At 35.4% G+C, this 144,179-nt stretch overlaps 1 pseudogene; it reads right to left on the bottom strand.

The window, feature by feature from the left end:
• Nucleotides 1-47,160: 47,160 nt before the first annotated feature.
• LOC149151585 (putative methyltransferase PMT21) lies at nucleotides 47,161-108,991 on the bottom strand (annotated as a pseudogene).
• Between the last annotated feature and the right edge of the window lie 35,188 nt (nucleotides 108,992-144,179).

The raw sequence follows: 144,179 nt of genomic DNA, 5'->3' as shown, positions 1-144,179 counted from the left end.
ATACAGTACTTGTTACTGTGATTGTATTGCTTAATGTTGGAGACTTAAGATTTGAGCTTCTATATTATTTCATGGATACATATATGACAATAACATAAAATAGAAATGTGGTTGAGTTTTTTAATTTTCAAGTAGTTATGTTTTCTATGAAAATTGAATATTGTTGATTGTATTAATATTTTGAATTTGTGAAGACTGCGACACTCTGGGAAGCATTTTATTAGTCTTTCCCCATATCTCCTTATTGTGCATAATGGAATATTTTTACCATATTTCAAATTGAAATCAATATTTTTATTTTACACGATTTTAATTTTTGGGAATAAAATTACTTGATATAAAACATTTCAATCTTAACTAGAATAAGAAATTTGCGGTAAAAAAGCCCATTTTGTTCAAAAAAGAAAAAAGGGAAAAATGTGGAATGTTTTGTGGGAGAAGATTTCAGTGTACAAAGACAGAAGACACAACCTTTAATCCATTAATTAGCAGTTAAGTTTGTGCAAAGAGCTTTCATTGTGTGACGATATTTCATTGTATAGATATATTTCATAAACAACGAGTTAAGATTCTGCTGCACATATTGCTTTCAATACATTCTTCCATAATGTGGTAATACATTGTGCACATTGAAAGCTTTGCAAAATGAATTTCATTATCCCTCCACACTTTGTATAATGAAAAAATTGATTGTCTCATCGCATAATTAAGCTTTGACACCTCCACATTTTCCTATAATTCTAAGACATACTATTGAGAAGATACATGTGTGAAATGAGAAGGTGTCTACAAAAGCTATATGGATAAATAAGAGAGAGCACAGGAACACTTCATACAATAAAGCTTTCAACTCCACTTCTGAATTCACACTAGACTCGTATTAACATTATACCATTAGTAAAGATATATTAACATTAGATTATTAATAAAAATCAACATTAGATTTGTTGCAGTCTCGAATTTGAATGGAGCTTCCCGTTGTGCAGAGGAAACTTGCCTCCTTCCAACACCGGAAAGTTGTCACCACATCAGGAAACACTGCTAGGTGATAGGTATTTTTTTGTATTTATTGAATTTCATTCCAAATGAAACTTTGTTTACAGTGTGAATGAAATTTACCACTTCAGAATTTAAAAAAAAAAACTTAATACCTTTCTTGGGATTATCAAGTATTCTCAAGAGGGATAAATAGTGTATGGTGTATTACTTTTGTAGAGCTTTTATCACAGTGAAAGTTCTACGCAAGCAAATCTCAGCAAAAGTCTAGAAAATATTTTCATGAATAAATGAATCCTATTGAAACTCCTAGATTTTACAATGCAAAGGTGGATGGCCTATAAGTTTACAGAACAATTTCTTCACACGATATTAGAATCGATATCATAATTAAAACTAGTGAGAACTATATTAGAATCGATATCATATTTAATAACATTTTCTAAAAAATGGATGAACCTTTCAACTACTGTTTATCTTATTCTACTCTTGGAAGAAAAGAAAAATACCCTAATCTCCAAGACACATTGTTGAAGGGATTTATGTGTGGACGTTGTAACAAGGGCTATGTGCAAAGATAAGTAAATTTGATTCCAGTTCCGTACCGTATAAGGAACATGTTGTTTCTAGGTGCTTTGCAAAGGCGATGCAAGGGGAGGGGGATAGTGAATAAATTTGCTTGTGCAGATATTTTATTGTGCGAGGATGGAGTATGTGCAGGAGAACGAGGGTGAACAGAGAAATCTATTACGTCATCACGAAGTTAATTTCAAACTCATTTTTAGTTAAAACTTTAATATATTTAGTTGTGCCAGTGAGAAGTTACATAGAGCTGTGATTTTATTGATTGTTGTAACAGTATGTTGTTTCTATGTCCAATGATTCATGAATTGACGTGTTTACAATTCCATTGCAAAGGCAGGTTGGGGGACGAGGGTGATGCTGAACAAATATGAAATTAATATTATTATTTTTTCTTCTAAAGAGATTTTACTATGCGGACGGAGTATGTGCAAGATAAGAGGGTGCATAGTGTTAGGGTCCTATAATAATAGGATTCATAATATTGAATTGGCTATGATAAGTCTTGTAATATTATACAAACCTTTTCTTTTCTACAAATGTTTTCCATATTAAATATTAAAAAATTTAAAGAGGGTATCTCCTAAAAGAATAATTAAAGGAAAAAAATAAAAACAAATGACTCAAAAAGTGAAAAATATGAACCCGAAACAAAACAGATCATGAAAGTGTGCGCATTTAAATGCCACTCCTCTCAGTTTACTTATTGCAAATAAGGTTGTGTGCAGCTTTTCATAAATGCCACAACCCATGATAGTCAAATAGCTTAATCTTGACGAGCTCATGCTTTAAATTTCATGTTTATAGATAAAGAATAAATATATACCCAAACTATTTAATCATGGCAGATCAATAGTTAGATAGAGAAATAAAATGTGCTCATAAGCTTAATCCGAGCCATTGGAAGATATAAGGTTATAATTAGATATCTTCCTTGTCAAAAGAAAAAGGAAGGAAAGGGTGTACTAGTTTAAATGCACCCAACAAAGCGAAGAAAAAATGTTATGATAAGTAGAGGGTAGGTAGAAGAAAGGTTACAAAAGTACAAGGTTCTTAAAGCATAAGCACATTCATGATGCTTTCTCCTATGTTTCAGTGTGCAGGAGCAATTATGAAAGTGAAAGGATGTTCACAAGTTGATTTGGTTAACATCCCCTCATTTCATTTCACCCCCCACTACATACTTACTAATTTCCCCATTATACCATCATTTTTTATGAATATACCATTTTCCCTCCATTTTGACCCTTACCCCTTGGTCTCACACATTTCCCTAGCAAATTACCCTTCAAAGGTCATTTCCCAACCCAAAAGCCCTCTTCCCTAGTGTGAAACCCATTTCCCTTCGAAAAAATCATTTTCCCCTTATTAATTTCCTTATTTTATCTAAAAATCCCATAAAATCACCCTTGTCCTAAGTTTAAATTCCCCCTCTGCATTTGCTTAAATAACTCTACCATTCATATATTTCCCAACAAAACCCTTTTAACCCATAAAACCCCTTTATCCTTAGTTTTGTTTCACCCTTTCTTTATTTAATTAACTCCACAAAATTTACATTTTCCCGATATGAACCTGTTTAACCCACTACCCTTGGTGCAGTTAACAAACCTCGCCAGATTTTAAACCCGAGTCCTGCATTTTATTGACCCATCATAATATGTTAAATCCTGCGATTACTATTTAACTAATTACAAATCATTTGTAACTAACCATCGGGCCCCACAAATCTCTGCCTGATTTCCCTTTATGCAGCTTCATCGCATGAAAGCCGTTACATCTTGCACCCCCAGATCTGACGGTGTGCATCCATATTGTGCAGACTCCCTTTCCGACCTTTACCCGCCTGAGAGCACACGAGATTCGCGGTTTTTCTCGGGCCCCTTTTGGTTAACTCACGTGCTCTCATGGAAAAACCGCCTGACTGCCAAAAGCGGTGTGATGAACCTTAATACCACCTCCCCGCATAGGCCAAAACCATCCAGTATTCATTATGAAATTTCACGCCAATTATTTCTATTACCTGTTAAAACAATGAAGACCCTCATTTTCACTCTTTTCACTCGTTTTTCACTGAAAGTTGCCTAATCCTTCCTACACCACCTTTAGCCTCTGCAACTGAATTTGACCACTGATTACATTCCTAACATACTCTGGACTTCGTCGATAGAAATCTCAGTTCAAGAAAGCCATTCATTGCCTTCCCCACAGACCTATGCTTTATTAATAATTACTGTATTTTGCAGGTAATTAGAAGGCCATGAGATTGGATAAACAATTTTGGTACTAGTTCCAAAAGCTATTTACTCCAAGATTCTCAAGGAAATGTATTAAAAATGCTTTATTCAGAAGGAAAAGACAATTATCATAGAGCAGAAGGAAACAATTTACACAGTAAATGTTAAAACAAAGATGAAATCATTTTGACCAGCACAACAAAATATTCTTACAAACTACTATCTAAGAAACATTTTGTATTATACAAGTGTCTTTTAGTAAAAGTCATTTTTACTAAAAATGCAGAAGCATGAAAGAGTGAGTAAAATTTACAGTAAAAGGTAAAAATGAAAGCAGGTAATAGAGCATTCAGGTGAAAGATTTACTACAGTTAAAAGACAAAGGAAGAAGAAAGCGTGAAAGACAAACCAACATAAAAGAAACAAACAGATAACAATTATCAAGTAAAATAGGGACAATTTTTAGTCAGTTGAAAGGTGTCATTACCTTTTAACATCCAAAAATTTTACTCCTAGAATAAATCCTATTGAGTTGACAAGATATTTTTTAATAATTTTCATATAAATACTTCATAGTTCGAAGTATTTAGGGTGTTGTGTGGATCTATGAATATTGATATAGCTAACCGATCTACTACCTAAGGGTTATTGTACCAATTTCCAGTTGATAGATAGGAGAAGTTATAAAGAAAATTCTTTACAGGATTCATATGTTGAGCTATCTCAGTGAAGTACAAATTTCATCACATTTATTTTCTTTTTCGAAGTGTTTCATAAACATAAATTTTATCCAAATTTGAATGAATCAAACTGGAAATATAACTTAGAACATGTTTAAGTACACTCTGTTTTGCACAGTTGATCATTGATATGTTTTCTTCTGATATCTGGATTTGAGAACCCTTAATTGCACTCCCATCCTAGTTGACCTCTTGCATTTCTGTTCATAATCTACTTTAAGGAATCCTTAACTATTCATTAATCCTGATTGGAAATCATTTCACCATCCAGCCTTTGAGATCTGATATTGCTCACCTATCTTGCCCTATAAAATTTTCTTTATGGTTTTTTGTTGTTCTGTTTTCAAAGCCTGATTGACTCCATAGCCCAATGGAAATAGGCATTCATATATTCATCTAAGTAAGTGATCCCACCACCCAAATTAAAATCAAAACCGAAGTACAATCATAACTAGCCTAAAATAAACTAACTAAAACAAAGTTAAATCATAAAGAGAGAGCCCTCTCTGAGAATTAGGAAGGCTAAATCCTAATCTCCAAAGTAGGTTTGTGGTTACCTTCGTGATTTATTTCTTTAACATTGAGAAAGTAAAAAGTGATAACATAATGGTGACCATACTGGGGAAGATAAAATTTTCTTCAGAAAGATTATACAAAGACTAGATCTGATCTATGATGGTGGACATAGATGAGACACACAAAGGTTAAAATCAACCACCTGGCGACTCTAGCTCCAAATCAATTTCACAATCAAGACTCCACTGGATGAATGAATCTGAAAGAACAATATAGGAAGATCAAGCTTCTAACTTGGCTTCTTATCCAAGAAATTATGTTATTTCTCATTAAGAAGGTTTTTCAATGTATATTGTATTTTAGAGAAGATGTTAAATTAATTTTTGATTATATTCCTTTGAAGATTGTAAATATATATTCTCCTTATCCATTTGAGCAGTTTCCTTCTGAATATTATGATGATCATTTTCCAATTGAGAAGCCTCAAACAATCAACACTAATCTTACAATCCCTGTATATATTCCTGTACCTTGTAAAGTTCCTGATCGATATAAGCCCCTCATGTTACCTCCTATAGTCCATCATTTCCCTGATAACTATTACAAATATCTCCCCAATTTTGATGGAGAGAATGGTATCACTACCCAAAAACATATTCAAGGCTTTGAGAATTATCTGGACTTATTTGAGATTGATGAAGATGATGTTATAATTATGCTTTTTTCCCTTTCTTTGCAAAGTAGAGTAAGGACTTGGCTAAAGAATCTACCTAGTGCAAGCATCTCAAATTTCCAACAATTTGTCAAATTTTTCCTTGATAGATGGATAACAAAAGTCAATCTTTTTTTGATCATAGAAGAATATAATCAGTTGAAAAGATAGAAAAATGAAACAATACAACAATTTTCTGATAGATTTAATCAAATCTATTATCCAGTGCCATCAAATATAAGACCTCCTCCTAATTCATCTCTCTTGTATTATCCAAAAGCATTTGATCCAGAAATAGACTTTAAACTAAGAGAAAGAAACCCAACAACTCTTGAATAGATGCGAAACATTGTAGTAGATGTAGAAGTTAATATGCAAATTAGAAGAGAAAAGTTGAAAGCAGAAGTAGAGAAGAACAACATTACAAGGTAAAACTTGACATTTTGGTAAGAAAAATAGAGGAAATGATACAAAATATCACCATGCAAGATAATTTTTTTGTGCAAGATCACCATGACACCTCTATTTCACACAAAAAAGAGTTTGATAGACATGAACAAATTCTTGCTAATTCCAACTATCATAGATTTGAAAATGGATTTATAGATCAATATGTGGAAGAGGAATCTACTGACTTGCTATGTATGTTTGATGACATTACTTATTTTAATGATTTACCTAAGTATGATCAATATGATGATAATTATGTTCTTCGAACTCAAGCTAGCTTTATAGAGATATCAAAAACTAGTTTGGAGGATAAGGAAAATTAGTTTCAGCAAATTAAATATAGTGAGCAGCCTATACATATCAGATATGAGAATGAGAAAGGAAGTGCAAAAAAATTGGAAATAAGTGAGGGTTCTTTGCCTCTTTGTTTAGCTTCATTTCAATTCATGAGAGAAAAATTTACAACAATAAAAAATTAGTAGTCTTTAGGTATTGATATTGACAACAAAGAAGACAATGAAAATCTTAGTCAAGATTCTTCAGTTTCACAAGCACAGTTATCAAATTTCATTGTAACACCTCATCAAATGACACAGGAAAGTTCTATACCACTACGTTTTGAATCATTTCATTTCTTAATGGAAATGTAGCATAAAATATCTAAAGAAAAGGATGAGCAACTTCTTGAAATCGGTGAAGTTCCATTCAAACCTATGAGAAATAAGTTGCAACAAGCCTTCCAAGTTTTTTATGGTCCAATAGCTGATATGTTGGATAATGAATGCAATCAGAATTTTTCTTCATTAACTAATTATGAGATTCAGGATCAAGATGATAAAGGTTTCATCAGTAAAACATTTCACTCAATAGAAATATCATCATAAAGGTCGTCTAAAAATATCCAAGGGGATAAATATAAAAATGACATTTCAGTTTTATGGCATGGAGGCCATCCAGAACAATTTTATAGTTTCTTAAATCAGTTGAACAATAGTGTATATATTTTGGAAGATCCTTTTGCACAATTTTAAGAGTCAACAAAGGAAATCAATTATTTCCTTATCTTCTCATTTGTTGACAAGGTTATATTGCGTTGCAGAACTTCAGTTTTAATAAAAAACAAGCACAAGCAACAAAATCCACCAATGTATATGATGCTTGAATGGTTGCATTTTTTGTTTCATTTTACCTAACAAACAGTTGGACAATTGATTAGAGTAAGTAGGTAGGATTTTGGTTTGAATAAATTCAGTTTTCAATAGCAAGTTTATATTAGATCAGATTTCAGTACATGTGTTAGATTTCAGTTTGTAGAAAAGGTTAAGATTTCAGTTCAAGATTTTTAGTCACAGAGATTATATAACAAAGCATGTGCAAGCTTGGGATTGGCCCACTGGATCAAACCACTAGCCGATGGTGTTCTTGACATATCACAAGGAGATGCCATCCCCAAGTGGAGCCACTGTTAGGGTCCTATAATAATAGGGTTCATAACTTTTAATTGGCTATGATAAGTTTTGTAATATTGTACATACCTTTGCTTTTATGCAAATTTTTTCCATATTAATTATTAAAAAATGTAAAGAGGGTATGTCCTAAAAGAATAATTAAACGAAATAAAAAGAAAAAAAAATGATCAAAAAAGTGAAAGGTATGAACCCCCCAAAAAAATAGATCATGAAAGTGTGCACATTCAACTGCCACTCCTCTCAGTTTACTCTTTGCAAATAAGATTGTGTGCAACTTTTCATAAATGCCACAACCCATGATAGTAAAATAGCTTAATATTGACTAGTTCATGGTTTAGATTTCATGTTTATAGATAGAGAATAAAGATCTAGCCAAACTATTTAATCTTGGCAGATCAGTAGTTAGATAGAGAAATAAAATGTGCTCATAAGCTTAATCTGAGCCATTGGAAGATATAAGGTTATAATTAGATAGTTTTCTTGTCAAAAGAAAAAGGAAAGAAAGGGTCTACTAGTTTAAATGCACCCAATAAAGTGAGGAAAAATTTTAGGATAAGTAAAGGGTAGGTAGAAGAAAGGTTACAGAAGTACATGGTTGTTAAAGCATAAGCACATTCATCATGCTTAATCCTATGTTTCAGTGTGCAAGAGTAGTTATAAAAGTGAAAGGATGTTCACAAGTTGATTCGGTTAACTTCCCCTCATTTCATTTCACCCCCCACTACATACTTACTAATTTCCCCATTATCCCATAATTTCTTATGAATATACCCTTTTCCCTCCATTTTGACCCTTACCCCTTGGTTTCACACATTTCCCTCGAAAATTACGCCTCAAAGGTCATTTTCCAACCCAAAACCCCTCTTCCCTAGTTTGAAACCCATTCCCCTTTGAAAAAATCATTTTCCCCTAACTAATTTCCTTATTTTATCTAAAAAACCCATAAAACCCCCCTTTTCCTAAGTTTGAATTCCCCCTACGCATTCACTTAATTAACTCAACCATTCATATATTTCTTGACCAAAATCATTTAACTTGTAAAACCCCTTTATCCTAAGTTTTGTTTCCCCCTCGCTCCATTTAATTAACTCCGCAAAATTCACATTTTCTTGATATAAACTCATTTAACCCACCACCCTTGGTGTGGTTAACAAACCCCACCACATTTTAAACTTGGTTCCCGCATTTTATTAACCCATCACAATAAGTTAGATTAGTTGTAATTAACCCCCGGGCCCCACAAATCTACACCTGATTTCCCTTCGTGCAGCTTCACCACGCGAAAGTTGTTATATCTTGCACCCCCAGATCTAATGGCGCACATCCATATTGCGCAGACTCCCTTTCTGACCTTTACCTATCTGGGAGCACGCGAGATTCACAGTTTTTCTTGGGCCCCTTTCGGTTATGTGGCAGCTTTGGGTTAACTCGTGTGCTCTCATGGAAAAACCACACAACTACCAAAATTGGTGCGATGAACCTTCATACGGCCTACCCGCATAGGCCGAAACCATCCAATATTCATTATTAAATTTTGCGCCAATTCTAACAGTTACTCGTTAAAACACCGAAGACCAACATTTTCACTCCTTTTGCTCATTTTTCATTGAAAGCTGCTTAAGCCCTCCTGTGCCATCTTGAGCCTCTGCAAACGAATTTGACCATCGATTACCTTCCAAACATGCTACGGACTCTGTCCATAAACATCTCAATTCAAGAAAGCCATTCATTTCCTTCCCCATAGACCTTTATTAATAATTGTTATATTTTGCAGGTAATTAGAAGGCCAGGAGATTAGATAGACAGTTTTGATACTAGTTCCAAGACCTGTTTACTCCAAGATTTGCAAGGAAATGTACTCAAAGGGCTTTATTTAGAGGGAAAACACAATTATCATAGAGCAGAAGGAAACAATTTACACAGTAAATGCTAAAACAAAGATGAATTAATTTTCACCTACACAACAAAATATTCTTACGAACTACTCTCCAAGAAACATTTTGTATTATACAAGTGTCTTTTAGTAAAAATCATTTTTACTAAAAACACAGAAGCGTGAAACAGTGAGTAAGATTTACAGTAAAAGGTAAAAGTGAAAGCAGGTAACAGAGTAGTCAGGTGAAAGTTTTACTACAGTTAAAAGACAGAGGAAGAAGAAAGCATGAGAGACAATCTAGCATAAAAGAAATAGATAGATAACAAATATGAAGCAAAATAAGGACAATTTTCAATTATTTGAAAGGTGTCACTACCTTTTAGCATCCAGATATTTTACTCCTAGAAGAAATCCTAGTCAGTTGACAGGATATTTTGTAATAATTTTTGTATAAATACTTCATAATTTGATGTATTGAGGGTGGTTTGTGGATTTTTGAATATTGATATAGCTGACTGATCTACTACCTAACGATTATTATACCAATTTCTAGTTGACAGATAGGACAAGTTATAAAGAAACTTTTTTACAAGATTCATGTGTTGAGCTATCTCAGTGAAGTAAAAATTTCATCTTATTTATGTTGTTTTTCTAAGTGTTTTGTAAACTTAAATGTTATCCAAATTTGAATGAATCAAACTAGAAATATAACTTAGAACTTGTTTAAGTACACTCTGTTTTGCAAAGTTGATCATTTATACGTTTTCTTCTAATATCCGGATTTGAGAACCCTTAATTTCTCTCCCATCCCCGTTGACCTCTTTCATTTCTCTTCATAATCTAGTTTAAGGAATCCTTAACTGCTCCTTGATCCTGATTGGAAATCATTTCATCATCCAACCTTTGAGATCTGATATTGCTCAACTATCTTTCTCTGTAACATTCTCTTTATGGCTTGTTGTTGTTCTATTTTCAAAGCCTAATTTGCTCCATAGCCCAATGGAAAATAGGCATTCATCTATTCATCTAAGTAAGTGATCCCACCGCCCAAGTTCAAATTAAAACCCAAGTACAATCATAACTAGCCTAAAATCAATTAATTAAAACAAAGTTAAATCATAAAGAGAGAGCCCTCTCTGAGAATTAGGAAGGTTGGATCCTAATCTCCAAAGTAGTATTGTGGTTACCTCGGTGATTTCTTTCTTTAACCTTGAGAAAATACTGAGTGATAACACATAGGTAACTTTAGTTTGCAATGATGAAATTAATTTCAAACCTCTTTTATACATATTTATATTTTTCAGAGAGTTTCTACATAAAGTTATGAATATTTACTAAATGAAGGATGTGTGGATGATAGGGTATGTGCAGGAGAATAGGGATGTAGAGGGAACTTTAATTAATTTAACTATGAACAAATTTTGAATTAATTTTATTATGTTTCATTGTGCGAAGCTTTCTTTTGTGAATATTTCAGTGTGCGGAGGTTTTACTTTGTAGTGGATGGGGTATGTGAAGTTGTTTGGAGTGTGCCTAATTAAACAAAGATAACCATAACAACTCTATTCACAATAACATCGAGGAAAGCGGTGGACCCACACAATATTATTGGTAATATTTTAATAATAAATAATGCATATCTCTGTATTTTGAATATCTCTAGTCAATTGAGTAAAGGTTGTGTGGACTAAAGACAAAACCTTGTATAATGAAATCTCTCCACACAATGAAATCTCTTTGTAGAAAACGTTTCGTATAAGAACTGTAAGATTTGCTTATGGTTATCATTGTAATAGAAAATTTGATAAAAATGGGACAAGTTGTACAGTGACAAGACTTTCAAAGCAGGAAGTAGACATGAAGAACTATTCAGGAACTGTTGACACAAGGCTATTGGAAAATTTACATTTTCTAATGCTTGTCAGAAATGCAATGGTTGTGCTTCTAGTCATAATTTTATGCAATATTAAATGAACTACCTCTTTTGTGTGGAAAACGGTTCTGCAGAGCAAGTAACAAAAAAATTATTGCATAATGTTTCATATCTTTGTATACATTTCCCTATGCCTTTTTGTATACAACATTGCATGCTACATAGAGCATAAAATATGTAGAAAAAAACAGAGTTGTATAATGAGATAATAATAATCAAATGAGACAAAATTAATTTAAAACCCTTTTGCATTTAAAACTTTTACAGATTTAGCTGTGCAGAAGAGAAGTTGCATAGAGATATGAATCAGTGTGGACTGAAGAATGTATTAGTATGAGGTATGTGCAGGAGAACCAAAATGCATAGGGAATTTTACTCTGTAGAAGCAAATTTAATTTGACTAAAAATAGAAATTTGAATTTGGAATGTAATAAGGAAAACTAGAAATAGAAGGGGAGGTGTTTCTTCGATTAGTGCTTTGTTACTAACAAGAAGGTAAATATTTCTATTTTGTCTATATTTTATTATTTTACAAATTTAACTGTGTCAAACGGAAAATGTGCAGAGGATGGGGTATGTGTAAGAGAAAGCGTACCTCTTAGGAAATTTATCATTGTGTACCAGTTTCTCTAACTCTATATATTATACAGTTTTTCATTTTTTCATATTTCATATTAGATTAAAATTTCAAAGCTACTTTTTCCTATTTCTTCCCAATTTTGGTTATACAGTGTTTGTGACATAGTTCTCCCTCAATGTTTCTCTTTCTTCTGCATATCATAAAACTAGTCTTATTAAATAAAATAGATTTGACTTTGTCATGTAACTCTAATACTTCTTGATTTTTAGTGATGGTAAACCAGTATTAAGGTTCAATGTAATATTTAAGCATTCCACACAATTTAATTTCTTTGGCAATTACCATAATCTTTTCAGTCACTTTCAACATCTACATTGAATTGGCGATCTTCGGTTTGTTTTATCGCGTTCCATTGTCCAAAGCTTTTCTTGTGGGGAAATGTTGTCATGTGTTAGAGAGGGAGGGAGAGCGCAGGGGAATTTCTTTGACTAGTGCTATGTCACTAACAACAAGACACCAATTGCTACTGTATTTATATTTTATTATGTTATATATTTAGCTATGCACAATAAAGTATTTGTGGAGGAACTTTATCTGTTATACTTGTATTTCTTTTCCCATATTTAACATTAAATTAATATTTCAAAGCTATTTTCACATATTTCTTAACTTATGACACTTTCACATATGATAATAATAATAATAGTAATAAGTTCTAAGAACAATCTTTCTTGCTCTCTAAAATGATTCATTGAATCAAATTTATTTAATGACAATTTTTTAGTATTAGTAGCAGTTTGGTCATCAAAGAGATGTGTTGAAAACTCTTTTCTTCACTGAAGACTATAACAGTCACTTCATGGTCAAAGTTCACTGACCGTCGATTATTTTTTACTATGATTTTTCCTATCTACATGTCTAACTTTGTTGACTATCTAATGCCTATGTTCAATATTTATAAGGTAATGTGACAATTATAACCACTAATTTTGGTTGTGTTTTCTATAGAATAATTTTTCATATGTTCATCATGTAATATTTTATCATATGAATTACAAATTCATGTTACATTACTTTCTAGATTAGATGGTTACAAATAGAATCCTTGTTTGGGTTGTACGATATTTCTCTAGTAGTTGTATGTCGAGGGAGATTGTCTCTGCAATCTCATTTCGAGTGAAAGTGTAAAACATGTAGCATTTGTAATAGGTAAACAGTGCATTTTTTATTCTATATGCAAATACTTAGAATAGTTATACATGATACGGTATTGTCCTGTAGCAATGATGTAAAAATATCAAATACTAGATAATATGGTAATACTAAACATGTTTATAGAATATGCGTTACTATTGTATAACTCTTACCTTTGAATTACTTTCGTGCTATAAAATTAGAATCTCTTATTTTTCTTATTTCTATATATTTTATCTAACTCATATCGTAAGGGCATTGGAAATGAACACAAGCAGAATATGTATCGTTAGGGACAATGATAACTTTGCTAAGAGGTACATTTCTCTTCTATTTATGTTCCTTTGATTATCTTTGCATTACACAACCTGTTGTTTTTTTTCTTCCATATTTTTAATGTACTATAGCTAAAAGAAAGGATTTTTTTATTTTTATTTTATATATAACACTCAGAGATTCAGATCTAGGACAATAATTACAAGGAAAAAACACTCCAAACATTTCTATAAAACATTATTTAGAATTTATGTACATTATCAGTGACTTTGTGTTATCTTTTTTGGTTTTCATTAGACAATCTTACTTAGTTTCAATTATAATGTCCTTTTAAGTAGTGATTTCAATGTATTATTTGTGAACAAGAAAAAGTTATTGAATTGGAATGATGTCATAAAAGAGATGGACAAGGGTGTAGAGATAACAATGAGCAGTACTACAGAAGAAAATATCACAACAAAAAAATGAAAGGAACAAAAACTAGTGAAGAAACAAAAGCAAATATGTAGTTTTTTGCAAATTTAATTAATTATGTATCATATTTATATTTTTTTGTTTTTGTTTTTTTTTTTTTTTTGAATTCATTTCATTTCAATGATCATGACTAGGAGAAAAGAAATCTAGCCTATGCCATTGTTGATCAAATATATCAGTAATAATATAACTATGATGATTTCTCTTGTCGTTGTCTTGGTTACAAATCCATCATTTTTCTGGACAAAGAGAATAAGACAAAACAAATACTTTGTCTAGAATTAACATATAGGAAAGAGGAAATGACTACAAGATTGCTTGTGCCAACACAATTTATTGAACTACATGAGACAAAAATTATTGCAAATGTTGGTGTTTCCATTAGAGATTTCAAAATATTTTCAAAGCATAAATATGATAGTGGTGATTGTGAAAAAACTAGTTGTCTAAATAGTTTTGGTAGTGTAGAAAACATTTTTCTTGGTTGTGCAAAGTATTGATTCTTTCCAAATATAAAAATTGCAAATGTGTAACAACATTAATATGCATTTCCAATTGGCACAATTAGAGCTATTGAAATTTTGGTAAGACACACAAGAATGCAATATGTACTAGAAATCAAAGGCGACAATGTAGAACATAGTAGGGCAACAGTAATCTTTCATTTATTTGAGTGTTTCATTGTTATGTAGTTACAAATTTATTGTCCATATGTTATACAATTTTGATATATTATTTTACAAATTCTGCATATGTAACTAGTTCAAGTACACGATAAACTTGTTTTCCATGTATTTCAATTCAAAACAATTGCAAGGAAACATTTTCCTGTTGATCTTGCTAAAAAGTATAGTTAGAAAGCAAGAAAGAGTTTTCCAAACTTCAGAATCAATAGTCATATCTCTATTGAAAATAGGAACAAAAGTAAAAAATATAAGAAACCTTCTTTCTTCACTGAGTGGAATATACATGGTAAAGTAGATTATGTTATTTATATAGACATAGATAAAGAATAAGAAATAAAAAGACATTTGATTTCATGTTACTACACATTTGTTTTCTATAGCAATTTTGCAATACTTCCAAGGATACCAGATAAGGATTAGTGCATATACGAATCCATTTGAGATTGTATGTATGAAATGAAATCTTCAGTTACAAGTGCTATATATATGAATAAAATTATTTTTTATTGCATCACTTGCAAAAAATGCTCTCACTTCCTTTATTTCCATCGGTTAAACTACATCACACATGCAAATGATAGGACTGAAATACAATGTGTTCTGAGAGGCATGGAACTGGAAAAAGTATTACATGTACTTCGAAAATTTCATATGAGAAATATTGTACAGACAAATTAGATGTTATCGATATTTTTTTCAATTTCAAGAAACATGACATATTTACAACAAACCATAAAAATCATGTAGTTATGCATATACAATGAAAATTTTCTTTGTTTACATTGTCTAGCAATATAGTGACAACATAGTTTTCATTCCTTACATTTTCAAGCATATTAATGTTACCTTACAGTTTGTGTTCTAGGAATTGGAATATTGTTGAAACACTCATTAATTTTACTCGATGATTGGGATATGATTTCACATTGTCAAGAAATATACTATACTTATAATAACAATATTAGCAATGGAATCATTAGAGAAAAGAAGTTGATTTCTTTGATTAATGCAAATGCTAGTATGATATTGTATAAGAATGTATTTCAATGAACTATCTTGTTCAAACTCTATATTTTTTACTATGATATGTCGTGTTTTATTTCTTGTATTCTCATTTCTTACATTGCTTTATTGATTTATAGAATTTGTAAGTTCTATAACTAGTTAGATAATATTGTAAGTTGACTACACGGGAGTTTGCATCTTAGATGATCATTTTCCGGTGACACTGTTATTAATCAATGGACTTTACAATCATGATTTTCTTTATTTATATTGTCAACCAATCGAGTATTCTTTCTATTAAAAGAGCTATTCCATGCTAGATTTAAACAAATATATGAATAAATCATTATCATACAGACCTGAAACGAATTTATAAACTAAATAATCAAGTTTACGATATAACTTAAAAAATATGTTGCATCTATACTTATAGTTGTAATCAAGAATAGTCTGATACAATACATAGCCTTTAGCATATACATTATTTTAAAATTGGTTGAGAAAATATAAAATTCTGTTAACGATTTCTTTACTCATTAACAGTTATTTTTGGACATTAATGCTTCTACTGATCATGTTATCATAATGGATATCTAATTGATTTGTTCATGTCTTGTAAGATCTCTTCTGACAACATTCTGATAATTTCTAGTCCATTTTTGAGTCACGTCAACTTTTGGTGAATTTCAAGTATATTATCCATTAGCATTAAAATCTCTTGAGTGAGCATTAAGATACCTTGGTTGAGAATTAAGATATCTTGGCTCTCTATATGTATCTCTTCCTATGTGATTTTACCATTGTTTCATTGAGGTGGTTGTTCTCTCTTTCTAACACATTCAAAAACTAATAGACAAATTTAAGAACAACACCAAAAAGGATGTAACAGTTTCAAAACAAACAAGGTAAGTCGATTTTTCTATAACTTACTAACGAGTCTAGAACAAAATGAACATAGAAAATTGATTTGACCTGCAACAAGCCTACATATAATGCATCAAAGATGATAATTCATCTAGATCACAAATTTATATCTAAGTTATGAAGTAAAATTTAACTACTATCCATTTTAATGATATTCATTAACCAATGATCGTCATCAATATGGCTAGTGTTGATTCAAGTGATATTTAATAAGAAAATATTGTGTTAAATCAGTTACTTTAAATCATATACATTTTAATTAAGCTCCAACTAACATAATCAAATTGATACGATTACATTTCTTGATTGATTTGTTTCACATGTTTTATAAATCGATATTGAGATACTATTTTATTATTATCCTAAAGCACATTCTATATTGATTAGCGAAATCTCTTATTCCAATAAATGGAAGTATTTTCCATTTTATTCATTGAACCAATGCATATTCAACACATTTACTATGTAAACTTGACTTTCTAACCACCATCTTTTCACATTTACTATGTAAACTTGCCTTTCTATGAACCAACTTTTTCTCTATAGATGACGAAGTGATTTCAGATCTTAGATGTTAATTCATGACTTAGATGCCTTATTTCATTTGTCACATTATCCAAATAATAAATTAACTTTGTTCACTCAAATAAGTTAATTAGGTAAAAATTTATAACTTCGTATGGTTTCTTTCATTTTTCTTTAAGCTAAAAACTAGTATTCCAAAACTATTAGAACCTTTTATACACAATAAAAGATTTGATTGTAAACTCGGCACTTTAAAAACCTAAAAAAACTTTCAAGATGCATGAAACTTTCAGGATCATTACATTTTGAAAAACCATTATGCTTTGAATATCATCAAAATGTTAAGATTGGGTAGCACCATCCATCTCCATGTTGCACTTTCATAGTGGCATAAGATAATAGAAATTAGTCTCAAACTATTTAGTCAAGAAATAGCATTTGAAATAGCTTCAATATTCCATCGAAGAATCAGAAGAAGGTCCATTCATATAACTATCACTTGGCCTCCAACATAATGTCTAATTTGTAAATTGTACTTCCTCCACATATCCTCCATTTACAACTAACATTTTTTACTGGTTAGATGCAAATACAAGCTATCGATCACCAACACCAACACCAACAACATATATAACCAAATCCAGCCTTTTAAAAGAACCATGTATACTTCAATTCACCGAATAAATATCAAAAGGATTATTTTATAATATTGATAAATACGATTTTATTGATATGTATGAAACCAATAATCATTAAATAGTGCATCATAATAGACAATATTAAGAGCGTCAGGGACAAAGTAGTTTCATATTGATCTTCTAAACACATATTAATATCATTTCTAAGCATTAATTAATTCTTCAATGCTTAGTGCAATTTCCATGTTTTTGCATATTCGTAAAAATTACTGTCTCGACAAAGTTTTTTCATATAACACACTTACCCTTTATCACATGATCTAGTGCTAAATTCTTCCAATAATTTGTAAATTACCTATTATCATTCTAATAATTATGTAGTAAAATATGTTATAAGAACTAATAATAAAATGCACAAATAAAAACTACATTATGAGGTATTAAATTTGATAAATGAAAATTGATATGGTATATTGGCTATGAAGTGCGAAGAAGTTGATTGTGTAGCATTATATGTTGGCTTTGAACTTTCTTCACTCCCGCTGAACACTCAAACAATGTTCCATAGTACTACACATGTTCCAAGAAGAATATCCAATGTGGTGTGTGGCAGCACAAGAAAATGACTATTCTTTGCATTTCTGCAAAAGAAATTCATTATGCATAGATTTTTGAGCAAAAATATTTCATTGTGTGAAGAGATTTCATTGTAAAAAGTTTTGCTATTGCTAAATAAAATTCAACCCATGCGACACTTGCTAATAAAATTCACAAATTATGGCTATATCCCTGACTATATGCTTGCAAACTCACTCCATTGTGTTGTGTACTATCCTTAAGATGATTCTCTCATTCTATTCCAAATTCCCATGTATTACTACATCATCACTGCCAGTAAAATTTCTAGCAATTATTTGCATATACCTTTGCATTTATTATGTGATGGTAGAAACTCCGCACAATGTCGACATGTAATTAATTTAACTATGAACAAATTTTGAATTAGTACTATTATGTTTCCTTGTAAAAATATTTTAGTGTGCAAAGAATAGGGATTGTGTGAGACAATGTGCATGTAGAGGAAAAAGTAATATTAAACTATTTTCCATTTGAAACATTTATAAATTTACCTATATGTGATCTGTGCAAGAAAACAAAGTCGTAGAAGGAATTTTATAAATTTAATTCATAATCTAATGATATTTCACATTGTCCTATTCCATAAAATTACAGTGTTTGCTATGAAAGCACAACATTTAATCAAATATTAATTAGCAAAGCCTTTAGTGCAAAGTTCTAACATCCACACATTGAAAGCTTAAAATCTTCATCTCCATAATGGACTTGCTCCACACATCAACCCATGTTCCTAATTTCATAAATATAACCCTAAACAAATGTTACAATGCTTATGCAAAGAGTTTTCTACAAAGAGATTTTATTGTGCTAAGATCTTTTATTGTATATATTTTTGTCTACACTTCGCAGAACATTTACTTAGTTGACTAGTAATATTTAGAATATGGAGATATGGATTATTTATAATTAAAATATTACCAATAATATCATATGGGTCCACCACTTACCTTGGTGTTATTGCGACTAAAACTAGCAAAATAAATTCATTAGACATAAACTAAGTTTTAATATATATTTTTTTTCACTCAACACTATCTCTAAATCTTGTGCAAAGAAATTTGTGTGGACAACTTTCACAATGCCAATATATTTCATTGTCTTGAGTGATTTCATTGTGCAAAGTTTTATGTGCATTTCACACAACCTTTAAACACTTAATTAGGAGAAGAAAAAACTATGTTACATGAAGCGAATAACACATCTCATAGAACTAATCAAAGAAATGTCCTCCTTCCCCTCAAACGACTTACTCAGAGCATTATTTCAATGGTATAAATTTCCCTCTACACTTCCATTTTTCCGCACATACTTTGTTCTCCATAGAATCTTTAGACAATGAATGTTTTCATTATTCAAAGTAGAAAATCTAAATTGAAACATTGATTATACAAAATCCAAATCAAATTATCTCTATCTTAATCAATTTGTGTGTTAAGAAAATTTGTATATATGTAAAAGGAAAATGCCATTGTTGAATAAAGAAAAATATATTAAACCTTAGTTTATGTATAAGGACATGAATTCTAATGTATTTAAATTATTATAAATCATTATTGTGCATAATTATCTATGTGCTAAATGATGAACACAATGATGAATTAATTGATTAAAGAAATGCAGCATGTATCTCTAATTAGGTAGGCTTAATTTTTTATTATTAATAGAATGTGTGGAGTGTGGAGGTCCGAAGAACACAAACTGGAAAATTTCCTCCATAGAATAAAATATGGAAAGTTTCCTCCACACAAGGACTTCCTCAGCAATCTCAGACATATGAAATTGTGTTAAATTAAGAAATATATGCTAATATTGCTTTTTTAATGCTTTAAAAAACATGCTTTTAGATTTGATATTTTAACTCTTTGAAATAATGCCATATGTAACATTTTTTTTTTATAATTTTAATGCAATGTGAATTTTTATTAGAGAACTAAAATCAAGGTCACATTAATGGCGAAGGCAAAGGCGTAAAATCAAGGAAACTTAGATCAATGGTATACATATATTGTTGGAGTGAGTTTAAAAGCATAGATTCAGGGTTTAGAGCCATAATTCGCCAAGTTTATCAACAACCTTGGCACAAGATGAAATTTATGGAGCATGATTCTAGAATTGCAGAGGAAGAGCTCATCATTTCTTTAGTCAACTAATTGGTGTGGTGTAATTTCTCATCACTTTGGTCTCAAGCCATGCTAACATGATTCTATGGCAATCATATACCCATTTTTAGATTTTAAATTAGAAAATGGAAACCTTTGAGCTGAAGTTGCAATGAATGTAATTGGTAAGTGAACCATTGAGTTTTCGTGTGGATAATTTGACTCAAGCAGTGGACGTCAATGCTGGGAGTTAAACAAAAAAATGGAATTATTGGAGTTGAAGCTAGATTCGTTGTTATTAAAAATTAAATTTTGACTTTTCGTGTGGATAATTTGGCACAAGATGTGGACATCAATTGTAGGAAGTTAAATAAAAAAAAATGGCATTATTGGAGCTGAAGCTAGAGTAGTTGTAATTGGAAAGTGAAATGTTGAGTTTTCATGTAGATAATTTAGCTCAAGAGGTGGAATTCAATGCCGAGGAAGACCATAATGAACCACATGAGGATATCAGGGTGCAGCATTGGGTTTTAGTGCAACATTAGTAGAGTAGCATCAACTCTTCCACTGAACAAGACTCCCCACCTCCTTAGCTTGAGCCAAAAGTTAATGAAGCCCATGTTTCTCTTGTTATGGAGTATCAATAGTGATTTAGACAACTGTTTGTATTTTTTTGGATATGTTATACAAATATATTGCCTTTGTAGGTGTTTCATGAAGACTGTATGCAACAAATAAGTTTAGAATATTTATCTATATTCTGTGACATTTTTCTATATCACTTTATTTAATTCATTGGTTATTCCATGTCAAAGTAAATCATCGTTGATTTAGATGTTGGTTATTTTTGATATAGAATTTTGTTTTGCTAATATTTTTGTAAATAAAAAAAAAATCTCTTATTTCAAAATATTTTTGTAACTCAATTTGCATATTTTTTATTTCCCTTTCCAGTTAACATAAAAAATTAGTCAAAAAATTGATATTGTGTAATGATTATCTCTTTTTAGAAAATTGATTGGTATTTTAAAATACTCTTCTCATCGTTTATTCAACAAATGCATGCATAAACATTGTTTCACAACCAGTTTTTGTTATGGAATGATAAAGTGATTTGCAGAAAGTAACATGTGTGATAGAATATTCGTTAATTATTTTTTACACTTTCGTATGCGCTATCCATTTGTACATAGAAATTTTATGGATTATAGATTACTGAATAATAAAAAATTATTTAAAGCTAATAATGAAATCGTTATGATATAATAAAAAATTTGACTCTATCCCTACATTACACAATAATGATAAAGTATTATGTGCAAGAACCAATGTGTGTGCAGTTAAGGGAATACGAAAAAGAATTCCGTACAATATTCATATACCCCATCCCTCACACATCCTTCATTTTGCACATATTCATAGCTCTATGCAACTGCTGTTTCACATAGTGGAAGGTCTCCACACAAATATTTCTAGTTAATAGAAACACTTTCTAAAAAAATTGATATTTTATAATGATTATTGTTTTTTAGTAAATCGATCGATATTATAAAAGATTGTTTTCACCATTTATTCAACAAACGCATGCATAAACTTTGTACTGCAACCACTTTCTTTTATGGCAGAGTAAAGCAATGTGCAAAAATAAATATGTGTGATAGAATCTTTGTTCATTTATTTTTACACGTTTGTATAAGTTATCCATCCATAGATAGAAAATTTCCACTCCCTGAAGTAATGAATAAGAAAAGGTTAATTAAGGATAATAATGAAATCATTACACTCCATTAAAATTTTAGACTTAATCTATGCACTCCACAACAACAATATCAAATGCGTATTGTAAGCTGAAGTAGTCCAAATCCTATACATGTTTGAGCTTAGTAAATATCAAAATCGCATAAAATCAATATAAAAATTTTATTTTGAAATACACGAAAAAAAACATCCATTATGCACAATAGGAAGGTATAGGAAAAGTGCAGTAAAATACTTTCTCGTACTACTGCAATCTACACAAAATTAGAATCATAAAATGATCAACATTATTCAAGCTTCATAGCCAACAAAAGTACTAAAATAAAAAAGTTCTCAACTACATTTCTATCACGTATTATTGAAAAATGTGTACATGACATTTAATACAACAACCCAAAGCATAAGGCTCTAATAGTAAGCAATAAAATCGTAGTAAGAACAATTTTATCGAGTTACAAAACTTCTATCTTCCCAGCCATGATTAAAATAAATACAATACACTGAATATACATCTGAAATCTAAAGTTTTTTTTGACTAGTGAGTATAACTCTAATTATTAATATAACATTATATATGATATAAAAGTTAAAAAAATATGCTTGAAAAATTGTGTTCTATTGACGTTTATTAGAAGTGTCACACAATTCAGATGAATACAAGATCTTATACAAAACATTTTGAGCTTTTATTCTGCCTGGAAATCTCTTATATCGATAATGAAAATGCTCAACAACTTAGCTCATTAGCTCATTCATTATGATATTCTCACATCTTCTCTTTGAATATATACTCTTGTGTTCCATGAAAGTACACATGTTTGTCCTAATGGAGACTAGAATTGGGCTCCCATGAATCCTAATATGATAAAAAGGAAACTACACAACAAAATAATTGCACTCATGATCTAGATTTAAACAAGAATACAAGAAATTACAGATATAACCATAAATATAGAGATGCAACAAAAATAACGCTTCATTTCATTAATATCAAATAATGAAATATGCTTACAAACATAATGGAAACAAGACTAGCTCGAGAGATGGTAGCTTATTTCTCAGAAGAGATATGGTGCCTACTTGCCTCTGAACTGAGTTACAATGAGGCTTAATGGCCTTTTTATTATTGGAAAATAAGAGAAAACCCCAAAAAATTGAAGCATTAACCCAAGGAGATGTAACACTAAGAGTTTATGGGCCTCGTTGGGGTTAGTTGGGAAGCCAACTTCCTGAGGTCGTAACTTGCTCATATTATCCCCATTTGTTGCGTATGATAACTCGTTGATAAGATCTCCCCAATGACTGCAAATGATGATGCAATGTCCTTGGAAAACACTACAAGATTGTTTCCAAAAAAAGGTCACTTAGGGCCTCAAAACGGCTCCGAATGTTCGGGACCCGAAAAACTGCCAAAAATAGTAAATTGTGCTACACTTAAGGAAACTAAAAAAAAAGTTAAAGAAAAATGGTGAGTGTCCAAGTGGAGTAGGTAGGTGGCCACCAATATCCACCTGGACTAGTCCTCTCCCCTTAGGAATCAATGGTCTCCATTGCGTTGAGTTCCTCCATGAAATGAGGAAAGCTCTGCTAAGCTTGGTCCCTGGTGAGCTACTTGCCTTGGTTGACAAATTGATACATCTAGATCTTCTGCTGGTGAGTGTTCCTGATTTTCGTGTCCATGATTCGATTAGTTTCATCTTGTTTCATGTAGTTTAGATTTAACTCTGTTTGTGTGAGTTGTTCTGAAATGTCTGATGTCTCTAGTAATTGTGGGAAGCATGGTTGAAGGCGGTCCACATTGAAGATTAGGTGCAAGCCAAGGAGTGATGGAATGCTACGCTCTTAAGAATTGTCTCCCACATATTTTTTAATGGTGTAAGGACCATATCTGAGTGGTATGAGCTTCTAATGGGTTGTAAGGTGTTGCTTCTGCAAATGCAACCAGACTTTGTTGCCCACTTGAAACTTGTGTGGCACTCGATGTTAATCATGTCACTACTTTTACTTGGAATTTTCCATAATAGAGAAGTGATATATTGCTCCATTGGGTAGAGGTGCTCTGGGAGTCAGATCGAATAAATGGTTGACCTGATAGTGCAATGGTACCCCTGTGGGTGAGGAGAATATGTCCCTATATTCTATCATGACCATATCCACCTACTTTTGCTACGTGGAGGAACCCTTCTAGAGGGCCATGGATGTGGCTACGATATTCCCCTTACTTTGAGATTGAACCAAAAAGAAAATAAATATCCTAGTCTGGGAGATGATCTTGCTGCATTTCTTAACAGATATCAAAGAGGTGGTGAAAGGTGGGGTTAACTCCAGTATACTATATAACGTATTACCAAAATAAATAATCATAGAGAGAGGTCTAGACTCATGTAAATCATGTCACTTGCACAAGTATGGCTTTCCTAATAATACATCACAAATGTTTAGACGAGAAACATCACACAATACCTCATTTGTGAAGGGCTTGATGTTGTAGGGAAGGCGACACTGCTCACTGACTCTGATATATTTTCCATGGAAAAGCCACCATATGTTGTACAGTTGTGGGTCTAGTATGGTCAGCAGGACCATCCACTTCACGACCTATGGTGAAATGAGGTTCTTTTGGCCGCCACTGTCAACAATGAATTGTAGTTGTGAACCCTTCACTGACATTTGCGAGTGGAAAAGACGCTTCCCCTCCTTAGGATCTTCATGCACATCCTTTTGGATCTTGGCGGTGACAACAATGGTGTTGGGCTCCGCATCAATAATTTTTCTTCCCTTTGTCATTATTGTTGTCAAGTTCTGACTCGGGGTCAAAACATGCATCTGATTCTAAAGCCTTCAACTAGGCCACCATTGACTACTTGGCCCGACACTCACTTGTGTTGTGAGTGGAGCTCTTATAGAACTCACACCACTTTCCTGTATCCCTCATTGACTTCGTGGTGGTGTTCTTTTCTTGCAGCTTTGACGAGTTGTCTTGGGTCACCCTGCCTTGGCTTTGTCCTTTGTTCTTCGAATTCACAGATCCAAAGTCTCCCTTCATTTGTTTAAACTTCTACTCGACCTTGATAGCATATTGGTACACCATACCAACAGAGGAGAAGTCCATGAAGTCAATCTTGTTCTGGATGAACTTGTGTAGTAAGATGAAGTATTTGAGTACCAAATGCCACTCAGAATCCTTGATACCCAACTTTGTACCAAGGGTATGGAAAATATTGGTAAACTCTCACATGTCTTGGTCCCTTCCCTACCGCAGTGTGGTCCACTTTATGTATTTATCCTCATACCTTTCAACAGGGTAGTGCTGCTCCTTGATGGCATCCTAGAATGAATTGCAAGCATATGCAGTTGAAAACAGTGAGGTTGTAATTTCTTCCTTCTACTCACATCAGCTTTTCCACTAGTCCTTGATGTGAGGGGTGGCTTAGATAAGTGAAAAAGTGATATTTTCCTGGCTGGAAAAATCATGAACAAAAAAATATCCTTCTAGTAGATTTAACCATTTATCTATGACATATTCATCTATATGACCCTCAAATATGTGAATGTCAAAGTTAGCGTGTACCTTAAAGGGTATGGTTCTTCCATAGTAGCTGCAGGAAGTAGATGTGTCGTGCCTGGGTAGCCGCTAATGAATTTGGGAAAAGTTGTACATCATCATGTTCCTTTGTCACTCAAGGGCTTCTTTGAGGAATATTTTGATAGGTTATCTTGCCACCTCATCCTTATTTTCATCCTGTTAGTGTCAGTCTTTCCAGCCTTCCTCCAGTGATCAAATATGCTCTTACAAAGTGGTCTCAGAGTTTCCAAGTCAAATTTTGTCATTTCAAAGAGTTTTCAAGCAAAATTTGGTCACTAGGCATTAGGTCTAGGGTTTGCCTTAACTCCTTCTAAAGTTGTCAAAATGTTGGTCCATGTCACCATTCATCTGAGTCTATCATCATTCATAGGGTTTTCATTGTCATGTCAGTGTCTAATGAGTCATTTTACATCTTGTTCATGCTTCAGTTGTGCCTTGGCAAGGTCATTTCCCTCTCCTAGGGTTTTGAAAGCCAATTTCTCTTGGACGGTCAAATCATCGGCAAAACTTGTTTCCTGATGTTCATACACCTTCCCCTATCCTTAAAGTACCTTATCAAACACTTCCCATCCCTTAGATCCGCCAAATTCCTCATTTTTGCACAAACCCTAGTTTCTAGCTACAACTTGGCAATTTTCTAGGTTGGGCCTGTGTTTTTCCCTTTTGGACCCATTCCCCTCACTCAATCTCTGAGATTCCACTTTCTCCTACTTCCTAACATCCCTCCCTACTTCCAAAAATTTCCCCAAGAATTTAGAAGCCCCCTATCCCCTTCATTTCGCTCCATTTCGACAAAATTCCTTGTTTCACACATCAGGACAAGTCGCACTCAAATGATGTTCCAGAGCAATAAAAGATGCATTTTGGAAACCTGAGAGAGTTTTTTGTCCAAAACATGCCAAAGAAGAAAAAACTCCTTCCCTTTTTGCACAGGTGTCATGGTTTTAGAGAAATGTCAAAATTACAATCGCCGGATCCAAGGCGGTTGGCCAAGGCACAAAAAAGGAGAAAGAGGCCCGATCCCCTCCATATCTTGGCTGAGGCTTCACTCAAGGATTATGGCACTCAATAGCCTAGCCACAGCTCAAATCCCAAATTTTTTTTAGAATTTTGGGTAATTTTGGCATTTTTTGGTAATTTACAGGTTTTGGCTCCTTAACGGGTCTCACCCCCGGTGAGACCCTTTGTCATGGCAACTCCTTTTCACAAAAACTCAGCATTTCCTGATTTCTTATGCAAAGTTACATATTCCCATGGATGGACTTGAGTTTTTATGGAGTTTTGGGCCTTCAGAAGGTCAAAATACATGAAAACTTTGACTTTCTGCCACTTTTTTGAACTGCAGAAATCTGTCTTGGGAGAATTGATTTTTGACAAGGCAAATGAACTTCAATAAGAAAAATTCCAGTTGGGTTAGAAAGTAGACTCAAATAACTTTCCAACGAGATATCCTGCACCTGATTCTGACACCGGGAAGTGCCTCAAACATCCCTCCAAAGGGGCGCGACCCGTTGAGCAGGGGGGCGCGACCCGTTGAGCAGATTTTGCCAGAATTGACTTGTTCAGCCCAGAAAACGCAGATTTGACTCTTTTTGACTTTTTGAGGTTAATGATGGTCCTCTTGGATGTAATTTTGACACTTTTTAGATACTTTTACTCTTGTTTAACACTTCTAGAAGATTCATTCATGTCAAGGGTAAATATTTAATGAATGGATTGGTTTCCTAGCTTATAGAGGCAAGTTGTTTTGACTGCCTAGATTTTAGTGCTAAGTTTAGAATTAGTTGAAACAGCTCCTAGAAGGATGAGCTCGACCCCTAGAGGCAAGGGAAGAGGTTTTCTTTCCTATATTATGTATTTTCTTAATCATTTTCATGGGTTGGAAGGTTGGACTCTTGAGGGAGAAGCTATCATTGTATTATTCACTGTATCTCTGCAATTTTTGGCTAAGGAAGACCAGGGTTTTGCAGTCATCTTTGGGATTCTTGTGGACTCATGTGTTGATGGTGTGTTTCTCAATGTTCTTGTAAGCTTTTTTATGTGATTCATTTCCTTTCTTTACTGCTGCACATTAAACAAATGAAGTGTTAAAGTATGAATTCATGCTATCCGTGCTCTGCTTTTAAATTTGTTTAATTTCAATGTTTTCTACTGTTTAAGGAGAATTCAAAGTATTATTTGCTCTCCTTAGCTCCTCACCGGTCTTTTCCATCCACTCACCTCAATCATAGACATCAACACTGTCTCCTACCTTGCCCCAAGGAACCCCCTGCAGAAACTATGTCCAATCCCCGCACCCAAAATTGCAATTCCTCAATTTGCCACCAAAAACCCAAAAACCCCAAATCAACCTTTTTAATCAGTTTACTAGCCTAATATCAGTGTTACCTTGTTGGTCATCTCATCCCATTGAAGATCTGTCGAGATTGACCGGAGAGAGCCTTCTCCTGCCCCGTACGGCTAGCTACGAGGCTAAATGGTTTGATGTAGCCTTGAGGTTTACCTTTCTCAGCCTGAGGTGAAATTTCAAGCGCTAACATACTGGCGACCATACTGGGGAGAACAATTGATCATTTGTTGATTGATGTGTTTGTTTCATAAGTCTTAGACGGAGCCTGAAGTTATGCCAGGTAGCCTTCAAAAACGCTCTTGTTTTACATCAGCGTTAGTAGATAAACGCTGCTTCAGTCAATCTCCGTGAGCTTCTGAATACAGCACTTCATTTGCATTTCACCCCAGTACATGTATCAAATTCAGATCTGATTGTTGATAGTGGACAACGATCAGACACTGACAAGGCCGACATCATTCACTAGCGACTCCTTCACTGAAAACTCCAAAGATCAATGCTTCATGGTGACTTCACTGCAGAGAGATCAGTAGCTTTGAGATTTCTCAAGATGGATCAGATTGCAAGAAGATATTCTCCCTGGAGCCGAGATCACATTCCAGGTTTTCCGAATAAGATGCCCAAGGTAGATTGGTCAAGGAATCTGCCCACATTTAACACTGATGGTAAGAAGGATGCTGCTTTACATCTAGTTAGATTTCATATGCATATTCGCAAGTTAAAGATCAATTTTCCTGAGGACTGTTTGATGAAAATGTTTATGGCTACTCTGGAAGATGAAGCCTGATCCTGGTATGAAAGTTTTCCATCTGCTTCAATTTATTGTTTAAGGGATTTTCATACCGTGTTCTTTGAAAAGTATAAAGAATCATATCCATCTTTGATTTTAGTTCAGAACTGTTGTAGCCATGTACATAATTTTATTGAAAGCCTTGAGAAATTTTATGAAGATGATAATTTCATGGATGAAGAGATCATGGAAGCCCTGTATGAAAAGCCGTTTCAGCAGCACATAGAAATCTTAGAGGATACTTGTCAAGATCAGCAGGTTGAAGATGGCCATATGGCTGTAATTGATGAAAGAGAAGAGCTTGTTTCAGATTTGCCTACAGAAGAAGACAGCGTGCAAGATAGCCAAGATTCAATTTTAGAATGTAATGCAGTCAAATCAGCTATTTCAGATCAAAATTCAGATCATGGTGACCAAGAATACCTTGTGCCGAATCCTGAAAAGGAGAGTTTTGTTGTTGAGATCATGGACAAAGTTCTTAATCCAAATGTCCTTATGCCATCAGAACAGAGCCTGCATGAGGAGGTCATTCAGTCAGCTCATGAACAACAAGGTGAGATCTTTGCTCAAGCAAGTGAAAAAGTTTTTCTGCATGAATCTGTGGTAGACGATATAAATGATCATCTTGTGCTTCAAGGACCATCTGAAGTTTCTTCTCTTATGATTGATGAATGTAATGAGAATCTGGCTATCATATCATATGAGGATGACTTACCATGTATTCAAACTACAAAAGATCAGATCATTCAGGATTCCATTTCAGATTCTTCCTCATATGTCTCATGTTTTGAAATGTTATTTCAAGAGGAGATCTGCTCATCTACTTGTTCAGAATTTTTTGAGGACCAGGAACATACTCTTTCCGAAGCACATGATGAAGGCAGATCAGAAATTGAAGCAAAGGATACCTTGTTCTTTCAGCAGGAGGTGGCAATGTCAAGTCTTCATGTTTTCCAGGATCCAATGGCAGATTTGTTGCAGCCAGCAGTGATAGTGTTTATTGCAGTATTTAGTGATGAAGGAGAATATGGTCAACTATGTTTTTGGATGCCCAGTGATAGGTTTGTATTGTTGACCAGAAGATCTAATCAGGAGAATCTATCAAGAAGGCATCTGCTTGATTGGTTGCATTGGCATTTTGATATAGTTTGATGTATATAGTCTTGTAAAAAACACCGGTGGTTGTCATCATGATTTCACATCTTGATGGACTGCTGCCCTTCTCTTGTTTTAGTTAAGTCAGACATGAGTCATTTGTGTTTGGTCTATTGAGTGAGTTTTTTCGAGTTATTTCAGTTTGCCATCGAGTTGGTTTGAGTCAAGCTTCAGTTAAGTTTCAGTCAGTTTTCAGTCAAGTTTTCATTCAATAAATGTGTCAAAGTTTTGTGTCAAAGGTGTAAATAATGACTCCATTGCCCAATGGTTGAAAGGCACTGGTCTGCTCTCTCAGAGGTCTAAGGTTCTTGGCACCTCCAAGGAGCTACCATCCCCATTGGAGCCAATGTTAGTGTCAGTCTTTCCAGCCTTCCTCCAGTGATCAAATATGCTCTTACAAAGTGGTCTCAGAGTTTCCAAGTCAAATTTTGTCATTTCAAAGAGTTTTCAAGCAAAATTTGGTCACTAGGCATTAGGTCTAGGGTTTGCCTTAACTCCTTCTAAAGTTGTCAAAATGTTGGTCCATGTCACCATTCAGCTGAGTCTATCATCATTCGTAGGGTTTTCATTGTCATGTCAGTGTCTAATGATTCATTTTACATCTTGTTCATGCTTCAGTTGTGCCTTGGCAAGGTCATTTCCCTCTCCTAGGGTTTTGAAAGCCAATTTCTCTTGGACGGTCAAATCATTAGAAAAACTTGTTTCCTGATGTTCATACACCTTCCCCTATCCTTAAAGTACCTTATCAAACACTTCCCATCCCTTAGATCCGCCAAATTCCTCATTTTTTGCACAAACCCTAGTTTCTAGCTACAACTTGGCAATTTTCTAGGTTGGGCCTGTGTTTTGCCCTTTTGGACCCCTTCCCCTCACTCAATCTCTGAGATTCCACTTTCCCCTGCTTCCTAACATCCCTTCCTACTTCCAAAAATTTCCCCAAGAATTTAGAAGCCCCCTATCTCCTTCATTTCGCTCCATTTCGACAAAATTCCTTGTTTCACACATCGGGACAAGTCACACTCAAATGATGTTCCAGAGCAATAAAAGATGAATTTTGGAAAACTGAGAGAGGTTTTTGTCCAAAACATGTCAAGGAAGAAAAACCTCCTTCACTTTTTGCACAGGTGTCATGGTTTTAGAGAAATGTAAAAATTACAATCGTTGGATCCAAGGCGGTTGGCCAAGGCACAAAAAAGGAGAAAGAGGCCCAATCCCCTCCATATCTTCGCTGAGGCTTCACTCAAGGATCATGGAACTCAATAGCCTAGACACAGCTCAAATCCCAAAAAAATTTGATAATTTTGGGTAATTTTGGCATTTTTTGGTAATTTACAGGTTTTGGCTCCTCAACGGGTCTCACCCCCGGTGAGACTCTTTGTCATGGCAACTCCTTTTCACAAAAAATCAGCATTTACTGATTTTTTATGCAAATTTACATATGCCCATGGATGGACTTGAGTTTTTATGGAGTTTTGGGCCTTCAGAAGGTCAAAATACATGAAAATTTTGACTTTCTGCCACTTTTTTGAACTACAAAAAGCTGTCTTGGGAGAATTGACTTTTGACAGGGAAAATGAACTCCAAATTGCAAAATTCTAGTTGGTTTGGAAAGTAGACTCAAATACCTTTCCAACGAGCTATCCTACACCTGATTCTGACACCGGGAAGTGCCTCAACCATCGCTCCAAAGGGGCGCGACCCGTTGAGCAGATTTTGCCAGAATTGACTTGTTCAGCCCAGAAAACGCAGATTTGACTCTTTTTTACTTTTTGAGGTTAATGATGGTCCTCTTGGATGTAATTGTGAAACTTTTTAGATACTTTTACTCTTGTTTAACACTTCTAGAAGATTCATTCATGTCAAGGGCAAATATTTAATGAATGGATTGGTTTCCTAGCTTATAGAGGCAAGTTGTTTTGACTGCCTAGATTTTAGTGCTCAGTTTAGAATTAGTTGAAATAGCTCCTAGAAGGATGAGCTCGACCCCTAGAGGCAAGGGAAGAGGTTGGCTTGAATATATTATGTATTTTCTTAATCATTTTCAGGGGTTGGAAGGTTGGACTCTTGAGGGAGAAGCTATCATTGTATTATTCACTGTATCTCTGCAATTTTTGGCTAAGGAAGACCAGGGTTTTGCAGTGATCTTTGGGATTCTTGTGGACTCATTTGTTGATGGCGTGTTTCTCAATGTTCTTGTAAGCTTTGTTATGTGATTCATTTCCTTTCTTTACTGCTGCACATTAAACAAATGAAGTGTTAAAGTATGAATTCATGCTAGCCATGCTCTGCTTTTAAATTTGTTTAATTTCAATGTTTTCTACTGTTTAAGGAGAATTAAAAGTATTATTTGCTCTCCTTAGCTCCTCACCGGTCTTTTCCATCCACTCACCTCAATCATAGGCATCAACACTGTCTCCTACCTTACCCCAAGGAACCCCCTGCAGAAACTATGTCCAATCCCTGCACCCAAAATTGCAATTCCCCAATTTGCCACCAAAAACCCAAAAAACCCCAAATCAACCTTTTTAATCAGTTTACTAGCCTAATATCAGTGTTACCTTGTTGGTCATCTCATCCCATTGATGATCTGCCGAGATTGACCGGAGAGAGCCTTCTCCTGCCCCGTAGGGCTAGCTACGAGGCTAAATGGTTTGATGTAGCCTTGAGGTTTACCTTTCTCAGCCTGAGGTGAAATTTCAAGCGCTAACACATCCATCATTGGAGGTCGATGGGATTTGTGAGGCTGGTCTTGCAAAGGTTCGACTAGTTCAAGCCCTAGTTCCTTATATCCTGACCTCGTTGGGCACATGCAAAGAAAAACTAAGAAAGAGTAGACTGCTCTAATACCGCTAATGTGGATTTAAAAAAGAACACAAAAAGTTATATATATAACCATAAATACAGAGATGTAATAGAAATAACACTTCATTTCATTAATATCAAATACTAAAATATGCTTACAAACAGAATGGAAATAAGACTAGCTCGGGTGATGGTAGCTTATCTCTGAGAAGAGATGTGGTGGCTACATGCCTCTGAAATGAGTTACAATGAGGCTCAATGGCCTTTTTATTATTGAACAATAAGAGAAAATCCTAACTCGAGGAGATGTAACACCAAGAGTTTATGGGCCCCATTGGGGTTAGTTAGGTCATAATTTGGTCATATTATCTCTGCTAGACGTGTATCATACCTCATTTGAAAGATCTCTCTTAATATTACAACTATGAATGCAATTTTGAAATGAATCCCCAATTTTCTATTTTTCCAAAAAAATGTTGTTCAGGGCCTCAAAATGGCTCCGAAAGTTCAGGACCCAAAAAACTGCAAAAAGATAGTACACTATGATACAATTAAGGAAACTAAAATAAGCTTAAAGAGTAATGGTGAGGGTCCAAGTGGAACAGTCGGCTAGCCACTAATGTCCATCTAGATCAACTCAACAGCTAGACAAGGTGACATTAATATAGTTAACGACTCCTAGAGATGGGGCGCATGGAGATAACATTTGGTAGCTTTGATGATGTGTTCAAGTTTGAAGAAATGAAGGCATATATTGTAGATACCTTTCTAAGTGAAATTAAAAACATTTCTAATCACTTTGAAACTTGTCCAAGGCTTCCACAACACACTCCTTGTTTTTAATTGGATCCCTCAGCTCTATCGAGAAGTGTGTACAATGCAAGTTGTGTGGAGGCAGCATGTGCAAAGGGGTCTATGTGAAGGAAGCTTGTGTAGAGGAAGCGTGTGCCAAGGTGGTTGTGTGGTGGTGGTTGTGTAGAGGAGGCTATGTGGAGGAAGCATGTGTGGAGGTTGTTTTGTGGAGGGAGCGTGTGGGGAAGAAGTTGTGCAAAGATGGAAATGCATGCGAAATGCATAATTTCCCTTTCATTAATTAACAATAGTGGTAAAGGCGGGGACTATGATGCATTGAAGTGATTAATCTTGTTCATTCAATTATGTGTGCATATTAATGTTAGAAAATATAATGCAAAACTAATGATAAACTAAAATGAAAAATTATTTAACTAAAATTAAAGAACCAACCAATATATACCAATTCCTATTGAATTTTTATATATATTGTCATTAGAAATGATCCAAACACTATTATGAATATTATCTCAACTAATTAATTATAATAGGAAACTTAGGTAAATATAAATACATTTAAAATACTCTTTTAGTGAATTATATTTCCAATACTTAATCTACTATATTTGAGTGATAAACTTATCTTTACAAACATAAAGAATAATTAGGAAGATGTTTCTTAATAGAAGATTCTGAGGAATGAACTTCGACATCATTGAAAACAATACAAATATAATATATAATTAGTTTAACAACACATTAAATGTTGTTCCTTAATTGTTTGTTATTAATTATTTATTTCTTCTATAATTTATATTAAATAATATCATATTTTTAAAATTTATTTTCATATTTTTCATCATTGAAAATATTTTTATATTTTAAATGAAGAATATATTGTTTTGGCGAGGGATGAGGGAGATGTTGTATTGGAATGTTATACATAAAAAACAATAAAATAATATTTATGTTGATAAATTTAAAAAAAATAATAAAAAAAATCAATATTTTTTATAAATAAATTATTAAATTTTTGTTTATATCAATTTTATATTAAGAAATAAAATAATTGAGTGTAAAACAAATAATAAAACAAGTTGAAATAAAATAACATTGTATAGTTAAAATAATTTATTAATGTGCTTCCTAAAATCAATATAGATATATCTTAACTTGAGATTTACCAAGAGTTAATAGGAATCAAATTTTTTGAGGTGAAAATCATTCCCACAAAGGTTTGCATCTTCAGAGATTTGATTCTAATTAGTAGATACATATTTAAGATGGATCTATCCTAGTTTATAGTCAATAATAACCCTTAAAGTCATTGCATCAAATTTTATAATTATACTTGCAAGAATTAAACTTAGGTGTGGGGGATCCAAGCATTCCTTCCAACCAACTTAGATAAATTGACAACTAAATTCTTAATATTGATATATTATTCAATATGAACTTCTTAAATGAATATACTCAATATCAATTAAAGGGAAATAAAGTATGCTTTAAATAGTGAGTAATAACGTTTTAAATTATATAGAAATATATACAACATGGAAAAATTACAAGGAAACATTACATCCACAACTTGGAAAAATGATAGAGGCATCACTCCTACTGGATCTATTGGCAAGTAGAAAGTTTCCAAAAATTCTACCTCCGAGCCATCACTAATCATCTATCCAAAAACTAAGACAGACATAGTACGAGAGAACAAGTAATATTAGAGCACAATAAATTACCATTATTGAACTAGGAGGCGATGGTGGCTAGAAATCACAATGGAAATGTTTTTCCATGTGGCTCAGATGACCATCCATGCCTTGTAAGCTTTTTTGTAGGCTCCATTAACATTGTTATAGGCAGGCTAGGCTACCGTACACCATTGATTCCAGTAAAGACCATCCACAAAGGCCATGAGATCATTCCTGTGATCATGTCTAACCTTTAAGATTTGTTCCATAGACACTTAGTGCTTCCTATGCATCGTAAGAAATTATTGTAGAAATTTTTTATTTGCTCCATGATATATTGCAAAACCTGCAACACACTGAGAGAGATGGTATACTTCAAGTCGATTGGGAGAAACAGGTTCCTAGGTAGGATAAGGCTTAGGTGGAAATGGAGACTCCAGATGAGGGAGGTTGGATTGGCCCCTATCCTCACCACCGGGGTAGATTTGTACATGTTGGTGTGGCATTGCCACTAGAGCCCCAAGAAAACTAACATTGAGAGGAAAACATGATATAATTCACTAAGTTATAAGACAAATACCTATGGTAGGCCAAGACTTGAATCCAAGGGAAGAATATAGGTTCTTCTTATGTCAAGGAATACCAATGATCTCTGGTGAGCTTAGCGATTGAGAATGGACAAAGCCATAAATTTCAAGCCCGGTAACTTCATAATCAACATCATGAACAAACCATAACCCACCAGCAGCCCTAATTACCAACCACTGACCAACATTAGACACAAATTGAGAATAACTTAATGGGATATGAAACCACACTCCCACAAGGACATTCAAGACACAAAGAAGCATACTAAAATGAACGTTACCTGAACTCCCTAACATTTTCTACCAGATAGGTGTCCCTTCCTTTCTTAGTTTAACCAGTACAATCAAGGGAAAGGTCTTAGGAAGGTTAACTTTACTTACCAAATATGTTCCAAAAAATGAACCTTCACCATAGAAAACTATTTCTCCAAACCAAAACCACCAAACCTCAAAAGTAACTGCCATAGGTATATTTGCTGTGCCAGGAAAAGTATTGGTAACTCCATGAAATTGATGGTTTCTATTACAAAAATTATTAATATGTTCAAGGAGAGGGAGACCATTGGAATTCATATTCCAATGTCTCTTCATATTCTTATGTTTATATTTACAATATTTATAACATTTTCCCAATCCCTAATGACTAGGTGTTCACATCCTCACCCCCCTCACTCCTTTAATTTGAAGGGATGTTGTTGAGTCCATGCATCATTATGAATATTTCAAAAGTTTATCTTCGAAGTTCTTTGGTGAAGATATATGTAATCTTCTCATTTTTGAAAAAATAGCGTAATTGAATAGTATTGGTGTTAACATGATGTTGAATCAAATGGTACTTTGTATTGATATGATTGGTTCGATCATGCAACTTTTGAACCTTGGCCAAATTTATTGAAGAATTATTATCAATTAAAGGAGGAGGAGAATGCATTTGTTTCTCATGCAAATCTTCAATAATTTTTCTAAGATAGACAATTTCCTTAGTTGCTTCTACAACTGCCACATATTCTGCCTATGTTGTGGAATCTACTGAAACTAACTATTTGCATGACGTCTAGGAGACAACTCCTGATCCAAGACTCATAACATAACCCAAAGTAGATACTCCATTTGCCTTATCTCCATCAAAATATGAATTAGAGTGTTCAATCAAGCTAAAATCATCCACATGTACATACTTGAGTCCAATTTCTTGAGTTCCCTTCAAGTACCCTAGAATTATTTTTGTCGTAGACCAATGACCCTCACTATTGTTGCATAAATCTTGAAAGGATTCCAACAACAAAAGAAATTTCCAGCATGGTAGTAGTCAGGTAGTTAAGACTTCTTATGAGATGTATGTATTTAGTTGCATGCTCAAATTCATTTCCTTCTTTGGATGTAAGATTTAAATTTTGTTCCATTGCAGTGGTCAAAGCAAAGTAATCATCCATACCAAATTTGTTCAAAAAATATCCAGTGTACTTCTTTTGTGATAGGAATATAAACTTATAATGTTGGGTTACCTAATACCCATATAGTAGTGAACATATGTCATCTCAAAAACTTTCTTCAATTTTTTCTTTATGGATGCAATTCTAATTTTCGTTATTCCTTGTCATGAGTGGATCCTCTACATACACCACAATATACAAAATAGTTCTTCCAACTTTCTTAAAAAATAAAGTTGAATCATAAAGATCATAATGTTTGAAATTTAGTTTCAGAAGATTCTTAGTCAATTTCTCATACCAGGATCGTGATGCTTGTTTGAGGCGATACAAGGATTTGATAAGCTTGCATACTTTGTGCTCTTTTCCGTTCATAACAAATCCTTTCATTTGATGGATTTTCCATCCATTCTGAGCTGCCAAGGAAAATAGAGTCTGGAAAGTAGCTCATTTTGTTGTGGAGAAAAAAGTCTCCTCATAATTGACCCCTTATTTACGTACAAAATTTTTTGTCACAAGGATTGTTTTATGCTTGTAAAGTAAGCCATCTGCTTTATACTTGTTCTTCAAAACCCACTTCCAACTAATTGGTTTGGTTCCCAATGGAGGCTTAACTAGCTTCTAGGTTCCATTCTTTTTCAGAGCATCATACTATTTTTTCACTACTTCCCTCCATTCATCATGATAAGAATATTCTTTAAGGGAATTTGGTTTGAAATATGTAGACAAATTTAGTTCACAATCATAAGAAACATCCATATCAAGGTTTGAATTATAATTGTATACATCACCTCCATTATGTCTAGTAGAAATTCTCGTTCCTAACTTTCCAACCTCATCGGGATGAACATTTTCAAGTGTCTTAGTGAATCATTTTGGAGGACCTTTGAGAGATGGCCTAGGTTGTCCAGTTGATTGACATGGGGTTGAATCAAGATTTATCCTTCCAATTGTCTCAATCACATCACTCAAAATGTCTTCTTGATTAGTGGTTGGAGATTCATGAGGGGGAGAAAGTGCTTCAGAAGGAGATTCCACATATTGATCCAGGATAGGGATCCCCTCGTCAAGATGTGGAATCTCATAATCAAATTCCTAAAATCATTTTCCATTCTTGAATCTATCCAAGCGAGAGCTCAAAAACATTTTCAGTTTTGGAAGATTTAAGAAAAATCACATTTCTTGATAATATAAACACTAGTACAAAATGGCTAATTAATTACTAAAAAAACGACTAAAATTTGCATATAAATGATTATTTTTCAGTCGGTGACCAGTAGTAGCTAATTTATAGTGTCTTATAACGTGACCAACTTTTAGTTGTTTTTAGCTTAGTCATTAATTGGTTGTCTCAATTTTATCATCTAGTAGTATATATAGTCATAAATTTAGTCATTAATTGCCACAATTAATGACCAAATATACAAAAAAATATATTACTATATGATCACTCAAGAAAACCAATTAATGACTAAAGAAATATGACCAAAATGTTAGTCGTGTTATAAGATACCGTAAATTAGCTACTAATAGTCATATATGTGCAAACTTTAGTCATCGTTTGAAACCAATTAATGACTAGAGAAATATGACTAAATTTGGGTCGTGTTATAAGATACTGTAAATTAGCTACTAATAGTCGTATATGTACAAAATTTAGTCTTCATTTGTAATTACAAATTTATCATTTGCGGTAGTCATTTATCTTTTTTTGGTAGTTTCATATTCACTATATAAACTACTAATTTAGTAGTTTATATTCATTTCATTTACTTTCGTTAATAATCATTATAAATGACTAATTTAGTCATATATTCATTTTATTTTTGTTCATCATTAATCAATGTAACCTACTAATTTAGTGAATTTCGATTGATTTTATGTCTTCATTATTAATCAACATAAATTAATTAGTATAATGTTTTGTCTAAATTTAAAAAATATCATACAATGTGCATGTTCATCTAATATGAAAAAACAAAGTTGCATATGTTAATTACAATACTAAACAATATCAAGTGCAACTATGAATAATTTCAACCACAAATTTTATTATATGAAATTTCAAAGTATTGCAATATCAGTTTCCAACTTAATATTGGTTGGACTACAATTTACACATGAAATGATGTTTCATCACTTCAAAGCATTATCATTGTGTTGCCAAGGCATTGCAGGTGAATTCACCAACTCTGAAGACTTGACCATCAATCTCTATGTGTTTGTCTTACGTGGGATATTGACTCTAAGGGTATCACTAGACTGGCTCTCTTGTCTCTCTCTTTTTGCGTTTATCAGTCTAATGTTATTTCTCTCAGCCTCTTTCTTCAATTCTTGCTTCTTACCATCAATACTGAGTTCCTTTTCTAAAACAAAATAATATACAATGTAGAGTGTATGACATTAAATGCAATGAGCACTAGAATATAAACTAAGGTATACTATAAGGAGTTTACATGACATATACCTCAACATTAGCAATGTCAAAGCCATTTTTCCCCATACAAGCAAGAAACTCGAACAAGTTTTCTTCAGTTGGGTGATAGTGGCCACTATAATGTAGCTAGATGACCTGTATAAACAAAGAAAATAAAATGTCACCATATAAAATAAAACCTTAGTAACTTAGTATTCAACCTTCAAGGAAACCTTAGGCACAATCATGCCAACTAAGTTACATGCTAAAAAATTCAAGCTATAGATAACTTGAAAATACAAATATTCTAAGGTGTGATGTTTAATTCTTGTCATTTTATTCACAACAACATTTCATTTTCTAATGTATGAACTTGGTCAAGTATATAAACAACATGTGCTCAAATAACAACATGAAAGCAAACTTTTTTATAGTCATGATTTTTTTAAAACACAAATAGCTATAAGGATTCCAATCAATATTGTGTAATACTAATTTCATATTCAAGCTTTGGTGGTTGTTTAAATGGACGTGATTCAAAGTATTTTCTATTTCATAGTTAAAGGACAAAACAAGATCAAAATAAACGTTCAAAATACAATCAAACAATAAAGAGAGGATATCATGGAATGGAGATTACAATTATAAAAAGTCTATTTACCTATCCATTGACGTCTTGTTTGGCATTCCTAAAGAATTTGCTTGCCCAAAATAACCATGAGGTGAAAGAATAACAACATTTAAAACCATAGGAATCCTTATTAGAAACATTTCCAAAGTCGATAGCTCAAGTGCTTGAAGGATCTCTAATAGCAAATGAGTCATATCCAAGACATGCTCTGCATTGTCTCCCCATCCTTTTTCAAATCACATTTCCTGTAACTTGCCCATATAAAATTCAAGTAACAAAGAAACGAAGCATTAACATTTTCTTTTATCTTTTATATCTATAAACATTAAATTTGATTTGTTTCAGGAACACATTAATTTATATTTAAAATCTTCCTGACATATGAGAAGGTATCAATCAAGCATGACATCAGAAAAATCGACCTCAATGAGGTCCTCAAACAATTTCTACAATATCAATATTTTTCTTGCTATGATATCTTGGGTAGAAAAAAGAACATATCTACAAAATAAAAATCCATATATTGCTTATGTTCAAACTATGTATATGGTGTATTCTTAGACAACTTTTTAAGATGTTCCTCCACCTTTACCAAAGTGAATTGTAGCTTGGTTAAACTCTGTATCCTTTCATTCGTTATCAATTTCTACAAGATAGATGTCACACATTATTCATTCCCATTTCTCAACATGATACATATGATAAATTGAAAGTCACATAAAACCAAGAGAAAACCCTTTCCTAACCAAAACAAACAAACAAACAATGCCTCTAATGAAACTTCATTCTAATATCAGTAGATGAAAAGGGAGTGCTCCATTTTTGCTGCTTGACTTTTCCTATTTTGTTATGAAGGTTTTTGAGCTTCAAAAACAAAAAAATGTGAGGGAACTTGTAAATGGAGAAAATTTATGTTGACCTTTGTATACTTCTTCAAAATGGTGTGAATGATGCCTTTTTAGAATGTGGTAAATCTCATAATAAGAAATGGCCACATTGGATGCAAAGCTTAAATGTAAAAACTTGTGGAGATGACATGTATTCTAATAAATTGCATTGCAATGACTGCCATGGGCCTCCACAGGTTACAGGTCTTCAGTATGTTAGTCTTGATGATTGAAGAGAGATGGCAGTGATAAGTATGGGTGGCCCTAGTTTGTATAGTGGATATCTTCAAACCAAGATAATTATCTTAATGAACCTAGGTTCTAACATGGTAAACATGGATCTGGTCCTCACCTATTTTCATTCCATCGTAATTTTTCAAGACTCAAGAGGACATAATGGTACTTCAGCTTATAATAGGGTTTCTTTTGAGGTTATAGATAAATATTATCCAAAAAAATAGATTTTTGGGCTCCAAGAGATATGGATCAGTTAAATGATAACAATCATATGATTTTCTCCCAAGATTCATGGATACATTTTGCATATTTTACCAGTCCACCAGTGTTTTGTATAGCATTCCTAAAACATTTGCTTGCCCAAAATAACCATGAGGTGAAATAATCACAACACTAAAAAGCATAGGAATCCCTACTAGAAACATTTCCAAAGTATATGGCTCAATTTCCTTAGCTCCTCTTATAGTGGAAAACCATATAATGTAAAATGTGAACTTCCATAAGCTATTTTGTCTCGCAAATCCTCCATAGTTGAATTTGGAGGTAGTTCTTGCATAGTCATCTATTTAAAAACAATAAGAAATCCTTTATTCATTAAATTCATATGATGGTAGAAAATTAAAAAATCATACATATATTTTTTTGTAAAAAACTAGCAAGTAAATTTCAAAACAAGTAGACTGCAAGGTAACTACATCATTATATGATGTTTTTAAGAATAGAATACTCACTTTATCATATTCCAACATAATTACAAGGAGACTATCATTTGTGCCACATGGTGGGCTCTAGAATTTATCCATATGTAGGAAACAATCTTTATGGGAAGTGACAATAACACCCATAAATCCATTTGGATTCATTGGATTCTAGGTGAGGAAATCATAGCATGGTAGTAGTTTCATATTTACAAAAAAACCAACATGTTGAGAATTGACAAGCATATTAATAACAAGAAAAAGTGTCTTATGACCAATGGCTATATAAACATTGCTAAATCCCATGATTCTAAAGCTTTAAGAAGTCAAGCCATCATCTTATGAAAAAAATATTATTACATCTTTCACAAATGGTTGTCACAAGATAAATGAGCAAATATTGTTATAAGTATAGTGTACACCACCTTTTCCATGACATCAAAGGAAATTAAATAAGCTTTAGCTACATGTCCACCTGTAATAAGAGGAAAAACTTAAGGAATGCCCTAGCTTACACAAACGGAAATTGTGGACTCCCACGCAATAGAGTAAGTGGGAAGCATGGGGTTATGGTTGAGGCATCAGTGCCACCAGCCAAAAAAAAACACTAACAACAATAATAATACCCTTCATTATGTCAAATTTGAATGGATGAGGATGAATCCCAAAAATGACAGATCTCATAAAAAAATACTCTTTCTCAATAGACTCAAAGGGAAATCCACTGGCCGGTGTGGGGGGGGGGGTGTGTGTGTGCTTGATCCTGGGGGGGAAATAGAAATAGTTATGGGTGGGGTCTAGGGAGGCATCAAATAATTGAGCAACTAGTCATCATAGGAGATTCTTCTCTTATTATGAGATACATTCCAAATTTATCTAGTCCAGTGGTTCTTAATCATTCAAGAATAATCTCAAGAATCAAACGATAGGAAATAGATGTTTGATTTCATTGATTTATATCATGTGCTATGAGGACTAAACTAGAAGGTAGATCACTGAACAAATGCAACATGTTTCCTACAAGCTAGAAAACTAGTTACAAATGGAAGGAACACCACTCATTGTCACTATACCATGAGCTCTAATTACGATTTATTCAAAATTTAATGTGCAAGACAGAAAATCAATATCACAGTTCATATGTCAAGACAAGAACAAGCCTGCAAGCTTGTGGAAAGGATGAGCATCAATATTCCTGTATACAAAATGGTATGAGCATCAAATACTGGAGAATATTGTTTTTAACATGCCAGTTAGCTCGACAACAGCAAATATAGATCGAAGTGACCTATTGAATGGGTTTTTGTATCTTCATTTCTAAATGTTCTGCAACTCTTCTTGTTGGATAGTATATGGAAGGAAGTATGTCAGATACTTATCCTTCCTTCTCTAGGGATTGGTGTTAGACATCAATAAAGTATATTCACAGGGCAATGACCACTCTGTATTTTAATCGATGGAAGATAAATCATAAGAAATAAGGAAACTCATCAGGATCGACTCCTCCAACTTCAGAATGATAAGAAAATTTATCTTACAAGAGGAGACTCAGTGCTCAATTTACCTAGATGTTAGAAATAGTAAACTTACAAAAAAATCAAAACTCTTAGCTACAGACAGATTGTGCAAGGACTCAGTGTTCTATTCAACCGTGAAGAAATATATGCTATGGGATTTTTATGACAAAATCTTTCACCTTAGTGCAAAGCATTTCACTATTGAATTTCCATGACCTTGGGTCTAGGTTAGAGTCTTAAAATCACTGACGCTACCAAACCAAGAATCTCAACCATAAACTACTTTTCATAGCAAAAATATAAAGCAATAAATCACATATGCACAGAACATAAACAACTTTTTAATTTTTCAACCCAACTTTGTTATACTAACAACATATAATACAAAATTCTAGGGCTCCCGTAACAGGGATAATGGCCCTCATACATCCACTTGTACAAGACAAGATACTTTGACCATATGGTTGTCGCATTCTCCCTCATCCCCTCTCGGTCGTACCCTCTACTTGCCCAATTCTTCAGCTCCCGATCTGCAGCTCCTTTTTCTCTCAATGCTCCAAGTCCATCTAGCCACTGAACCTATGAGGGCCATATTAACAAAAATAAATAGAATAAAAAAAAGAAAAAAATTGTTTTCCATTATTTCAAGCTTCAGTGTTGGTATATCCTATGCAGAAACAAAAAGGAAGGTCAAGGGCAACAACTCCAAATTAAAATGACAAGATGAGTAGCAAAGGTGCATTCATGTGGACGAACAAGCTATGAAAAAACATTTGCCATTTGCTTCATAAAGTATTCCATCAATCAATTTCTGAATGGATGTTGATAGATTCATTGAGTGGAGAATATTTTTAGAATGACAAATGGCATTCAGAATAAATATTTGGAAATACAATAATAACATCTTCACTTTATGACTATAGATAAGACAACTCACAAATTGTTATAAATGTAGGAATTCATGGAAAATTAATGCCAACAAAGTACATTATTTTCTAAGACAATTGAGACCCTTCATACGTAACATGACTAACCTCCTCAAGACACCTCGTCTTCCTTTCTCTTCTTGGAAAGTAGTTACACTAAAGAAGATTGGAACTTAGAATGCAAGAGGGGATAAAGGACAAAATTGAAGACTTTGCAAAGGGTTGGAATTTTGAAACTTGTAAGTTGAATTTCTCTAGTGCCCAAGGGGCCACTATATTCACCAAATATCCAAGAGTGTACCAGAAGATTTACGTCCCTTTTTATAGAATTTGTATCCTAGTTTTTGTATGTTTTCTTATTTAATCAAGAAATTTTTCCCAATTGGAAAACAATTCAACTTCATAGACACAATATAGAGTTCAAGGGGACAGAATGGAAAACAAACACACTGAAGATTGTGTTCATCTTCACTAAGCTTTTCTTTTGGAATTTTCCTTGTCCTCGATGCATTGATCTAAGGTAGAGAGCCCTCTAGTGCTGTACCAATTGGGATAATGGCTACATTGGTATTTTTATGGTTTTCGATACCGGTGCCTTTGGTCTTTGTTGGTAGTTACTTTGGCTATAAGAAACTTATAATTGAAGATATTGTTAAGACAAATAAAATTCCTAGGTAGATTCCAGAGCAGGCATGGTACATGCAGCCAATTTTCTTAGTACTCATTGGAGGCATATTACCCTTTGGTGTAGTTTTCATTGAATTATTCTTCATCTTAACATCTATTTGGCTATATCAATTTTATAACATTTTTGGGCTTCTGTTCATTGTCTTTGTTATCATTATTGTTACTTCTACAAAGATCACTATTGTCCTTTGTACTTTCAGTGTTGTAGTGAGGACTACCATTGGTGGTGGAGAGCTTATATAACTTTAGGCTCATCTTCACTTTACCTATTCCTGTAGGCTACATTCTACTTCTTCACCAAAATGGAGATTACGAACCTTGTCTTTGGTATTCTGTACTTCGGCTACATGACAATTATCTCATATGATTTCTTTGTATTGACAAGTACAATTGGTTTCTACACATGCTTTTGTCTTTTACAGACCATTTATGCTTCAGCGAAGATTGAATGAAGTTACATGTTGTAGACAAATTTTCCTCAAGGCTCAAATTTGTGTTTGAGCAGAATCACGTGGTAGAATGATAGATGTGTGTTCCTTGCTCTAGTGTTTAGGAAAATAGAATAGGACTTTTGTTGTGCTAGAAAGAGGAGATCTTTGAGTGGGTATCATAAATATCACCTATTAGTTGGGTATCATGCGTTCATCATGTCAGATATGCCTATCGAGGTATTTTCAAACCTATAAATATGCACAACCAATGAAATTTGAAAAACTTTGAGATTGATAAATGTAATGCATGGAGCTATTTTGATGGAGTTTGTCAAGGTATTCCTAGTAAATATGGAGTAGGATACAATATAATTACTAGAGACAACCATGTTCTTTCTTTAAAGGCAACAGACAAGGTTGAGACTAATAACGGAGTAGATATATTTTCACTTCGTTGATGCTAAAAATTGTTGTTGAAAGAGGTATAAAATTTTCTTAGATAAAGGATAATTCCAAGTTCATTGTACAATGGGAAAATGGTAATTATAGGGTTACTTCTAGGGCTATGAGTAGATGTATTCAAGAGCTCAAAATGAAGGGCATAATATTTAATCTTTCTAGAGAGCCTTAGACTACCAAGAATATGAAAAGCTCCAATGTGGAATACCAAATTCATCCCTCTTAGATGGTGCTCTAAGTTCTTCCCTCCCTTTACCTTGAAAATCACCTGAGGCTTCATACTCTACTCATGCAAGACTATTTCCTATAGCTAGCTAGGCATTAAAATGCTCCAAAAGATACTTTCATGGCTTGATCATTTTACAACGCATCACTAGGCATCTCTTTGTATCATAAGACACAAGAAATGAAAGTAATAAAAGAGTTCTAAAACATCGCAGCGCAAAGGGTTTTGGTATTACAAAATCCCTTCGTCATGAAAACTGCAAATATAAATAACACCTAACTACCCACCTTAGAGCTTCAAGATAAAAAGAATGGATTTGATTCAATATAGTAGTTCTAATCTTCAATATTAGGCCTCCCAAATACCAGGGGAATAAATAACTTGGCATCCTGGGAAAATGAAACGGATCACTGAATTTCACTGACATGATATATAATGGCTAGCAAATGCATCCTATCAACAAATACCTTCACAGCCACGCACTCACTTTAATGCCAGATTGATTGGATAGAATAGGAATAGAGGCCTTGAAATTTTAAGGTTTGATTTATCATTCAAAAGCAGCTTTTGAAGACCTCCAATCCCTTTTCTGACAAATGAGAATTTTTTCATCCCCATTCTTGGCATCCTCAGTGTCCCTCTGGTGGCAATTCCATCGCATTCTTATGGCTAGATTCTTGACAGTATTGACAAAATGGGGTCATTCATGCATTATGACATATCCAATAGGTCTTAATATACGGTCCATTTCCAACAACACATATTTCATCTCATATATGTTTCACAAAATACATATAATCAATAATCAAATGTATTGTTTCCTCATTCGAGGTCATCAGGGTTAAAAAGTCAACATTTAGCACCACTTGATAGAAAATTTTGTACCTACCTGTGACTTTCTACACTGAAAATACCATCAACATGTAGGAGATCATATGTTCTTGGATAGGTTGAAAATGCCTCACACCTGAACAACACAAGCCTCAAGTATTAGCGAAGATAATGGTGTTGAGCACACCAGATTGCCTAATCAAACCATCGAGAGAAAGAAACTTACCAGTCATTATATGTACCAATTAGTCCTCGGTCATAAACAACATTCAAGGAATTTATACCATAAGAGGAAACCACATTCATGACCCACAGAAGATAATCTATCACTGTTGCAGCTAAAGCCCCATAAAGAGTGCTCATATCCATAACATTTCTTATTTTATCTCTTCAAAGATCAGGTGCCACTGTCTTGTAATGGTTAACACACACCACCCATTGAGTTGTATCATTTCTGAAAGCACCGTCACTGCCCCCAAAAAATGTATGCACCCATTTTGGGGCTACCTTCAAATGTTGTGGCCACTTTGGATTTTATCCTACTCCTAACTACTTGAAGTTGGGATTTGGTTTTACTACACAAGACCACATGGGAACATACTAGGCAGCATCTGGTTCAATGTTGTCATCACATTCTAGGGATAAACAATTTTTTCATGGGTAGTGTAATAACCATTGTCCAAAGATTTCTTCCATACAACAATGTCATCCTTTTCATTGTATAGTTTATAGCACATCTTGTTCAAAAGACCTTGAAGGGCATCATAGTCAGCCTTCTTCTCCTCTATAGTTGTGTTCCATCAATGCCATCTATTTTCATAGTTTACTGGTGCTCCAGATAGGACCCAGAAGCCTCTTGGTTGCAGTACTCGATCTATTTCCATAAGGTAGGCTCTACTTGCATCAGCAGAACTTCACTCAACAAATAGCTACAAAGCTCCCATAAAAGTTAAAGAATTGAAGAGAAATCAAGGATAATTTTGATAAAATGAAACTAATTCAAACACCTTAGTTGGATCATGTTCCCTACGTCTTCCAGGGAAATTATTCTTTTCATAAAATCACTCTCCTACTAAATCAGTGAACAAAACCCACTAAACTGAATAGGAATATCAATCTAAAATGCTTCATAGCCATAACATTTGATTGAATTGAAATAAATACTAAAAGTAAAATAAATAAATGAAATCAAAAATAATTGTGAGTACTTTAATTAAATAATTAATATGGGGTTAATGGTTAAGAACATGTGTTTTCTCATAAAAAATCACTACTTCAAATCCAAAGAAACAGAGTATGTACACCTTCCTAAACTATAGCAATCAAATCAAAAGTGAATAAGAAAATTTCTATTTAATAAATAAGGAAAAGGGAATGAAATATTTTTCATTTGGGAAAGTATTGAAGAATAAGAATAAGAAACTGATTGGGAGGTGGGTGGAAGTCCCCTACAGTTAGGTGCAGTGGCACTTATACTCTTGCCGCTGGTTATTCTTCTTGATTGTGCAATAACAATAAAACTATATTTAGTTTTACCAAGTAATGATTTGCAAATTGTTGTGCTAACTTTATCCATGTTAATTTGAGTAATTCTAAGCCATTGCACAATCTAGAATGCAATGAAAATTGAGAAGGTATCATCAAACATACCAATTTTTTTCCATGGAATGAGACATTAAGAGTAGTGAGCCATGTCAAATGCATTCGATGGATAAGGAAGCCATTGTGTAGTGATGATACACAACATTACAAGAATACCATGTTCAAGTGCAAACTGCACTTGCACTTCATGATTGTCTATGGGCGCAAGTGACATTGTAATAATTCCATGATCTAGCAAATGACCACCCCAACTGGCAACCTGAACAGAAAGTATTCTCTTATATAAAGAAGGACATGTATACTTATATAGTAGATCTCATAAGTCATATTCAAATAACATAACTATGAACATTTACATTAAGTAAATTATTTTCATCTTTATCATGTAAGATATAGAAATATACATATCATGGAAAGCAATAGCAATTATAGATAGATTAATGAATACTGGATGTAAGCCTATCCGAGAATCAACCTCTAGAAAAGACCTATAATTTTGTAGCTATTCTTTGTTAGGTACCATGTCAACATGTTCACTAAGGCTATAATTATATAGCTATTCTTTGTTAAGTACCATGTCAACATGTTCACTAAGGCTTAATTGTATAAACCCACCTTGTCACAGCTAGTTGGAGGGAAGAGAAATGTCTCTCTAATAGAATGTTTACTGTTAAGCTTAGCTCAAGAGTAGGTTCAAATGTTATGTAAAGTAAAATGATGCATAGAAAAATAGCTTTAGAACAATTCCTATTAATCCTTTTGCTTCTGACATGAAAATTTCAGTTAGCTTTCTTTTCATAATCTGGATGTTTCAGACTCTTAGGTATAGTGGACATTATAAGGTGGATCAACCATGTCTATTGATGGTGCATCCATCATTTAACTTGACTCTAGATTCCTTGTTTTTGTTTATGTAGTATACTTCCTTCATAACCTTATTACATCATGTGATCGACAAAATAACCTCATAAATGTATCAAAGACTGGATTCGTTTTGGTAAAACTATTGACACTAGTCAGAATGTTACCCACCCCACATCCAGTACCAAGTGCAGTTCGGATTGTTCCATCTTTCATTCCTGGGTCCAACTCTTCCATATGATCCACATATTCACCAACTCCATTGGGAAACATTGTAGCTCCACCCGGGAAGAGGAATTTTTCTGATTCCTTCCTCAACCAATGCTGATTTGATTTTTCATTATTGATCCATTCATAGGGGAAATTCTTGTGCCAATAACAACATTTAAGAAGCAGTAAGTCTAGAAACAATGCCAAATTATTATCATAGACCCTCTACAACATTTGGGTGAAAGAATATCAAAAGGTTTACATTTGGAGTTCGAGTGGGGAAACCTATAACAAATGTCTTACATGCTTGGATCTAAGGAGTGGGGGCTCAAAGAGATATGAGTGACAACCATTGCAAAAAACTAGACTTCTCAATAATCATCAACGTCGTCTTGCATGCCAACATAACACCATATTCTACCAAGTCTAGGATGCAATATGGTACTCTTGACTTTGTCGAGACAAAAGGTGAGATATGAAATAAAGACACTAAGCTTTTGCTTCTCCAGTATCCTTGAATGAATAAGGCACATTCGTTTCACTCATAGAAATAGGGTTTCTTTAAGATCATTTTTCCATGAATACTCTAGTTAAAAATATCTTAAATAAAGGTACTAGATAAGATGAGCAACAATCAACTACATAAAGAGTTAGGAAATTGGACATGCTTGAACCAAGGAATGTTGCAATGGCCACAAAAAAAGGTACACAATTGACAATAACAAATAGGAAATTTCTATCATTTGAATTATCCTTTGTCAAATTAGGGGTTAGCATAACAAAGATCCACCATGGTAGCAATACATAGTAATAGGCCAAAATATATGCCTTTTGAATCTGAATTTTTGTCCTAGTAAATTAGACAGCCACTTTGTGGGTGGCATGGTAAACATTGACCACAGGCCCCTATCCTTCCAAATAACAAATAATCAAGCATCAAATTCACAAGTTTTCGCTTAAAAAATTCAGATAAGGTGGAGTAGTCACACCTTCATTCCATAATTGATTCTCCACAAGGTACTGTAGAGAAATAGTAGGAAATTACAACACATAGGTGGGGAGCCCTTTACAGTTCATCATTCACAACATTCAACATGTTTTTTTTAATCCTTTGTATCTCTTTTGCTTGAATTAATTATTTGTTACCCTACTTTTGATATCATCATTTTTCTTTTATTTCTTGTATGTTTACTATACAATCCACCTTGTAAATTGTTCCCCATGGAATGAAAAACTAATGTAGACTCACTCCCGTAAAAAGTAATTGAGGCATTGGAATATTATTCTTCATATCACCAGCAAAGTCTAGGAAAAGCATACTTTTTCCATTAACACATACACACTCTATACCAAATTAGGGGAACTGGACCCAAAAAAAACCAATGAACTTGGCATGGAGCTTATATCCTAATCTCTTTAATGATCCAACTATCCCCAGTGATTAAATTTCAGTGATATAAATATTCCATAACACAAAAACAATCTTCATTTCATATCAACCTAATGGGAAGGTAGACTTAAAAACCCTGGATTTGGATTTAAAAACAGATATTCATGTGTTGAGTGGAGACCTATATTTAACCATATAGTGTCACAATACCTTGTGCTTGTATAATGAATCAATGCAAGTAGATGGAAAAATTTCCTTGACAGTGGACATATACATTGGGATTAAATACTTGATGGGATGCAGCATGCTGCTGGACTACAACACGTGATAATATATCTATTTTGACTCAAGAAATTGCATGTTATTGTTACCATATGCTCAAATGGAAATATACTAGGGAATGTGTATGCCGTAGCAAGGTGTACCTGAGAAAAACACTCAATTTTCATGACTGGTGCACAAAACCATGCAAACAAAAAATGTTTTGTGACTATGAGAATCACCACAATGGCATACTAGATACCATGCCAATTAAAGTTTTGTAAGCAAAAAAACTTGTAGATATAATTTGCTAATTAGGTTAATGCAACTAGATCATATAAGATCTTTTGAGGATGCCTATATCAACGTGATTTGTATAAGATTTTACTGAAGCATGTATGTTTTTCAAGCCTGAACATACAACAGTGAAATCTAGTTACCATGATCAGTTAGGTATGTGAGGACTAATACATCATTGATGAAATTCTGAGTAACCTAGACTAGACACTGGGAGCCTACGAGAAATGTAATACTTGTATGCTATTCTGCATGGGCTGCCAATCCCAACTTTCAATGCTTCCATTAGCGTTCAAGAACAAATTAATCCATTACTTAGGATATAGAATCTAAGAGTAGTCTCCTAGTGCCACAGTTGAAGAGATATTCAACTTTGTTACGTATTCTGTAGTAGGAAGGAATTTTGTTAATGAGGAACTCACCACTACTAAAATCGACAAGTAGGTACAAATTCCACTTTGGGTAGCTTCTTTGAAGAAGGTAATTGTGGCATTGAAATCCTCTTTCGAGAGGACCAAATTGACCTAAAGATAACCAATTTTGGACAAGGAGAAATATGTTTTTGGAATCAAGCCCACACATGTGCAATTTAACAAGTTTGGCTTGGGTTTAATTTATCATGTTGAACCCCTCTCCATATCCTATAAAAGGCAGTTGCCTCCAACCTCATTTTATACATACACATCTCTTGTTTTCTCCTCTATGAAATATTCATAGAAGGAATATGTCTACTGCGAATGAGGAAGGGAAAGGTTGTTTTGGGATGTTTGATGGGCTGAGTTCCTTAGGTGGGAGGCCAAAGTTGTTAGGAGAAAGTCTAGGTTGATTTGATGCATGTTCTAGACAGTGTTTATCCTCTCTTGCAGGTTGAGATCCTACAAGAAGGTAGCCACATACTTCAGGGCAGTTCAAAATGTGTGTTGGTATTATTTTTTGTGGTATCTCTCTTTTTTAGGTAGGCCACAACACTAAGAGGCTTCATCAGGTAGACCACAAGCCTAATAATGCTTGGAAAAGGGGGCGAAAAGGTTAGTAACAACCTAGGTAAGCCACAGACCTTGTCTTATGGAAGCAGAAGGGTCTTGAGGCATGTTTGAGGGCTAGAATTAGTCTAGAAGGATGACTTGAATTGCTAGAAGGAAGGTTCCAGCCCTTGAAAGAAGTCTGGAGGTGAGAAAAGGAGTTATTGTAGTGATCTAATAAGTCCTGACTAGGGTTCATTTTGCTATAGAACTTCAAGCTCAAGAGGGATTATTTGGTTGATGCCATGACCATCATTGAACATTAGATAGGACACAATTTGTCTGTTGTCCACGTAGTGCTGGAATTGCAGTTTTGGTTGGGCCATCTATTTGTCCAAGGGAAGTGGTATTGGATCTTCAAATTGGAATTTCATTTTGACTTTGAATTATTGTACACTCTCTCTCAATTGAATATTTGAAATTAATAATAAGAAGAATTGATCAAGGGTTTCCCCATCTTGGGGTTTTTCCCTAGCTTGAGCCATATACTTGTGTTTTCTTTTCTTAGCTAGTCTTCTACATTTATCATTTATGTTATTTCCCCAATTATCATCAATGTGATAATGATTCATGTGATTCCTAATAGAAACAAAATGGATTGATAAATGGGCTAATATGGAACATTGAAGTAACTGTCCTAAGCAAAGAACATGATACGCTAAAATTAACATGGTTTCAGAGCTCAGGTGAAGACAAGCCCAAGCAAGAGACAAATAAATCACTAAAGATAAAGCCTTCGTCACATAAAAAGACAGAGACATACCTACGAGTAAGCTTCTTATGGAATTAAGTCAAATTTTGGGCATGATCTCAAGCCATAGTCACTATTACTAGGACAAAAACCTAGTCAAGAAGAGCGAAGACTTTTGAGGTGCATATAAACCCTTATCTAAAAGACCGAGGGGCTAATCTAATAGCCCACACACAAAGCTGAGTTATTTTTCAAAGAAATCAGAGTCATGCGCACATCATATGAGGTCTGAAATCAATTTAGGAGGACTAAATTCTCTAAGTTTCTTCATAGGTCTGAAATTCAAAGACAACTTACCATGAATAATTTGATCTGAAAGTAATGGCTATGTGATCCAAGATTTAAATCATTGTTTCACTCTAGAATCTTTATTGAAGTTTACAGTTGAAGGTTGATTTATGAGGTTGCAGATATATGCAGCAATTTTTTACTTTAATACAATCTTATATGTTCTCCAATAAATTTGTAAAGTCTTAATCTGAATAAGAGTTACATTGAATTTAATTAAGACAAGTGCGGCTTGCCTATATTTGAACTCTAAGAGGGTTTAGTCACAACAAAATATGAAGCAAAACATTAACATTGAACTGAAGCAGTAAGGTTTTAATATGGGTACTTCTTCTTCGTCTTGTTGGGAGTCTCCTCTCTAAATGAAAATTAACAAAAGATAATCAGTTCAATGACAATTGTGAGCAAAAATTTCAGTAGAGAACTTAAGGCATTCATACTTGGCATGTGTGAAGGTAGTTTCAGTGACAACACATTAGGGCCAGTGGACAGTGTGAATCATGAATCCTCATCACAAGGAAGAAATCTATCAAAAGAAACTTCAGGCACTCCTATTGACAGATAAATGACACATCACTCAAGGTATGACCGATTATAGGCATTAAAGTTGGTCTAGGGCATGAAGGAACTAAAGACTAAAGCTGAGGAAATTTGTATGAGATGAAGGATATTTTTTTGTTTATTAAAGCATATCCTTACAAATAGTATGAAAATACCTTGAAGGATCTTCAAATAATTGTGGATAATCTCAAGCTTGTATAGTTGTGGCAAAGAGGTGTATAGTGAAGTGTGCATCACCAAAATTGAGGGTGTTGTTAGTGATATACATGAAAAGTATCTCAAAATACACAAGTGGTACATTTTTCAACAATATAAATCTTTAGGGATTATAGTAGCACATCGACAGACCTGAGGACTTGGTGAGCAGCTAGTTAAAATTGCATCATTGTTGATTATGAGCTTATGATGCCACTAATATTCTATATGGTTGAGATCACTCCTCTTTCTCACCATACAGTATATAGCAGATAATCTAAATTGGATTGAGAAATAAAGTGAAAGCTATCTGGGCTACAACAAGTGTTCACAATTTTTCATCTGCAACAATCAATGGCAAGTATCAAAACCTTGAGGGAAGAAGTCAGTTTTTCAACAACAACCTTAAAGTTCATTATCTATTTACCACATTCTTTTGTAACAACATTGAATATTTGAAGAAATCTAGTACATCAATAGTTATATATATTCTAATCATATTGATGACCTTATGAAACTATCTTATGATAACATGTTCTGAAGTTTAAAAATTTGTCGCTAAGAAGTAAATTGGCATAACTTGATTCGATCTATGATATTCATTGCTTGGGTTCTATTTGAATGATCTCAGGTATGGTAGAAGATGTTTGAAATAATGCTAATAAGGGCTCTACACCCTGGCATAATTAGAATTGAAGTAGACAGTTCACAAGGAACAACGCAGATAATTCCAAGGAAAAATTCAGAACAAGTCTCTTGGTGTCTTCATACAGTTAGAAGTACTTGTGATATACGTAATATTGAGGTACTATTGATGTAGCATGACAATGTATCGTCTTAAAGATGAGGAGAAAATTGATAAAGGTTGGATAACTAACTGATGTAAGAATTTAGAGGGAGCTATATAATCCCTAGCCAAATGTCTCGATGAATCCTTTTGCCTAATGATTATTTCAAGAACAATGAGCATGTCAAAGAACATTAGGCAATACATGATAGGTGATAATTCTCTAATGATGATTTGATACATCTTTGTTGCTTAAGAAGCCGCATGACTATGATTGGATGATTTTTGCACATGGTCCAAAGGATTAATATCAAGTTGCAGATAGCTCGATGGTTATGTTTTGGACAAAGTTACTTTCCTAATATTCATAGGCAGATATGGTGTTTGGATGCAATTATTGATGATTTATTCCCAACAAATGTGTTGCACAAAAATTGTCACCTTGACATTCTGCAATCTGTGTGAATCCATTACCACTCATACTTTCCTCCTTTGCAAGTCTTAAGCCTTAGTTCTTCATATCAAGCCTTGAAAATAAGAGAAAGCCCTTAAAAGTCTATAGAACTCTGGTTTTGCACTTTCTCTTAGCATTACCTACGGTCCCGCACCTAAAGGTCATGTCCCCTGTGCACCTGACCGCTCTGTCTCTGTGTTATGGATGCAAACCCCTGTAAAAGTCAAAAAGGCATAAGTATATTCTTAAAAACTCACTTTGAGTCATTTCTAGAAGCTTCTGGAAGGAATCTCGAGGTGGCAAGTTCGCTCCTTTAAGGCTCACCCATCCCATACCTTAAGGAGCTAACCCCGTGATGTGAGGAGCTTATCCCTTTGAAGGAGGAATCTATCCCTTCATAGGTGGACATGTAACCTCCTTCCTTTGTACTATAAAATGAAGCATTAGGCTGGTTACTGGGGAGGTTGAAAGCTGAATATTTTTGAGGTGAAATGTTGTTGGAACTTAGTCTTCCTAATTTAGCTTTTGTGAGGAGAGATTACATACCTCTTTGATCTCATTTGGAAGAGTGTGAGGCTTATCAAAATTAAGGAGATTCCTGTTTCGGACCCTGGGAAGAGCTTGTACAACATCAAGGCACCAAAGGTTGTAAAGTTCTTCTATTTCAAAGTTAATACACATAAGTTTACTTTTCTCAATAAGTTGTGTTTTATGGTTTATTTTACGGATTCTTTGATCACCATAATGAACATGACTTATGATATTAGCTATGCAGGTGTTATTTGATGTGTGCTTGTTTGTGATTGTAGGTTCTCAAAAGGAAACTCTTTCGGACGGTTGAAGGATGGCTGCTACAAACTAGCATTGGACTTAAGGTAGGGTCTAAACGCCTGTATAGTTTTGATTTATGAATCGCAATATGTTTAGAGAAAGGTAGATTTTCTTGTTCTTCCTGTTGCTAGATATCTTTTGATACTAGGGAGATTAGCCTTGTCCACAAGATTGATTTATCCAGCCAACAAATTGGCGACTCCATTGGTGAACTGAATTTGAATTTTTGGTTTTCCTTTTTCTTTGACTTGAGAAACTTGTTCTTGTTTCTGGTTTTTGCTTGATGTGTGTGGGATTGGGTAGTTTTTAGGATCTGGATTTTTTTTTTTTTTTGAAGTTTTCAGAGGACCACACTTTCTTTTTATAGACAGTGCAGGCATCTCTGCACTTTTTCCTTTAGTACATAGAGCGGTACCACATCTGGTTCTTCTGGAAGCCTGTGGACCCTATGAAATTTTTTGAAAAACCTAAATTTTTTTCTTCCAGTTAAGTTTAGGTTTCATTTACGGCTTTTATTATATACCTAGATCTACATGTCTTCTGTCAAAAATCTCTTGTTAATAAGTTCCATTGGTATTTTTGTTTTAGATGATTTTCTAGAAGTTTTGCATGCTTGGATTGGTTTTCACCTGGTCTTTCTACCGACTCAAAGCTTAGAAGCCTAAGAAACCTTACATTACCCTATCGTCTTTTTGATCTTCCTGATGAGTCTAACTCATTTGTGAAATCTGTCCTTTGTGAGAAATAGATTTCATTTTCTCTTTGCAAATCTTTGAACGAACTTGGTTATAAGTTTTGAATTTCATTTTTATAAACGAAAACATATTTGGATGTTTTTTGATTGATTTGTTATTCTGAATAAATTAATCCTTAGTTTACTAAACAACTAAGTAAAATTTCCAAAAAAATAATTGAATCTTTTATTCCAATTAGGTTTTTAGAAGTTTTAGATCTCAAGATTAGATTTTATAGTTTTGAGTGTTTTCTAGAATTTGTAGATCTCTTTTGAAGAAAATTGTTTTTGTAGTTTTGAGTTTTGAAAAAGAAAAGGGACTTTTTGTGAGCTTTAATTAGTAGTCTCATTTTGAGTTCGTATTGAAAAAGAAAAAAGGATTTTCTTTCCTGTTGAAAGAAAGATTTTTTTTTCAAAGAATTGCATTCTCAAACTCTTTCTTTTAGCTAGAAATTCATTGAAGGAAAAACGAATTGTTTATCATTTAGGCGCATTTTTAGTGTTTTTGGAGTCGAGTTGTCACACCATCAAAGTTTCATTTCCATACCTATTGACTTAAGAAGCAACCCATAAAAGTAACGCTTAATTAAAATTTATCTAGCAATCTTTTTATTTCTAGGGCTCTTATCACTAATATAGCTTAGGCTAGTATCTTGGAGTAGGTAGTAATTAACTCTCCAAGATAGTTAAAATAAACAAGTAGCTATATCTTGCAGTAGGAAATAAATCCAATTGTAATTGATATAATCTGGGAAGCTCCTCTTAAAGGAGTTAATCACGAGATCATGTCCAAAACTTTGAGACAATCAAGTCTGTCTCATTGGGAAAGATAGAATATTTGCACGTATTATAAATGGTAAACCTCGGATTAACCATTGTCGAGGAGCCTGGGGTCACTTGTTGGTAAACCTCAGATTGATCATGTCTAGGAGCCTTCAAGGGGATTGAGCTTTGTTACTCTGCCCTTGCACATAGATCGGATTGTAGATTGTTCCCCTAGTTGTATTTGTTGTTGTTGGTAACCTTAATGTCCATATACTTAAGATTATTTCCTAAGGTGATGGTGAAGGATGGCTCTCACTGTACCTGGAGCAGACATTAACTAGACTCACTTGGACTCTCTGGGGGGTTCTCTTCACTCGAGATGGTTATGTGAAGAAACTTGTGCCAGTCTATTTCATTAAGCAGGTTGTCGGGGTAACAGTTCCAACCACCCTTTCTGTATTAAAATTCTATGACGTTGGATTTCATCACCAACTAGTGTTTTTAGTATGGGAAGTTACTGTTTGTGTGTGGTTTGAACTCTTAGATTTTTTAGGTGTGTGATTCAGTTGTTTGCTTCTTTAGAGACTTTAGGTGCTTTTATTGAAATTTTCTTTGTTTGCGTGTGATTATTTTCATCCTACACCCAGAGATTATTATCCTTGATCAATCATGTCAAGATAGTCATCTATGTTTTCCCAATCACAGGAAACATTTTTATATGGTGGTCCTACTGTTCCTTTGCGGTACCAGTCACTTTCTCGTACTTTTTAAGGAGCAACTCCTCGACCAATTGAACATCAGTTATCACCTAGTAATAATGGAACTAAAAGGTTGAACACGGAACAAATTTTTATGATGTCTGGTAGTATTCCAAGTCCTCAACCTCAAGGTAGTAAGTTACCGCCTGGGGGGCAAAGTAGTCAGTTGCCACCTAGGGGGTAACCTCAAGGTAGTTATCGCTTGGGGGGCAACCCCAAGGTAGTTAGTTCCACTTGAAGGGCTACCTCAAGGTTTTCAACCTTCAGGATAACACATACCCCAAGGTCAACCCCATATTCCTCAAGATTCTTATTGACCCCAGAATCAATACGTGCCTCAGGGTTATCAACCTCAAGGTTAGTACCCAATTCAAGGTTTCCAACTGCCTTCTGGTCAGTCATTTTTACAAGGAGCTGGAAATGTACCTCATAATTATCAACCCTACATTCAACCAGGTTATGGTCCTCCATACGTACAACCTTTTATGGGTCCCGGAATGAATATGGTGTGGGATCCGTCTCAAAATCAACATACTTTGCAACCTAATGTGCAGTTACCTTATCAAACTGGACAACCTTTGGTTTCTGGTACAACCTAGCAACCTGACCAACCTACGGTTCAAACCTCTGTACCCAGTTTAGTTCAACAACTTAGGCATAGCTCACCTCAGACTCCACCTCGAACTGCTGCTGCAACTGCTACATTTTTTGTTCAACCTACCATACTTGTTTCTAGAGTATTTGTAGCTTCGGTTTCTACTATCCCTGCATCAGTGCAAACTCCTCAAGTCTCTATGCCCCAGTTAGGACCTATAGTTCAAAATTTGGTCGAGATGCCTGCAAGACAAGCTGGTCTAAGTACAATTTCCAGGAGTCAACCATACCAGTGACAGTATCAATCTGGTCCTACTGTACAAAATCCATTTTATCAGTATCAACCGTACCCTGGTTATACTTATCAGCAGCCTCAACAACCCTAGTTTGGTCTGGTTAATCCTAGTTTCCTAGGAGGTTATAACATTCCTAATGCAAATCCAATTCCAAGTTATCCTGGATATCCTCCTCCTGGAGCTGGTCTCATTACACAAGGTTTTCGTGAACCTAACCGTCAGTTACCATTTATTGCATCGTTGGATTTACTTGATTTTTCGCGCCTTACGAATGGTGCAATTTACTATCTTTTGTATTGGTCTCCAATGTCTAATAAGTTGCCTAGTGATATCTCGAAATTTGAGGGTAAGTTAGGTGAGGATTCGTTAAATCATGTCGTGACTTATCACCTCTGGTGTGAATCTAATTCCATTGTTGATGATTCAATTCAATTGCATCTTTTTCAAAGAAATCTTATTGGTCTTGCCGCCAAATGGTACAATGAGTTACCACGAGGCTCTTTTTATAATTTCAGCCAGTTGGCCACTACTTTTTAAACTCATTTTCAGTTGCCTATTAGATACAACAATGGCACGGAACTATTAACTTCACTAAAACAATCCACATCCACATATATTTCTGATCATATTCATGAATGGCAACGTAGAAGGCGTTTAGTGAAATTTTTCATTCCAGGTCAAATTTTAGCGAAATGGTTCGTAAAATCATTGTCACCTAAAATCACTAAAGATGTAGCTAAGGCAGGAGTTGTCACTGAAGAGCAAGTCATTTCTCAGGCTCAGTACCTTGACCTCGTTTATACACAGTCAAGTACTTTACTGGAGAAAATCCCTGGTCTTCCGAAAGCTACAACTCCTTTAAGGTGTCATGCCACTTATGGTATGATTGGTTCAGTTAGTATTAAAAGCAAGAAGAAATCTTCAAAGAATTCTTCTCCTATAATAACTTTACCTGACTCCCCAAAAGGAGATTCTTCCTCTGAAGTTTCTGCCAACGTCCATGTCGCAAATTCATCTATGACCAAATCCAGTAGTAAAGAGAAGGGGAAGAACAAAAACAATCAAACTTCAAAAGATAAAACAAATAAAAACGAATCTATTAACGAAAAACGAAAACCTCTCTATCCTTGTTTCATCTGCGACAAGGATCATTTTGCCAAAGAATGCCCATATCGAGCAGAGTTTTCAAAATTCGTTAAAGGTTCTCAAACGCCTACTGTCTTGAAGGATCCTTCTCCGACTAAACATAGTAAAGTAGTTGCTTCTTCCTCAAATGCCTCAGAAGAACCCATTATGATGATGTCTCATGTCAGGATTGCGACGTGATCGCAAGATTATGGTAGTAAAAATCTTGTTGGTGGTAAAGTAGAAGAATCTTCTAATTCAAATCCATGAACTTCAACTCCTCCTGGTTCTGATCTGCTACATATTGAGAAATCCAACCTAGACTTAGTAACAAAAATGTCTGCTAAAGGTATATTTCGGAAATCAGCTTTCAATCCATGTGTGAGAGCTACTCAGAATTATAACATTTTTGAAGACTTACCCATTGCCCCTTCAGCAATGTCGGTTATGGAAGTACTGTAATCATGCCCAGCACAACGTAAATTACTATTGTCTGCTATAGGAGTTGTCGATATTCAGGATTCAAACCTAATTATCTTTGATTTAGAGAATAGTACACCTCGCCTTCCTCATCAAATAGCTTTCTAGATTCCAATGTTAGTCAAAAACGGACCTTGCTTTCAGACTGTGATTGATGAGGGATCTTCTACGTGTATTATGTCGATCCAGTGTTGGAGATCTATTGGTTCTCCTACACTCAATCAATCTCCAACAATTCTAAAGGCTTTTGATGGCTGAGGGTTCCATCCTTTTGGTATTTTGGAAGATTTACCTATAGGGGTTGAAGGAAAAAGTATAAATCTAGATGTGGAAGTGGTTAATGCCCCTCTAGATTACAACCTTCTCTTGGGTCACAGTTGGTCTTATGCTATGACTACTATTGTTTCATCGGTCTTTCGGCTTATTAAGCTTCCTCATAATGGAAATATCCTTACGATAGACCATCTGAGTTATTTCTCATTCGACGCAGCCTCTTTAGATAGTATTCAGCATGTCGGTAAAACGACTATCCCTTACAAGGATGTTGGAGTAAGTTTGATTAAAGATTCTGGTTTACTAGGAATATTTTCCTTCCCTCCTCCTAACGTATCACCTCCCATTGCAACTATTCATATGATTTCATCAGACACTATTGCTTTTGGTGATCCTTGGATCGTACCTTCCAATTTTGAGGTGGATTCATTTCATGGCGCGATGCCTTTGAGTCCCTTTGAATTTGCATATCAGGTTGTACAGTCATTTTTTGATTCCTGACCTATCGCGAGGATAGTTTCTTCCTGTCTCAACCTCGTTAAAAAATGAAACCAGATGTAGCGAGGATAGTTTCTTCCTATCTCAACCTCATTGAAAAATGAAACTAGATGTGTCGAGGATAGTTTTCTCTTGTATCAACCTTGTTAAAAGATGAAACTAGATATCGTGAGGACAATTCTTTTCCTGTATCAACCTTGCTAAAAGATGAAACAGGGTATCGTGAGGATAGTTTATTCCTATCTCAACCTCGTTAGAAAATGAAACTAGATGTTATGAGCATAGTTCCTTGTCTTGTTTCAAGATCGTTAAAAAATGAAACAAGAAGTCATGAGCATAGTTCCTTGTATTATGTCAAGCTCGTTATAAAATGAAACAAGGAGTCAAGAGCATAGTTCCTTGTCTTGTGTTAAGCTTGTTTAAAAAAATGAAACAAGGGTTTTGAGGATAGTTCTTTTCCTGTGTCAACCTCATTAAAAAATGAAACAACTCCCTTTCCAATTCGAGTCTTTCCAATATCTCGAATGTAAACCTTCATTCCATCCACCTGGTTGAATGCAATGAAGCTTGGGGGGCATGTACCTCATTTTGAGTCATTATGCCGGGGCATGCAAACTTATAACAAGCATAGTTTTTCATTTCAAGCTTATTAAAACATGAAACCGAATCCAAGAAAAGTTCTCCATGGTTCAAGCTTGCGTAAAAATGAACCCATACCCATTTAACATCTCATGATTGTCGTCTTTATCCACTAAATTTTGTTAGATCAGCCTTGGTTGTTTTCTTTCCATTGCAACCATCTCTTTGGCTGATCATATGGTTTCACTTGGTAATTTACCCTTCCTGAGGGACCACATCTATGACTGGTTTTATTAGCCAATCTCTTAACCATTACATGTTTTCAGCAGTTCCTCCATTGCCAGAACTAGTTGTTACCCTTTATACCACTCGTTCCTCTAGGACGAGTCTTCTTTAAGCTCTTTTCTGACTCGTAAAATATGAAAATATTGCCGAGTTTTTTCCCTTTTAACTCGTTAAACAGAATAAAAAGGTGGTCCATTTTCAGCTCTTTTCTGACCGTATAAACATGAAAAGATTGCCGGACTTTTGTTGTTTCATGTTCGATATTGGTTATGAAACAACGTGTCTTGATCACTTTTTTTACTTTTTCAAATCGAGGCCACTAACTATGAAAAGTACTCCTTGATCGTAACGGTCAAGCAGTTCTCTCAAGTATTAGTTTATACTTTTTCAGGCTTGAGGGACACGAATTTATGAAAAAGGACACCCATGGAGTTTCCTTAAGTTTCTCTTCTTACTCCCTAAAATTGAAAAACACTGAGTTTTCCATATACTGAACTCGTTAAAATTTAACAGTAAAGGACCTGTTGAATTTTAAACAAGAATGAACCACTCCTTCTTAGGGTTTGAATTTTAAACTAGGTTGGACTCATCTAAACGATGAGCATATAACCAAGCAAATGTTATCCTCCTAAAGCTTGTCAAAAAGAAAGAGGTACTTGCCAGAAATGGTGGCGGAAAAGAGAGAAAAATGAACCTGTTTGTTATACTTTGTGTTTTAGAAAAGTAGTCAACCACTCTTGAACACGACACTTTTTATTTACCTGGGTTGGGAAATCCTTTGCCTAGTAGTTAATCAAACCATATTGAAATTCTTCAGCCAGATTCTGGGTATTAGCTTTGGGTCAATTGTCACCAAACCATCTGCAGTGTCATTATGTGTTCAAGAGGTCAGTTCAAATAAACCATTCATTTGTAAAATATCTGTCATCCATTTTGACCATCCCTGAGTTAGTCCTTGCCAAATATATTTCTTCAAAACTTGATCTACGATTTCGTGTTGTGGGCTTGCCTATGACAGATCGCTTTCTATTGACTTCAGCTCATTATCTAGAAAGATGATCTAGAAATTGTCAGTACCTTGGAATCTGCATGCCCTAATGGCAGGTTTCTCACCTTCAACGACAGGTTGCATCATTGACCTTTAATCAAAGGATTCTATGACATGTTCGACATCATCTTATTTATTTGCTTTCATGGATTGTACTAAGTACTTTGAGAGCCATTGACATTACTGGTAGTCTCTTTCACACTTGTTAACAGTTCACATCATTGACTAGTAATCAAGTGGTTTCTACCATGTTCAACTTCAACACATTCATTAACATGGATAGAATCGTACTAGTTCGGGAACCAGAAATCAAGACCCTAGATCTAGTTTCTACCATCCAGGCTACGAGTAATTTTTTTATTCATTATACAATCGACTATTCATAAATAGATGGTTGTTCCCATACTGTGTCTACATATGTCGATACTCGTGATGTATTACAAAATCATCCTTGTATCAGACCACTTTAGTTAGTTTTCTAGTCAGTTTTGATCTGAGTATGGAAATGCCTACCTCAGCGATGATATGTTCACATATATATTTTGCGTTGAATGTTTTTACAAGTTCCAACTGGGGTCTCTGTAGGATGATCCTTGAAATGATAAAGTACTTCACTCTTCATACATGAAAGACTTCATCTTCATCTATTACAGACTTCGCACTTTAGGTGGCAATTTGCGTCACAAAAATTGTCACCTTGACATTCTGCAATCTGTTCGAGTCCATTACCACTCATACTTTCCTACTTTGCAAGTCTTAAACCTCAGTTCTTCATATCAAGCTTGAAAATAAGAGAAAGCCCTCAAAAGTCTATAAAACTCTGGTAACGCACCTTCTCTTAGCATTACGTGCGGTACTGCACCTAAAGGCCATTTCCCTATGCACCTGACCGCTCTGTCTCTGTGTTATGGGTGCAGACCCTCGTAAAAGTCAAAAAGGTGCAAGTATATCCTTCCAAACTCACCTTGAGTCATTTCTAGAAGCTTCTGGAAGGAATCTTGAGGTGGCAAGTTCACTCCTTTAAGGTTCATACATCCCATACCTTAAGGATCTAACCCCTTGATGTGAGGAGCTTATCCCTTTGAAGGAGGACTCTATCCCTTCATAGGTAGACCTGTAACCTCCTTCCTTTGACCTATAAAATGAAGCATTGGGCTGGTTACTGGGGAGGTTGAAAGCTGAATATTTTTGAGGTGAAATGTTGCTGGAACTTAGTCTTCCTAATTGAGCTTTTGTGAGGAGAGATTACATACCTCTTTGATCTCATTTCGAAGAGTGTGAGGCTTATCAAAGTAAAGGAGATTCTTGTTTCGGACCCTGGTAAGAGCTTGTACAACATCAAGGCACCAAAGGTTGTAAAGTTCTTCTATTTCAAAGTTAATACAAATAAGTTTATTTTTCTCAATAAGCTGTGTTTTATGGTTTATTTTATGGATTCCTTGATCACCATAATGAACATGATTTATGATATTAGTTATGCAGGTGTTATTTGATGTGTGTTTGTTTGTGATTGCAGGTTCTCAAAAGGAAACTCTTGTGGACGGTTGAAGGATGGCTGCTAAAAACTAGCGATGGACTTAAGGTAGGGTCTAAACACCTCTATAGTTTTTATTTATGAATCGCAATATGTTTAGAGAAAGGTAGATTTACTTGTTCTGCTTGTTGCTAGTTATCTTTTGATACTAGGGAGATTGGCCTTGTTCGCAGGATCGATTTATCCAACCAACAAAATGATGATCCTCCCACTTATCAATGTAAGAAGGAGTTTAATTTTAAAATCTAGATGAGATACCTAGCTTTGTGTCTAAGCTTAAAGGTCTAATAATATGGAGATGTTGTTGATCTAGTTATAGACAACAAGTGAGGACGCTGGTGTATGCGATGGCCCATAATACTAAGACACTGAGACAATTTATGGTTAAGACTCATATATTGGATAGTTTATCATTAAGATTAATTATGATTCGAAATACACTGTTGAGAATTGTTGGATTGGAAGTGTAAATGGAAAGAGAACATCTAAGTGCCATATCTCTTGGGGACCACCTTTATTTTGTAACTAAATCAAAGACTGAATTCTATTACTCTAGGAGCACCATTGAGGATGAATTTATAAAGTAGTAAGCATGTCTTATTATGAAGCCATTTGGTTGAGTAAGCTCTTCAGTGAGCTATTTGAGCACATACTGGAAACCATTGTCGCAGAGTGGGATTTTTCTTTTAGTGAATCTCATGTTCCATGACCTTTCCTAGCATATTGGTATTAGGTACCACCTTATTTTGGATATGGTACAATGGGGAGCAATCAAGCTCCAACATTGCAAGATGCATGTGTAGGTTATGAGCATACCCTCAAAGCCTCTTGGTAAGGTCAACTTTACCTTCCTTCATAGAGAGGTTGGGAGCAGTGGAAAGACCCTACTATGAGGGCCTTGGTTGAACATTGAGCTCTAGGAGATACTAGAGGACTAGGGTACTTATTAGAGCTATGTATGACTTTAGGGTTAGTGGTTCACCTTCCTCTATTGGTTCATTATGTATAGGGTGAGTGGTTCACCTTCCCTTGTGAGAATATACCATAGTATGATGACACATGTATAGGGTGAGTGGTTCACCTTCCCCTATGATTCATAATATGGGTGGTTCACCTTCTCCTATGGCACATAGGCACGATGAGTGGTTCACCTTCTCCTGCAGATGCCCCAACATACATACTACCCATGTAGTCTTGGACTCATAGGAAGTACCTCTCACATGACCAATGAGTTGGGAAAAGTGGATAGGGGCCATATCATTGCAGTTGGATGCATCATGTACTATCGTACTCTTTTTGACTAGGATGCATTGTTTTCAAAAACATGGTCTAGGAACAAGCCCAATTAGGGTTCTACCCCTGGTTATGTGGATTGACTTTTTTCAGTGGAAAGTGGAAAGGTCTTGCGACTCCCTCTTTATCAATTCTTCTTCATTATCTATATCAGTGTTCAGCAAAGTTGAGAAGGGATACTAAGATAGTTCATTATGATAGGATGGCATGATGGTGGATGGATTGGCAGGTAGAATTCTAACTAATTGAGATGGTGTTAAAATTGGTAGCTAGGGATAAATTTCAGTTCGGGAATATTATTTAAAGAAGACAATCATGTCATTGAATTCCTCTTTTCGAGAGCACCAAAATTGACCTAAAGATCCCCAAATTTGGATAAGGAGATATATTTTTTGGATTCAAGATGATATATGTGTAATTTAACAAGTTTAGTTTGGGTTTAATTAACCTAGTTGAACCCCTCTCCATCTCCTATAAATGGAAGTGACCTCCAACCTCATTTGATACATAGTCATCTCTTATTTTCTCCTCTCTAAAATAGCCAAAGAAAGAAGATGTCTGCACCGAATGAAGAAGGACAGTGTTCTTTTGGGTTGTTTGATGGGCCGAGTTCCTTAGGCAGGAGGTTGAGGCTGTTAGGATAAAGTCTGGGTTTATTGGATGCATATTCTCCTATTTTGTAGGTGAGATCCTACAAGAAGGCAGTTACAGACTTCAAGGTAGTTCAGAATGTGTGCTAGGACTATTTTGTGTGCGATCTCTCCTCTTCAGGTAGGTTGCAACACTAGGAGGCTTCATCACAAAGTTCGCAAGCATAATAATGTTTGGACTAGTGGCCAAAAATGTAAGTAACAACCCAGGCAAGCTACAAGCCGTGTCTTATGGAAGAAGAAGGGTCTTGAGGCATGTTTGAGGGCTAGAATTAGTCTAGACTCTAGAAGGATGATTCGAATTGCTTGAAGGAAGTCTAGAGTCGAGAAAAGGAGTTATTACAATGATCAAATGTGCCCTAACGAAGATTTAGTTTACTAAAGAATTTTGAGCTCAAGAAGGATTTTTTTGTTGATTACATGACCATTTTGACCATTAGATAGGGCACAATTTGTCTTTTGTTGATAGAGTGTTGAGATTGCAGTTTTGATTGGGCCATCTACTTGTCTAAGGGAAGCGATACTAGATCTTAAAATTTCCATGTCATTTTGACTTTGACTTATTGTACTCTCTCTGTTGAACATTTGACATTAATAATAAGAATAATTAATGAATGGTTTTCCCCATCTTTGGGGCTTTCCCTGGCTTGAACCATATACTTGTGTTCTCTTATCTTGGCTTGTCTTCTGCATTTATCATTTATGTCCTTTCTTCAGTTACTACCAATGTGATAATGATTCATGTGATTTCTAATGGAAATAAAATGGATTGATAAATGGGATAATATGGAATGTTGAAGTAATTGTCCTAAGAAAAGAACATGTCAAGCTAAAATTAACACCACCTACAGGACTGAAGTCTACCACTTCCAAGGTTGAAGTTGTAGATCAAACTAATGGGAGGATTTGACTCACTTATCTAACAGGAACCCAATGTTCCTTGACAAGTCAGTCACTCAACCTTAAGGAGTGATAGATATTTTTCATCCTTCATCGATGATGAATGCAGTTTTTCCAGCGAAATTGTTGTAGTAATATTTTAATAAGTTTTTACAGCTCCCTGATGAGAAATAAGCCATCTTTTTCATATTACCCTTTCATTTTCTTTTTACTTATCAGTGGTGGGAAAAGGTGAATATATACATTGGTTAGAGGTATAGTTTTCTACTCCTACCCTTTAGGAACAATATATGTAGACATAGCGTAACCTACATAAAACTTATTATAAATTTCTAAAAAGGAATAATTTTCACCTCATGTATAATAGACAAACACATTGCCTGTACCACCCCATAGCCTCCTACCAAGATATGCATGAAATAATAAGGATGACAATGGAAACAATTAAATTCCCAACAACGTAGCATCATGTAAATGTGATTATTCTTATAATGATGTTTTCAGGAGATATAACTTAAAATCAACAATGGTGGAAATACTTATCTCTAAACCGGGTATGGAAACTGAGTTAGGGACTAGACTTCTCCACACATATGTAGACTGGCCTACATCGGAATGTTGTTTTTATTACAACCCAATTATCCCCGAGCCATATTCCAGGGCTTGTAGGAGAAATTTTTTCAAGGATTAAATTTAAAATAGGTAGTTGGTGTAGGGTCTCCGAGGGATTGATTCCCTCCACCCTTCAATGAATTTACAGGCCTTGAGTTATGCACAAGGATGTGCAATGTTCTCATTGTTCCTTCCTTCTATGCATGCAACCCAATAGTTCCTTCCTAGCATTGTTTTCAATAGTGGAAACCAAACCCCTCTCCACGGTCCTCTTCTGCACTATTCTCTTCTCCTTTTTAGCACCCCTGCTCCTGTTGCTTAAGAAAAAAATATCTGCCCCTTTCTGTTGGTTTCTAGCCTAGCACAAAACAAGCAATCCAATCTAATCCTTCCTATTTGTCCATATTATTCCAGATTTTTATGTGTGATAGTCTTGTCATAGTTGAGTTAGTTATGTTTTCTTACCAATTCTTGCAAGGCAATCCCTATGACGCCACCTACCCCTTGTTTTCCATTTGTCCCCACACAAAGTCTTCGTCGTCCCTGGAACCCATGTCCCTAACTCAACCTATTTACAATGTTTAATTTAAGAGGGAAATGTAACTGATAGGTTACACTAACTAACTCTAAAGGCCCTGGTTGTGCCTAACCATAGTGGCTGCAATAGAAGCAACATCTTCAACATTCAATTTCACCTTTTCTATAGAATTTGTTGTTTCCTCTGAAAATATAATTATTTGTCAAGTTTCTCCTCTACTTATTACCTGGTAATGAGAAACAAACATTGTACCCAGGATGCCAGTACCTTATGTAATAAGAGCATTTGAAGTAGTTGAGAAAATCATTAATGACCCAAGGAAAGATATTGATGTGTGTTCAGTAGGTTGTTTAGGAACACTGGATGTCACTTTCAAGCCACCAGTTTGAACAATTTCTTCTAAAACACTTTTCTTTTTCCTCTTTCTAGGTTTCTGCTCCTTGTTGGACTACCTACCAACTACCACACATGTTTTTGGAACATCTGTACTAACATTGGTACCAGTGTGAATTGTAGTAGCCCCAACCATACTTAGGAAATGAGGAACCATAGGTGTCATTGGCGTATATGGTACATAAGGTGATATGTAATACCTTTAGTTATTAAGTGCATCCTGAGTTCCTTCTGGAACTGCAAAACTACAAATCTATAAGCCAAAATCTGGTGGTGGTCCTTGAGGAGGGACCACCCATGGTCCAGGGAAAGGTAAGTGAGGCATCCAAGGAGTAGCACTTCTGGAGTAGGTAGTGTCCAATTTGTGCAGATTGATAGAGATGCCTTACTACGGTCATTTGATGGGGTTCAAAATGTAGACTCCTCTAAATGGTGGACCCATGCATCCCTTCATTCACTGGAGTACTCCACACTGGTGGTGACAATGTGAGTGGGGGAAGTGGACTCATAATTGCTCGAGGGGTATTCTTTCTCCCACCCCTCCCTAAGTTAGAAGCCCTGGTCATTCTAGTCAGAAATAAATGGCTCCTTGACACTACCAAGTCTGCTGACCTCATTCCTAAAACAAGATTCCTTGCATTAGGGGCATCAACTGATGCAGGAGTTGTAATCTCCATGACTTCAACAATTTTGCTAGATATTGTTGATGTTATGCTTGAGCAAAGGGTGTCAATAGGTACTATAGAATCCCTTCCCATGAATACGATATGCAAAAATATGCCAAGAATTCTCTCGCCTACTCCTTCCATCTAATGCAAAGGAACCATTTTGAGATGCTGACACACAATATTAGCACACAAACAAACTGTTTGTCTTAAAGATATTGGAGAGACAAGAAATAAATAAAAATGAAATATTATGTAAGAAATGATCATCCCACATAGATAACAAACTCAACATAGAACATGGTCAGACACATCCCCCTATATTAGAAAATGTTGTTATTATCAATGCCTCATATGGTAATGACCTTGACTGCCAAAACAAATCATGCATTGGTAGTTAGAATGCAGCTCCCAATTAAGAATAATTGTGGGTTCTGAGGTAGAATAAACACAAAAGAGATAACTCACATAAGTGACTAGTACACAAGAATTTATGCACGCAATTGTACTTGTTGTGAATCTATGAAAATTTGTTGAAACAACATTGATGCTGGTACTACTATTGCATTCAAATATTTTAATATTGATAGTTGCATGCTACATGATGATGTAAATTGTGGGCCAATATCACGAAGATCTATCCTAAAAGGCTTTTGTTCCTCTCTAGCCTCAATTTTCGACGAATTGCTCCCTAGTCTAACTGATGCACTACAGATCATGGTCTTAGTACATAAACTTACCACCTCACTATGACCACATTTTTGTCATGACTTGTAAATTTGTTTTCTGACTCTGTAACAATATTTTCATGACTTATTTTCTCTCCATCGGGTATATTTTTAGCTTTGGCTTTGACAAAGGAATAATCGCCCTTCAAGAGTACTGAAATTGTATCAGGCACTCCATAATTGACATTATCATTTGCGTGTTTTTTACATGCTTCAGCTTCATCCTTCCCAGTTAGGCATGTTGTAGAAGCCTTGTTATATGTAGCAAAATCTAGTAACAATAAGATATTTCCAATAAACATCCTATTTGTAAGTCTGCAAAGCTAATTAAAGGACCCACTCCAACCCAGTCCAAACAATGAAGTCAAAATGAATAAGACCTGAGCAATTAAATAATCAAAATCTTTTAAAAAAAATAAAGGAATCCGACTTCGATCACCACAACATATTCAATAATTCCAAATTACATTGTAATGAACATAAGCTTCATTTATTAAAATTGTTCTACATGAAGAATGCAACTCCTTTAACATAATAAAAATAAAATTCATATCATAAATGGAAGTAAACCTGAATCACTTTTCTTGGATGGATAGCTTGAAAGAGTTTCCAGCATCCAAAATTTTTATCTATCTCACGAGACTGGGTAAAATCAACTGAGCCGTAAATACCCTCTCCAGTGGTGACATTATTTATCCAATCTGGAATGTGAAAATATTTCTAATTTGAGACATAGACATGGCTTCTAAATCTCCAGATTCAGTCTCAACCTTCTCGAGTTTATCATCCCCCTCATTGAAATATAAGGCAATTTTATATACTAAAAAAGATTTCTATTTTAAAGAGAAGGCCCATCAACATTTGGAAGAAGCCTACAACTCTACAAATTATTATCATCCTTATCCATCGTAGGAGATCTATTATCATGTTCTAATGAGGTCCCAACTTCTAAACTAACCTCCATTTCCTCGAGCTTGTCTTTGTATTTTCCAAGTTCTTCTGTCACTTTCTCAAGCACTTCCATAGTCACATTTTGAACCTATTGCCGAATTTTTTTTTCTTCCCAAATAAAATTATTTGCAGGAATATCCCATTGTGAAACTTCAACCATAGTTTGGTCAGTGTTATGATCTACCGAGAAAAAGCAAGGGTTATCTTCAGTTGTACTTCCTTGATATAATTTACTTATTCTTCCAGTTTGCATACTTTAGGATTGAAACTCCATTTGCCTGTAAAACAAAGTAACAAATTACCAGTCTTATAAGATTTGAAAATTTTCCAATCTAGTTGTGATAATATAAAACTCTGGACCAGTTGTCAGATTTGCTAGCTCACCTCCATAACTTAAACCTAACTTCTAAACTAGCACCTCAGCTACACTGACCTTTTTTAGCTAAAAAACCAAGAATTTATCTCTTTAAGATACATTCTGAAATGAATTTAGTTTCAAAATCAATTATAAAACAACTACTACTATATAGAATCTCAAAAAAATAAGTAACGAAAAAAATAGTACACGGGAAAAAGAAAAAAAAATAAACATTGTTAGTTGGGAGAAACAAACCTCTGGTCCATCATTTTTGTACAAAACTCCACAATGCATGAGAGCACACACATTCTTGGGATTGAGCACAATAGTTTATGTAAAGCATTCAAATTCCCTTGGAATGAGACTTTGTATTTGGAGACAAATTCATTATTCAATGCTAGCCTCAATATTGGTAGGCTCTATTTCCATACTAGTTTCATAGAAACCAAGTGCATCTCCAAAAGTATTCCTTGATTGCAATATACTGGCATAAAACATCCTTCCCTTGAAGCCTTCTACGTGATGAGGATGAAGGGGAGGATGCAGGAAGAGGGGAAGAAGTAAAAATAGGCATGATACTAGAAGTATTGGTCATTGAATCATTGAATGATGGCTCATTGACGACTCAATGATCCATGGAAATTCGAAGGAAATGACCTCTACAAGTGCTCATTGTCACCTGCAACATCCACCACTCCCTTCCAACATTCACAATATAAGGTTGAGTAGATTGAGTGACTTGAGGTTTTGTCTATCCATGCCATAACCGGACCCATTCCACTCTTCAACACCCCCAGTTTTCCACACTGCTCCATTTCACAACCCTACTCCAACCAAAATGAACACGATCACATAGCAACCCCGTTGAAATCCATTACCAAGAATAGATTGAATCCATCGTATTCTATGCAAGTGAAAGCCAATCATTGATATAATAACAGTTGGGTATTTAAACATACATCATATACAGACAATTTCCTTCCAAACATCTCCCAAATTAATTTCAACATTACATAAAATCCTCCTATAACCTCACACAGAATTCATCAAAACAACAATAAGTGGCCCTACATGTGGATTGCCATCACATTCAAAATAAAGACCCTAGATTGAAATCTAGCAAATGTAGTAAGCATTTGGGATGATAAGCTTTTCCTTAGGGTCAGGCAGGACAAAATCTGGATGGATACTTGTTCTGCAACGCAAAAATGACAGTCGAAATAGAATTTGAAACTCTAAAATTTTGAATCTCTGACCATGAAAACGTGGTCGTGTTCATAGGAGGGAATCACCTTAGTTTTTTAACTCTAGGAAGTAAATCTTCATTGCAACATTGGGATCTTCATCATCCTGATCTCAGAAAACTTTAGTTCCTGAGAATGATATCTACGATTGGGAACCCCATGGTTCAAGGATCAATCACGATATGTTGATGATATTTAACTAAGGTTTGATTTCATTCTCATCAAAGGGTGAATGACCAGTGTTTCTATTCAAAGATTGGGGTAGAGGGAGCATATAGGAGCTTCAAAGTCATTTTTTAGAATGATTAATTATAAAAGAATGCAATGAAAAAAATATATTTTTTATTGAAATGTAATTTGAATTTAATTATGTTTCCGCCAAATACTTGTCTCTTACTCAGAAATCAAAACTTTATGGAGGTTCGATATTGGCGAGATGATGTTGCGAGACTCCCTATTGCAATCTATAAGTGGATGGATGTTTCTTATTGCGTGACTTTTTGTGGTTGATGTTGCAATCATCACCATTGTGGTTTACCATTATTTTCATTTTTCTTGATTTTTGTAATTATTATTTTTTGTATTTCTCAATTTTGTTTCTACTCATTAGTATTGTAGATGTTGTAGATGATTTGGAACAGTTGTGATGTTTAGTGCTATGTGTGAGGGTCAAAGTGGATTTGACGATTTGCTAATTTATTTCCCTTTTCATTCATATTACCACATTATATTTTGTTTGGTGGATTTGAGCATTTGCATGGGTTTCTTAATATTTAAAACTAAGGATTGAGGATTCCACATGTGTTTATTAGTGTTTCTGTAACATATATTTGACCATATATATATATATATATATATATATATATATATATATATAATGCTAACCTTACCATAAATCTAAACTCATTATGTTATATTACTCGACTATGGTTCCATGGCACCATACTTGAGTAATATAGCATAATGAGTTTACAATTATGGTAAGGTTAGCATAAATAATTTATTTTTTATGGTCAAATATTTATTATAGTTTATTCTTCATTACATGGGTTTGGATGTTGGTGTTGTTGTATTTGCCTGTCAATGTTTCTAAATGATGTGTATAAATGTGATGTCGTTATTTAAGTTTATGGTTCACAAGGATGTCATGTCCATGCACACTTAACAAATTCTTCGAATTTAATTCCTGTGAATGTTATTAAATGACGTAACCCCAAATATTATAATCAACTCCATAACTCTAATCATCCACTGATCCAATAAAGAAGTTTGTAAGTATAACCATTTAGCAAATCGATAAAAAATTTTGAATCCTCTATCACCTATAATTTTAGATTGTTGAAGTGGAACAATTAAAATGACTAACATTAATGACCAATTTGTATTATTGTAGTACTTGTTAGGTAGTTGTATTTTTGTTGCTAGACTAAATTATTCATTCACGTTAGTCATTTTTAGTTATATTACATATTAGATAGTCATATATTTTAGTCTGGGACTAAATTAGTCATTTACGTTGGTCGTTTTTAGTTGGGTGACTTAAGATTGCTCATTTTTGGTAGTATTTCACTTGGAAAAGTTGTGATGACTATATTTTTTAGTCACCTAGTCACTAATTTCATCATTTTCTACTAGTGAAACTTCTAATTTACTTCATCATAGAGATCATATGCTTTGGAGGTACTTGAATACAAAAATGATATACACTTTCGACTCCTTGCACCAAGTTTTCTTCCTTGTTCCTTAGATATCCAGACATAACTATTGGAAATACTGGGGGGGGGGGTTGAATCAGTATTCCTTTTCAATTGTTATTTTTTGTCAATTAATCATTTATATTTAGAACACAAAATGAACAACAGGAATAAATGCTTTTATTAATACAATCTTTACAATAAATAAAGTATAGTGTATATAGGCTTCAACCAGTTGGCAAGAACCAACTTGGACTTTTTGTGAGGCTCCAACCTCTAGGGCACCAACCTTTGATTTAGGAGCACCAACTCCAAGGACACTAATCCTTCCAATTCTAAGGCCTCAACCCCAAGGGCTCCAACCCTCTGCTATATATTGTCTAGATATGTTTGGTAGTTATTCTCTGCTCCCAACATCTTCTTCACTAAATTTTGTCTATCTACACCTTCATTTCTACATCAATGACAGTCTGTCTTCATATGAAGGTTACCTCATGATGATTTCAAATAGGCATCATGATGTCCAATAATGTTTCCAATATTTGTTCAAGCTTTCTAACAAGATATCTGTGTCAAGCCTCAATGTATGCACAAAAGAAATTCTCTATTTTTAGGCCCCTGTTCTCTACCATTGTGGTAATTGTTTCAAGCGTGACTACTTCTCACTATTCTTTCTATCGTGATCTCTAACTTCCCAGAAATAGACTCACAAAATCTTCAATAATGGTGTTGGCTACTGCTTATGTACTTGATTAATTGTTCTTCAAGAAACATAATTGTTCTTTAGGTTGCGTTATGTACTTGATTAATTCATCACATGTCCAAGCCTTTCAAAGATTAACCCAATCAATGAAATTGCTTCCTCTTTCAGTTTCCTCCTATCCTATTGGACCTATGGTTTACTTCTATCCTACTCCTCTCCTTTTCTTTCTCAGTCAATCTTCGACTTCTTTAGTACCTTCATCATCTGCCAGACCTTTGGCTTCTTGACCTTTCGACTTCTTCTTTCATTCCCCTGACCTTTCGGCTTCCTCTGTTCCTTCAAGTTCATGAGTTGTAAACTGTTACCTCTTCTTTCTAATAGATGCCTAAGATACATTACCCATATGGAGGTCCCACATGCCATGTCATCACCTTTAAACGTAATCGCAACTTCTTGAGGTATTCTCATAACATAGTTGATCCCCTACGGCCAACAAAGTGGATGCGATATGATCTTAGGCAGTTGTTAATAAACAAGTCAGATCCACAACCTTATCGCAATCGGCAGTTTGACATCCATTAGAAGCTAGCGATACTGCGGATGAAAAATTGTATAAAGTCATGTTATAGTGGTGTAGTGGGTCCGCAATATGATATCACAATCAGGGGTTTTAACATCGTTACATCTCTTCAAGATTGTTTATATGCAACATATGCGATATTTCTTTAGGACATATTATAATGGTGCAGTGGGTCCACAATGTTATCGCAATCGACAGTTTGCGGGACTTCGACGGGCACATGGATTAAAACTGACCTTAACCCCCGCAATTGACTATGATCTAAGGGTTTACTATGAGATCAACTAGGATTGAGTGCAGGACTTCAGCCACAATCAAGGAAGTCTGTACTTTCTAACTCCCACTCTTCCAATAGTTGTTGCTCCTGTGACTTCTCTTCACTCTTCCACTATTCTGATAGTTTTTTTTCTTTACTCCTCTATTATCATTGTTCAATTGCTGTTCAATTTCTCCTGTTCAATTGTTGATCAGTTGACCTCCTGTGTCAATTACTATTCAATTGTTGTTCAATTGACCTCCTACGTCATTTTTTGTTCAATTGACTTGGGTCCTCCACCTCATCATATCATCATAAATCAAACTTTCATCACTATGAGCATTATGATCAATGGAAATCAATGGGAATTTGCCATCACAAACATTGTTATATTGAAATCAACGACAACCTAGATTAACAATCTCCCCCTTTGTCATTGTTGGCAATATTCTTGTTCTGTCCCCCTTTGACATAAATGGAAAAGGAGTGCACAGGGGCTCCCCCTGTTGAACTGCTTCCCCTATCATGCAAAATCTTTATGAATCAACTTAATGTGATGCTAGAGAATAACCCCCATCTTTTGGCGAAGATATTCAAATTCTTCTCGAGGAGGAGGTTTTGTGAAAATATCAGCTATCTGCTCCTTAGTATTGATATATTCCAAGATGATGTTTTGTTCAACTACTTGTTCACAAAGGAAATGGTACTTGATTGGTATATGTTTGGTCTTTGGGTGCATCACTAGATTTTTGCTTAGACTGATAGCACTTGTGTTATCACACTAGATGGTTATTGATTGATTTGTACCTATGTTGATGTCTTTCATAGCTTCCTTCATCCATAATATTTGAGTACAACAATCTACAGTAGCTATATACTCAGCTTCAGCTGTAGATATTGATATGGATGTTTGTTTTTTGTTGAGCCAAGATACTAGACAATCTCTCAGGAAGAATGCATTTCCACTAGTAATTTTTTGATCATCGACACTCCCAGCCCAATCAGCATCTGTGTATGCAGTCACAGTAAGAGTTGATCTCTTAGGGTACAAAAGACTGAAATCAGGAGTTCCTTTCAGGTATCTGAGAATTCTTTTTATAGCCAACAAATGGGATTGTTTAGGAGATGATTGAAATCTTCCCACCATTCCTACTACTTGCATAATGTTAGGTCTCGTAGCAGTTAAGTATAGGAGGGCTCCAATTTTTGACCTATAACAAGTTGCATCTACTAGAGGAGAGTCATCATCTTTGCTTAATTTGCAATCTATGGTCATAGGTGTGCTCATGGGTGCACAATCTTCCATTCCATATCTTTTAAGCATGTCCTTAAGACATTTTGCTTGAGATATGAACATGCCTGTTGTGGTTTGAGATACTTGTAGTCCAAGGAAGTAAGATAACTCTCCTATCATCAACATCTCAAACTCTTTTGACATATTTTGAGCAAACTCATGGCTCATCTCATCACTATTACTAGCAAAAATTAGATCATCAACATAGACAAGAGTGACGAGTAACTTATCCTCATCCATCTTTATGTAGAGATTACTCCCTGCCACCCCCTTCTTGAAGCCTTGTTGTTGTAGATAGTGATCCAATATTGTGTACCAAGCTCTAGGAGCTTGTTTCAACCCATATAATTCCTTTCTCAACTTATAAACAAAAACTTTTCCTTCTACTAGATTAAACCCTTCTAGTTGCTCCATGTAGATTTCTTCCTTGAGTTCCCCATTTATAAATGTTGATTTTATGTCCATTTGATAGATTTCAAATTCTTTTGAGCAATAAATTCCAAGAACATCCTTATAGCTTCCACATGATCTATTGGTGTGAAGGTTTCTTCAAAGTCGATTCCTTCAATTTGTGAATAACCTTTACAAACAAGACATGCCTTATTTTTGATGATTTTTCCATCTTCATTCATTTTGTTTTTGAACACCCACTTGGTTCAAATTATATTTTTATCCTTTGGATGAGGTAACAGCTCCCATGTCTCATTCTTCTGGATTTGAGACATTTCTTCTTCCATGGATTTTACCCAATGAGGATCCTTACTTTCTTGAGTAAATGTTTCTGGTTCTATCATGGATAGGAGAGAAAATCATTTTTCTTTAGTGTAATTGTCATCCTTCTCTGGTTATGCATACCTTCATCTATATTGCCAATAATTTGCTCTTCTGGGTGATGTTTTTGGAGAAGCTTCATCTTTGAAGGGGTTTGAGATGGTTCTTTTTCCTTCTGTTTTTCTTGATCTTTTTCCTCTTTTTTAGGTTTTTCTTCAATGAGAGGGTCAACTTCATGATCTTCAATTTCGTTTTCTGGAAGGCATTCATCAATATTCACATCAATGCTTTCCACTATTTTCTGTAGTCAATTATTGTAGCACTTGTATGCTTTTCTCCTTATAGAATATCCGAGGAATATCCCTTCGTCAACCCGAGAATCAAATTTTCCTTGTGAGCCATCATTGATTCTTATGAGGCACTTGCATCCAAAAATGTTGAAGTATTTTACTGAAGCAAGTCTTCCTTTTCATAATTGATAAAGAGTCTTCTCATTATTTGGTCTTAGTTGAGTTCGATTCAAGGTATAAACAACTATCCCAACTGCTTCTCTCTAGAATTTTGGCTACAAGTCAGCTTCTATTAACATTGTTATTGCGATTTCTTGGACTATTTGGTTTCTTCTTTCAACTACCCCATTTTTCTTGGGTGTTCTGGCAGTAGAGAGTTCTCTTTCGATTCCATGTACTTTACAGAATTCATCAAATTCTTTTGATGTGAATTCTTCCCCTCTATCCATTCTAAGACATTTAATCTTAGAATCCTTTTCATTTTCTACAAGAGATTTAAGATTCTTAAAACACTCAAATGCTTTGAGTTTATATTTTATGAAATATACCCACATCATTCTAGTATAGTCATTAACAAATAAAGCAAAGTACCTTTCTCCTTGGAGTGCCAGAGTTCTATTTGGTCCACATAAATTAGCATGGATGATCTCTAAAGGTTATGATGTAGGAAACTCCTTGGTCTTGTCGCTAGTTCTAGTTTGTTTTCCATGTTGACATGGACCACATACTCCTTGATTTGGCTTGAATAACTTTGGGATGTCTCGTACTACATTAATCTTGTTGATTTGATCAGGTTATCCAAACTTGTATGTCCAAGTCGCTTGTGTCACAACCAACTTTCATCTGTTTGACTTAAGTAACATTTATCTTCTTGAATTTTGTTCAGAATGTAGACTAATGTTCTAACCCCTTTCACCACATGTTCCCCTAGGGAAGAGTTTCTTATTTCACAATCTTTAGTTCTAAAGACAACATTATGTCCTTGATCATAGATTTGGCTAACACTCAGGAGATTGTGTTTGAGCCCATTTACTAGAAAGTCATTTTGAGCCTTTCCTTTTCCATTAATAAGGGTAACAGTTCCTTTTCCAACAATTTTGGCAGATCCACTTCCAAAGGATACATTTCTTTCGTTTTTGTTCAATGAGACAAACTTCCTGTTGTCCCCTGTCATATGTCTGCAGCACCCACTATCCACAAACCAATGATTTTCATCACTGTGAGGAAATAGTTCTAGGCCACATTTATCCGTGTTTCGATTCTCATTTTTTGCTTTTCTTCTTTTAAGGGGGAATTTTTGGTCATTATGTCCATTATCATTACATAATGAGAAAATTGGATCAAATTTGGCCAAGGGATCAAAAGAGTTGTAGGTCTTGATTTGTCCTTTCCCTTTGAGACCATATGGTTTTTTTGTTTGATCCTTCAATTTTGGTGTTTCATTCTTATGGGCCATGTAGTGTTCAGCTTGATGACCAAAATTTTTACAATGAAAGCAATGCCCAAAAAGGATAGTTTTGTACCTGTTGTAATAGACATGATTTGAATTAACATTCTACCTTGGAGTTACTCTCTCTTCATTCTTTGCATTTGAGATGGGCCTTTGATGAAATAGTCTTTCTTCTTTTGGGTTGCTATAAAGTATGTCGGCATAGCTTTTCGCATTATTCTTAGTACTTGATGATTATCCTTTAAAACCTATCCTAGATTTCTCATGTTGAGGTTTTTGATTATTTAGGATAATGTCAAGTATTTGAGAGCTTTCCCAACCCTTTTTGACTTTCTCCAATTCCTTCCTCAAAGATACTATTTTGGCTTCACGTTCTTCACAAATTTCTTATTTTTCTTTTTCGCTTATTTTTCAAGAGGTCTTCCCTTCTTTTTGTTTCCTTGTTTTCTACCTTGAGAGAGATGATTTTATTTCATTATTTCTAATTTTCTTCAATTGAACTCATTAACAATTCATCTACATTTCCTTCTAGACCTGAATCATCATCACTTGTGAATGCCATGTGTTAGCGCTTGAATTTGGCTTCAGGCTGAAAAAGACAAAATCCAAGGCAACATCAAACCACTTAGCCTCGTAGCTAGCCCTACGGGGCAGGAGAGGGCTCTCTCTGGGTCTATCTCGGCAAGAGGTCTTCAAAGGGTGGAGATGACCAACAAAGAACACTGATTTTAGGCTATTAAACTGATAGGGAAAGTTTGATTTTAAATTTTTAGAGTTTTGTTGGAGACCTGAGCACAACAATTTTGGGTGTGGGGATGAGACACAGTTTTTGTAGAGGTCTTTTTGGGGCAAGGTAGGAGATTGTCTTGATGCCTTTGAATTAAGTGAATGGATAGAAATGACCGGTGAGAAGCTAAAGAGAGCAAGAAACCTTCGAGAGTTCTCTTTAGATAGAGGAAAACATAGATATTAAGCAAACTTAAAGGCAAAGCATATAAATTATGAATTCTACCTTAACACTTCATTTACTTAATGTGCAGAAAAGAGAAGTAGGAAAATGATACACATAACACGCTTACAAGTACATGATAGAAGCACACCATCAACACAAAACACCACAAGAATCCCAAATAGTGCTACAAAACCCTGGTCTTCCCTTTGCCAAAATTGCAGAGATACAAAGAGTAAAACAGTCTAAGCTTATCCCTCAAGAGTCCAACCTCTCCAACCCCTGAAAATGATTAAGAAAATACATAATATAGACCATGCCAACCCATTCCCTAGCCTCTAGGGGTCGAGCTCATCATCCTAGGAGCTGTTTCAACCAATTCTAAACAAAGCACTATAATCTAGGCAGTCAAAACAACTTGCCTCTATAAGCTAGGAAACCAATTCATTCATTAAATGTTTGCTATTTTATGAATGAATCTTCCAGAAGAGATAAATAAGTGCCATGACATCATAAAATTACATCAATTATATCAAGGAGGATGAAAAATCACTCCAAAAAGTCAAAACTAGTCAAATCTGCGTTTTTCTGAGCTGTAGGTGAAAATCTGGCAAATTTCCCTGATGTGTAGCGCCACAATTCTCTACGCGTAGCGCGCCTTTGAGCCAACTTCTGAGGCACTTCCCGGCATCTAAATGAGGCAAAAGTAGGCTTGTTGGAAAGGTATGGATGTGTACTTTCCAACCCAAGTAGAATTTCGCAATTGGGTGTCCATTTGCCCCTCTAAAATTGCAATCTCCCAAGACTGCTTCCTGTGTGTCCAAAAAGTGGCAAAAAGTCATTTTTTGCATGTTTTTTGACCTTCTGAGGGCTCAAAACCTGATGAAATGTCTTGGCAATTGCTGAGCAAGTATAATTTGTCATGACAAATCCAAAAATTCGAGTCTTTGAGAAATGGACTTGCCCATCTTCAGGGTAGCGCGCGGCGCGCTACGCGTTGAGGGAAAAAACCTGTTTTTAGCGAAAAAAAAAATTCAAAATTGACAATTTTTCCCAAATTTCTTGAAATTTGGGCTGGGGGTCCCCAATCAAGTATTATGCTCAGTCAAAGAGGCTTTGGCCAAAATTTGGAGTCTATCCTCCCTTTTCGACATTTTAGTGCCCTCCCGGTGCATGCAATTCTGTTGTAGAGTCGTTGTCTTGGTCATATGATGTATTGGTGCCCGCCTCCATGGTATTGAATGTATATGCCAAGTGTATGTCAGATTTGTTGAAAATGAGGAATGAAGGCTTGATGTCTTTGTCTTCAAGTGCCAAATATGCCAAAGGGAAACGAGGAAGAATACAACCTTGGTAACACACTGTTTTCAAACCCTACATCACTTTTTATATTGACAAAAGGAGTGCTTCAAACTTGGATATCCACGGCAAACTTTTCATGAACCCATTACATTTATCTTTCAAAAGCCAAGCACGAGTGGTGGATGTGAGCCTACCTACAAATTTGTACGGAGAGGAGGGGATTTGATAGCTTGCTGGCAAGTTTCTGGGCGAAAAGCCCAACACATAGCGCCCCTCTGACGCGTAGCACCTGAACAAATTAACACTGAGAAAATCGCGCTGATGCGTAGCGCGCCCCTGATGCGTAGCGCCCCCTCCCTGATGCGTAGCGCGCCCTCATGAACATAGTGCATTTTGCAAGAGGCTTTCGGAGGCCTTCCCGGTGTCGAAATCAGGTGTAGGATAGCTCTTTGGATTTCATTTTCCCTATAAAAAATCAAATCTCCCAAGACTGGTCAAAGTGTGCCAAATGAGGCTGCCTCAAGAAAGAGTGTTGTTTCAGTCAACGTTTGAATGCCTTCCTCAACTCCAAATTGAGCTCATGATAGCTAATTGGAAAGATATTTGTGTCTCGTTATCATTTGACTCATCAAGAAAGTCATTTGGCTAGCCAAGCTAGGAGAAACATTGATTTTCCCAAGGTCACTACAGAGGTGCATTCGATTCTCCTGAGGCAATGATATTTTTGACATTTCTCTAAAAGCATGACACCTGTGTAAACATTGTGGGAGGTTTTTCTTCTTTGGCATGTTTTGGACAAAAACCTCTCTTATTTTTCCAAAATTCATCTTTGATTGCTCTGAAACATCATTTGAGTGAAACTTATCCCGATGTGTGAAACTAGGAATTTTGTGGAAATGAAGCGAAATGAAGGGGATGAGGGGCTTGTAAATTCTTGGGGAAATTTTGGGGAGTAGCGACGGATGTTAGGAAGCATGGGAAAGTGGAATCACGGTGATCGAGTGAGGGGAAAGGGTCCAAAAGGGCAAAAAACAGGCCCAACCTAGGAAATTGCCAAGTTGTAGCAAGAAACTAGGGTTTGCGCGAAAATGAGGAATTTAGGGGATCTCAGTGATGGGAAGCATTTGATAAGGTATTTTAAGGATAGGGGAAGGTGTATTAACATCAGGATACAAGTTTTGCTGATGATGTGACCGTCCAAGAGAAATTGCCTTCAAAACCCTAGGAGAGGGAAATGACCTTACCTAGATGCAACTGAAGCATGAACAAGGTGTAAAATGACTCATTAGAAACTGACATGATGATGAAAACCCTATGAATGATGATAGGCTCAGCTGAATGATGACATGGACCGACATTTGGACAACTTTAGAAGGAGTGAAAGCAAACCCTAGACCTAATGTCTAGTGACCAAATTTTGCTTGAAGACTCTTTGAAATGACAAAATTTGACCTTGACACTCTGAGACCACTTTGCAAGAGCACGTTTGATCACTGGAGGAAGGCTGGAAATACTGACACTAACATTGGCTCCAATGGGGATGGTAGCTCCTTGGAGGTGCCAAGAACGGTAGATCTTTGGGATAGCAGACCAGCGCCTTATCCATTGGGCAATGGAGTCAAAAACTCAAACTACAATGCATGACTAAAAACCAACACAAACTAACTTAACAACAAGACTGAAAATTGACTCACAAAGGACTCATGACTCAACTAAAAATGGACTCGATACTTAAACACAATCGACCAACTGAAAATGATGCTCAAAGTGGAGCTTATTCATCAAAACCTACTCTAACAGTTTCATTCATCACCTGATCAAGTGAAATGAAACAACCAATGCAACCAAGTAAGTATTCCATCTGCTATTCGAACTCTCCGCAAGTGCTCACTTATGAACAACAAGAGAGAACTACTCAAAGGACACTCCCATGACAATTTGGAAACAGATCCGTAGAATGAGATGAATTCTCTCTCCACCTCCAAAAACACTGCATAAGGATCTTGAAATTCAAGCACACTGGAACCTAGCTCATCTAATGGATTACTTCTCGTTTCCTCATACCATGAATGCAAGCTTTGATCTGAGCCTTGTGATGAGACCTCTGCTAAAAATGACAAAGAAACTGGCTGCCGGATCAAGTTCATGTCAGCACATGTTTCAAGCTCACATGTAGTCAATGGAGAAAGACTTTGACTGCAAACCTCATCCAAAACATCAGCTATTGGATCATGAAAAACTTGAAAAGACTGCTGTAATGTATCCATTGAAAATGCATGACATCCTTCTAGCTGTTCATCTTTTTCTTGAGAGATTTTACGAAGATTCTGCCTTATAAACTGAAATGCTTCGAAACAAAAGGGTATAGAATATTCCTGCATCATCAAATCATGTATTTCGTCTTCCACAACTTCATCTGTAATCTGCCCTTCAATTTCATTTGGTGGCTGCAAATCTGATGCTACAGGCTGCTCAAGAATTTTGTTATCTGTCTCATCCTCAACATTAACACTGAGAGATTGTTGATTTGTTATAGGTTGTTCATTTGAAGATTTACTATGCAATCTACCCTTCAAAAACTGAAATGATTCAAAAAAAATGGTACGGAGTCACCTTGAATCATTAAATCATGTGTGTCCATTTCCAAGTTTTCAGCTGCAACTTGACAATCAATGGCTTTCGAGGGTTGCAAATCTGAATATGAGAAGCCTTGAACAAAATTTTCATTGCCCTGAAGATGCTTCAAATCAAGACTTGTTGACATTTGATTTCTGATTGCATGGTAGTTATCTCTGATGAACTGAAACGAATCAAAACAAAAAGGCAAAGATCCTTCACTTACTTCAAACTTTGCTGCACTTTCCTCGTCATTGTCATAGCTGATATGCATCGGTTGATCATTGTACTCGAGCTGTTGTAAGTGAACTTCTTCCTCCTCCCACAAACTAGCTGTTGATTTGTCTGCAAGATTAGCTTCTGTTTGGAGAACATAATCATCATCATACTGATCAAACTGAGGCAAATCATCAGTATAAAAGACATCATCAAGCATACATGTCATATCAACAGATCTCTCTTCTCCAAGGTGATCTACAAAACAATCATTATCAGATCTATGACAACTAGGATAAGAAACAAAATGTTTTGGATCAGCAACTTGTTCTTCTTCAATCAGCGAGCCATGAGCTTGAATATCATAAGCATTTCTTGTGGTGACCTTCTCCATCATCTTTTCCACTGCACTTACCAAAATGTCAAGTTTCACCTTTAGAGATGTTGATTCTTCCGGATCTATGTTTTTCATATCTTCTTCTTTCAACCTTGCCCTTCAGATTAGAAGATGAGCCTCTACATTTACTGCACTGTTTTGCATCTCGTGAAGTGTTGCAATATCCCTTTCTCTCAGCTGAAACTCCATCTTCGGATCAAAGGCACCCGGATAATGCAAGAGAGTCGATCTAGGAGTAGGCCTTATATCAACTGGCATCGAATAATAAACTTGATTAAATCTGGCCGAAAACTGTTGTACTGTCTCCCCTGGTAGTCTTTTCAGCTGGTTATACTCTTCTATAATAAGGAAAAGGTTCTGTCCGATCATCCACCTATCGAGAAAAACTTTGATAAACTGCTGGAAATCTGAGATGCTCGCATCAGGCAGGGCTTTGAACCAACTCTTCACTTTAGCTTGCAAAGAAAGAGCAAAAAGCCTAATACTCACATCCTCTTCATCAACTTCAAAAAGATCTAAAAAATTCTCAACATTTTGCACATGTTGCTCAGCGTTGACATTCTTACTTTCACCATCAAACCTCGGCAAGTATAGATCATAGTTTTTGGGGAAAGCATGAAGAACAGAAGGTAAAACAAGAGGTTTATACCGATCTGGAATTTTACAAGGTGTAGGGGTATGTACAGCAGGTATAGAATTAGTCTTGGTCTCTTGAGGTTCATCAATTTGACGATGGTCATCACAAAATTTAGAAGAAAGGTCTTGATCAAGCTCAAAGGTATGCAAATCTTTGGTATTCACAATCTTCAAAGGGAAAGAATCAACTGCAGGCCGAGGATCTTTTCTCAAGCATAGTATACTTTTCAAAGCCTTCTTGACATTCTTGGGAAAAGAGAAGAAATAATTTATGACAAAGAACAAAATGTCTTGGATGAAATTCCAACTTGAATACCTGATCTGCCCATGTTGTCATTTCATGTTTTTGCTGATCAGGATCATCCTCCAGTGGAGTCTTTGGATCTGATCTCGAAAATGATTTAGAGTCGCCAGGTGAATGATTTCAGCCTTGCCAGTGTCTGATCGTTGTCCACCATCAACAATCATATCTGAACTTGATGCATGTACTAGGGCAATTAACAAGTTAGATGTCACGATTACAAGCTAGATCGGAGATTGACTGAAGCAGCATTTATCTACTTCTCCTAATGCAAAGCAAAAGCGTTTCGAAGGCTACCTGGCATAACTTTAGGCTTCGTCTGTAGCTATAAAACAAATGACATCAACAAGCAAATCATTTGTTCTCCCCCAGTATGGTCGCCAATATGTTAGCGCTTGAATTTGGCTTCAGGCTGAAAAAGACAAAATCCAAGGCAACATCAAACCACTTAGCCTTGTAGCTAGCCCTACGGGGCAGGAGAGGGCTCTCTCCGGGTCTATCTCGGCAAAAGGTCTTCAAAGGGCGGAGATGACCAACAAAGAACACTGATTTTAGGCTAGTAAACTGATAGGGAAAGTTTGATTTTAAATTTTTAGAGTTTTGTTGGAGACCTGAGCACAGCAATTTTGGGTGCGGGGATGAGACACAGTTTTTGCAGAGGTCATTTTGGGGCAAGGTAGGAGATTGTCTTGATGCCTTTGAATTAAGTGAATGGATAGAAATGATCGGTGAGGAGCTAAAGGGAGCAAGAAACCTTCGATAGTTCTCTTTAGACAGAGGAAAACATAGATATTAAGCAAACTTAAAGGCAGAGCATATAAATTATGAATTCTACCTTAACACTTCATTTTCTTAATGTGAAGAAAAGAGAAGTAGGAAAATGATACACATAACACGCTTAAAAGTACATGAGAGAAGCACACCACGAACACAAAACACCACAGGAATCCCAAATAGTGCTGCAGAACCCTGGTCTTTCCTTTGCCAAAATTGCAAAGATACAAAGAGTAAAACAGTCTAAGCTTATCCCTCAAGAGTCCAACCTCTCCAACCACTAAAAATGATTGAGAAAATACATAATATAGACCATGCCAACCCATTCCCTAGCCTCTAGGGGTCAAGCTCATCATCCTAGGAGCTGTTTCAACCAATTCTAAACAAAGCACTATAATCTAGGCAGTCAAAACAACTTGCCTCTATAAGCTAGGAAACCAATTCATTCATTAAATGTTTGCTATTTTTTGAATGAATCTTCTAGAAGAGATAAATAAGTGCCATGACATCATAAAATTACATCAATTACATCAAGGAGAATGAAAAATCACTCCAAAAAGTCAAAACTAGTCAAATCTGCGTTTTGCTGAGCTGTAGGTGAAAATCTGGCAAATTTCCCTGATGCGTAGCGCCCCAATTCTCTACGTGTAGCACGCCTTTGAGCCAACGTTTGAGGCACTTCTCGGCATCCAAATGAGGCAAAAGTAGGCTTGTTGGAAAGGTATGGATGTCTACTTTTCAACCCAAGTTGAATTTCTAAATTTGGTGTCCATTTGCCCCTCTAAAGTTGAAATCTCCCAAGACTGCTTCCTGTGTGTCCAAAAAGTGGCAGAAAGTCATTTTTTTCATGTTTTTTGACCTTCTGAGGGCTCAAAACCTGATGAAATGTCTTGGCAATTGCTGAGAAATTATAACTTGTCATGAAAAAACCAAAAATGCTGAGTTTTTGAGAAATGGACTTGACCATCTTCAGGGTAGCGCGCGGCGCGCTACGCGTTGAGGGCAAAAACCTGTTTTTAGCAAAAAAAAAATTCAAAATTGACAAAATTTTTCCCAAATTTCTTGAAATTTGGGCTGGGGATCCCCAATAAAGTATTATCCTCAGTCAAAGAGGCTTCAGCCAAAATTTGGAGTCTATCCTCCCTTTTCGACATTTTAGTGCCCTCCCGGTGCATGCAATTCTGTTGTAGAGTCGTTGTCTTGGTCATACGATGTATTGGTGCCCGCCTCCATGGTATTGAAAGTCTATGCCAAGTTTATGTCAGATTTGTTGAAAATGAGGAATGAAGGCCTGATGTCTTTGTCTTCAAGTGCCAAATATGCCAAAGGGAAACGAGGAAGAATACAACCTTGGTAACACACTGTTTTCAAACCCTACAACACTTTTTATATTGACAAAAGGAGTTCTTCAAACTTGCATATCAACGGCAAACCTTTCATGAACCCATTACATTTATCTTTCAAAAGCCAAGCATAAGTGGTGGATGTGAGCCTACCTGCAAATTTGTACGTAGAGGAGGGGATTTGATAGCTTGGTGGCAAGTTTGTAGGCGAAAAACCCAACGCGTAGCACACCTTTCCCAATGTGTAGCACCCCTCTAATGCATAGCACCTGAACAAATTAACACTGATAAAATCACGTTGATGCATAGCGCGCCCCTGACGCGTAGCGCGCCCTCCCTGATGCGTAGCGCGCCCTCAGCAACATAGTGCATTTTTCAAGAGGATTTTGGAGGCCTTTCTGGTGTCACAATCAAGCGCAAGATAGCTCGTTGGAAAGGTCTTTGAGTCTACTTTCCAACGCAACTACAATTTTTCAATTTTGAGTTCATTTTCCCTGTCAAAAAGTAAATCTTCCAAGACTGGTCAAAGTGTGCCAAATGAGGCTGCCTCAAGGCAGAGTGCTGTTGCAGTCAACTTTTGAATGCCTTCCTCAACTCCAAATTGAGCTCATGATAGCTTATTGGAAATCTATTTGTGTCTAGCTATCATTTGACTCATCAAGAAATTCATTTGGCCAACCAAGCTAGGAGAAAACTTGATTTTCCCAAGGTCACTTCAGAGGTGCATTCGATTCTCCTGAGGCAACGATATTTTTAACATTTCTCTAAACCCATGACACCTGTGTAAAAAGTGAGGGAGGTTTTTCTTACCTGGAGTGTTCTAGACAAAAACCTCTCTCAGTTGTCCAAAATTCATCTTTTATTTCTCGGAAACATCATTTGAGTGAAACTTATCCCGATGTGTGAAACTAGGAATTTTGTGGAAATGAAGCGAAATGAAGGGGATGAGGGGCTTGTAAACACTTGGGGAAATTTTTGGGAGTAGGGAGGGATGTTAGGAAGCAGTCGAAAGTGCAATCATGGAGATCGAGTGAGGGGAAGGGGTCCAAAAGGGCAAAAAACAGGCCCAACCTAGGAAATTGCCAAGTTGTAGCAAGAAACTAGGGTTTGCGCGAAAATGAGGAATTTGGGGGATCTCAGTGATGGGAAGCATTTGATAAGGTATTTTAAGGATAGGGGAAGGTGTATGAACATCAGGATACAAGTTTTGCTGATGATGTGACCGTCCAAGAGAAATTGCCTTCAAAACCCTAGGAGAGGGAAATGACCTTACCTAGACGCAACTGAAGCATGAACAAGGTGTAAAATGACTCGTTAGAAACTGACATGATTATGAAAACCCTATGAATGATGATAGGCTCAGCTGAATGATGACATGGATCGACATTTGGACAACTTTAGAAGGAGTTAAAGCAAACCCTAGACCTAATGTCTAGTGACCAAATTTTGCTTGAAGACTCTTTGAAATGACAAAAATTGACCTTGACACTCTGAGACCACTTTGTAAGAGCACGTTTGATCACTGGAGGAAGGCTGGAAAGACTGACACTAACACCATGAATAATACTTCTTGGCTTCCAGCATGGTCATTTTCTTCATCTGATTCATCATTACCTCCTTTGCGGTCATCGAACTGATTAGTTGATTTCTTTTTGATGACTACAAATTCACCTTCATCAGACTCATCTTTCTTAGAGAAGAAATTCTTCTTATTGAACAATATCTTTCTCTATACCATCGTTTTATAATTTTTCTAACCATCATTATCATGATTAAGAGGACATTTTGCAGCATAATGACCTATTCTTCCACATTTGAAACAAATAAGAGGGTACTTACCTTTTAGCTTAGATCCTTTCTTTAGTTTTCGTAAAAATTGCACCAATTTGGATTCAACATCAGACTCATCACTACTGGTATTCCATTCTTTCCCCTTTTTTGATTTTGAGGCCTTGAATGTTACATCTTTAGAACTTGGGCTTCCCTCTCTCATCTCATAGGCAATGAGGATTCCATGAAGTTCATCCATCTTGAGAGTATCTAGGTCCTTCACTTCTTCTATAGCACTTACTTTGGAGTCAAATCTATTTGGGAGAGATCTTAAGACCTTTTGAACATAGTGCTTTCTTCAATGTTTTCTCCCAATCCTTTAAGAGAGTTGACCACTTCAGCTCCTCAGAGAAAGTATGATGGATTATCTTCTTCATAATCCATTTTCAAACTTTCAAATTTCCTTCTATGAGTTTGAAGCTTTTCCTTCTTAACTTTGGAGTCCCAATCATATAAGCTAACTAGCTTATCCCATACTTCTTTGGCCAAGTCAAAATTCATGACTTTTGTAAATCCAAAATCATTGATTCCACCAGTGATGGAATTTAAGGCTTTTGCATTTGCAACGTAAACTTTCCTTTCATCTTGATCTATTGGAAGAGTGGAAGGAGCTATGTACTCATTTAAAAATGAATGCCAAACTTTAGGTCCAAGTGATGTTAAGCAGTAGGACATTCTTTTTTTCCAAAAATCAAAATTTTTGCCATCGAACAAAGGAGGTCTTCTTAGGACTTCTTGATTTCTCATTATGAGTAAGAATCCTTGTTCTAGCTATTAGGCTGATATGAAGAAGTTGGCTCTGATACCAATTGTTGGAAACACTAGGGGGGGGCTGAATCATTATTCCTTTTCAATTGTTTTTTTTTTCAGTTAAATCATTTATATTTAGAACAAAAAATGAACAATAGGAATAAATGATTTTATTAATATAATCTTTACAATAAATCAAGTGCAATGTATATAGGATTCAACCAGTTTCCAAGCACCAACTTGGACATTTGTGAGGCTCCAACCTCGAAGGCACCATCCCTGTCCTATCAAGGCACCAACCTTGGATTTAGGAGCACCAACTCCAAGGACACCAATCCTTCCAATTCTGAGGCAACAGCCCCAAGGGCTCCAACCCTCTGCTATATATTGTGTAGATATGTTTGGTAGTTACTCTCTGCTCCCAACATCTTATTCACTAAATTCTATCTATCTACACCTTCACTGCTACATCAATGACAACCTGTCTCCATGTGAAAGTTACCTCATGATGATTTCAAATACGCAGCATGATCTCCATTAATGTTTCCAATATTTTTTGAGGGTTTCCAACAAGATATCTGTGCTAAGCGTCAATGTATGCACAAAACAAATCTTTTATTTTCAGGCTTTTGTTCTTTATTATTGTGGCAACTGTTTCAAGCGTGACCGCTCCTCACTGTTCCTACTATCGCGATCTCTTACTTCCTAGAAACATAATCACAAATGCTTCAATGTTGGTGCTGGTTGCTGCTACCTTCAAACGATGTCAGACGAAACTTTATTTTCCCCCTTCACAGAATTGTTCTTTAGGTTGCGTTATGTACTTGATTAATTCATCACATGTCCGAGCCTTTCAAAGTTTAACCCAATCAACAAAATTGCTTTTTCCTTCGGTTTCCTCCTGTCCTACTAGACCTATGGCTTACTTCTATCATTCTCCTCTCCAATTTTTTCTCAATCGATATTCGACTTCTTTTGTACCTTCATCGTCTACTAGACCTTTGGCTTCTCGACCTTTAATCTTCTTCTTTCATTGGCTTTACCTTCTGGCTTCCTCTATTCCTTCATGTTGACGAGTTGTGAACTGTTACCTCTTCATTCTGATAGATGCCCAAGATACGTTACCCATATGGAGGTCCCACATGCCATGCCATCACCTTTAATTGCAATCACAACTTCCAGAGGTCTTCTCATAACATAGTCAATCCCCTATGGCTGACAGAGTGGATGAGATATGATCTTAAGTAGTTGTTAATAAACCTATTGGGTCCACAACCTTATCACAATCGATGGTTTGAAATCCCTTAGAAACTAACAATACTACAGATGTGAAATTGTATAAAGTCATGTTATAGTGGTGCAGTGGGTCCACAATATGATATCACAATTGGCGGTTTTACCATTGTTACATCTCTTCAAGACTTGCGATATGTGGCAGATGTGATATTTCTTTAGGATGTATTCTAATGGTGTAGCGGGTCCACAATATTATCGCAATCGACAATTTGTGAGACTTCAACTGGCACATGGATTAAAACTGGCCTTAACCCCCACAATTGATCATGATCTAAGGGTTGGCTATGAGATCGATGGCTAGGATTGAGTGCAAGACTTTAGCCATGATCAAAGAAGTTCGTACTTTCCTACACTTGCTCTTCCAATATTTGTTTCTCCTATGACCTCTCTTCACTCTTCCGCTCTTCCAATAGTTTTCTTCTTTACTCCTCCGTTATCGTTGTTCAATTGTTGTTTAGTTTCTCTTGTTCAATTGTTGTTTAATTGCTAATCAATTGACCTCCTGCATTATTTTTTGTTCAATTGTTGTTCAATTGCTATTCAATTGACCTCCTGCATCATTTTCTGTTCAATTGACTTGGGTCCTCCATCTCATCATATCATCATATATAAAACTTTCATCATTATGAGCATTATCATCAATGGGATCAATGGGAATTTTCCATCACAAACACTGCTATATTGACATCATTGACAACCTATATTAACAATAACATGTGGAACCAAAAACCCTAAGATGCCTCGCTAAAGGAATGTGGCCATACCACATTTCATAGCAGGTCTTTCTTTTGAAGGAATGAAATGGAAATTTAATTTTAATATAAACTGCACATAGAACTCCATCAACCTATAACATCAACTTTACATATTTTAAGAAAATCATTGAATGTCCGATATTTAAGATTGTCGTGTTCATTCTTTTAGTTACACTGTTTTGTTGAGGATTATAAGGAATAGTTGTTCTACCTTGGTCCCTATGCTGGCGAAGATAGTTTTCAAATCGATTTGACTTATATTATTTTCCATTATTAGTAAGAATATATCTAATATGAGATTGTGTATTGCTTTCAATCCATCTATGAAAGTTTTTGAAAGTTTCAAAAGCTTCATATTTGTTCTTGAGCAGATATACCCAACATATTTTGGTGTAATCATCAAAAAAATTGACCACGTATTTATTTCCATTTATAGAAGGAACAAGCATAGGACCACAAGTATTAAAATGAATTAGTTTAATATTTCTATGTGATCTAGAAAGAGAATCATGAAATGATTGCTTGTTGTGTTTTCCTAAGATACAAGCATCACATTTCTTAAGCTTCCTAGGAATGTTGGGAAAACTAGTAACACCATTTCTCTTCAATAAAAAAATATTTTGATAGTTCACATGTCCAAATCTAGAATGCCATAAGAGAGTGGATGACAATGTATACATTCATCATATTAAGAATTTTATGCAAAGTTCTATGCACAAGGAAAGGTTCCTTGCATCTTTAATTGTGTTTCTTCTTCTATCCCAATCATGACCAATGAGTTGTTTAATGCTTTTATAACCTCAACCTTACCATCAAACATGTGAATGAAGTGTCCTTGCTAGAGGATGTGAACCAAAGACAACAAGATTCTCCATAAATGAGGGAGGTAGAGAACATCATCTAGAAGAAATCCAGGGAAACTAGGAAGTTTAAGCTTGATGGTGCCAAGTCTGAATGTCTTGAGTTTTGACTTTTTTGTAATATAGACTGCTCCATCTATATTGTCATGGGATTATTCAAATAAATCCTTCTGAAAGGTCATGTGGTAGGTTGCTCCTAAGTTTTGGCTTAGGTTGGGCTAACCGAGGTTATGAGTCTATTGTGCACCAACAAAACCCTCAACCACTGGCCCTCTTGATAATGAGCCTGAAGCATATTGAATTCTCACCCGAAGTGATTATGGGAGGTTGTAGAACTAGGTTTCTGCAGCCTGAGGGATGTTGTGATGTGGCACTTTTTTATTTTCTTGATGTTCTAATAATTATAAATTTCTTTTCATATATAAACTACTTCACACTTTATATATTACTTTGCAAAATGACATTCATCATTTAAACAGATCATAAGCGTCTGTAAACTTCACAGTACTAAAGATAAAGTGCAAATATTAAGAAAAAACACATGAGACACATATTTTACCATGGTTCATCCCAATGTGGGATTATGCCCACAAGAACTATTGCTTATAATATAGAATTTTTACAACAAGCAGTTCTTCCCTGCACACACAGATGCAGGGTGTCTACGCACTCAGCTATAAAGGTAGAACTCTGCACACACAACTGTGGAGCCTCGCCCATTCTCCAAAGTAAAAATCACAAAAATATCACATAAACATATATTTGGATCAATAGATAGATATGTTACTCCTTTATTTTTCATCCCTATATATATTATTACATGAGGTATTGCATCACTACATTATGATGGACCCAATACCATGGTTTCTGAAATAAAAGGGATTATGGCCCGAAACCAATAACTTTTACAATATTTTATGCTTTTAAAAAAAGGGATGGGTTTCACCACAAAAACACTATGCTGCACGGTGACTTTTCTAAGTCATCTTCATTCTTATCCCCTGCTCTACTGTGTGTTCCACTTCGTACTCCATCACACCTTTTCTATTGTGCACTCCACAAAACTCGATTTTCTTGCCCAAAATTTGGCAATGTTGAGTTGTGCCCAACAGGCCTCCAACAGTCACCTATGAATCATCTCGAGTCACTTAACTGTTGTGCCTCTGGTATTTTCTGTAATGATGTTATAGGCTTGGTTGAACTATTGGAGCACTTCTATAATATGTTTCTCCTCACGATGTGCTTCCTCCAACAATGCTTATCTTACATTCTTTGAAACCTTCTGTAGTAATGTTGCCTCCTTTTGTCGAAGCTCCTAAAGCTTATCATCTACTGTCCTATGAGTGTTAAAGGGCCTCATCTTTCCAAGGCTGAGTTCTTCTATCGATGTTTGCTCTTCCCTCTTCAGGTCTTTGATCCTCTTCTGCAACACCTTCACTTCATTTATCTTTGTGAGCTTCTATGATATAGGCAATGTCTTCATAGCTACTCGAATTTCCTCCAATTGTTGTTGCTTTTGTTGCATCTCTTCCTGTTGTTGTTGGAATGAATTCTAAATCTGCATACCCTCATCCAATAGTTTTCTGTTGTCCTCCAATGTTGCAGAGATGCTAACCATAAAAAAATTAGGTCCTCCTCTCTTTGGTCTTTTACATCCTGCAGCATAGTTGGTTGTAGCTTCAATTGTGGCTCATTGATTTTGACTTCGTATTGAAAATGTACTGCAATAACTTTATCCTTCCAATCCTTGATTTGGAGGTTGAGCTTCATGCCCTTTTCCTCTGCTGATTCCTCTTCGTGAACCTCCATGTCTGAAATTCCTTTACATGTTTTTTCTATTGTGTCTTTCAACTACTTGTATTTTTTTATTGTTTGATCTCTCTCTTGTATCGTCTGGTCAAGCTTCCATGATAGCACAACGTGCTACTTTTCCACCTGTATGTTGAGTTGTAATGTGTGCTATTCCCTTAGCTTTAGTTCATATGTAATCTCTTCATGCAACTTATGTCACCTTGGGAGTGGAGCTATTTCGTTGTTCATGTTTATCTATGTCCACTCCTTGGCCTGTTGCTAAATTTTTGCTGACTCAAATTGTAGAGCCCTTGCAGGTATCTGTTTCAACCTTGCGCAAAGGTAGGCATGATCGACCTTCCTTCTGTAATCATTTCTTGTATTTGTGCAGGTTGTCTAATTAACAATGCCAAAAGATTCAACTCTGTAATCCTCTCCTACACACCTATGATAAGCTCATTGTAGCAATCTTCCACTTATTCCAAGATTCCAATATGATCTCCTAAACCTTGTCTCCAATTTGGTGTAAGTCTCCCTCAGTGAGAACCATTGGTCTAACATGGTTTGAATTATTTTCCTTATGCTTCTTTCTGGCTTTGGAAGCTTCACCTTGGATCTTCCTCTTCTCTACGGTAAGTTGCTTTGTTTCTTCCTTCTTTGTCTTCTTTTTCACATCCTTGCTTCCTTGAGGATCCTCTTCATCATGATGCTCTTCTTCATGGTGTTCTTCTTCCTCTTCCTCTTCGTCTACTTCCTTCCACTTATCTTTTCCACTTCCTTTGCCATGTATATAGTGTCCAGTTCTTCTTCTTCTATTATGCTATCTCCTGCCTCCTCCAGTGGAGTCATCCAATCTGCTGGCCATGTCTACAAAACTTCTAGTATATCATCCTCTTTGACCATATATGAAAAAGCATGCCATTGCTTCTTTACGTCTCGGCGTTCCTGTATGTAAAATCTATGAAAATATTCCTTGAACCTCACCACAATGCTATACATTTTGTATAAAATTGGTGAGAGGCACAGATACTGGTTTATGAGCATGTGCAGATCCATCTGGTATAGTATAAAAAATATATTGTTTTCCTGTGTGCACGATGGTTGAGTGGTATTCCATAATGAAGCATACCTAGCAAGCTCACATACATCTTCTTCTATCATATGAAACTACATATCTTCCAATTCCTTCCATGTCAACATAGAAATGATGAATAGTAACTAGGTATAATGGAAAGATGTAACTTTCTCCTAGACCACGTGGCAATCATCTAGTTATTCATGTTAGGATATTCCGACACATAGGAAATAGTTAAGTACAACTTGGTCTAGTATAGAGTTAGGTATAGAGTTAGGTAAAGTATGTTTCTTTACTATGTACATTTTGTAACTTACAATCTGACGGTCACGATATGTAGTGATCCGATGGTTCATTCTCTCCTCGATATTACCGACACTTGATCTGTGGCTTAACACCCGATTGGTCCATGATCTCTATTTAAAGAGCATGGAGGGTCATTTGTAGGTTAACTGTTCATGAGAGAAGCTTATGTAAATTTTCATTCTTTTATTAATAAATTGCCTGAAGTGGCCGCGTTGGCTTAGGCCGTGGACTGTTTCCCTCTTTGAGGGTTTTAACCATGTCAAAAGTACTGGTGTATTGATCTGTGATCTGTTTGTGAGAGGTGTCCTTTGGTGTTCTGTCTGAGGAACTTACCCTGTAAATTCCTACATGGTATCAGAGCTATTTGAGGGTCGCGTCCGTTGCTGATCCAAATCTGAAGCCGGTAGAACTGCATCCGACTACCGTTCCCTAGATCTACTGTTTTTGACAGCTTTCGGGCCGAGAGGACTGCTATGTTGTGTTGGGAGCATCTGTTCCAGTGAGGAAACCCTTTCGTTTCACGCGAAAAGGTTTCCGGTAGCCCTAGCTGCGTCATTTTTAAGATCTGGAGGTATACAGTGTTTATTTGCAGTTTACAGTTATTTTTTCTCTCTTTATTTCAGTTTTCGTTTTATTTAGCTTTTTTTTATGACCAGATCTATACCTTTCATTTCTGCATATGCTCTTTGCCCTATGACTCTGTGCGATCTGGGCAAATCAGAAACAAAAAGGAAGGATTTTTCTCATGCGTATGCTCTTTTCCGCTTCGCCTTAGTGTGATCTCGGAAAATCAGAAACATGGAGGAAAACATTTAGTTTTCGGCTAAAGCTAACTTCGAGCCGCAAGGTTCGTTTTTGAAAATATTTAGTTTCCGGTTAAAGCTAACATTGAGCCGCAAGTTTAATTTTTTTTTGTATGTCCGTGTTGGGTTTTGTGTTTTTTGTTTTGTAGGGAAAGAGAGCTCTCTCAAAGCAAGCACGTAACCCAAAGCATCAACCCCTCTCTCTCTCTCTCCCTCTCCCTCTCCCTCTCCCTCTCTCTCTCTCTCACTAACTTTTTGTATAGCTCACTTGATGCAAAGGTAATTTATGAGAGTAGAGGTCTTGGGTTCAAGTCTCCATTTTGTGGGGGCGGATTTTTCATTTCCGCACATTCCCGCACTTCGTCGGCGACTTAATCAAATTTTCTTCAAAAAGCCATAACTTCTTCATCTGGAAGCCGTTTTCAGAACCGTTTTTTTTTTAAACAGCCTAATTTTTCGAGATCTTTCCATTGAAACACTTAGTTTCAGAATCTATAGCTTCATTTTTTTTAAATGTAAAGTCCATGTCAAGTTATTCTTGACAGCACCAACTACTTCCAATGGTGGTCCTACATTGTGGATTTACTTAGAAGTAAAGGTCTTTACAGAATAGCCACAGGCCAAGAGACCAAATCGAAAGATGAAGACAAGGCAGCTAAATGGGTAAATAGGCAAGACCAAGCACGTGGGTTGATAGGGATGTCTATTTCTCCAGATCTTAGATTCCATATTGCAGAACTTGATACTCCTGATGAAGCAATGAAACAGATTACTAAAGTCTTTGGAATTAAAAATGAACTTAAAGCCCATCAACTTGAAAATGAATTGCTTACATTGGACCCCAATATTTTTTCTTGCATTGAAGATTTTTTTTCCAAGTTCAAGACCCTTAGACTTCTCTTGGAACGTGTTAAGGTTAAGAAAGAAGATAGTAGCCTTATCTTCTCCATTCTTACTAAGTTGGGACCAGCCTATTTTATGTTTGTTTCCACCTTCCATTCTACAAGAGAAACCTTCATTTCTAAAGGACAAGCCTACAAGTCCCCTTCCTTTGATTCCTTTTGTGATTCTTTAATAAGAGAACAAGAAAAAATCTTACACCTTGGTCTTCTTCATCTTGGAAACTCTTCTAAGAAAGCATTAGCCGCCCAGCATCAACCAAATTCAAAGAATCCTAAGAAGTCGTATCCTAAAAGGAATGGCCCTAAACCAAACAAGGGTCCTAAGCAATTTTCGCCTGAAAATGAAAAATCATTTCAACAAAATGATAAGACAAATAAAAACAAATGGAAGAAGACTGATAGACATTGCAACTTTGGTAATTGAGATGGCCACTTAGAATCCAAATGCTTTAAGAAGATGGAAGCCTTGGAAGCAGTAATGAAGAAGCATAACATCCATGGAGCAATCTTCAACTTCAACTTCATCCTCAGGAATGGCACTTTCTGCATGTGGTTATCAAGCATCTCGGTTTGGCTATGCACTAAATGTATCTTCTTCTTCTCATTCTCATGAGTGGCGCATTGATTCTGGAGCTTCTTATCACATGGCCAAAAACAAAGCCATGTTTTCTTCTTTAAATGATTGTAACACCAAAAATATATATGTTGGTGATGATAGATCTCTTATTGTTGTAGGGACTGGAACTGTACATCGAGACAATGGTTAGTTTAATGATGTATTATGTGTTCCAACCTTATCCTGCAACCTTCTATCTGTATATCAGATAACCCGTTTAGGTGAAGGTAAAATCGTTGAATTTTCACCTCACGATGTTGTAATTAAGGACCTAAGAGATCCTAGACAGATTTTACCTACTAGCATTGCTGATGATTCTACAAGGTTGTATAAGTTTCACAACTTTGGGTCATCAAATCTTCCCTCAGTATTTGTTGCTCATAATGATGAAGTGAGCAAACTTTGGCATGAGCGATTTGGTCACTTAAACTATCGCTCCCTTCAGAATCTATGTAAAGAAAATATGGTGACAGGTCTTCCAATGGTATCTTGTAGAGATGGTGTTTGTTCCAGATGTGTACTCGAAAAACATCATCGGGACAGTTTTGAAAAACGTGCCTCTTGGCATGCCTCAGCCCCTTTACAACTTGTGCATAGTGATTTATGTGGTCCACTTCCAGTTGCTTCATTCTCTTGCTACAAGTATTTCTTAACTTTCATTGATGATTTCTCCAGGCGCACTTGGGCATACTTCTTAAAACTCAAGAGTGAAGTATTTAACATGTTCTTGGCCTCTAAGGCCTTTGTTGAAAAACAATCTAGACATCAAATTCTTAAGCTAATATCTGATAATGGCAGAGAATATGTTAAAAACACGTTCATCAATTTTTGCACTGAGAATGGAATTCAAATGCAACATACTATTCCATATAGTCCACAAAAAAATAGTGTAGCTGAAAGGAAGAATCGTACCTTAAAGGAAATGGCTAATTGTATGCTTCAATCTAAAGGACTCAATCTTAATTATTGGGCAGAAACAATTAACTGTGCAAATTACATAATAAATCGCACTCCTACTAGGGTTTTGAAGAATATAACTCCAGAAGAAGCATGGAGCTCAATCAAACCAGATGTAAGTCACTTTCGTGTTTTTGGAAGTGAAGCATGGGTCCATATTCTAGATGAGAAACATAAAGCTTTAGAACCTAAGAGTGAAAAATGTATTTTTGTTGGATATTCTGAAGATGTCAAAGGATATAGACTTATTCGACTTAAGTCGAAAAATGTTATCATTAGAAGAGATGTAAAGTTTGGTGAAAATATATCGGCTCTAGTGCCTCCTTCCTTCTCCTATTGTGTCATATTTGTAAATCCTTCAATCCTATCCCAGGTTGTTCTTAAGGGGGGATTTTAGGATATTCCGACATATAGGAAATAGTTAAGTACAACTTGGTCTAGTATAGAGTTAGGTATAGAGTTAGGTAAAGTATGTTTCTTTACTATGTACATTTTGTAACTTACAATCCGACGATCACGATATGTAGTGATCTGACAGTTCATTCTCTCCTCGGTATTACTGACACTTGATCCATGGCTTAACACCTGATTGGTCCATGATCTCTATTTAAAGAGCATGGAGGGTCATTTGTAGGTTAACTGTTCATGAGAGAAGCTTATGTAAATTTTCATTCTTTTATTAATAAAATGCCTGAAGTGGCTGCGTTGGCTCAGGCCGTGGACTGTTTCCCTCTTTGAGGGTTTTAACCACGTCAAAAGTACTGGTGTATTGATCTGCGATCTGTTTGTGAGCGGTGTCCTTTGGTGTTCTGTCTGAGGAACTTACCCTGTAAATTCCTACATTCATTGCCTAAACATGCAACCTAGTTATACTGGATTCCATTTGCACATTGCGTGGCTAAAGCCACCACTGTCCTAGGGACTTCATTTGCTCAGTACTTTCTGATAATATTGCCTGCCAAAATATGTGCAACGAACTAGACAACTTGGTCGTTGGTTGAGTTTATATCGTCGGCCCTATTTCCTTTGACCAATCAATACTTATGCTTCATGCTTTCTACCAAGGCACGGTCCTAGTCCTTTCCGACGAACTCCTCTGTGGGGTTCCACCCTTGGTATGGTAATATCGTTATCCTCCAGATCAACATTTGGTCTATGGTGATTTTATTCCCAATCCACAGGTGTTCGTCATGTACTAACATCAACAATTGTCGAACATGCATTGTATTTGATGAAATTCTACCGAAGTGTGGCACATTTAACATGTTGAGTAGTCTCAACTGCACCAAACCATTTTCTCGTCGTTGTGGTTCTAATCTTGTCACTACACTATATGGGTAGTGAAAATTCTCCAAGCACTGGCTTGGTGTGAACTGTAGGTACTTCATCCAATCATTAAAATCATTATCTGTGAATTTTAGCTACAAAATTTTTCCTAAAAGATCTCCTTTAAATCGCGCATCCTTTGGTAATGGAGGTGTCAGTGTTCCATACTTTTCATCCTTGGAACGATTTATGGTTTAGCGTTTGGATTCCTTGGTGAGATATATGTGGGAAGAGGTGAGATGAACATTACACCACCTTCCTCCACCTGAATTTCCTCCACTTCTTCTTCATTGTTGACCTACTGAGGTTTCTTATCAGGACTCATAGGTTTAGAAAGCTTCTTGTCATTATTTTTCGTAATTATAACTCCCTTGGGTTGCTTCTGCATCGGTGATGTCCATGGCTTCTATTGCGGTGGTGATGCTACTATGGATATTGCTACTATGGGTGGTGCTACTAGTGATGTTGTGGGTGTCTCAGTTGCTGCTGCAATGGATGCTTCCATAACTCCTTCTATACATTTCTCATTAAATATTCACATAAAATCTAGAGTTGATCAGATATTCATTCAAGAAATCTCTACAACTGCTACGCACTATTACCTCTCACAATCTATTCATTCAACAAAGTTCTTAATATGAGAGGGAATCAACTATATATAACAATTCCAGCCTTCGGACCTCATCATTAGATTTTATTTCGTCTCGATTTTGTTAAGATTGTGTCATTAAATGTGTATCTATCATTAATTTATGCCATCTGTCATCTTCAATTCAACTTGATGCGTGCCTTTTCTCTTTTAACAGTAATATTTCTACTTTTCCAGTGAAATTCAATACACCTCCTATTGTAGTGCACCTCTGTCTTATGTCACAACTTCCTGTGAACTTTGACATATTTCCGACTGTAGTGAAGTACTTTCTTCATCAAAGCTCTTCCTGTAGTGTAGTTTATAGTCGAGTGTCCACTTTCAACTGCATGTGACACTAAGACTTTCTTTCTTTATTCCTTAGGGCAAAGTTGTATGGATAATCGTGTCCCTGTACAACTTCAATCTACTTCCATTCACTTTTCTTTGAATTAATTCTATATTTAACTTCACTAACTGTATTGTGCCTCCATCAGCGATATTGTCAATAAAATATGGGCCTAACCAGTGTGTTTTGAATTTCCCTGGAAATTTCACAAACTTACTGTCACAGAGGAGAACAAGGTCTCCTAACTAAAAATTCTTTTGCTTAATGTTCTTGTCATGCCAAGCCTTTTCTCTTGGTTTCTGTACTCGTTGACGAAATCCTTCTATAAACTTGTCCTCTTCCAGAGCAAGTAACTATGACATCATTTCTTCCATTATGTCGGGGTCTGCCATAATTGTAAAATTTGCAATTCTTAGGCTAGGGACAGTGTATTCCATGGGCATCACAACTTCTTTCCCATAAAGCAACCTAAAGGGTGTCTAACCTGTTAACTTTTTGCATGTAGTGCTTTAAGCCCATAATACTATTGGAATTCCAAGATCCTAGTTATCCCTATTCACATTAACTACCTTTGTAAGTGCATTCTACAAACTTTTATTGAATTCCACCATAGTCCATTTTCCCAAGCATGATAAGGAGTTCTCTTTTGGTGGTAAACTTGAAATTCGTCAATTAATACTTTAATAGTCTTATTCAAGAAATGTGAACCTTGGTCACTCATCAATATATTTGGACACCCAAATCTGGATAGTATGTATTCAAAGATAAACTTCGTAGTAGTTTTTTCTCTACAATCCTTCACTGGTTGTGCTTCAGCCCACCTTGTTAAATAATCAATTGCGGTGATTATATACCTCGCACTAGTCCTTTTCCCTAGTGGATTGATAGGTTTAACAAAATAAATAGCCCATTTTTCAAAAGCCTACAAAGTTACTTGTGGAACTAGTGGCAACTCATCTCTCCTTGAAGGTTTTCCTATTCTTTGGTAGATATCACAAGATCAACAATACTCCTTTACATCCTTTTGTAGGGTAGGCCACCATATTCCTGCTCTTAAAATTTTCTACGTAGTATATTTCCTTGCATAATGTCCACCATTTGCGCCACTATGATCTTCTATTAAAATTATTTTTCTTTCATGCTCAGGATAAAACATGCACAACATTTCATCTCGGTCCATTCTATCCAAATGTCCTTCTATCAGGGAAAAATCTGCTACCTTAACCATAAATTATTTCTTTTGTTGTGTAGTGCATTCTGAAGGATCAATCCCCATGGTTAAGAACTGAATAGTATTAGTGAAGTGATTATCTACTATCCTAATTGTAAACAACTACAAATTAGGAAGATTATCCTTTATATTCATTGCTTCTTCTCCTGTCTCTAACCTTGAAAAATGATCAAGTCTATCATTTAGTCTTTCTAACGTGACAACAAAGTCAAAATCATTCCCTTGAAATAATAATAGACATCTACACATTTTTCCTCCTAAAACATGCTTATTGACCAGGTACTTTAGTGAAAAGTGGTCTGTGAACATCTTAAAATTTGATCCCAGCAAATAATGTCTTAATTCTGCAAAGCATATACCATAGCTAGTCCCTCTCTTTCTGTAGTTGTATAGTTATTTTCGTCTTTATAAAATTTCCTAATTGAAAAAGCTATAGGGTGATCAATTTCTCTTGCACCAGGCTGTGCCAACACCACTCCTAAAGCTATGCATGAAGCATCCACATGAACATGAAATTCCTTATTCCATTATGGAAATACTAGTATAGGAGCAGTTACCATCTTTTATTTTAGTGTGTTGAGGCTCTTTTGACATTCTTCGTTCCATAGGAAAGTAATATCCTACTTCAAAAAATTTTCCATAGGCACAGTAATATGTGCATATCCTTTGATAATTTTTTTGTGATATCATGTATGTCCCAAAGTGGTGCGAATTTGCCTCACTATTTCTGGCAGAGGTAAATTCAAAATCATAACAATCTTTGCAGGATCCACCATCAATCCTTGCTTGCAAACAATATGTCCTAGTAATATACCAAGAGGTACACAAAATATGCACTTCTGAATATTCTTAGAAGTCTGAAACTATCTGCATGTGTCGAACATCATTCTTAAGCTTGCAACATGTTTCTTCAATAACCGAAATATTTTCCAATCATCGAAGTATATTTCTAAGATCTTGTGAATATATTCTCCAAAAGCTGCAACCATCACTCTTGAAAATATGGCAGGAGCATTCTTCAGTCCATAAGGAATCGTTATATATTGATATGATCCCCATTCTATAGAGAAGGTAGTCTTATGTTGATATTCTAGTGCAATTATAATCTGATGGTATCCTAGAAATCCATTTGTGAATGAGTAGGCCTCCTGTCCACCTACATTATCGAATACTTCATCCGTAAAGCGTGTAGAGAAGGGATCATGCACGCATGCATCATTTAATTTCCTTAGATCCACATAAATCCTAATTTCTCCTTTAGCCTTATTTTCCTAGACTAACATGGGACTTACCCACTCTGATTCCTCTAGAGGTTCAATGATCCCTACTTCTATCATTGTGTTTCTCTCTTATTTTACTTTCTCCTTATATTTTGGATTCAATTTGTAGGGTCTTTGCTTGATAGGATTCACATTAGGCCTTAAAGGAATCTTCATAACTCCCAAGTATCCTACTATGCCCTTCATATTTAAGAACATAGTGGGGAATAACTTCTAGAATTCATGCAAAATATTTGTCACTTTGCTGACTATTTCTTCATCCTAATAATATCCTACTGTTGCAAACTTCAGCTCATCTTTTGACTCTATATTCGCCTTCCTTGTCTTCAATGGATTTGTTATATCATGCATTTCTAATTCAATTCCATTCACTTCACGGTAGCCTTCATATTCTTCTATGTTAATATTGTGAGGGTCTTCATCTTCTTCTGTAGCAATGTTGTAGCATTCAAGTACATTATGTAGTTGCACAGCCCAATCAGGATGCCAAGTGAGTGGAATTTCGTTATAAAAGATCTTCTTTTTAACTATCTCAAGGGATGAATCTCTATATATACAATCATCTTCAAAGCTAAATGTTAATATAAGCCCATCAACCATATCTTTTTAGCTCACATTACCATGTCAAAGTTCCGTTTCCAGGTACCTGTTTTGAGGAATTATCTCCAATGTATGGATGAACCCAGGCATCTATTCTTCTTGTGGAATCTTCTTCCATGCTATCATACAAAGATGGATGTGCCCTCTAGTGTTATTTTGACCATCATATTTATCTTCCAACTCTGTTTCTACCTAACTAAACCTTATGCATATCAACCTTCAACATTCCTATCAAGTTCTTATATTCTTCTTATGTGTACGCTGCCATCTAGTAGAAGTAGCTCTCAATGCTAGATCCAAAGCTAACAATATTTGACACTCCGGTACCCATTCTTCATATTCTTCAAGAAAAGTATTTATATTACCCAAACCATCATAGAAAGGTAAGTCACATACCTGAGCTATCGTACAACGAATTTCTTTACTAATTTTTCCACATCGCCTTGTAGACACTTCTTGTAACCTGTTTTGCCAATTTTCCAATTCTCCTTCTGAACCTAAAGTGTAGGAACTGTCTTGTTCACAACCCAATTTTCCATTTGCAGTGATACTAACCCATTCTTCTTCTTTGGCTATTATATGATAAATTTTTTCAATGTCTGATGCGATATACTCTTCTTTAACTCATTCAGTATACCTTGCTCCTTCTTATGGATCTAATGGAACAATGACTCCCATATTGTTGCTTTCAAATATTGTTTGCCTCTTTTTTAAGTTGATTATAGCCATGTTAACAAATGCTCAATCTAATCCAATTAGTGCACGATAGTGTTTACTGTCATCCATAATTTCTATCAATTCAAAATCAGTAGTAGTGCGCACCCCTTCAATGTGTATTGTAATGCCTGATAATGTTCCTCGAGGAATAATATTTTGTTGGTTCACCATTCTTAGCTGAATAGGTCACAATTGCAACTTCGAGTTACCCATTAATTCTCATCTTTGCTTTTCCATTACATTAGATTCAGATCCCAGTTCTAAAATAATTTGGTCCATATAATGTTCTCCTATCTATCCACTAAGCCTCATTTATTTTCCAGTTCTATTTATCTGTGTAAATTGTTAACTTCACACATCTCACTCCACGGTACTTCTTCAGATGCATGGAAATTTATCCATTCCTAATTTCGTTCTATATCTCTTTGATATTGCAACAATTTCATACAAGTTTGAAGAAAAGATTTTAGAGTATCTACCTGATATGTTGCAACTTGTTCCTATGTTGTCAGAGCTTGGCGTTGTGTCAAAGATGATAGATTGAAACTAATCTTTTGATTCTACTGTGCAATGGACATCTAAGCTCCTGCATCCATAAAGCTTCACTTCACTTCCATAAAGACTTTTTTTCCTTTTGGATATCAAACACAAGGAATTTTTCAATGGTCTTTCAAACCCATGTAGCTTCAACTTCCTTTTTTCCATCTTCCTAATCATTCCCGACTACTGCTCCACTTCTTCTTACAATATTTATGTGAGGTTCATCCATCCTTGGTTCTGCAGTCATAATTTGGATGTTTTGTGTTGGTTGTTGGTTCCTATTTTATTGAATTTTTTCCATAAGTACCAAACACTCTTCAGTTATATTATTAGAATATTTGCAATAGTTACATGTTGTGGTAGGGAGAGTCTCTTGTGAAGTGTCTTGCATGGCCACAATTATAGCAAATAATTTGTCCTCATCCTCGACCAGCTCCACCACATCGACCAGTACCTTGACCTCAACCTCGATAACCACGTCAACTACTATGTTGTCCATGTTCCTCATGTCAATGTTCTTTAGCTTGCATCCTATTGGATCCACACTTCGATCCATCATTAGTTCATAAGCTCGATAATTATTTTCGTCATGCCCCACTAGTTTTCAGAACCCGCAATATAGGTTCCTTGGAGTCCGTACATACTTTTTCAACAGATAACAATCTTCAGTGTGATGTTCACCCCTATTTTTACATATCTTGCACCATAATATGGATATGGGATTCAAAGGAATCAGTCCTCCATTAGCCATGTAGTTTCTAAAGAGAGGACATTGTTCCTTAGAATGGCCTTCTCCTTTACACTTTTTACACCATACTTCTTCTGGAACTTCTTTTCTTTTCTTCATATCTTATATCTATAGATTTCCCAGTTGCCTCTAGATCTACTGCATTTCTACATTGGTATCCCCTATCGGTGAGGCTTCTAAATTCATCGCAAGTTCTAAGGCTTTGGCTTTAGTTTCTATCTTCTATTGTGACAAAGGAAATCTTATATGTTGAAGAAGTGTAGTTATAAACCACTCCTTATGTTGTTGTGAAGCTATTTCGAAGCTCACCTAATCCAACAGTATCATAAATCTTTGATAAAATTACCACACAGACTCAATGTGCTTTTGTTTGATTTCTTTTAGCTCTGTGATGCATTGTGACTTAGACTTCAGCTTCTTGAATTCTTTTATCAATGTTATTTTAATGTTGGAAAATGGTTTGTTCTAATTGCTCGAATACTTCACATACCATGTTAGCGCCCTATCCCAAAATGTTGTAAAAAGTTGTGTTTTCTTCATATTTTCATCATGGACATGCTTCGTCATCCATACTACTTCACATAAGAACCAAAATTTCTCAGGATCATATGATCCAGTCCCTTTAATATCATAAAACATATTTCTTCCTCGTGGGGGAGGGGTAGGGGGAGGGGGATTCATAAGGGGAGGGTTATGAAGGGTAGTGGGGTAGGAGGGGTAGCGGGATAGGGAAAACCAGAAATACCTTGATTATTACTTGATTCTGGTTTCAACAAACTTTCATGTTGGAAGGGTGAATACTAAGGGGTTACTTCAGGGTTCTCAGAATGGTTTTCTTCAGTTTCAGACTCACTTAACGGATGGATATAGTCAGCTTCAATAAACATCTTTGGATGTTGGCCACGAGATCTCTTTCTAGTGTTTATTATATATTTTCCACTTCGTGTTATCATGGTCTCTTCTTTGAATGTTCTAAACATAATTAAATAATAAACTGACTGCATTCATAAAATCCCCTTTTCACACAGAAGCATCTTAATCCAAAGGCTTAGAGATTTTAAGAACTTACCTCGCAATCCTTTGAATTTTTTTTTTTTGCTTCACTATAGGACACAATTGATTCTACCACAAACTCAATAATGAATCCTCCCAACATGTTGTTAGCCAGAAGCCAACAAATCCTCATATCATGTTGTGAGTGTTCTTGAGTCGTTGTATAAGTTCAGGATTCCACTCCTTAGGTTCATCTCCTTTAAAACAATATTTTCACTCAGTCAACCTTGATATCCTCTCATATAGCTCCACATGGAATGAGCCGAAGAATATTGTGTATTGATCTTCAAAAATATACTTCTCCAACCTCCTCCTAGTTGAAAAACAAGGGTTTCTATTTTCTTGTTCTATAAATTCTTGTTCCTTTTGTTCTACCCAATCTTGAATTTCTTTTTTCGATGGATGCCACATAAGCATCCCTCAAATAGATCTTGATCCCAGTAACAGAACCATTTGTTGGCCAGATTCAAATTTTACTGTGCACCAACAAAACCCTCAACCACTGGCCCTCTTAGCAACGACCTACAAATAGATCGCAATCTCACCTAAAGTGATTATGGGAGGTTTCAGAACCAGGTTTCTATAGCCTCGGGGATGTTGTGGTGTGGCACTTTTGTATTTTCTTTATGTTATAATACTTATAAATTGCTTTGAATATATCAAATACTTCATACTTTATAGATTACTTCGTATAATTAAATTCATCATTTAAACATATCATAAGCATCGATAAACTTCACAGTACATAAATAAAGTGTAGATATTAAGAAAAACACATGAGACATAGATTTTACCATGGTTTATCCCAATCTGGGATTATGTCCACAATAAATATTTCTTATAATGTAGAATTTCTACAACAAACAGTTGTTCCCCATGCACAAAGTTGAGGGATTTCTACGCACTAAGCTATAGATGGTCTGGACACTCAACTACAGACCCAGGCCTCAGTGCACATCACTGTGGAGCCTCGCCCTTTCTCCAAAGTGCATATCACAAAAATATCACATAAAAATAGATCTAGATGAATAGATAGATGCTTTACTCCTTTATTATTCATCCCTATATATACTATGACATAAGGGATTACACCTCTACATTACCATGGACCCAATACCATGGTTACCGAAATACAAGGGAATATGACACAAAACCAACAACTTTCACATTATTTTATGCTTTTACAAATAGGAACGGGCTTCGCTGGGAACACCCTATGCTTCATGGTGGCTTTGTTGTGTGGTATTAATTTTTCTCCAATGCTCTACTGTGCGGTCCACTTCGTACTCGGTGACATTTTTTTTCTACACGCTCCACAAAAATCGATTTTCTTGCCCAAAATTTGGCCAAATTGGGCTGCAGCCAACACTAATTAATTAACAATGCATCTTTCCTTGAAGCAAGTGAAGCATTAAATAAGTATCAAGTTACTCCAATCTTGCAATGTGCCACAATATAATGATTAGATTTGGGTACTTTACCTTTCCATGGATTTGGTGATTTTCTTTTCCTTGATTTATTTCAGATGGATTCCCATCTTGTCCTTCACATACTCCTTTCCATAATTCTTTGAAAATGAGGGTATCCTCTATCTTCTTAGATAATTCATGATAGTTATCTTTTCCAATGTGAACTATATGGGGGTTAGTGAAGAAATTATTAAAAGGAATTCTGAAATATTTTCTAAATAGTAAAAAATTAATATATGTCTCTTGAAAATAACAGGTTACCATATAACATAGACTACCATACAACTTGTCTTCAAAAGAACTCAAAAGTACTCCATTTTTTAGGATCATATATATAAACCAATACAGTGCAGAGGCATTACTGATGACTTAAAGCATAATCTATTCAATGCTCCATTCCAACACACAAAGACATTCTTCATTCCAACACACAGGGACTACAAAGAGATGAGCTGGCGTACATTCAACCAACATTAAAAAATAACAACATAATGGTGTAACTAGAAAATATAAATCCCTGCAACAATAGTAGGACTGAGATAAAGGAGTTACGGGGGTAGAGAGAGCCAAATTTAGAACCTAGGATCTCTGCTCTCATACCATGTTAGGCCAGGTATTATGAAAATATTTAATGTATACAAGGAGAGGGAGACACTTGGAATTCATATTCCAATGTCTCTTCATCTTCTTATTTTCATATTTACTATAAGACAATTAGAGTGGAAACCAAATAAACTCTATATTAATCGATCTCAATCAATGACGTACACATTGTACATATCAATACATAAATGAAACAATTGAATTAGTTTCTGAGTCTTCTTCAACTCCAGTAACTACTCAAACTAACCTAAGCTTAATCTCGAGGATTAGTTGTCTAACATACCCCCCCTTAATCCAAATGGTTGTACCAAATTCCAAGAATGAGAGCTCAAAATGAAAAAATGCATAGCATCCAAGAGTTGAATGTCTCTTAAGAAATGGTTTTTAAGGATGACCACAAACCAATATGGGAGGACCTAAGGTCTCAACCAACGCCAATTCTAGAAATTTCATAGAAGTTCTCAGAACAATGAAAAATTTGGCTTTAAGGTGACCACAAACTCTGCAACTATTAGAACAGTTCCTCGAACAATTCCAAATGTGGAAGTGCTCAATAAAATTAATCAATAAAAACTGAAGTCTCACAACTCTACCTCTAACTAGTACAAATTGTGGCTCATGCTCAATGTAGATCTCTAACGTAGGTTGTTTGACATCTTGAACTTGAACCTATACCAGATCATCAACAATTCCCCCCTTGTTGAATACGGGGTGAGAAGTATTCTTCATCACCACAAGGTTGGTCATCACTCTCGAACATATTCTTTGGTATGACGTGTAAATATTCTTATTTATGTTCGCACAATCCCAAGAAGGAATCCATTCGAATTTTAGATGCTCACTTCTAGTAGTCTTATTTTTGGAACATCTATTTGTATGGTGATTGTGCTTTCCACAGTTCTCACATGGGCGAATACCAAAACACCAATCATTCACATGTCCAACTCAATTACACTTCTGGCATCTATCAACTTGTTCTGGAACAACATCATCTAGAAATAAAACACTTCAAAATTTTATAGGTTTAGAAAAATATGGAATGTAAAAAGATACATCTAGGACATTATATCCCAAATCATTTCTATCTTTCTTATGAGTAATCTCTTCCCACAGTCTTATAACAATTATGGGAATGATTTGCTTCACATCACTATAAAAATGACTCTCGCATACCCTTTCTTGAACATTACTTTCTGCTGCATCCAAATTCTTTTTTGAAATCACTTCACTACTGTGATCTGGCTAATGATAAGGATCAAACAAACTGTTATTTTGGATAAAAATAGGTTCAGAATTCTTGTTTTGTAATTCATGTAGTTGATCTTGCTGAAACTGGGACTGTAGCTCCAAGAATTCAATTTTTCTTTTAGAATTTTATAAACATGTTTCAATGTCAAAGAGCGTGTCATTGTTTATTCGGACATTGTTACAAACCGCAGATGACATTAAACTATGTAATAATGGTAACAAATCATTGATTTTGGACATTGTCTCAAACAATGTACTTTGAAAAAAGGGGTGTCGGCTATTATCGAACATGCACCGAATGAATTTAAAATGTAATTTAATGGGTAAAAACACAAATGACTTAAAAAGATTTCCAGAATTATCTCAGAAGGATTTGGACTTGTGACCTTCTAATCTTTAAAATACCAAATTATCTCTTCTAACCACAATGCCTTCTTTCTCGTTTTATTCAAATCAAAGTAATATCACTCTAATTAAACCAGCAAAAATGATGTATTCTTCCTTGTCCATACAGTGTATTCCTCCTTGACTATGTTTCAAAACTTTGTACTATTCAGAATGAACGTCAACTTCAAATGAACTTCAAATCACCTTTAATGTTTTTAATATAAAACTCAGTTTGAATGAAGGCAGTACATTACTCAACCAATTTTTCAACCAACATGATAGGAACCATAAATATTATTGACTTAAATAGATATTTATGATAGACATGCCAATCAAATCATCACAAACGATGAGAAAGTAAGAAATACATGAACATTTCTCACCATTCGGAGGAAATGACGTGGAAGAATCTAATCACCAATATGATATCTAGTAAACTACTACTTTGAACTCGTTCAACATCAACCACATCCAAACTTCATCATTCAATATGCATTCTACAAATAATTTCTAAAAATACACATGTGTTAATCCAGTAATGCTTCAGGTTATTGTCTACCCAACAATATTTTTTATCCCACACGTATGCATGGAATTGAACATACTCTTTAGTTTCTTTGTTGGTGGCGGCATCCTGCTTCGCTAGTGGTTGCATCCTGCTAGACAGAACTTTATTACGTTCTCTTTCAAATCAATCCTTTTTTTGTTATCTCTGTCTATATGAACGTGCAAGCACAACTTTGAAACTCTTTAACAGGATTGAAGCCTCATGTGTAGACATGCTGAAACCGCTTGAATATTCCTTATTAACTCTGACACATTGCTGATTGGATATTTCCCCGACATAGTTGGGATATTGACTATGACTTTCTTTATCGGCAAAAAATTACAATTGCAAATAAAATAAAAACTCACCAACATTCTTCTTGTTTGTCAAATGGTAGAGCAACAATTCACTCATTGTACTAGGATTTAAATTTAAACCTTTGATACGTTGCGGCTTGAGCACTTCGCATAATTTAGTGCAATATTTTAAAATCATGGATGAGGGATTGCTTCAAGCCTTCCAATAAACAAATTTCATGCAATATACAATGCTAAATTCCTTCAACACTCAACAAGAAAGAGACACATTGGCATGGGGACTCTCCTTAGGACACCATCGAAAATGCCAAAAAGATTCAAGAAGTTGAACTGGTATTTTGTGTGATATATGAATGGAGACCCTACTATAATTCATTAACATTACAACGTTATGAAAAATGAGAGGAATTCCCCAAATCAATTTGGCCAGGAAAGGGAAGGCATGCTCAGTGCAACCACATGCACATATCAATTGAAAACAATCAACAAACTTTGGGTCGTCAAATTCAATACAACGTATTATTGTCTACAAACCCTTTAAAGTCTTTACATGACATCACAATTTGTGTGGTACGATGTGCTATCTCAGGTATAAGTAGTCCCACCTAGAATCTTAAGCTATTACACGCAGTGGCAACCGATATTACATAGAGTTACAATGGATATAGAGATGTGCAAATAAATATAAATGTGGTACACACTATCAAAATATGGTACCATTGGAATAGTAGACAAATTTTGAAGCAAAAGAACTCAAATTTTACTATTATGTCTCTTCAAAACGGTGAGCTTAAGTTGATTGCAGATTCCTGGAATATTCCGAGATCTGATGGACATGGACGCGGTCAAAAAATTCACCACGCCCATGTCCATCGGATCCCGAAATATTCCAAAAATCTGCAATTTACTTAAGGATTGCCTCCTCAAAATCTCTTTTCCATTGGCCTCCTCAAAATCTCTTTTCCATTAGTTGCCCGAAAGTCTCTTTTCTCAAATCCTAAAGAAACGACACTTTAAAAGAAAAATATAATATTTCAAATATCGTGAGATGTAATTCCATACATTATTTCAATTCGCATGAGTCGTAATACCATACCAAGTCTATGCAATATTGATGTTTCTATATCTGAAACCATTGATCATCGAAGTTGTTGAATGTGTGAATCTAAAAAATAACTTTGTGAATCCTCTAAGTGGTTGCAAGAGTCTCTTTCAGGTTGAACTACCACATCATTTCTCCAATACAGACTTCTACAACAACCGATCCTCCTCCTTTAATGCATAGAGTTTCTTGAGGAAGAAAAAATTGTGACATCTCAACTGCTTTCCATCTATGAAAACTCCTGGCTGCTGACAAAACTAGTGGCTTACCTCAATCAACAGGGTGGATGAACTACCAGCTATGATACTACTGTAAGACAATCAAAGTGGAAACCAAATAAACTGTATATTAATCAATCTCAGTCAATGACGTACAATATGTACATATTAGGAAATAGTTGAATTAGTTTTCGAGTCTTCTTGGACTCTAATAACTACTCAAACTAATCCAAGCTTAGTCCTGAGGATCAATTGTCTTAAATTTACAATATTTATAATATTTTCCCAATATGTAAAGATAACGTGTCAATAGTCTAGATATAAGATTTACTAAGCACGAGAATAAGACTATAGAGCCAAATAAACTGGTAAAGTACTCTTACCTCAAAATATTCTAAGTTGTGAGAAGAGGAATACCACTACAAGTTCATCTCCTATTGAGGGAGAACAACTACACAATGTTATAGCTTTCAGAAACTTAGAAATCCATAAGGTCTTAGGTCCCAAATTACATTGGCAGAAAGGCTTTTACCAATTTCGTAGTTCCTAACCAATTTTGTAGGGCCTTCATGCAATTGTTTGTTTCTCTCTTACCAACACCAAAATACCATTGATAACTAGCAACCACACCAAAATATTGCCAATCTTCGTATTGAGCTCACCATGCTTCTTCTCAAGTGTTTGCAAATGAATTCCATTAGCATGTCGCATAGTTCGCCAAACCTCATTAATGCCTTCGAGATCCTGTGGGGTGGTTGATGCTCCCAATCCCATTACTGTTTTGATTTTCTACTCCCATCTAGTTATTATTTAGCAATATTAGTTTAATAGCATTATTACTAAATTATATTAGTTTAATATAGGTTATTTTTTAATCTAATTTTATTAAATTGGTATAATCAATGCCAATAAAAGAAATAACATATACCTTAAACCATAGTTGTGAAAGGAGCAGAAGTTCTTTGTTTATTTCAAACTTATATATTTAGAATTATCTTTTATAATTAAACTGTTCTCACATTTTTTTACAATAATAATAATTAATTAACAATGGTTTAATCTATTTATTTTTTCCATGAGTTAATTAATCTATTTAGCTTATGCATTTCAATTATGTTTTAATAGAGAAATGATAACGCAGGTATTTTTGTTTAATTTAAAATGTTATATTTATTTTTGTATTTTCATATTTTATTTTGAGATTTTATTCAATATTAATGTGTTAAAATTTTATAATTATATTTAAATAAATTAATTATATATTGTGTTAAAAGTTCATAATTATATTTAAATAAATAAAGTTTTTTTTGCGTTATCAAAGTGTAAGATGAATTGATTATCGATATGATAAAATTAAATAAAACAAACATAGATCTAAGACTTTTGTAATCTATATTGTAGATAAAATATCTTTCGGATTAATCACAACATTAGGATTTGGTTAACATTTGGAACAAACTAATGTGGTTCGTTCTCTGGACAAGGTGAAAAAATCATACAATCTTCATGTATAAATAGCAAGGATGCATCATTTCCCCAAGGTCAGTTCATGAAACTAGCCGTTGAAAACTAGCCGTTGGAAATTAGTTAAACAGGTAAATAGAAATCATGAAAAGTTACAATGAAATTATTTAATATTCTAAATTTTATTTAAATTATTATTTTATTTTTTTTTGTAAACTTGGCAGCTCTCTATGTATTTCTGTTTTCAAAAGAACTTTTCGCAACCATTTTCTATTGTAGGTCATTTTACTGCCACTAGGAAACCAGGTCTCCACCTGTCAGCTTTAAATCCTGTCCAAAATTTAAATAAGTTCATTGCTATCCATCTAGCGGTATTGTATTGGTTGTCTATTATACTGTCTCTACTTATCAAAATAAAAATAAACATAATTATGTTGTTCATAGTCAAAACCATTTTTGAATCCACCTATTTCACTGTGTCACTCCTCATCAAAGGATATTACTGATGCAGGTGCCTTTGCACTATATCCTGGCATCTCGCTTTGCTGTTATTTTTTTTTATTTAAATTATAAGTTGGTTGACATGAGCACAAATAATAATAAATAGTAAGGGGATATGAATAAGCTATCAATAAAATAGCTTTTAGGATATATAATGCTAGATCAAAATATAGTTTTAAGGGGTTAAGTATTAATAAAAATAGTTGTTATATAGTTAATAGTCCATTTTTTGGGGTTAAAAAAAAACATGTTATAAATTAACATTTAGGAGAGGATTAAAATAATGTAGAGAATAATCCAAAAATTAATTAGAGGGTTAAGAATGAGATAGGAGTTTATAATTAAAACTAAAAGGTTTAGATCCAAAATCTTATATAAGAAGTAAAGAGAGGTTAAGAGAAATTAAGAGAAAGATTCAAAATATTATATGTTAAAGAAATAATTAGGAGCTTAGTAATTTATTTTAAAATGGTCAAAGAATGAATCAAAGAGAAGATAAAAATATAAGTTATAAATATATAAAGAAAATGAGAGGAGGGAATTTACTATAATATAAAGTACTAAGTAGCTTGAGAAATTATTATACAAGAATTAACAAATGGTAAGAAACAAATATATAAAAAGGGGAAAGGAGGGAAAAATATAAAAGGGGGGAAACGAAACAAGAGGATCATAAGGAGAGGACCAGAATCCAACTCCTACTCAATTTCCAACCATCATCTCTATTGATATTTCTAGTATGCCTCTCAATCTCTATAGCCTCCCTAAGCTTCCTATGGTGGAAATGATCAACTCTAGCAATGACTCTGGATTCCTCAATACAGACATGGTGCTTGGATTTCTCCACATGTTCAGCTAGAGTCGAAGAGTGAGAACGATTGTGTCTTATGTCTGAAGTGTGCTCATGGATCCTCTAGTTAATTGATCAACCCGTCTCTCCGATATATGGAATACCACAGGAGCAAGGAATCAGGTAAACGCCCTTTAGGTCGATAGGGTTCTTAACTGAACCAAGAGAATTTCTAATGGTCCTTAGAGGTTTTAATAAAGAGAAACATTACTCTACCTAAGGATATGGGCAATCCTATCCGTGGTCCCTTAAATAAATGGGATATGAATCTTCGAAATAGGATCAACACGAGTAGTTTTAACTCTTGGTCCTTTACAAGCTCTTTTAAAGGCCTTAAGGATCTGAGTTCTACTACACCCATTATTTTTAAAAAATTCAAAGAGATGAGATTTCTCTTGCTCTCGGTAGTTCTCATCAGATTCTTAGAGCACGGGTAGCAATGGTGTTGAGACCATAGAATTTTTTAGCAGGAAAATGATGAGAACTAGCTTGAAAATATTGTTCCATGCGAGTTTTTTTGTGAAAAACATGGTGATAAATGGAACAATCATATATTCTAGAGAGGAGAATGTCAAGGAAAGGAAGGCGCCCCTCCACCTCAACTTCCATCGTGAACTTGATGGAATTAGATTGGGAATTAAGGTGGTTTAGAAACAAATCCAATTTCTTGCGGCGATGGGGCCAGATGATGCACGCGTCATCAACAAAGCTCCTCCATTTTTTGGGGAAAAGTTGAGCTGAGGCTAAGGCCCTGGTCTCAAAGTATTCTATAAATAAGTTGGCAACAATAGGGGAAAGAGGAGAACCCATGCCACCCTATTGGTTTGCTCATAGAATTCACCGTGGAAACTGAATAAGGTTGAGGTGAGGTAGAGGCCAACCAAATTTGTAGTGTCATGGTCAATGATCTAACTTATGACATCAATGGCCTCTTGAATGGGGATTTTGGTATATAAGTAAATAACATAAAAACTAACAAGAAGATCCCCTGGGTCCAAGTTTACATCCTTCCATTATTTGACAAAGGACGTAGAATCCTTAACATAGGAATCAATGCGATCCATAAGAGGCTTAAGCTTAAGAGCTAAGAATTTAGCAAGAAGATAACTAGGTCCACCTATTGTTTTAACAATAGGTATCAAGGGGGCCCCAGATTTATTGATCTTAGGAAGGCCATAAATTCTAGGGTGAGGGGATTTCTCTCAATGAGCTTCTGGAAAGAGGATTGAGAGATAGATTTGATTTAATGGCTATCGCTACATCTTTAGAAACAAAATTTAAGGGATTATTTTTAGGCCTAATGTAACATCCACTATTATAGAGATGGTTAAACATTTTGTTGACATAATCAGATTTATTCAAAATGGCAACAACCCCGGGCCCTTTGTCAGCTTTTAGAAAGACAATGTCGAGGTTCTCCCTCAGGGCTTTAAGGGCAAGAAACTCAAATCTCCTAAGGTTTATTTTATGAGGCTTAGCCTTCTTGAAAATGCTAGCACAATCTTGTCTCATTGCCTCCTTGACATTATCTGGAATGTCCCTAATACGATACTCGATGTTACAAATAATGTCATCAATGGGAATCTTCCTAGGTGCAAGGGAAAAATTAAATATTATAAAGATAAATTCTTAATATTTAAATATTATAGAAATATTAATTAAAAAATAATTAGTAAATTAATAATTAATTATAATTATGTTAAATTTGTAACTACCTTATGGAAAATATTATTTTTTTTGTAAGGAGTTATGATTATCTTGGTCATTAACCAAGAGTCTTCCAAGATTTTTGCTCCAAGATGGTATGATTGTTAACACTTGCAAGAAAAAAGTCATGATTTTTAAATTCAAAAAGATTACTTATGAGAGTACTACTTAGAGTAAGTTCCTACACATGGGGGAATGGTAGCATTGAAAAAAGGATAAGTGGAGGATGAAAAACTTGTCATGGGCTTGAAAGAAATTGTAAGTTTAGATTTAGGATTAAATAAATTTCTCTTTCAAAATATTATCACCCTTATTATTTTATATGACATGATGTTTAGGGTTGCAATATATATAGAAAATCATGGAGGAAAATTGAGAAGATCCAAGAACGTTTTATATTCTACAACGTCAAGATTAGAGGATATGCTCCCTACCTTATCCTCCTTCTTAAAATAAGTCTTTCCCCTATTGAAAGTATGGCTATGACTAGATATACCTTGTATAAGAAGAATTTATACAAGACGAAGCCAAGAGATTTCCTAAATTTTCTTGTTACTCTAGCCAAAACCCTCATATTTGTCTCAAGCGAGGATGCCATAAGGATGCCCAATCTTGGCTAGATCATTAGGGATAAAGGAGGATATCATCCTATAGAATAAGGATAATACTAAAAATATTAATACTTCGAAATATAAATAGAATTTATAGAGTGATACAAAGTTAGAGGCAAATATAAATCCAAGATATTATAAGGAGGTGATCAACACCACCTTGAAAACTAAAACTATGAATCTATGTTAAGTGGTGTTAACAATAAAATGAGCATTACTAAAATAATAAAACACCATGGGAAGAAGATGAAAATCAATTTATTTTAGATTCCCAAACATATATGAAAATCTGTTCTAATTTTCAAAATATATGTCACACTACAAAAGTTCTTGACCTATTAATACAGCAAGGCTATGGTGATGTGGTAACGCTTATCATTAATCATAAATTTTTAATTAATTTCTTATATTCTTGAAGTTGAATAGGTTTTACTAGACATTAGTCATCATCATCCAAATAATATAAATTTACATAAATCAATACAAAATTAATGGTAACATATTTTTCCTAATTTTTTTTTATATAATTTATATCTTCATAAATTATATTATATTCTATTTAGGATATCTTAAAATAATAGAAATTCAAAAACTAATAAATATTAAGATATATTTTTTGAATTTAATTTCTTTTAAATGTATTATCTCAATGGTTTATTGCATCATGTTCTTATTAGAAACAAAGTTAGTATTTCACAATCTTAAAATTGAAAATATTGTAATTTCATTTTTATAAAGTTAGTTTAATTCTATTTTGTATATAATTTTACTAAAACTAAATTATATATAGAAAAATGATTAATTTAGTTTTGAAATTTATAAAATTTATAATTATAAAAGCAAACATTATAATGATCATATATATACAAAGTGTTATTTTAAGATAGAAAGGCTATCTTGGATGCACAATCACTTAGTTGAAATAAAATGTCAACCACACACCAATATAGGAATCTAACTAGTTGGCGAGAATCTCTCAACAAACTACGCCTCAACAATGTCCAAACTAATAAGAATAGACTCATTCTAGAGATAAGCACACCAAAGACAAGTACAAATTATGTTCTCCAACTCCCCCCTTAATGACTACTTGCCTTGATCTCAGACAACAAAGTGTAACTGTGGCCTTGGTGTTTACAAACAAGATTATCAGAAAGAGTATGTTGTCATCCATATAAAGGAACAACAATCCACCAAAATTCATGAGTCACTATCTATTGCAACTTCCAGTCTACTAGGATGTCGCTTCACGTACATAGTTCATTGAATTTTCATTATATTCATATATGCACTTGTACCTTAAGTCTCCCTCCACCATCATGAGCCTAGGATTTTTTAGATTACCCATTACCATGCTTAGGGTTTGATTGGCCTACCCTAAACCATGCTTAGGGTTTTTTAGCTAACCCTCAACCATGCCTCAACTATGCTCAAGGTTTTCTCGGTTGACCCTAAACCATGCTTCATGAATTCGTGACCACTTCCATCCCACAAGTGGTTTGTAGCTTACCAAAAAGCTACAGTACAAAGTGGTTTATGGCTTACTACAAACCTACACTTACAAAGTGGTTTGAAGATTTCCACGAACTTCATAGGGTACATGTGCCTTATTAGACTTACATCATAATTTACTCAAGTACATATTATTACAAAATTTTCAAGGGCCACTACAAAACATCATAGACTTTCTTAGAAAGAACACACAAAATTTTACCTCTGTTGTCCATCCTTACTCAACATCCCCTAATGGTGCCACAATCAATACACTTTGCTACCATATTGCTTCAAATCACTATCTTTTCTATCTTTTTTCTTCCGCTTGCAACACAATCACAAAAATAGTCTTCCTCCATAATCACGTACAATGTGTGTGTGTGTGTTTTCCTTATCTTCAACATCTTCATTCAATAAATGTCTGGTGTCTCTGGTTTTTACTTATCATATATTAAAATTTCAACCCTAACAAAATAATTTCACGTTGAGATCAAGAGTCTCAATGTACTATAATAAATTCAATATTGCAAGGCATATATTCTAATAAATCTGATATTGAAAAGGAATTAAAAAAGAAGTTCTTACCATCATAGCTACTAATAGGCTGGACATCACCTATCAAGCTGCAAATTATTTATGCGTTAAGTGCTCCCATTCCAATGACATTTTATACACAACAACTTTTGTTGTTGTATGTGAACAAATTTAAGACTAAGAAAGTTGCTTCATGTTTCATGGTATCTAACCATGATCTCCAAAATCTTTGTCAGTAGTGGCTCCTCAAATGGTGGCTCTCCACAAACAAAAATTTTACAAGCACACTGTAATAATCATGTCATAACAAACCATGTACACTCCTCTTCATCGCTCCCTTACTTTTCCATTGCAAAATTCCACAACAGAGTTGATTACACATCTTAATGTCACTAGGGTTTCCTAACTTATCATTGTGTTGTTGTATATGCACCTAGTTAGCCTTAATTAGCTTCAAATAAAGTCTAGTATTTGCATATGGAGTGCACTTGGAATTAGTTAGTTAACTAGAGTTCTTACATGTGGTGTGAACTTGGCTTTAGTTAGTTAACTCTAGTGCTTGCATTTGGTGCATGTGCACATTAACATAAAATAAAACACACTTAGCTTCAGTTAGCTTTAATTGGCCTTAGTTATTGCATGCACAACTAAGCTTAACTTAGTTTCTTTATGTATTGATTCTCAAATAAATATTGAGTAACCAAATTCATTCTCTATTCCAATTTTCTTTTAAATTCTTACAAGTTTGCACGATTATTATTTATCTAGATCCATAGATGTTCTCTAATAATTTTACATGTTATTGGAGCTACAAGGGTGTACAAAATGTGCATGAACAACCTTTTGCAGGTTTGGAGATTAAAGAATTGGAAATTGTTTGGAGAATTTATTTGTGGATCAAAATATTAGAGATCCACTGCAATTGTTTCTAAAGACGCAAGGTTGAATAATGGAGTTGCCATCTTAATCTGTTCTCACTCTGTATACATACCTCCAATGAAAGCCATAGATTTTTCTTCACCTCAGAGGAAAATGATTGTATGAGATAGTTATGAATGTGGAAGTTGAACCTAATTTTTCCATTGAAAATTCCAAATAATTCAACAATATGGATGCGGCTTTTGGTGTTTTATTGTTTTCCATATCTCCAACATTGTTTTTCCATGTGGACACATGCAACACTCCAAATGAGGTCTTGAAAATCTTGGGGAACTTTTTTAGAAAGAATGATGAGATGCAGGCTCATATTCTTGAAAATTATATAAATTCCTTAGATCCAAATAGCTTTGAGAACTTTTAATATTTTTTTACAAATTTCAAATCATTTCTTCTTCAATTATAGGATCACGGGATTGATAAATCCAAGTAGGAAGGTCAATTGATCCTTTCTATTTTGTCTAAATTAGGGCATTAATATGATATTTTTGTTTCTACATTTGATATAGTTAGACTTGCAACTGGAGATAAATAGAAAATGCCCAAATTTGATGCTTTTATTGAGTCTCTCATTCGTCAGAAATATAGCTCATCAAGATGGGTTCATTAAAGACTTCAAATGGACCTACATTTTCCATGCATGAGAAAGGAAAGACCAACTCAAAACCGAATTAAAAATCCAAAGGAAAAGGAAAGGCAAGAGATTCAGATTCAAGAAAGGGAGGAAATCCAAAACCTGTAGATGACTCTTTAGCTCCAAAGGTAAGAAGGGAAAGAAAGGAAACTCCAAGTGTCCTTATTGTAATATAGGCTATCATCTTGAATACTCTTGCATGTAGAAGACTATTGATTAAATGTCAAATACTCTTTAGCAAAGTAATCTTGGTCATGATATTCTGGAAAGTGCCAAGAAGAAGATGGAGGAAAAGCCATCAGAAACAAGGGGTAATGGTCATGCTTTGACTTCCTTCATTCTAAACCACAAGAATGGACCATCGATTCAGGAGTTTCACATCATATGGGTTCTTTAAAGGAATATTTTTATTCTCTACATGCATAGTTAGAACCTCCTATTCTCATGGGGAACAATTTTGTAGTTGAAGCAACTGGACAAGGAAGAGTGCAAATCGAAGATGTAGTTTTGAGAATATCTTACGTTTTCAAAGACTTTGTGTGAATCTTCTTTCAGTCTCTTAGATGACACACACTGACATTGAAAGCAAATTGGAGTTTACCATGGATTCTGTGGGCATTTATGATATGAAAACCAACTTGAAGATTTCACCTCGAAAGGTAAATGTCAATCTCATTTGTATACATTTTTTGAATCTTTTCCTGTCAATTCAAATTCTATTTTGCTACTTATGCGTGCAAATGAAGAAAGTAGGATTTGGCATGAGATATTTGGACTCTTGAATTTCAGATGCATGCAACAACTTAACAAGCAAGTGATGGTTAAAGGATTTCCTGCCATTGATTTTCAAATGGTGTTTCTAATCGATGTGATCTTGGAAAGCATCCACAAGAAAGTTGGAGAAGAGGCATGCATGGAGAGCCTCTTCACCTTTGGAGCTTGTACAAAATGATCTCATTGGTCCATTTCCAGTACCTTCAATGCGAAAGTTAATAAATGTGTTGACATTTATACATGATTACATGAGATTCGCTTGGGCTTATTTTTTTGAAACTCAAGTCTGAATTTTTTCAACATCTAAATATTTTCGAAGCACATGTGGAAAATTAGTCTAGAAAATGCATCAAGATCCTCTTCATAGATAATGGGATGGAATACATCATCAATGATATACAAAATATTTGTAATGAAATAGGCATGTAGTTGTAGCATAGACCTCCTTACACTCAATGGCAAAATGGGGTGGCTGAGAAGAAGAATAGATACTTGAAAGAGATTGCTAGTTACATGTTGCATGCAAGATCTCTTACATCAAAATTGTGTGATGAAGCTATGAATTGTGCCTCATACATCTACAATATATGTCCTCATAAATATGTTACTAGAAAAACACCTTTTGATGCTTCGACTTGCATGCAACTTGAATTAAGTCATTTATGCATTTTTAGATCTCAAGCATGGGCCTACATTCCTACAAAGAAGAGAAAGGCTTTGGAGCCTTAGAGAAAGACATGCATGTTTGTTGGATATTCTGATGAAGTCAAAGGGTTCATATTACTTGATATCAACACTGAATATTTTCTATCGAATGGAATGTAAAGTTTGAATAATATGCTTTGCATGCACCATCAAATGAAGCTATTACAAAGTTTCCCTTGACACTAATTGTTGAGTATCTAGATTGTACTTCAGATCAGAATTCTGAGGTAGATGAGTAGTTTCCTGTGACACCTCTTGGACCACTAGTTTTTCAACATTGAGATAATACTTTATCATGCAATTTGGAAGATTCTCAACCACCTTCAACACAAAAATGTTGCAACACGAGTGATCTTTTAGATGATCCTTCTGCCATGCTTTAGTTTGAGGAAGCTTCACAAGAACTCTTAGCTATGGAGCCATGCATTCCGATCGATGCTAATATAATGAATGAGTATGATCCCATAATTGTGCAGAAGAAGATCGGCATCCTAAATGGGAAGAAACTATGAATGAGGAATACAAATCTCTGATTGAGAACCATTATTTGGACCTGTTTCCACTATCTTCCAATTGTAAACTTGTCAGGTGAAAGTGGGTTTACCTAACCAAGAATGTATCAGATGGCCATGTTAGTCAATATAAAGCACAGTTGGTGGAAAAATGGTTTTAGTAGGTACATGGTGTTGGCTATGATGATAATTTTTCTCTCGTGGAAAAAATAGATTCCATTCAGCTAGCTCTCACCATTGTAGGAGCAAGAGGACGTGAGGTGCATCATATGGATGTGAAGAATTATTTACTTTACAGTGATATCGAGGATGAAATCTACATGGAGCAGCCACATTGATACATACAAAATTCCTCTCTGGTACATAAACTAAAGAAGTCTCTCTATGGCCTCAAGCACGCACCTAGAGTGTGGTATGCAAAGATGGATTCCTATTTGTTATCTCAAAATTTTGTATGGTGCAGATCTAATTCCAATGTTTATTTGTTGAATAAAATTGAGTTCTTTTTTATCATAGTACTCTACATAGATGATCATAATAGGTATTTCAACTCCTTCCATTGTTGAGATTAAAATCTCTTTACATAAGTACTTTTCTATGACAAACATGGGACTACTAAATTTCTTCCTTGGACTAGAGATTGATCAGAGTGGTTCTCCGATTACCATTTCTGAACAAAGGTATGTTAGAGATATTTTGGCATGATTTCACATGAGTGATTGCAAGCTAGCAACCACACCGTTCTTATCAGGGATAATCTTGAGAATAGTAAAGACACGACATTGGTTTATCGCATATTGTATAGTTAGCTTGTGGGAAATGTTATTTATTGCTGGCATTATGATACATATGTTGTACTTGATGGCAACCCACTCATCTCAGATGATAAATTATAGTGCAACAAAGTTCACGCACTTTCATGAAGATAAAAGTTTCTTTCATGTAGAGAAAAGTTTACGCACTTTCATAAAGATAAAAGTTTCTTTCATGAAGATAAAAGTTTCTTTCATGCAGAGAAAATTTCACGCACTTTCATGAATATAAAAGGTTCTTTCATGTAAAGAAAAGTTCACGCACTTTCATGCGGAGAAAAGTTTATTTCATGTAGAGAAAATTTCACGCACTTTCATGCAGACAAAAGTTTCTTTCATATAGAGAAAAGTTCACGAACTTTCATGCAGAGAAAACTTCCTTTCATGAAGAGAAAAGTTCACGCACTTTCATGGTTGGCTCATGGTATTAGTCCGACAGTTTTTTATCCTATGGTTTTGGTCTGTGGTATTGCATCCAAAAGTGTTGACCCCAAGTATTGGGTTCATGGTATTGTGTTATTATGGTTTTGGACCGTGGTATTGTGAAAGGCCTAAGACTATAAAAGAGGAAGGAGATCATTTGGAAAGGCAACTAATCTGAATGAATTGAATATCTAATAAGTGCTAGATCTGAAATATTTGTGATTGGGGTTATGGTGCAGACCTGGATTTGAATAAAGGAGGAACCTTAGCACAAAGAAGGATAAGTTCTATTGATGGGTCATAATATTTTGGCTTGAATGATAATATCTTTGCATGATTTTGATCTGTTATATGTGGCACATGCTTGATCTATAAATCTGATAATCTGGGTTAATCAGTGTTTGAATATTTGAAAGAGTGAATTATCTTTTATAGATCTGCACGCAGGTTTCAGGTTGTTGAAGTAGCGTATATCTTTTAATTGTGATCTAGCTACCTCTATTACTGCAGTGTTCTGGGTTCAAAATTTGGTGTTTGGTTACTGTTACTGTGTTCTGGGTACAACTGTCAGAGAAGTGTTTACTTGATTCAGTGCTAATTGGTGAAAAGGAGATTGTTTGATGCAAAAATAGTTGATGATTGATTGATGTTCATGGATCGACTCTGAAAATTTATGAAACGTGGTCCCTGGAAGAAAGAGAAGGTTGTAGCCTTCAGTAGGCCAGCACCTACGTACTAGTATCTTGGATAGTACAAGAGCTAAGGGGTTGTAGCTCCCTTCCAGGAGAAGCTGGAGAAAGAGAGAGGGTTGTAGCTCTCTGCAGGTTGCAGCCTGCGTACTGGTAAAGGACTGCACTGGTACATTGTAAAAGGAAGTTTCTAATTAACAGAAGATAGAGACAAATTGTAGCAGGTGGTTTTCACCCACATTGGGTTTCCACCTTATATCTTGTGTTCTTGTGTGTGATTGTCCTCTGCTCTGTTTTACTGTTTCTGGTTACTGATTCTGATACACAGATTAATAATCAACATTTGAAAGATAAAGTAAATTATAAGTTTACATTATATACGTGGGTTTCCTTCTACATAGTTACGTATATACGCGGTTTTAATTAACTGAAGTAGCGTATATCATCTCGATTTGAAAAAGGAATATTTGACTTGATAACATTGATTCACGCCCCCTCTCAGTATTATTTCCAACAATTGGTATCAGAGCAGGTCCTTTCGAAGAAGCTTGATCGCTTGGAGGAAGATCCATCATCATGAGAAACTACGAGATAGAAGCATCTATCAGGCCACTGATTTTTGGTGGGAAAAACTTCGTATATTGGAAGGTAAGAGTTACTGCCTATCTTCAATCTCTTGGTATAGAATTCTGGGATATCATAGATACAGGGTACTCTTTTCCATCAGCAACTCCTACAGATCCAGCTGAGAAGAAGAAATATGAAACAAATGCAAAGGCAGTCAATACCCTATTAGGATGTCTATCTCAATCAGAATTCGTCAAGGTTATGCAGTATAAATCCGCAAAAGAAATATGGGACAAGATTGTTTTGAGCTTTCAAGGAGATGAACAGGTAAAACGAGCAAAACTTCAAACCCTCAGAATTCAGTATGAAAGTCTTAGAATGAACAACGATGAAAGTGTGGCTAACTATTTCCTTCGTGTAGATGAGATTTTTAATTGTATGAAAAACTTGGATGAAGAAATTAAAGAGGCTGTTGTGGTTGAAAAGGTTATAATATCTTTGTCCCCTAGGTTTGAATCTAAAGCTTCTACAATAGAAGAAAAAGAGAATCTATGAAACCTTACCATGTCACAGCTGCACGGGATTCTAACTGCTTATGAAATGAGGAAAGGAGGACCATCATACAGGAGAGACGCTGCCATCAAGGCTTCAAGCAAAGGAGACTACTATGAGTCATGACACGTGTCAAAAGAAGAAGAAGAATCAAATTTTGTCAAAAACCTTCAACGGGGTGTTGGAATATTCCGAGGTAAGTTACCTTGCAAATGGTTTGCTTGTGGAAGAGTCGATCACTATGCTGCCAAGTGTCCTCATAAGGATAAGATTGACAAGGGGAAGGAACCTGTTAGATGGAACAAGAAACAGAATGCAAATAAGAAAAGCTATTACACTCATGAAGATAGTGATGGACTTTCAAATAGTGACGAAGATGAACGAGGTAATAATTATAAACTGTTAATGGCTTTTGAAGATGATGATTATATGGATGTTGTAGATGAAGAAGGTCTTTATGAAGAGATTCCTAATCTCAAAATTTGTTTAGAAGAGAAAAATGTGATTATTGATTCTCTGCAATGTCAGCTGGCTGAAAGAGAAAAACATCACGAAAAATTGGAATGTGAAATTGTTAGTCTAAGAAAAGAGATTGAGAAAACAAAAGCTCTTAATATTAAATTTCTTAAAGGGTCTGAAACTCTGGATTAGATTATCAACGTGTAGCGTTCTCCACTAATCAAGACAGGTCTAGGATATAATGGAGAAGAATCTCAAGCATCCACCTCCAAAAGTTATCTTGATGCAGCAAGGAGGAGCGAACAAAAGCCTAATAGAAATCATCAGGTAAATCAGGGACAGTTTACCTCAAGAACGAACAAAGACTATCAAGAAAATCGGGGGCAAGCTACCTTAAGGACAAATAGAAGCTACAACCAGCCACAAGTAAAATATTACCAATTTGCCTCAAGAATGGATGTCAGTAAAAACTACAATCGGTTGGTTGATAGATTTGATAATCGTAGGAGTTTCCTCAATGGCCAATGTTTCTCTTGCCATAACTTTGGTCACAAAGCAATTCAATGTGTTGCCTATAAGACAATCATGACTAGAGAAGCTCAAAAATAAAGAAGTATGACTGGAATCACTAAAAGGACCTATAACAACTTTTCCACCCTTGAAAGTGAAATTGAATGTTCTATTTGTAATAACTTTGGTCATGAAGAGTCTGAATGCAGGAGAAGGTTTTGGAAGACAACTCAGAAGGAACAAACCTCAAATGCCAGAACATGGAGAATGAAGGAACCACAACCAGAAAGATGTGGGATAGCTTTATATGCAGAAGGACAGGAAAATCAATGGTACATCGACAGTGGATGTTCGAAGCATATGACAGGTGATAAAGAAAAACTTCATTCATATAGTGCTTTAGAAAAAGGAAAGAAAGTTTCTTTTGGAAATGATACCCCTGCAGTCATAAAAGGAAAAGGCATTGTTCAATTGAAAGAGAAAGTCAAGGATGGAAATATTTTGTATGTTGATGGCTTGAAGCATAATCTACTGAGTGTCAGTCGGATGTGAGATCAAGGAACCAAGGTAATATTTCAACCAAATGGATGTAGTGTTCGTGATCTTGATACAGGAAAAACAGTGATCAAAGGCAGAAGAACTCCAAATAATTTATACATATTTGAAGAAGGACAACAACAATGCTATTTGAGCAAGGATGATTAACACTAGTTATGGCACCGGAGGTTGGGGCATCTAAGCTTTTCACAAATAAGGAAATCGTGCAAATATCAGGCAGTTCGTGGTCTTCCAGATATCAAAATTCGAGAAAACACCATATGCAAATCATGTCAGTTTGGTAAGCAAACCAGAACTAACTTCCCTGAGAAGGAACGATCAACCAGCAGGCCTCTTGAACTAGTCCATATAGATGTATGTGGTCCATTTAGGACAAGGTCACCTCGAGGAGAATAATACTTTATATTATTCATTGACGACTTCTCCAGGATGGTTTGGTTAGGACTTATGAAACACAAAGACGAAGCATTCGAAAAATTCAAATCTTTCAAAGCCTTGGCTGAAAACGAATCAAATCACAAAATTAAGTGCCTCAGGTCTGACAGAGGTGGGGAGTTTACCTCAAATGACTTTTTCGATTTCTGTGAAGAACATGGAATAAGAAGGGAATTCTCTACAGCTAGGACTCCTTAGCAAAATGGAGTGGTGGAAAGGATGAACAAAACAGTTCAACAAATGGCTCGTGCTATGCTTGATGAGTCTGGAACTCCCGCAACCTTTTGGGGTGAAGCTGCATTTGCTGCGGTTGTTATTCTCAACAAAAAAAATGTCTGAGTGAACAACACTCAAACTCATCATGAGCTCTGGTATGGTGAGACTCCTTCGGTAAAGCATTTAAAAATTTTTGGAAGCAAATGCTATATTAAGAATAATGATGAACATCTTGGCAAACTTGAACCTAAAGCAGATGAAGGCATTCTCCTTGGTTATTCTCCCCATAGAAAAGCATATAAGTGTTACAATAAAAGACTTGGAAGAATTGTTGACATCATTGATGTGGTGGTTGATGAAAAAGGAAACATTCCTAGGCAAGTAAATTATGAAAATATCAAAGAGGATGAAGAATACCCTCCAAATCAGATTGAAGATGAAGAAGAACCTCAAGAGGCACCAGAGGAACAGACAAGGATAGAAGAGAAGACTCCATCCAGGTATGTTCAAAAGAATCATCCAGAATCTCAAATCTTGGGGCAAAAGGAGGCAGGTGTACAAACAAGAAGAACAATTGCAGAAGCTTCAAGCTATTTGGCATTACTCTCCTCCACTGAACCACAAAATGTAAGAGAGGTATGCAAAGATGAATGTTGGGTCAAGGCAATGGATGAAGAACTTTAGCAAATCAAAAAGAACAACACTTGGGAGTTGTTTCCTAGACCAAAAGATAAGAATGTCATAGGGACAAAATGGGTCTTCGAAAATATGTTGAATGAAAATGGGGAAGTAATTTGAAACAAGGCTAGACTTGTTTGTAAAGGGTATGCTCAATAAGAAGGAATAGACTTTGAAGAAACTTTTGCTCCTGTTGCAAGACTTGAGGCCATCCAAATGTTCCTTGCTCTCTCAAGCTTTCAGAAGTTCAAAGTATTTCAATTGGACGTGAAATCAGCCTTTCTGAATGGAGACTTAGAAGAAGAAGTATACATTGAGCAACCAGATGGTTTCATTCTTAGGAATGATCCAAATCTTGTATGCAGACTGAAAAAGGCTCTCTATGGTCTTAAACAGGCTCCAAGGGCTTGATACTACTGTTTGGACAAATATCTTCATCAACAAGGTTTTTCAAAAGGATCAGCAGATAGCAATCTTTATATAAAAATTGAAAATGACAAATTGCTAATACTTGTTGTGTATGTAGATGATATTATCTTTGGCAGCAATGAAGAAGCTATGAGTCAAAGATTTGCCTTGTGATGTAGAAAGAATTCGAAATGTCTTTGCTTGGAGAACTGACATATTTTCTTGGATTGCAAATCCAAAAAAATGAAGGTGGTATCTTTTTGTCTCAAACCAAGTATGTCAAGCAAATCTTGAAGAAATATGGCATGGAAGATTCAAAACCAGTGTGTACCCCTATGGTTACAGGATGCAACCTCAATGCAAATGATGAATATGCAGTAGTGCATTAACCAACCTATAGACCCATGATTGGAAGTATTCTTTATTTGACAGGTACTCGGCCAAACATCATGCATGTAGTGGGAATAGTTGGAAGATTTCAGGAAAATCCTAAAGAAACCCATCTTTAGGCAGTAAAGAGAATTTTCAAGTATCTTCAAGGAACTCAAAACTATGGCGAATGGTATCCTAGAGATACAGATCTCACTCTACATGCTTATACAGATGCAGATTGGGCTGGAAGCATGGATGACAGAAAGAGAACATGTGGTGGAGCATTCTTTATGGGTTCCAGATTAGTGTCGTCGTTCAACAAGAAATAGATTTCGATTCCCTTATCTACAGGTGAAGCGGAATATGTGGCTGCTGCATCTTGCTGCACTCAACTCCTTTGGATGATGCAAAGCTTGCAAGATTTTCAAATCACTTGTACACCACCTAACTCCATCCTATGTGATAATACAAGTGCAATTAGCATTTCAAAGAACCCAATCATGCATTCAAATACCAAGCACATACCAATCAAGTACCACATTCTCTGAAAACAAGTGTTGGAACAAAAGGTCAAGTTGGAATATGTCCCGTCTAAGGAACAAGTTGCTAATATACTCACCAAACCACTGCCTAGGGAGACATTTGAATACCTCAGATAGAAGCTGGGAGTAGTTGATGCACCATCTTGCTGTTAAAACTTGTATGTCTCAGAGAAAAATAGGTGTACGCATGTTGCCTGAGGAGGATCCGCGTGCAGATGCCGGTTTGTGCAGAGACAGTCGCTATATGGAGGCTTGATGGATATCAGTAGGGACAGGCTATGGTTGAAGATAGTCTAATATGGGTTTGAAAAAGACCATCTGGCACAGGTTCAGGGGGAGAAGATAAACTTCTAATGATGCATTGTTGGCATTACCTTAGAAGATTTTGGTTCTAGTTCACAGTTGTTGTTGGTTGTAGGTGGAACAAATGCATAGGGAGAATAGAAGGAAATCATGATTGCTGATCTGAATGGTGATTGACAGATGCTGCTGCTGTCAGTTATTAGTGACTTTCATAAAGTCTTGCTCTATATATTTCATCTCTCTGTCATGTATCTCTTTTATGGTGTCAAGGTCATGTAACGGCCTATTTTGATTTCCCCACAATGCTTGGGATGAAGATGTCATGTATTTGGTTGTCATATGTAAATTTCTGATGTATCCCCACTTGGTTGGGTGGATGATCCCCACTTGGTTGGGTGATGGATGTATGTATTGAGTCTTTTGGTGATAGGAAGGTCTTTTATGATGTGTAAGTCTTGGTTCTTCTTGAAGAACATCTTTTGCAGATCTTACCTACAGTCAGGGGGAGCATGAACAACACACATCAGCAGAGCAGAGATTTCAGCATGAACTCAAGGGAGCATGGACAGATTGGTACACCTTGGCATATAAAAAGGGGGAGCTCATTCAGAAATTTCAGCAGGCACTGAGAGGGAGTATGGATAGCAAAGGAAGAGAATATCTTGGTCCGCCCTTTGCCCTTGATGTCAAAGGGGGAGAGTGATTTGGTATTGTTGCCATCAAGTCTAAAGGGGGAGATTGTTGGCATTATGATACATATGTTTTACTTGATGGCAACCCACTCATCTCAGATGATAAATTATAGTGCAGCAAAGTTCACGCTCTTTCATGAAGATAAAAGTTTCTTTCATGTAGAGAAAAGTTCACGCACTTTCATGAAGAAAAAGGTTCTTTCATGTAAAGAAAAGTTCACGCACTTTCATGTAGAGAAAAGTTTATTTCATGTAGAGACAAGTTCACGCACTTTCATGCAGAGAAAAGTTTCTTTCATATAGAGAAAAGTTCACGCACTTTAATGCAGAGAAAAGTTCCTTTCATGAAGAGAAAAGTTCACACACGTTCATGGTTGGCTCATGGTATTAGTCCGACAGTTTTTGATCCTATGGTTTTGGTCCGTGGTATTGCATCCAAAAGTGTTGACCCCAAATATTGGGTTCATGGTATTGTGTTATTATGGTTTTGGACCGTGGTATTGTGAAAGGCCTAAGACTATAAAAGAGGAAGGAGATCATTTGGCAAGGCAATTAATCTAAATGAATTGAATATCTAATAAGTTCTAGATCTGAAATATTTGTGATTGGGGTTATGGTGGAGATCTGGATCTGAATAAAGGAGGAACCTTAGCGCAAAGAAGGATAAGTTCTATTGATGGGTCATAATCTTTTGGCTTGAATGATAATATATTTGCATCATTTTGGTCTGTTATATGTGGCGCATGCTTGATCTATAAATATAATAATCTAGGTTAATCACTGTCTGAATATTTGAAAGAGTGAATTATCTTTTATAGATTTGCATGCAGGTTTCAGGTTGTTGAAGTAGCGTATATCTTATAATTATGATCGAGTTTCCTCTATTGCTGCAGTGTTCTGGGTTCAGAATTTGGTGTTTGGTTACTGTTACTGTGTTCTGGGTACAAATGTCAGAGAAGTGTTTACTTGATTCAGTGTGGTGAAAAGGAGATTGTTTGATGTAGAAATACTTGATGATTGATTGATGTTCATGGATCGAGTCTAAAAATTTATGAAACGTGGTCCCTGGAAGAAAGAGAATGTTGTAGCCTTCAGTAGGCCAGCACCTACGTACTAGTATCTTGGCTAGTACAAGAGCTAAGGGGCTTGTAGCTCCCTTCCAGGAGAAGCTGGAGAACGAGAGAGGGTTGTAGCTCTCTGCAGGTTGCAGCCTGCGTACTGGTAAAGGACTGCACCAGTACATTGTAAAAGGAAGTTTCTAATTAATAAAAGATATAGATGAATTGCAGCAGGTGGTTTTCACCCACATTGGTTTACCACCTTATATCTTGTGTTCTTGTGTGTGATTGTCCTCTGCTCTATTTTACTGTTTCTGGTTACTGATTCTGATACACAGATTAATAATCAACATCTGAAAGATAAAGTAAATTATAAGTTTGCATTATGTACGCGGGTTTCCTTCTACATAGTTGCGTATATACGTGGTTTTAATTAACCGAAGTAGCATATATCATCTGGATTTGAAAAAGCAATATTTGACTTGATAATATTGATTCACCACCCCTCTCAGTATTATTTCCAAAATTTATCTCCCTCACTCCCATCCTAATCTCTCATATTTCATAGGAGCAGTTTCAAGATACATGCAATAGCCACATTAGTTACACTAGTAGGTTCCAAACCACATCCTTCGATATCTCCAAGGGACAATCACCCATGGGATTCATTATGCAACAATTTGTTTTTTGGATCTCATTGGGTTCATAGATTCAGATTAAGTTGGTGACAACATTGATATCAAGTCCACCTCTGGTTATGTTCTTAGTTTGGGATCCAAACCAATTTGTTGGTTAAGAAAGAAGTAGGCTACCATTAATTTATCATTAGTAGAGGCCAAGTACAGAGGAGTAGCCAACGCTACTATTTAGGACATTTGGCTATGACATTTCCCTTCTGATCTTAGTATCAGTGTCCATCATCTAACTGTCATATGGTGTGATAATCAGAGTACACTAAACTTTTGGAGAGCCCTAGTGCAGTGACAATAGACTAAACATATCAATATCCACATTCACTTCATTAGAGAATTGATTCATGATGGGATAATCGATGTGCAGTACGGTCCTAGTTCTAAGAAGACTGCTGACATCTTCACGAAGACCTTCACTAAGCAGAAGTCTCAATTTCTACAAGATCATCTCTGGGTGAAGCACATGACTACTTAGCCATTTTCTTTTCTCTACTTTTTACATTATATTTTGAGGGGGGGTTTCTTCCCACTAGGTTTTCCCTCTTTCCTCTTTTCATGCATTGTACATTGGTACCTAAAATGGCCTTGTTGTCGAGACTCATTCATTTTGCATCACACTCACCTAAGTTATGCTTAAGGTGGAGGGTTGTTAGTGTACATGCACTAGTTATCCTTAATTAGCTTTTGTTAAATTCTAGTGTTTTCATGTGGTTCACACTTGGATTTAGTTAGTTAACTCGAGTTCTTACATGTGGTGTGCACTTGGTTTTAGTTAGTTAACTCTAGTGTCTCCATTTGGTGCATGTGCACATTAACATAACATAAATCACACTTAGGTTTAGTTAGTTTTAAATAGCCTTAATTATTGCATGTACAACTAAGCTTAGCTTAGTTGCTTTATGTATTGATTCTCAAATCAATATTGAGTAATAAAATTCATTCTATATTCCAATTTTCTTTTCAATTATTGCAAGTTTGTGTCATTATTCTTCTCCTAGATTTGTGTGTGTGCTCTAACAATTTTACATATAGCCAACATATAACTATGACTGAAAACTACTCTTCTCTTGAGAGATGATGGCTCATGGCTTGTGAATAATTGAATGTGCAGAAAGACCATTTTGAAGAACTTCGTGTAAACACATAATTACATATGCAATATAATATTGCATCTTAACCATCTCACTCCAACCTCGTCAAACACAAGAGATATATAGCAGAAGCACTAGTACCACCCACGAAGGCTTCATGGCGGAAAAAAAAAAAAAAAAAAACGAATTGCTAAAACTATGTAACTCCAAATCGAAATTTGGTGTACCTAGGATCCCACTACGTATTGATGATCTACCGCTATGGAATTCAATTACATGGCGAAGGAATCCAACAATTCCATGGTGAAGAAATCCAAGAACAACCTAGATCGATTCCATGGTGAAGGAATCCAAGAACAACCTGTTTCGAATACGTGGCAGAGAAATCCAAGAGCAACCTAGATCGATTCCATGGTGAAGGAATCCAAGAACAACCTGTTTCGAATACGTGGCAGCTTAACTTAACCAAATGTACAAAATTTGAGCTTTGTGTCTATGCTCAACCCTCGTTAGCGAATTTACAGTCTAATAGCGAGTCATCTTTAAGAGATGGGTGGAATTTCATATTATTGACATAATTACAAGATAGATATCATGAACTAATGGACAAATAAAGCATAATGCCATAAAAAAATCATAGCACAATGCTCGTAGCGACATTCACAACAAAAATATCTAGTCTTGTGACCGGCTTTTCATACCAACTTATGGTGGAATTTATATTGATAAAATAATGCTATATATATATATGAAGTGTTGTTTCAAGATAGGGAGATTCACAATAAAAATATTTATTCTAGTGACTAGGTTTTTATACCAATTTATAGTATATATTATATTGATCAAATAATGTTAGATATAAATAGAGATGATTCTAGAAACACACTCATTTAATTGAGAGAATATCTCAACCACACATTATTCTAGTAAGTTAACCAGTTAGAAAAAATCTCTACAAACTAACCCTAAATAAGAACATACTCTAAAATTAATAAGCACACAAAAACCAAATAAGAACTAACATAACCGCATTAATAAATCAATAATTAAGCGGAGCAAAAACTACTATGGCCAGTTTTCGTTTTCGAAAAATCGCACAACAATCGAAAATTCCTATCATATTCCAAATCCGCTATTTTTTCCTTTTTAGGAAAACGCCAAACAATTGAAAAATTACTCCGTTGTTCTTCAATGTCTATGTGTCTATCCACCAATAAAACATGCACCACCTAAGCTTTTTCAAAAATAGCATGTCCACTCTCATTACTTCCATCACACACAACCCATCGAAAATAGAATGTCCACTATCATTACTTCCATCACACACAACTCATCATATCTTTCATAGACAAACCCTCAAAACATAAACACCAAAGACAGAGCGGAGGAAGCTCCCTGGAGCGAACATATTCGAAACTTAATATGCTAGGGCAAAGATTATCACCAATAACCAACCGAAGACATCTTGGCATGCGGATAGAACTCGCGACATCTTGACATGCATACAGACTGATATAGTTACGGGGTCGACATTCTCGGTGAATTGAAACAACATTTATCAAGGCTTCACCCAGTTTTGATAGTTAGTGCAGGACAATGATGGGAAACCCTGTTTCATAAATTATGTTTTAATAAATTAAAGTCATTAATATAGTTAATTGATAATGTATAAGCAAAGAATATTCATATATTATGAAAATTTGATGATTAGTTTACAGATTTGAAATTCCTCATACCGAATTTCAATTTAGACTATCATATGCTTTTTAATTATAAAAAGATATTAATTTCCCTACTAAATTCAATTTTGATAAATAACATTAAATTTAAAAAGAATATGCACATCTAGAAAAAGAAGAAAAGACCTCAACCTTGTCTTAACAAACCATTCATATAGAACTACCTTCCATGGGGAGTTGTCCTAGATATTTTAAGAAATTATCAACACCTTTCTTTTAGCAATGGTATCTCTAACAAAAATGAAGTCCCTCGAAACTCTGAAAGCGTTGTTATGAGCTTGAGTTTCAACAATAAGTTCCATCCGAATCTTTCATCCTGTCACCAACACAATAAATTCGCTCCTTAATACGACGAAATATAAATTCTCGGCTGGTCTTCTAGATTATACTTTTTATAACTCTGAAGTTAATAATACTAAGATTCATCTCAAAGCTCAAAGAAGAGCCAAACAGAAACTATTGATTATGCATAACGGCACATTTGAATTTACGCTAACGTTCAGATCTAGCTACGGTTGGATAAAACAGCCTTTCCATGCGAGAAAATGTGTTATGGGATTTTGATTCATCTCAAGGCACGCTAGATACATCGCTGTTGTATAATATCAATATGTTTAAAGCTAAGCTACATATTTGACACAGCATTAATAAAGAATACTCAAATGTAAAGAATAAACAGATATAATAAATTTAAATGAATTAGAATCTGCTCCATATGATATCGACAGGCCCGTTAGCACGTCCTCATCGTGTATCTGCACCAAATTATTTCCATGGCCGATTAACCTTTTCTTCGTCGTTATCTTCTGGTTATATAGCTATATACTTTCTATCTCTGTATATATTTTTTCAACCTGAGTCTCTATACATTTTTTCAACCTAAGAAATAGTGCCAGAGTAGCATTCAGATATACATAGTTTTGTTGGGTATATATAGTCTTTTTTGGGGGATTGGACTATCTCTTAGCTCAAGATTAGACAACAAAATTTGTGAGTACCAAACCTTCACATAACCATTATGTATAATTACACGCTAAAATGTATCAACAGTTTTTGTAATTCCCGATGACGGACCTGTTCCTCTTTCCTCTTAACACAAACCACCCTTGCTGGGAGACCAGTAATTTTGACATCTGGAAGGCCTTGAAGGAGTAACGGAGCCCCTAAGTGATTCGAACCAACTATTCTTCGTCATCATCTTATTATTATTATCCAATTCATGTCCATGAAATATGAATTTGAGCTTCCGCGCCCTGTAATACGAACTTTCACTAACCATCACGATCAGCATGAGCATAAGAATTAATATCACCAGTCGTGTTGCAGGTCTTATATCCATGTCGTTGCAACCATTAGAATTCTCCTATTGGCGGCCACAGAATGCATTACACACCTAACAATGAACCTACGCTGAGAATGGGTTGCAAGGAACGGAGGAAACGTGGGGTGACTTTGGGGATTCGTTTCACAAATTCATCGGATGGACTTTGGGGATTCTCATAAGACGGCGTTTGATAAAAATGAATCAAACGAAAAGCCTTCGGCCATCTCACACCTGAGGTTCACATTCATCCTGTACGTCTCAAGGTTTTTAAGGATGAGGGTAAATTCAAGAAAATCCAAACCTGTCAATTAAACCTATTAATAATTGAGCCGTCATCCATTGCCGAAGACGAAAACGAAGAGCGTGGTTTCATTTTGTTTAGCTATTTTACATTTTAGTAGGAATTTGGTGAAACAATTTTTGTTCCTATGTTTTATATATGCAAAATTGTTAAAACACAAATTAGCTACTAAATATATAAATTTAACAGATTCCTAATAAATTTCAATCAAATTTCATTGAAAGATATCGCCCAAAAACCGCCGAACTGTTTTTCTAATAACTTCTCCACCCGGTAATCTCGGGAAAGCGCCATCCAAAATCACGACGTTTGACTTTAAAAATTAATATTGAACACAGGCTTTGTGATCTGCCATTAGAGCACACGCATAGAGACTTCTTATGTCAATCCTCTTTTATTTTTATCTGTCCATACTTTCCGGTTGACTTTAGATGGTAAGGCATTCAAAAGACTTACTTTTGCACCTATTTTTATAGATAGGAGACGCCGTTTTTGAGAATGTGAATAGCGAATTCAATGTTTCTTTTGAAAAAAAATTAGTTAAAAAAATTGGATTTGTCAATAGAGAGGAAGAGGAATTGCCTAGATGACCAAAATTGGTAGGAATTTGGGCAAAAAAATTTTAAAAATATTTGTAAAATATTTGTAGAGGCAGTGTTTGAATAGTGTTTTTCATGGTGAAAATGGATTAAGCACAATCAAGAGTGTCTAGGACACTTCAAATTTTGAAGATTAACCACTGTAACTTGGATTTGCAAAAGTCCTTGCTGGAACTTTGAAATTTCCATAAATTTTGGGGCAAAAAAACAGTCTCCTTAGACTAAGGCCAAAAAAAATTGTTTTCAATGGGTATAAAAGGTTACAATGTAAAAATAAATATAATGAAAGGTAAAATTATATTTTTGTAAAAAGATAATATTTTTTAGAAGAAGTGTTTGTATTATATAATTTTTTATTTTATTAGAAGTAAATATATTAGATATTACAAAAGCTAATTTATCAAAAAATTCAATTTTTTTTTTTCAATTGGAATACATAAGAATATATTTGTGCAATAAAAGGAAGGGTTTTGTAAGTGAATACACAACTAACAAAATACAAAACTTATAAGAAGATATAATTATTTTTATAATTAAGATAAAATAAGATTTAAATCTTATGAGAAGTAAGCTCATGTGAGACATTATTAATTGTAAATTAGGTATTGAAATCGTCATAATACTTAAACTTATTCGTACTTTTTATATATATTAACGATTGCTATGTCCCTAGACATAGGTGGCATTAAGTCCAATATTGTACCCTCAAGGCTCCCATGGCTCACGTAACCATGAGACTCAAGATCACTGCTTGGTGGTGCTCGTATGCTATACCAACAAATGGACCTATTAGGTATTCAAGCAAGGAGTTAAGGTGGCCACCCCATAGTTGCAAGGTATTACCTACCTCAATCCACCCGGTGATCCTATCATTCATCTCCATAGCTATGATATATGGGTTGGAGAGCAATGAAACAAACCTTATCCTTCTCAATAGGCAAATGTTTACCTTTTTGGGAGACAAGCCCATCATTGTGTGTAAGCCTTCACCTCTATTTGCTCTTTTATGCCTTCTTGGGCCTGCTATTCCATCTCCCTTGTAGACTTCCTTCCCTTTGATGCCTGCACACTCCATGCCTCTACCACCTGCATGTACACTCCTTCCCCCTCCTACTTGCATTCACACATCCCCTCTATTATCTCCATGACCATATTGTCTAGTTTGATGGTCAAGGAATGTGGACGCCCTCATCGTGGTGTTAGTGATAGAGGTAGGACTTTTCTCGCACCATGGCATGGCTTGGGTGCCAATAGTGTTGATCCTAATATCCCATGGAGGCATCGTCGACAAGTAACAAACCTAGAACCTACCAAGTGGGGCTTCCTCGTGAGCACACCTAGGCCTTGAGAGATGTCTTGGGTTGTTACTTTTGAGACCATGACGAGAAATTGCTAGTAATGGAGGGTTCCATTCTTGACCTAGATCACTTCAGAAAGAACCTCAAGGAAACTCTCAATGACATGGCCAACTCCTTCAGCGTCAACTTCCTCCCATCTTCTCCATTACCTCACCTTCATCTACACCAGTTACGACTGTTGATATTCTACCTACTCAACGTCCCTTGGGATCGACCTACAACCCTCATCAACTCCTCCTGCCATAGATCTTCCATCCATGTCAATGCATCTTTCCAAGTTTTCAAGACTTGAAGGTCACTTCCAAGCTAAGGAATGTCATCAGCTTGAAGATGATGAGTACTTTGGACAATCACCCATTGAGGAAGAGGAACATGTTCTGCTGAGGCCTCCTTGAGCAAGTGTTCTTACCTCTCTTCTTTCTAGTTTTTCTATTATCTGGTTCAATATGGAATGTGCTACATACTCTCCCCTTTGTGATATTTTTGGTGATATGTCTAAGACATGGCCTTCGACCTCCAACAAACTTTGTTTGGAAACTTTTGATGTATTTTTGTTCTACACTCTATGCATTCTCAAGGAAACCTCTAAAGGATTCTTGTTAAAAGGCTCAACAATGTAACTATTGTAAATTTTGTTTAATACAAATATCTTGAACTTGTGAAAAATGAAATTATTACTATGTTGTAAGTAAGAAGAAGTAATAGAATCCATTCTTGATATTGAGGGAGGACGGGAAGCATGGTTTTATGAGCTTCAAAAGCTACAGTTTGACACAAATGGCTTTTAGGGGGAGATGGAGTGGGGCTCCCTCTTATCAGAACATGGTAATGGATAAAGGGAAGGGGATCAAGATGGGCTTCAGGGAATATGCAAATGGAATTTCATAGAATGTACATGGCTAAAAGGAAGTAGATGGGAAGAGAACAGAATAAATGAAGACAGGGGCCCAAC

The sequence above is a fragment of the Pinus tabuliformis genome, chromosome 9 (genome assembly GCF_031772625.1).
Source record: "Pinus tabuliformis cultivar Carrire ecotype Pingquan chromosome 9, CPIR1, whole genome shotgun sequence".
Taxonomy (NCBI): Eukaryota; Viridiplantae; Streptophyta; class Pinopsida; order Pinales; family Pinaceae; genus Pinus; species Pinus tabuliformis.
Note: the sequence above shows the minus strand (reverse complement) of the source record. Positions and strands in the feature narration are given on the sequence as shown.